This window comes from Lathamus discolor, chromosome 1, assembly GCF_037157495.1.
Source record: "Lathamus discolor isolate bLatDis1 chromosome 1, bLatDis1.hap1, whole genome shotgun sequence".
Classification (NCBI taxonomy): Eukaryota; Metazoa; Chordata; class Aves; order Psittaciformes; family Psittacidae; genus Lathamus; species Lathamus discolor.
The window spans coordinates 41,591,291-41,735,469 of record NC_088884.1 but is presented as its reverse complement, the minus strand read 5'-3'; the positions used below and the strand labels follow the sequence as shown (position 1 = coordinate 41,735,469).

The following is a 144,179-nucleotide window of genomic DNA, read 5'->3' as shown; positions in this document are numbered from 1 at the left end:
TCATGGGTTTCCCGGGAGGAAGGCTGGGGAAAGCATCCAGACCTTGTTCCTGCTTTTTGACCAGCCGCTAAAAGAGCTACTGTGCTTTTGGGAAGATAGGAAAACACATGTATTTGGTGTCTTTTTTACACCAGGGAATGGGTTCCTGATTGCTAGCTGAACACAGCTCTTCTGGAGCTCACTACTGCCTCTGGGCACACCTGGAACTGATTTCTGATGAGCAGTTCCATGCAAATACTGAAATACAGATAGAGGCTTTTGCTGCACTCCTGTGTGCTTGCTGGGGAGCTCTCAGACAAAGCAGGTTATCACTGGAATTTTTCCAGCAGCGCTTTCAGCACTTTCATGGCATGAAAGCGATGTGAAAGAAGGACACTTGAGCAAAGTGCATCAGTCTGTGCCATCTTTCCAGCTGAAATTCCCCAAACGGAATAATTTAAGACTTTTCCGCATAGCTTGATGACTGCAGAAGTGGCTGCACGTCGGCTTTCCAGAAGGTTGTGGCTATTCTCCCAAAACACATATATGTACAATGGGACGGACCATACTCGGGTCACACTTACCTCTAGAAGAATAAACACTTGTTTTGCAGGGTGTTTTGCCACAAGATAAGGAAGAAGCACAAAGGAAAATGTAATACAAGGATCAGCAACCTGACAGGAAAAAGGAGAAGCAGAAAAGATCACTAATGTGACATCCAGAAAACATGTTCTGACTAAAGATTACAGAACAGCTGCTGCAGCATCTGCATTTGCACACCACAGATTAAAATGTGCTATCATCTGCTCCCAGTTACTGGAGCATGGCGTCGCCCTTTCCTCTGTGCTTGGGTCAGGCTGCAGTGATTGCGTGACACGGCTTTTCACAGCAGGATGAAGGCTTAGCTAGCACAACCTACCCTGACCTCCTTGGCATCAGGCACTACCAATGAGGGGCTGATGGGCACAAGCTGCAAATCCCCATCAGGTGATGGCTCTGAACAGCACTGGTGATGCACAAGGGCAGAAACATGAACCTAAGGAGGGGCAAACTCCCAACAGGATCTTTCTATCTCCTCACGGTTCTCTAGGACCAGCATCAATCCATTTTCTCTGCAGCTACACAAAAGCGCAGTTTTATTAGTAATGTACTAGCTGGCTTACCTGTTCTGCTGTTACCTGCTTGCCTGTGGTGCCTCATGGCAGGAGATGCCAGAAGGGCTGCTGCATCCTGAGCCCTGCAGAGGCTTTTAATGTAGCGTCTCACCTTACTGAAGGCCAGGAGGAGTGAGCCATTTACTCACTGATTTGTCATACACAGTCATACATGGAGAGCAAGATCCCTGCCAGGTTCAGGACTGGGTGTACAAACACCCCTTCAGCAGCAGCTCATGGTCCGCAGGTACTAGTCTAAGCAGACCAGCCAGACAAAGCATTAGGGACAGTGAAGTTCTGGGAGGGTTTGTCTCCATTTTGCAGCTTAGAAGTTTAATTCCCTGCAGAGAACACAGGAAACATTTAACAAGGCTGGGATTTGAATTTATGTTGCTTGACCTCTGCTCTAAGACCAGCATGAAGGCCACCTACAAATCTGAAGGGATAATGAACACAGAATTAAAACCAGCTTGGCTTTGCCCAGTGCTGTTACGTGCCACAGCACACCTCTGGGTGCCAGCATCGGGTGCTGGGTGGCACCGCGGCCCGAGAGTGATGGCAAAGCAATATATCTCTTGAGACATAAATTACCATTCACAGTCATAAAATGAGAAGAGTCAGCCCTAAAATAAAGAGCTCTTCCTTATGATGGATGTGGCTCAAGCAGAGCTTTCTGCTGCCTGCAAATCAGAGCATATGGGTACTTTAAAAGAATCCTCCAGCTGGGTATGCAAAGATCCCATTGAGGGTAACTACAGGATTCTGTTTCTGAAGGAGAATTTGCCTAGTATGAAGCCCAGGCATGGACAACAGCTACTTGTCACCTGCATTGGTGACATCACCCACTGCTGTGTCACAGTCGCCTTTGCTGTGGATCATCCAGTCCAACCCCCCCCGTCAAGGCAGGACCCCTTGCCAAGGCAGGGACGCTGCCTTGAGATGCTTGTTGAGATGTTTGGCTGCAGTATCAACCACAGCCAGTGAGAGTGCCTAGGGCAGCTCTACTCATCTTGCTCCTATGTGCAGAGTAGCCCAGAGCCTCCATACATCAAAGTTTTTTACTTCTCCTCCAGTGTTTCCAAGGTTGGCTGCACACAGGCCTCTGTTGCTCCTGCAGGATGAGGGCTCTCCTAGAGATGCTTGCAGTCACCAGGGGACTTTGCTCTGCTGGACTGAGGACTACAGCTTTGCCAGTAGCCTTTCCTGCATGCCAAACTGTGAACAGCTCTTTGTAGTAAGATAGGATTTTACTTCAGGCTGTTGCTAACTGATGGAATAAGCAAAATTATTGGAAAATCTACGTTGAATGATTTTTCTACCCAAACTGAATAAGAATCTGCAGTTACAAGGCTTGAGCAACATCTTTCAATATATATCTTGAAAACAAATCACTTACATGGTTTGCACAGCAGCTGGTGCTGAGTGTGTTGCTAGACCAGCCTCTAGCCAAGCAAAGTGTCTCTCTCACTGCAGTTTTGGTTTGGCATCCGAGGAGAAATGGTGAGATGGTTTTGTGCTATAGATTTCAAGCCTGGTGGGACTTGATGTGTAGTTTTTTCCTCCCTGTCATCTGGTCTGTCAGCTGCTGGAACCCATGGAGGACTCCAGCCTGGGTTTTGCACAGTGCCAATTTCAGCCCTGCGATTCTACCCTTGTCTGTTTTCCTCCCCCTCACTGACAGAGGAGGCAAAGGTATTGTGTCTGTCCTTCCTCACTCCTGCAGCTCCTGCCCAACCAGGGGAGTTCAGCGACGGCTTCAAGGAAAGGCCTTGGGCAGCTTTTCTTCGTTAGTTCTGGTTCCAACTGTGGTGAGCCAGGCACAGAGCCCAGCTGCCATCTGCAGCTCCTGCTGCCGGGCCGGGAGCTGCCTCCCATCTGCAGGGCCCACGGGGATGGTGTTCACAGCCTCAGCAGCGAGGTGGGATGGAGCTGGACCAGAACTGCCTCCTTATTCATGTGATGGCTTGTTTAGCCAAAGCAAGGACGCAGAGGGTAGCCGCAGGGGGTGCCTGAAACCCCTCGTTTCTGCTTCCTTGCAGGGAGGACAAGGTCTGTCATTGCGTGGACTGAGGGCCAGGCTAAGCACAGCCCTGTGCTGCGTGAGCGAAATGCACCAAGACAGATCACAAGTTCCCTCTTTGCAGGGCACCAGGGCTTTAAAAATTCATCCTGTTTCTCTCATTGCGTATTCAGTACCTCTGTACGCAATAGCGGCATTCGACACAGCCTAAAACATCTTTTTACAAGGTGTGGGAGCTGTCAATTTAATCTAGTTAAAAATAAAAGGACTAAAAATGGCATTTTTGAAGCAGCTGCAGCAGAATGTACAACACATCATCAGCTTTGCATCAACACTGCCAGTGCTAGTACAGCTCCTGCCTTGGCAGTGCCTCTGTGCAGTGAGCAGCATGCCCACATTGACTGTTCAAAAGCCCTTTAGTTCTCAGAGGCAATGGATCATCAATGGCATCAGGGACTTCTAAAATTGGTTCAGACTATTAAAGGAAGGGCAGAGGCAGAGAGAGGAATGAAGAAGTGACAAGCTGGTGACACGTTCATTCAGCTCCTCTTTCTCTACAAATGAGGAAGTGTGTAATGAACTCAACAGGGACTGCAGAAAAAAGGTATGTAGAGACCACTAATAAAGAATCACCCAAGAAAGGAGCGTCCAGCAATGAACTTTCTGGAGAATGAGTATCTCCTGTTGATACTGGGTTATCCCTAATGCAGACCATACAGGGGTTGTGTTCCAGTGATGACCCCTACCCCAAAGACATTGCAAACTCTTGCAAGGAAAATCAGATGGGGCTGGGGAGATGTGCACATTGCTTGCAGAAAGGAGCAGCACACCCACAGTGTCGGATTCCTGTTGACTTTGGCTCACTGTGTTCAGGGAATGGCTGCTCCTCAAGGGCTGGGCACTGGGGAAGAAGAGAAGAGACATGTTATTCCTTCCCAGTGACTTACATGCACTTGAGCTCTCTCTGGCCACAAATGACACTCAGGCTGCAAACAGGCAAACCGTGACAGGCAGCAGTCTGCAAAAATGGTAAGCTTCCCTGTTGTATTAAACCCACTGCCATCTCCTCGCCTCTTGCTTGTCCCTGACGTGCAGCACATACGGCTTGGGCTGCTCCAGGTCTGGAGTTAGGACTTCCTGCCACAAGCTCTGTCCATCCCTTCCTTCCCAGCAGCCTCTCGCTCACCCTCCCCAAGCACTCCTGCCCACTGCCTCCTTCTCAGCAGTTACTTATCAAAGTGCAAGCTGAGTGGCTGAATGAGTGAATAAAAGTTAACACTAGAATATTTTCTAGCCCTTCGGGCTCTGATCCTGTGGTCTGTACTTACATGAAGGCAGCAGGAGCAGTCACGTATTTGGGGGCTGTGGGATGGGGCCCAGAGAGTGCGGTGCACCCCTTCCATTGCTGTGCAGAGGCGCAAAGTCCCTTCCAACCCAAACTGTTCTATGATTCTATGATAAAAAGGCACTTAGCAATCGGCCAGCCATAGTGTGCCAAGACTCAGCCTTGCAAAGAAAGAGCGTAACTAAATGATCTCAAACAGGGGTCAGGCTGCACAGTGTGTTTTGGTCAAGTACTAGGAAGATGGAAGTGATGATTGAGAGGCTTATATAACTAGACTATAGGGTATATTAAAGTATAGGGTACATATTCATATGAGTATAAAATTAAAGGGTAAAGGTGAGGAGATGGCAGGGCAGAGCTCTGCCTGTGCGTGTGATGGGGTGCACCTGCATACTCACTCTTGTTCCTTTTTGTCTCATCATTTATTCATCACAAAGTGCTCTTCAGCATCTCTCTCTTCAGTTTGGGGGAATTATTTTACGGCACCTTCAAACCACTTAAGTAATGCTCATTTCCAGCTGAAAGGTGGAGAGGAACTAGATGTTTGTGTAGCACTGTACACCAAGTGTATATAGGTACATAGGACGTACCTATAGAGGTACATCCCCCACTGACCCCTGCCTGCACCACTATGCCTGCAAAATGGCCTGCTGCCCATGTGGTTTTGGTTCTGCAGTAGGGCCATGCTCCAGCATTTGACACCTGGGTTTGCAGCCCTACACCATTGCCCTAGGATGGGGACCCTGTGAAGAGGACATCCAAAATATCTGGCAGAGCCTTTACGGCATCCTGTCATCCTGATCATCATTCCTCCCCTTGCACAAACTCACATGTATGGGAGCCTTGCAAGCAATGCATCCCCTTGCCTGGGGTCTGATTTATTAACTGGCAATTCCAACAAGAAAGTATTCCTTTTCCCTTCCCTGTCTCGGTCTCCTCTGCCACAGGGTGCTGGTCTATGCAGTGCTATGTGCCCTCTCCTTCTCCCTTTCTTCAACATGGCTCCAAGGAGACCCCCCCCGGAAAACCCTGGTCTTACTGGCGTAGAAGGGCGAACACCCCATGTGTGAATGTTTTCCTTCACTTTCCCTGTTTCCTAGGAGGCATCGTACTTCATCACCATCAGTGAAATCCTGCAGCAGTGGCCCCGAGAAGCAGCCTGGTGGCACAAACACACCCCTGCAAAAGTTTCCAGCATATACTGTGTTTAGCTCTGGGGCTCCCAACACGAGAAGGATGTGGAGCTGTTGGAGCCAGTCCAGCGCAGGGTCATGAAGATGATCAGGGGCTGGAGCACCTCTCCTGTGAAGAGAGAGGCTTGTTCAGCCTGGAGAAGAGAATGCTCAGGGGAGATCTTGGAGCAGCTTCCAGTGCCTAAGGCGGCCTAACAATAAAGCTGAAGAGTTACTTTTCAGAAGGGCATGTAAGGATAGGACATGAGGGAATGGCTTGAAACTGGAAGAGGACAGATTTAGATTAGACTTCAGTAAGAAATTCTTCACTATGAGGGTGCTGAGGCGCTGGCACAGGATGCCCAGAGAAGCTGTAGCTGCCCCATCCCTGGCAGTGTTCAAGGCCACACTGGATGGGGCTTTGAGCAACCTGGTCTAGTGGAAGGTGTCCCTGCCCATGGCAGGGGGTTGAACTGGAGGAGCTTTAAGGTCCCTTCCAACCCAAAACTTTCTATGATTCTATGCTATTGGCCTAATCCTCAGCAACATAGACCACATTTGAGAATAGGTCATTGACCCGGAGGCCAGGACAGAACAGTTTGGGTTGGAAGGAACCTTTTAAAGTCATCTGGTTGAACCCCTCTGCAATGAAGACTCCCCCAGTCACGTCAGATCCCCACACTGTAGTGCATAAACTGCAACACCAGGATTTGATGATGGTCTTCAGCAGCAACCTATTTCTGAAGCCACAGAAGACAAAAAAAAACCCAAACCATGGTGTAATGCACATGGATCATGGTACATATCTATGGCTTCCTGATCCCAGCCAGCAATTACATTATGGAGATGAAAACACATCAGGCTTCTATAATTATAAGACTATGAGGTAACTCAGGAAAATACAGAGGATACTTTACAGACTTAGAAAATGCATTCCTTAGTCGAAATGCTTATTAATAAAACTAATGGGCTGGCATTAATTACAAGAAATTGGCTAATCTCTGTGCAAGCTTTTATTCCATTTCTAAACATTATATTTCAAAATCTAAGTGCCCGAGTGGCTTTTCTGCCCTCAGTGGATCTGAACTACTGTCAACAGCAGGGAAGGAGAGCAAGAAGATGGAAGAGCATCCATCATGGAGCATCTCCTGCTCCAAAATGACAAAAAGAGGGCATAAAATGCACTGCAAAAATATACAAAATAGCTTTCATGGAATGAGCTGGTCTCCAACAGAGAAGAGCTTCCACCTCAGTAAGGTTTCACAAGTTAATGAACCCAAAATGTGGTCACAAGCTGTCCAATTAAGTGAGATATTTCCCTCCTGGACTATAGAGAAAAGCTTTACATTCAATCTCAAGTCCCATTATGAACTTGCACTCAGGTCCTCCCAGCATGTGTGTTCATCCCTGAAATGTGAACTGGGTGGAGGTGACAGGAGCGGATGAATCCTCCTGCTGAAGTCCCTGTTCTTTCCCGGAGGGGCTGGCTTTGGGACAAGAGCTCCCAGCATCTTCTGCGAGCCCATCTCGTCACTTCGTCATCTGGAGGCCAGCCACCAGCCATCAGCTAACCAGAGATGCCCCTGCCTGAGATCACACCTAACAGCTCTGCTCCCAGAGCCAGGAGATGAACTGAAAACGCAGGGCAGCAAATAACTTCTACAACCTACAGAGCTGGCGAATGTGTCAATGCATTTTGGTACTGAACCCTCGCTTGAAATCACTGATCAGAATGGGACTCAACTTGTTCCTTATCAAGGGCTAAGGGCAAGCTTTACATTTTGGTATTCATTCACACATGAGTTGGATGGACTTTATGAGTAATTGCTGTATGCAGCACTTCCCCAAATCATGCATTATTAAAATCCCACAACTGGAGGAACAAAAATAGATGGAGCTTGCGCACCCGTCCTCGTCCAGCTGCACAGCGGGAGGGGTGGCTTCTGCAGCTCCACGCCCTTCCCCACACTAAAGCCTCAGTCCCCTTTCCTGGCCTTTCCTGGGTGAAATCCCAGAGTTTGTCCCCTTGCCCTTTTGCACTTTATTGCTGCCTTGAAAGGAGAGAGGTGATCCTTGCCTTAGCCCAGATTTTGCCCTGGGAGAGGGGGCTGAGGGAAGTCAAGGAGGAAGCCAGGAGCATCCAAGCCACAGGTGGTGTTTTTCCCACTGCCTGCTTTGAAGAAAGTCCTTCAGAGCCAAAGATAACTGCGCAGACCTGCCTGCCAAATGGGGAGCCTGCCAGAAGGCATTTCTCCTTGAGGATGCTGCCCAGTCCTGGGGTGACCTGCAAAGCACGAGCCAAGCCCTGCCTGCAAGAGCAGCCCTGGCTCACGCTTTTCCTGACACTTGCTCAGTGTCACTGTCCTGCAAAGAGGCAGTGCAGCACACAGCCGTCATCTACAGGTTTTGCATGTGCAATCAGCAAGCTGCCAGGGCTAGAAAATCAGCCTCCAGAGCTGTGTATTTCATGTAATCGGGCTGCTGCATTATAGCACAGCAAAGCTATGCTGCTGTCCCTACCTGCTGGGTAAGTCACTGGCAGGGGACCACGTGTGGTGTATAAAATGTCTTGGAAGTCCTTTAGAGAAGGCTGTGGCAGTGTCACTTCAGACCCCACATCAATATGAGAACTAGCCAAGGAAAAGCCTTGAGGTTTAAAAGCACCACACACCCCAATCTGCGTGTAAAACAAATGCAAGCCCAAGAAGAGTATCCCACTGGTCAAAAATCATGCTCCACATTAAACAGTGACTGCAACACTGCAGGAATAAGCCCTGTTCCACTTCATTGAGCTATGCAAGTCCTTTGTTATTCTGTCACTAGTGGGTACAGCTCTATGGAAACCTGGTGTCATGCCAGCATGATCGCATGCTTCTTCCAGAGAAGATTCTGGAGTGTGGACCACAGCAGATGTGGCCACTAAAAGGTGCTGCCTATTGCAGCCCCAGTCAAACCATCACAGGTTAAACAGCCACAAGGGAGACCGTGCAGCTGGGGAGCCCTTCACACAGCATGTGTTTTCAAGGACATTTCAACTCGTGTTCCTGTATATTGACTTTGTGAGGTTGTGTGTTTCTGAGGAACGGACAGGCAAGCAATCTCCTAAACCCATTGCACAATCCCTCATGAGGCTGTGGATGGGCCATTTTGCGAGGCATCAGTGTAGTCCTCAGGGTGGTGGAGTGGGCAAGGACAGAGGAGGGGACAAGGGAACACCAGGGAGAGGTGTAGTGCCGAAGGTGCCTCTCCTGCTTTCCTGCCTCAGCACCCAAGCCACTGCTGAGCCAGACCGGCCACCCCAGGTACCCTGTGTGCTTCTGAAATGACCCTCAAAAAGAATCAAAATGACTTAAAACCACGGAGGCCAAGCAGCAGTCGTGAACGCCTCGCTGCTCTGAGGAGAGGTGAGAGGTCTGGCAGCTGGGCACCGCCGCCTCCTGCCCCCGAAGGAGGGCAGGCACTGCGCTTGCAGCTCTGGTGGTGCCCCTGCGCTTCCCATGGTGGATGATGGCCCTCCTGCGCTGTGCCTTCCCCTCAGCAGGGCAGACTGCGACCCACCAGGCACCCTGGATTTGTAGCGTACACTCCGTACACGGGAATGGTGTCCGTTTTGGAGCGTGCATTCATTTTCTTCTGCCTCTGTGCACCCACCGCAGGGGTGGAAGCTGGTGCACCACAATTTGCTGGAAGCATTTCTGCCCTTCCAGGCAGTCTCTGCCTGCAGGCGCCTGTCAAAGAGATGCCAAGAGTCCACGTGTTGCATCTTGTGCAGCAGATCACCAGCTATTGGCTGTCACTCCATTGGAAAAAGAGAAGAAATAACATCTGAAGAGCACTGGAGGCAGAAATTGTTCGTGCTGGCTAGAGGTACTTACTTGCCATCAGCCAGGTTCTCCTGTGTTAAAGTAATGCAGAGCTAAAAATAAGCACATGGCCCATTAACCTTCAAGTGCCTCAAGCAATTGCCTAGGGAAAAAAGACAGGAGAAATGGGTAGAGTCTGAACAAATAATTAACAGTGAATAGACGCTGAAAGAAGGTGGGAATTACAGAAGTCTTTTCCCAGGGGAGCTCTGCTCTTCGCACACAGAAGCTCACTCACGCTTCCCTGGCAGGGGCTTGCAGCAGGACTTTGCAGCCAAAGGTTTTATGGAGAAAGAGCTCTTTGCCCTTCGGATTTGAGAGTGGATACTTGCCTGCATTTTTGCTGCCAGCCCAGTATTTCATGCCCTTAGCCTGACCACACGCCTAGGACATCGGGGAACTGGAGACTCGCCGTGCATGGAGAAGGAGCGGTGGGAATTGGGGACCTGACTCACTCTCAAGGGCACAGAGGAAACCTGTTGGTGTCTGGGGACCCAGACCACTAGTCTGTGCTGAGCTCATTGATACAACCCGTGCAAGCCAAACATATTTTGAAAAACAGACCCTTTTTGCCTTATCAAACATGGGTGGAAAATTATTGTGCTGTCTGTGAAGACAAGAAGGGCTGAGGATCATGCAGCTGGGATGATTCTCTGCATCCAGGCTTTGACTTAGATGCTGGACAGGTTTGGTCCCTGTCCCATCGTCGTCCCAGTAAGGTGCTGAGTGTCCCTCCATCTTCTCCCATATACACACACACATGCCCATGGAACTACTGCCCCTTGCCAAGATGCTTAGCTGGAGGGAAGAGCATGTCTCTGCCCCCTCTCCCTTTGGAAGGAGCATGGCCCAGGCTGGGGAAGTTTGGGACAACAGCTGCAGCCAATGGGCTGTGCAGAGACACACAGAGATGTACTGCTTGGGCTCTGCATCACCCCAATGCACAACATGGAAGAGGTGCAAGATGCAGTCCTTAATCCCTTAGTCTCTCTGTGCCACCTAGAAACCAACAAGCACTAATAATATGTAATGGTCTCATCTCCAGATACTGAGTCATGCTTGCAAAGAGCTCAGGAGTGCCTGCCTGGAAGATCCCACAAAGACATGTTGTTCTCTCTTGTACCCGGTGCCTGTACAGCCCTGAAACAGTGTGGGGAGGGATGCAGTATTCAAGTCCATTAACACTGCATTCAACACAGGCAAAATCTTAAATGTGCTAAGCAGAAACTGGCTTCTCTAATTAAAAACTAGATCTTTGTAAAAGAATAATGATTAACTTTTCTCTTAACTGAAAATTAAATTTTAATTACATCTGCGTAACTTAAGGCAATTCTCAAGTAACTGGGGAGCTTTTGTTCACCATTTTTACCTAGTAAAAATGTTCAGGTTTCAGCATCTTGCTCTTTTAAATACATCTGGCTTCCAGTGAATATAATGAATGGCTACAACCACTTGAATAAATGGTGCTATGGAGGACTTACCTGCAGCTATTCCTGACAGAGGTGCCTCATAAGACCAAGTTTCCTACAAACCCTACAGTGATTGCCATTCTTCTAACAACTGAAGTGCCTGCAACACAATAAAGCAAACAGAAAAGCCTACACTTGTTGCAATTAGAATTTAAAAGTGTAGCTAATTTTTCTACTTGGCTTCTCTCTTCAGAGAACAGAAAGAAGAGTAACATCAAGACCCCTGCAGCAGTTCCAGAAGTACATGAGCTTTGCATTTGCACCCTAGCATATGGGGGATAGCACCATTCATAGCATCTGGGGGACATTTTTAGACCCTATCAAAAAGATTGTGCCCTTTCCTTACTTGCAGCTTGATGGCTATTTCCAGAAAAACAAGCTCAGCTTGATCTCCTGACATTTCTTCTGCTGTACACCCAGGCCACTCAAAGGCCGTATCTACAGGGCACGGAGAGAGGGAAGAAAACGAAACCATCCTCCCGGGGTTCCATGGCTTTGCATTAACCCAGCTTGGATGATGATCGCCTCTCTCCTGCACTCTGCAACACATAACAGCTCTTTCCCTCTTTGGTCTCTGAAATTAAACCATTGAAGATTTTTGGTTTTGGTTGCTTTTCATTGCCTTTGTTTCACTATGGGTTTATATTTTCGAAGACTTGAAACTGGAAGAAACCATATGCCCAGACTGGAATGCAGGAATCCTCGCATCTGTTTAAGAAAAGCTTTCTATTTCTGTTCATGTTGGTGGAAGTGATTATTTGCTAAGGACTAAAAACCATGAGGTTTGAGATGAGTACGAACACTCATTTCTCAGGGCATAACAACCCCTTCATTTAATACGGGTATGAAACACAGTTTAGTTGGAGGAAACTACCCAGTAATAGCAGCATCCAAGTTTCTTCTTTCTTGGAAGCTGGTATAGGCTGATTTTTAAGCACAGGATATTGCTTTTGAGGGAATGCCAGTCCCAACCAGTCTTCTGCTCCTTGCGAATATCTGGTAGTCTGCCTTCTGTATTTTAACTTTTCATTTCAAAGCAGGTGTGTGTGGGTAGATGTCACATCCCAACAGAACTCCCACTCTTTTCCATCCATCCTTCACCCAAAATCCCAACCCATCAAATAGGTTCATTTAGCAACATTTTCTCTGTGCCACAGCAAGCAACAACAGGGTAGAAATAATACCAAGGCAGATGCCAGTGGAACACAGCCTGAATCTGGGTCTCCTAAACACAGACGGCTGGGCTCTCAGGACAGGGAGGAAGCAGATGTACTGGAAACAGGGCTGCAGGTGAGCTCGTGAGCCTGAGCATGGCACTGAAAACACTGCCACCACCGCACTGTAAGAATAAATTCCCTTCCAGCACTGGGTGCAGCTGCATCAGAGCTGTACCATCAGCAGTACCATCAGTCAGACAGGCAGCGTGGCAAACTGCATGAGGGCTCTGTTGTTTTCCACATGAATTATTCACATTTTTCTGGGGTTTCTGCAGGTGATCTTAAAAATATTTCTGCGGTGAATATTTGTTAAATTATGCATGGTGTTTGTTTTCATTCTGCGGTTCTGCCACCTTTCATGAATATAAAAAGCAGAAATTGAGAGAGCTGGCTTGCTTCTGATGGCAAAAATTTCCAGAGTGATCCGTCTGGTTATACAGATCTGTACTTGGGCTGCTGCCGCCATTTACTTCAGCGAGACTTCAGTGAGGATTGCCTGGGTGAACATGGGACTGAAGCACTCCCTCCTCTGACCAGGAAGAACAGAAGGGCAGGTCTGCACTGCCTGGAGACTGCTGTGTACACCTGAACTGCCTCAAAACACCTCAAGCAACATGATGGAGTCCAACAGAATTAATGTTGAAACCTCAAAATAACGGCAAGATTCAGATGTAATAAATAATGGCTGTCTGCTTGAGACAGAGCTGGTGTTTCAGTGATGGTGAAGGAAGGGCCACGATCACAGTCAGAAGTAAGAAACCTGTCACACGCACTCCTAGTTTCCAAGAAAAACTGCCTGCGGCTTTCCCTTGGAACACCTTCAGGCTCTGGTCCTCAATGTACATGCTCCATGTTCCCAAACGTGCTTGTTCTGGGGAACTTGGGAACATGAATCCCAATGCACAAACAGGTAACATCACCGCAGGAACATACACAGGCATTACCTACTTTGCAAATTGGGTCTTTAATTGCTTATGAGACATGACTGAAGCAGCAACTGAATTTGCTGTAACTGGTGTAAAACTAAGACAACTGATGTAAAAATCTTGCTTGTTCTCAGTTGTTGCCACACTGGAATGAAGAATGTGTCAGTCAGAACGAGAGCCAAAATTCGCAACTGGGATTCTCGCAACCATTCACAGCCAGCTTCTTTAATTTGGACCAGGGCTAGAAATCCCTTCATCATTGTATTTCTTCTGAAAAATCCCAGTTCTTTAGAAGTATTCAAACTTCCACAATAACTAAAACCCTTGCTGTTTTTTTTAAGAGGAACTCAGTTCCCCAACAGCTTCCAGCAAAAATACTTACTTTTAGACAGTGAAGATTTCAACTGATAGTTGCCATTCAAAAATCCAAATATAAATTTGCCTCTCAGACCTATAAGGGATTCTGAATGAAAATATAAGTAAATACATAGCACCTCCCCCAAAAAGTACATGAAATTTTTAAAATGCTTGTGTATATTGAATGTCTGTAGTAATAGATGGAGAGGAATGTGCCTAGCAAAACTTCCCCTTAGTCAGCTTGGCTGCATTTACTCAGCTGAGCCTGCTGGCTGCAGGCAGGGTGGGAGCCTTCCGAGCAGGTGTAGACGTCTAGCAATGGAGTGAAATAGGCACTTCCAGGACACGATACATCTTATCCCAGAGAAGCTGTCTAAAATAGATCAGACATATTGCAGCTCCTAAAACACTCACTTCTTTCAGCTCTGGAGCAAGCCTGGATGGCGGGCTCTGATGGAGAGGTCTCGGTGATGTACATGTTGCCCTTAAAGGCAGGTGGGGCAGATCCCAGCCAGGATTAAGCTGGCTTTTCAGATCTAACCCACTGCAGTAGCGGGTAGCTGTGCCAGAAATGGGCTAAACTCCGCTCCAGACGCAGATGGAAGGTTTGCTTCACTACTCCATTTTATGTTCAGTCTCAATGTACTGATAATCTGCAATATTTATTATATTACAAATTTAGAGTATCAAACTATTGTGGTACCTTACGATAGCCACTTTCCCATAATCCCCTGCCCCTGGCACCATTTGGAGGCATCACAGTGCCAGCACGTAGTGACCCTGAGTTTGGCTGCTGCACCCAGGCGTTCCTCCTCCTCTGCAGTTCAAGGCTGATGAGCTCTGAGGTTTACCTTCTTATTAGTCCCCTGGTACCTGGTCCTTCACCTTGCGCTGCTGGTTGCAATTTGATTCCAGCTACTTCAGTCCTTCAGGTCATCTGATTACCAGCTCCCCATCTCCCCAGGCACAACAAAACCTCACAAGCTTGTGTCAACACCACGTTTAATTGGCGCCCTCACATACTGAAGTCATTACTGAGAGGCTGAGCCCAGAACAGATGTTTTCTTTAAACCTGACATAATAAAAAGGATACCCAAGTTGCTGGATTCTTTTTACCAAACTGTAGCTCACAAGTATTCAGGTCCTTAAATAGTCACTGGCAAACTATGCTTTGTCACATTGTCAGTACAATTTAATGAATTGTCCTTTTAGAAAACCAAGTCCATATAAAGGAACACAGGATTATGTAGAAGGATCATAGTGGTAAAATCCTGGATTTTGTTATGCATATCAATGCATCAAACAGGTATATTGCTAAAGAAATCTTCTGGTATCGCAGTATGACAGAAAGGTACTGTAGCCCAGACTACTAATACCTTGCCAACCATCTCAGTATATTGAGATCATCATTATTTACCACTCAGACTCCACAGCAATACTGAATGTAAATATATTTACCAATATTCTTATAAACGGAGATTACAGCTTTGCGCATTCCAGCTGTGAACATGCTAGGAGAAGAGACAGGCTCCATCTGCTATTGTGTTTGCTCAGGTGGCTGAAAAAAACAAACATCAATTTAAAGGAATATTTCATTAAAGAAAAGGGACTTTATGCTTTGAAAAACATCCGAGTTATCAGTCAGCTTCCTGTAGTCTCCTAGTCCGTTTGGAGCTGCTGCTGGGCAGGACAACAACATCGATCTCTCTGGTTTTGCTGCAATTGCTTCTTTGTCCAAGTGTATTAATTGCCAGTATCAGTTCCGTACTGTCAGGTTGCTGCCCGGGACGTCCCCTGCAATGCCACACCTACCCTGCGGTGCCGGGCGCTGTCAGCCGTTGCTGTCACAGCAAAGGCAGCCCTGCAGGAATGCTGAATTCGCACAGGAGGTGGGACATGCTGAGACCGCGGGCAGCAAATGCACATCCATCATCCTATAGGTCCAGCAAGGAGAGATGTGCCCGTGGTGTTTAACAAACAGCAGCATCACATTAAGGTATTTTATAAAGCTTCCCAGCCCACCAGCATTATGGGAGTTCAGGTTCCTCAGGGGAGGTGATGCGAGTCTGTGCTTCTAATGAGTTTTGCCGCGACCTCTGTCAGGAGCCAGTAGTTTCTTGCACAAGGGAAACATTAGAGGAGTCCAGAAGAGAAATTAGCTGCTAGCAAGAAAAAATTGGCATAAGAAAATGAGACTCAGCAAGGAAAGAGAACAAATGTATGCTACTGGGGCCCATTTCTCTTCTCCTTCCCAACAGCTCTGTGGCATGTTAACCCTTGCAATCTCAGGTAAGTCACTCCTGAAGAAGGGTACAAAGGAGCTCGCTTCTGTCTCTTCCAGTCTGAGTATTTGCATTACAAAGTGAACACTGGGTTCCGCAATTTGAGCTGTACCTGTGTACTTTCTAAAACCAATTTAAGAGCCAACTTTAAGAACCACCAAACAAGCTTTGCCAATCCCCAAGAGGCAATGATATTTAAGCATGTAAAGGCAAGACTGTTGCTTCCTCATCAAATTGCAGGGACAGAATTAAAAGTTCCAGATATTTGTCTTGACTAACAAAACCATGAATTCAGCTTAACATATCTGGTCCCAACACTGGGAAAACCGATTTGTCTTGCAGGCACTAGAACCGTAATGAAGACATTCTCTTGTCTCATTCTCTCCTGTAAATATACGAGTCCAATTAGGAGGAATTAAAATTGTTGCTCACAGATTTGCCCTGCTCTTTGGAAAGCTGCACCCAGCTGCTCCCTGCTTCTCCCCCCCCCCCAAGCTCTTTTAGCAGTGGTGTGTGTGATTCAGAAGCTGCAAGTAAAGAACAATCTGCAGCTGATGTATTTATACTGCTGCAAAGAGGGCACCTGGAAAGACTGACACAAATTCAGATATCAATGGCTCCCATAATTCTTTTTTGGCAGGAGGGATGGACAGATGACCCAATAGGTTTTTTTCATCTGGAATATCTATGAACCTGAAAATGGTGCTGAGCTGATTTCCTGAAATAGCACTCTGGAGCATTACTGGGCACATCCCCTGAGAGCAGTGGAGCAAGGCGCAGATGTGGGGGGGCTAGTGCCAGGGCACCATGTGCAGTCTCACCTCCCGGAGAGGCGACTGTGCCAGCAAGTTGCCTGCAGCCTGCTCAGCATCCTGCCGTGCATGGCTGAGAAGTTCCCAGTTCTGGAGCAGGGTCAGTGAGAGCTCAGCACCTTCTGGGCCACACTCTGCTTCATGCGGGGAGCATGACTCTTGTCTTGCCCTGCTCCACTGGCAACACAATGTTTCTGACCTTCCAGAGATGCTACCTTGATCGGTCTTTGTGAGAACGAGGTATTACAGCAGTGGGAGCTTGGAATAAAAAGCAAGACAGGATAATTTCCAGACTTGTTATGAGAAGGAAAAAGCCAGCAGGCAAAGGGTCAGGAACGTACTGCTGCTAGGAGTGATAGGACTGCATGACAACAGGACCTTTTCAATACAGCACCTTTCCAAAAACAGGACTAAGGCTGGGGTTGGGAAGACCAAGCTGTCCAGTCTTGGACATTCATAATTGTGTTTTGACTCACAGCCCTGTGCAAGCCTAAGTATGTGGTGTCCTCTGGTTCCGTGCCCCAACCCACAGCATCACGTGCCAGATCCAGCTGCCTGTGGGATCCATGAATGGCTGCAGATAGCAGTGTTCCATGCTCAAAGCAGCTCAGCAAGAAGGCTCCCTTTTTGTGCAGCGGCCTCTCTAATAAACCTAATGTGTTACACACTAGGTCTGATGTGTCGAAATGGGCCCATTGAGTTCATGGTGGTGTCTCCCCAAGAGGAAAAGAGACGCTGACATGTCAGGGAACCAGGAGATCAGGCTGGAGAATCGGCTAAGCAGTAAGCACAGCTGGGGTGACCACAGAAAGAGAAGCAGAGCAGCCATATCACCAGAGGGAGGTTTGGACCATTTTACTTGCTTAAGCACTTTTCAGCATTTATGAAGAAATCACATACAGTTTATCTATAGAGAAAAGGCATTTTATCAAACTATGTTTTTATGTAAACTAATTAATATATGGTGTTTGAATGATTATGTTTCTAAATGCCTAAACTGATAGTACCCCTGCAGCCTGATACCAGTGGAGCCATTTAAGTGATTTGTACTCAGCCTAAAACCCATCTCTCATGCTGCCTGTAATTTAGCCTTGCTTGGAAGATGAACTATCTTTTGACAATTCATCATACTTAGTCAAATGGAAGTAGCTACATTTCTATTCAGACTCTTTTAATACTTTTCTTTTGCTTCCCCTCCTCTCCCCGCCCCCCCTTCTAAGTGCATAATAACCACTGGGAAAACCTATTTCAACAAGCACCGCTTGATTCTCCAGCGCTCGGTTAGGACACACCTGTGCTGTTCCTTTCCATTCATACTCTTGTGACCAGATGAGGAATATGATTTTACTATGGTTTTCTAAAAATGTAGGTTTTCACTTCAGCACCTCCAGCCTTACCCTGCAGACACTTACATGGGATTGATTTGTACTGAACAGTTCCCTGGAGCTGAGGGGAAGAAAAAATAAATCACCCTGCTCATTCAGGAAAATGACCTTCTATCTGCAGTGGAGTGTGGGATCCTTCCTTTGATCTGGAATGTTGCAAAGTAATAATAGGATAATCCTATCTCTGTGCCCACCTATTTGTTACCAGCCTGGGTGGGGCTCTGCATACACAGCAGGGACTTGCAAACAGAAGTGGGCACTGATTTTGCTAGGTTGGGGGAGAAAAATATGCCTCCCAGCCTCCCAGCCTATCTGTCTTTACCTGCCATTTTCTAGCTAAGCTCTGCAACCAGTCCTATGCTTGGCTCTCTTTCCCTGCAAGCCCTCTCTCCACCATCCACCACCTGGTCTCACACCAATGCTATGCTGCTGTCTCCCTCCTCAAGCAGCTGCCTCCTGCAAGCTCCATCTCTGCTTTTCTTTATCTGTGGTGCAGCTTCGGAATGTCTCAATGCCAAGTTTTTGTCAAGGTTGTCCAACCAGTCTGGAGTACAGCAGGACACAGAACTGTATTCTGCTGTCCTCAAGGTCCTGCTTGTATTGACTTTGCTCACTGTTTGGTTACAGTGTTCAAACCCAAAATGTTAGCTCCACCTCAGCTTTGCTATTACAGAAAACAAGTGGAAATCTGCTGATCAAAATTCCCATGTACCTCAGCTGGGCTAGGATTTCAGCTGGCTGTCTCTTTGAAATACATCTTTCAGTACTGGATCCTTGCCTCACTCACTGCCAGGAAGGTCAGTCCTTGGCTAAGGTCACTGGCAGCTTCCAGCCCACTTATTTTAATGTTTCTTGTGTTTCTGAAATCATATTCTGACACTGTACCGGAGTATGAAGATGACCTTTAGTCTTCAACCAGTATCCTGCAGCGAAGCCTTGACCCAGGGCGCATCACTGGTTTTCAGTGAGGACACTCTACACAGCACAATCCCACATCAAAGTAATGTAAAAATGCAAGCTTACATATTAAAGACTGCAGCAGTTTTTGAAGATGTCATTCACAGTCTGCCACTAAACATACAGGAACACACTGCTGGCAGTGGAACAAGACAGGTGCCCACCCATGCGGGCCGGTACTTCAGTAGACTCCATACGGCACACAGCCACCTTCATTACCTCTGAGCACTCTCCTCGGTCCTTGTGCCAGGGCAATATGGCAGGATTTTGCTACATTCCATTTAGCTCTGTAGCTGAGATGGCTTGGAAAGATCTGGGTCAGGCTCAAAGGAAAAGCACTTCAGCAGGCAAAGCACTTGGGATTTTTTGCAGAATATACTTGTAAAAATGAAGCACAGTATGCAGCCAGGAGAAGCTCTCACCCTGCACCTCAACAGAGCACGCAGGCTCTGCAAGGAGCAGCACTCCCCTTGTTCTGCAGCACACAGACCGTGCAAGGGCCAAAGCTCTTTTTGTCCTGCGCTCTGTCCTGCTAGGACACAAGGGCTCTGACCCACAGAGTGCTACAAAAGAACTCAAGAGAGATGGAGGAGGAGATACAGGGACCAAGTGCTTTCTCCAACACTACTTATACCTTACTGGGTAGCCCTGGGCTTGTTGCTGTACCTTTCTGAGTCTTTTCCTGTTGGTAAAAATGAGGCTGGTACAATCTTTCCACCTGGGTACTCTGGTCAGTCATCCATCTGCATCAGCTGAGTATTGTTATCTTGACTGTTGTGTTTGCATTCCTGGCTCCTATAGCTCCTCTTCTGATCTGTCCTCCTTGGTCCTATTTCTTTTGTATCTGGGATAATCACAGGCACTGGCTACCCAGACTCAGTAGCTTTTTCAGATTATGCAGCTTCTGAGAGAATGTTAGCATATTTTTGCCAATACGAAGATAGGGGCTGTATTTACCACCCGTGCTGATGCAATGCCCTCTGGGACATTCATAGGAAGACCTGGGTATCTCATGTTTTTGTATTCTTCCAGGCACAGAGGTAAAGAGGGAAGAGCAAATTCTGGGAAGAATTTCTGGGAAGGAGATTTACACAGTTCAGGTCCATGGGTAATCGGTTCCACATACAAACATTTTCATGAAAAGGCTTTTAATTCCTAAGTTGGACTCATTTCTGAGCAGCCCAGATTATCACACTCTGCCTTTTATATTTGCTTGCTTGCCAGGTTATATTAGTTGTTAAAAAGACCTTGCCTCTAAGGCTTCCTGTGCCCACTATGCTGCTGCCCAAAATGGCAAGACTCATGCCTGTTCCTGAAATGTCAAAATGGATTTTTCTCCTATGAGATAGAAGTAATTTCTGAAAAACAGACATTGAAATACTCAGCTGAAATGAGCATTTTCATCTTATTGACCAAACCAGACTGCAGTCTTCATTTTGGCATATTGCGCTTTCGTATATAGCATCAATAGGCACAGCCCCAAAATATCAAAATGAGATAGTAATAGTTAAAGGCAGCACTGTGACCATTATGTGCTCTTAATGGGAGTTTACATTTAATTTTCATGGAATTTCAGTAGTAGTGGGGGAATCTTTTAACCAGTCTTCTGAAGGATTGTTCCTAGCAATTTATGTTCCAGTGTTCTGACCAGCCAACCTTAAACAGTTAGGGAGGACAAACATGAAGGTGATTCACATCACCTCACTTTAGCCATCTGAAAAGCCCTCCCACCAAGAAGGACACGCCTCCAAACCCTTCAGTGAAAACAGTTTGGGAGGTTGGACAAAATTTCTCTAAAAAAAAACCCTTCACAGAATATCAGAAAGTAATTTGATGAGCTGCTGAACCATGGTGTTTATCAGCTTGTCTGTCTTCCATTTGTTTGCACTCTCTGTTGTAGATTTACATCAGAAATCTGCTACTGGAACAAGCATCTAAGACAAATCACATACCAGCTGTTGTCGCTGGGTTTCACATCATAAACTGTAGATGTGTAAGAAAGAGCAAGACGCATTTTTAATGCGGCAAGGATTACAGTAAGCTGCAACACAGATTACATCTACAGTATATATTATGTTAAAAAGAAACAGTAAGATGAAAGATTAAGAAAACAATAGAAAGAAACATTAATTTCTAAAATCTGAGCTGTTTCTTTGCAGAAATGTTGAAGCAGCATCAAATATTCCAGCTACATATGTGCAGGCTAATATTCCTGTGCACCTCAATGTGCTCCTCTGCAAGTGGTAGATGGAGCATTTAATTTTTTCATTCTCACCTACAGATGCCTCAGACTCAGTTCTTATACATGTGCAGAATAAGGAACAACAGCATTAGTTCTGATGCTTTTGTTCTTATGAAAACCAAACTGCTGGGGAGAAAACAAAATTCCATCATTTTCATAGCTGCTTTGTAATGACATCAGGTGTCAGCCCCGCAGGCTCCAGTGCAGAGAGCAGAGGGGTTCAGTGAATCTCTGCTGACCAAGCACACAGGAAGCAGTCCAGCCACTGCAACATGGAACTTGGCATACAGATTAATTTGTCCTGCTGAGAGGCATACATTATATGTAATGCCAAGACATGGCGAAAATGAATGGCTCTGAATACCTTCTCGCTTTGGAACCTATTGTCACATCTTACAGTCTCCGGGTGGAGCTTCAGGATGGATTATTACTTTCTTGCCCTCCTGCCCAGTATGCCTCTTTGGGACTGCTGTTCAAAGATTTTGGAAGAGGAAGTTTAATTTGAGATGCATCACAGAAATGTGAGATTATACAGCACCTCCTCTGCTGCAAGATACTCTTCTTTCCCACTGCCTGTGGGAAGCTGCAAGCCCAGTAACTTGCTGTTGGCAGTGTTGATAGACCAAGAAAATAATGTTTGAAAGCATGAGGTACCCTCTACCCTGTGAACTTTCCTATCAAGTTGACACACAGCAGTGGTGCAAAATGCAGCCTGCAGATAAATGGAGACTCTGAGTTTCCAGTGCTATCAGTCTGGCACCTTTTCTGAATTCTAAATTCTCTTGAAGACGTAAATGGGGGTGGTGAGGAGGAGAGCTAAATGCAATACTGGTATCTTTGCTTCCCATCAAAATGCTAAAATTAAATCCTTTTCAGTAAGAATTTCCATTCAAGAGTAATGTCAACTATGAGAGACAAGTACATTGTTACTAACATAATAATTTATCTTTTTTATTTATTTATTTAATCAGGAGACAAAACAAACTAGCAAAGAACATCCAGGATAATATAAATCCATTTAATTAAAATATTGCATTTCACATACATTTGTTGTTTTGGGGTTTTTCATTTGGTTGGTTGGATTTTTTTTTTTCTTGTGCTTGGGATGCTTCCAGCCAAAGGTCTAGCAAGTTATAAATAAATAGATCAAGGTACTGCAAACATTTTTTTTCCTCTTCAAAAGTGGAAACAGAAAAACAATCTAAAAGGGAACAGGGTCAGAATGATCTTTACAGTTGCTGCAAGGACTGCCTGCTAAAAGTTGGAATTATGGGATTTTTATGCATCATCTGACCTTAGTTATTGAATGAGTGAAACGAAGCAAAAAAGGCAAGATAGATACAGTTTTCTTGGTCAGAATAATTAATAATTTATACCAACAGTACTCAGTGTGTGATAATAAACTAGCACGAGAAGGGGCCTATGAAGACACGTGCACATGGTGAAAGGAGATGGGCTTTTACCTAGTTGCCCTCATTCTGTTGGTGCTTCTGCTGAGTCTGAGCCTTGTCTGGATAAGGACTACAGAACTAGGCTTACATCTGCTTTGGAGTCCTTGACTGAGATGAAGCAATTCACCTTCCTGCTTCGCTCTTCCAGACAGGATTTTTCCCAATGTTCACACAGGATCAGATCTCTGCTGGGCTTATTCAGAACCCTCAGCCATAACAATCTACATGAAGAAAAGGTGGAAGAAAGGAAACTACATTATTCCCTTTATAAAGAAAAGGAATGAAAGCCCAGAAGATGCAGAGCATACAGAATTAAATCTCAGCCTGTTGAGTCCTGGCCCATTGCTGAAGTATCTGCCCAGTCTTAGACTCTGCAAAAGCTGAGGCTGTTACACTCGACTTTAGGACCCCATGACTAAACTGCCAAAACCTTTGTGGAACTTCTGTGTGTGTGAATATGTGCCTGCTGTTGAGCAGAGAGAAGAGGAAGGGAGAAAAAGAAAAAAAATGAGACAGAGCAGGAACTCAGAATAAAATACTGATACCTGTCACTGTCATCAATAGTATAGACTTACTGTATCACACTATGCTGATCAGCACCTTTTTTCTTGTGATAAGGCAACTGAAGGTCACCAAAACAAGTGCTGTTGAGCACCGTGCTCAAGGACCTTGGTTTCTTGTAGACTCATTGTAATCAGGAGTGCCCACTGAAGGCTATCTCAAACTGGGCCATTGACAAGCTCTGCCTTCTACCTGGAGTGCTTAGTTACCTGGTAAGAGAGAGGTGGTTCTTTCTGTTGTCTTGCTTATGTCCCAGTGTGTTTGGTTTACAGAGCTGGCAGGAACTGTGTTACTTCTCTGTTCTCCACTTCTCCCTCAACTTCGCTAAAATCCACCAGTAGTTTACGATGTAGAGTGGGAGGAATGACACAGGCAAGAGGCAGACTGGTAGGCAGGCTGACAAAAGGCATGAGCTCATAATTAAGATTTCCTTCAGAGAAGAAACTGAGATTGTCTGGATTTTCCCCCTAACATTTGATATCCTGCAAATGAAGATTTAAAATAATTCACATGAATATTACATCTCAAGAATGGCATAGCATATTTTCACATAGCCCATTTCTTCTCTCCTTAGCATCTCTCACCTGAAAATAGTGGTACTAAATGGCACTAGAGGGAAAATCGTATCAAGACAAGTTGCTTGAGTACTAAAAATCCGTTCTACCTGCATACCATGTCTGTGAAAAGTTCAACATGATCTGAAACTCATTTCAATGAGGGAAAAACACTTTCTCTCCCTCCCTCCTTCCCCCTCTCACTTCCTTCCATGTTACTTATTGAAGTAACATGAGTGAATAGCAAAAGCAGTGTTCTCTGAGAGATAACCCACTCGGTGTGATGATACTCTGACTTTAAGGACTAAGCATCCATTTTATTTCAGCTGCTCCAGATGTTTTATTATATAGTTTTGTTGAAAATTCTTACTGCTATTTTTTTAGCTCTCCGAAACTGCCATGAGCTCAACAGTATTCTTAGAGGGATTCTGACTCCCTTATCCTTCATCTGAGCAGAAGTAGATATTGTGTTTCTTTCCTACCACCCTTGCTCCTGTCATTGACTATTTAATTCAAATCTGAGTTATTTAAGGGATTTATAAGCTTAGTTTTCTAAGCCCTGCTTAAATAAAATTAAATAAACCCCACATTCTGAATATTATCTAAATTCAAAATGAGGGCAACTCATCTTCTCCTACTCAAAAAAAACCAAAAAACCCAACCCTAAAAGCAAGTTAAGTTTGTGCCTTGAGCTCAACCCTTTCACTGTCTCCCTGACAAACCTGGGAGGGGATCCACTCCAATCTAGAAAACTACATTTGAGTTTTCTCTTTTTATTTTCAGTCATTTTCTATTCTGATTTTCCTTTTATTTTTTTTTCCCCTCTTTCAGCACTTTCTTGCCTCATTCCATTTTAGCCTTGTAAAACACACTGACCATTTAGTTGCTGTTCCTGATCTTTGCTTCTCACACCAGAAAGAACAGCTCTTTGGCTCGTCTGGAACCTACCAAAGATCACTGCTTTTTTCACATTCAAGTAAAAGCGTTCATGATAACAACCCCTGTGTTAATATCTTCTTGATCTGTTGCCTTTGTGGGTACATTACCTTCCAGCAGACTTTCCCAATAGGTTAAATGTGTACATTTCAATATAACCATTAGTCACGCTGTTATAATTCTTTGTTGTACAGAATCATTTCCCTGTTGAATATGCAGAAAGAGCACTGACTTAGGCAGGACTATGGGAAAAGAAAAGGAAATGCAAAAATTCTTAAACTATGCTAAAATATTACAAATCATTTCAATGCACACAGGAGAACTACATGTTGTTCCTAGAGCTTAGTGGGACTTCGGGAAGATGGCAAGGATATATTTTAAAATATCTTGAAGAGTATGTTGCCTTCAGAACACAACAGACCGAATTCCATATTTGGTTGAGCTGATAGCGTCTGAAGGTTAATCTCTGAAGTTTCCTTCTCATCCTGCTGTGACTCTTACAAAATGAAATACTCATGAGAAAAATATGACAAAAGCTGATACTATTTCCCTATTGTTTAGTTAAGGTTTGGGGTTATTGTCTTAATCTGCTACTCATTTTTAGCTCCCACTGAAGAAAAACAAGAAGTGTCTTTCTTACCAAAGGAATTTTTAACTTCTCACGAAGATAGGATCTTCCAAAACAGAAGGCCCTGTTGTGTGAGGCTAGTGTAGGCAAAATTGATCTTGAAGCTGGGTCAGCCTGGAATGCAGTCTGTGCTAGGTATTCCTCAGTCTCTTTTCTTTCACTTTGCATGAATTACCAGGAAGAAGGAGGACCTATTTACCTAATATCCTGAGGGAAAACCCATGAGTATCAGCTTTAGGAAGTCCGCATCAGATCCCAAAAGGCCGTCCCAACAGAAATCAATTAAATATGTATATTTCCAAGAAAAACAAAGATATTTGAGGATTCACACTTTCCAGTGAATAGCTGTTTCATTGGAAAATTCCGAATCAGCTGTAGCATATGGAAAGACAAGGTCATCATGACTTGGTATTGTCATCTCCTGTTCCCCTGGAGGATTAATATGGATCAGTAATAACTGCAGCAGCCAGAGCAATTAATAATGGAAAAGGTGCTAATGCGCATTGATGAAGTCACCAGAGTCAGAAATTTCTTACCCGTAATATTTTTGCCTCCTTTTTGATCCCTTTTACACCATGTGCTGAGCAAAAATTGAGTTTTTCTGCTTATAAGGAAGGCCAGACAATCCTTAAATAAATGGATTTATGTTTGATGATACTAGGACTGCAAGTAGGTGCCTGGCCTTTAAAATCCTGTCTGAGTTTCCACATTTTTTCCTTTGAAGCTCCATGAAGTTCATTAACTTAGGGACTTGAGACATCTTTATTCTGTACATTATTTTATCCACACGTGAAATATGCAGGTTATCAAAGAGGGGTGGCTACACATCCCCTGTACATGGCTTTCTTCTCACTTAAGGCTGAGCAGTTCCTCCTTGGTTAAGCCGTTTATAATGCTTGCATGGCTTCTAGTAAGGTCCACCAGGAACACAGTAAAATCTTACTCTTGAGGTTCATCTGCTATCTTTATATTTGATATAAAGTCAACCTAAGCTGTAATCCAGGAAAAATCCATGCTAGGTGCTCAGGCTGATGCTCTTTATGGTTCTCCTCTGCTGAGGGCTCTGGGCTGGATGGTGTCTTAATGAAATGACTGTGCTGCATAGCGGAGCTTCTTCCTACATCTCAGATTGACTATACAGGGAACAAGAGAAAAACTGCACTGGGAGTGGCCTGTTATTGGTTAACTGCAGGGTAGGGAATGATATGGCAAATGAGGAGCAAGAACAATGAGGTAGTCTCGTCTTCCCAGCTGCCTTTCCCTTTGATATACCCTTCAATATTATATATTTGCTACCCAAAATGTCTTTGGGGCTTTACTAGAGATACTTTAAATTAAAGTTTGCCTTGTCTATTTTTTTTAGCACCATACATCTCATTTATGGCACCTGCAAAATGCCACCTGTGGCTGACAGGAAATGCAAGGCACAGATTAAATAGAAGGCCTAGAGCACTGAGAAGTGTTCTAAAAGCATGAGGTTAAGAAAAGGATACTTGGCATACAAACATAAAATTTTCCCCCTAAAATTACACAGTGGCCATTGGTAGTCACCTGTCTATCTGAGGAACTTCTGAAGCACATCAGGCTCCCATAGAAAGGAGGAGGGAACAGAAAGAGAAGCAGTTCAAGCTGCAGCCTGCAGAGCTAAAAGCAGAAATTTCTGTTTCCAACAGGAAGAAACCAATTTGTCAAGATAAGAAATAGTACAGGATAATACATGCCTCTTGGTAGACAAGAACATTGGAGCAGAGTACTAAGTGCTATCTCCTACCTGTGAGAGCAAATGCATCAAAACAGCCAGTGTGGGAGAGAACTGGGAAAACCTGTGTGTGGTTGATGGCATGCCATCATTTAGTAACATGCAGGGCATTCCTGCTCTAAATGACCCACTTAATGGTAGTATACTCCCAGCAAACACGACTAATGCAGATGGGTCGGATAAAAATACACATGCTCATACTAAAGAATAAAAGAACTTCAATTAAACTGTTCCAGGGAAATAATCCGACAAAGGCTGCATACAGATGGGCCACTGACAGAGAAGCTGTACACTAATAGGATGAAAAATCAAAGCAGAGAGCAATTCACAGAAAGATACCAAACTGTTTGGTTCAGGATCAATGCAGAAGTGCTTCTCAGGACCAGAGCACAGATGTGCACTGACGCATGCTCTATCTGCTGCCTGCCCTGCCCTCTGATACAGCAAATGTAAAGCTCTGTTAAAACGATTGTTCTTTTACATCTGTGCCACATGTGTGTACCTACGTCAGTGAGGGCACTTTGCCTAAGTTGGAGAGTGCAACCCTGAGCTCCCAAGCCCATGGAAGAACCTTACTTCTGGTGGATTTTTAATCTTTTCTAATGGCTATGCTTTTTCCTGCTTTTTCTAGGTTGCCTGGAGTGTACAGACACCTATCCCAATACCTCAGCTGTAGTGACAGCAACTCTCCAAGCCCAAATCAACAAGTAAACAATGTTTTACAGTATATAAGCCAGCTTCATTATTTTTCTTGCTGAGTAATTCATGAAGGTTCACAATCATTGATCACTGCCTCTGCTTCAGGTTTTTTTCCAGAACACTCTGAAAGCAAAAAAGAAAGGATACAGTGATAAGTAAGTTACTGAGAGTATAGAACGTATCTATAAACACAGACAATGCAAACAGTTAATTAGCTGCAGCCAGTGAATTAAAATTCAGCAGGCCACACACATTTTTAGTTCCTGCAAAGCTGACTTCCCATCTTAGTTATGTCTAATGTGCCTTTTATTAAGGTACCAATGTTTGAACAGAAAATAGTTATTGTTTTAACGATTTGTAAAACTTTACATCTTTCCTGACAGAACCCTCAGGTCCCTGCAGATGCACTTTGTTGCATCTACCTTCCCAGACACTACCTAGCAAATGTTTTGAGTTCATTGGTAGGAATGTGAAAACAAGTAAGGGTAATGCTCATTAGATAGCCTGACCTTAAATAATAATTATCAGTCACAGTAATTGATTACAGGGATTGAAGGCTAACACTGTTTGGAGCCAGGTGTGGAGAATGCAGAGTTGCAGTACAGTATCAAGTGAAGCCATGTGGGAGCAAGACTTGAGATGGCTTCAGGCCATGACTTGCCAGACTAAAAAGCAAGGCAAGCCCATGGCCAGAGGGGTGATACATCAGTATTGCCCATTTTGGCCCTGGAACAGGAGCTAGCAGGGCTGGGGTCAGACTGGTTATTTAGGAGCAGGAACATGGACAGAAGGAACAGAAGTGTGGCTGGTATACTCAGCACCTAAGGAGATCCTAACACCAAAAAGCATCCAGGTAGCTGGCTACCACCATCTACCTTGTGGGATCTGGGAGGAATAGTTGTAGATTTAGATATTTTTGGATTAAGCAATAGCAGACTCAAAAAGAGGATTCCTCCAGTTCATTCAAAGTAAAGAGCATGTATTTGTAAAGCAGTATCTCATCAACTCATGTTTCATTATTAAAAAAAACCCTAGAGCTCTGAGCATGCTAGACATTCATAAATATTTGGAGCATCTATGAATATATATATCCCATTTACAAATTACTTAATTAGTTTATCACTATCACTCTAATACAAATAATTCCAGTAATACCACTTTAATGTTATAAACTGTTCCGTAATGTGTACGGTATTATAAATACCATGATATTCTAATGCAGATATTCATGTCTGAACATCTAATAGGGAAGGATGTAAAAGCTTTACTGTTAGATTGCGTGATAAAATGTAGTAATTTATAGTAGTAAACATTTATACTAGTATTTTATAGTACCTAATATTTTGATATACAAAATGTCACCACTTAGATAGCTACAGATAATTTAAAAATAAGATGTTAATCTAAATGTAATGCCGGTTAGGTAGAGAAATCACAGGAGCTCCAAGGTACAGTTTACTTAAGAAACAGACAAAACTTCTCTAGAACTTTATGAATTCTGGAATTTACTGAAGACTTGTCATAAAATTTATTTATATAATCCTGAGTTTTTATAGGACATCTCACTTTTACAGACCTAATTTCATTACACCTGTCCCTTCCTAAAAGGTAGGAATAATTTTTAACTACATCTGTATTGCCAGTGATGGCTGGTGCTTATAAATTATTTATGTTAAACTCACATTATTTTTCATTGTGCATTAGCAGTGAATTCATGACTGGCTGTCAGCTATTAAGGAGTAATCAGAGAATTGGTACTTGGGCCTTTGACACAAGGGGAAGGTTTCTTCCAAAATCCCTTCAGTGATTTTGCAGAAAGCCACTTTTCACCACTTCTGAGTTCCTTGTTATTTTGTCTGCTATTAATTGTTCCTCTGGAGATGAAAAAAAGCTAATCCAAAGTGATGTTTTTTTCAGGAAGTTGCTTATGTAACACGTGCATATTTGGATTAACAAGTCTGCTTTCTGTCTTTTCTCTCTGCCTAGCTTCAGTGTTGGGTGAGACTACCTCTTCACCTGTATGGTATCTTGTTTGGATGAATCCCCCCTGCTGAAATGCTACTTCATAACCAGGTATTTCTAGCTCACTCCAGATTTGTTCCCCAAACGGACACATACAGACTACAGCAGCTCTAGACTACCATTTAGACCTTTTAGGAATCTTGACTATCTTTCTCCTCCTTCTGGCGTTTGCAATAATACTGAGAATTGTGGCTTCCTGGCACAGCAAATTAACGAGAAAAGGTATTCTGAGGTCAAGGATGATATCTGTCCCAAAATAGCAAAGCTGTGCTAATGGAAAGGAGCAACCGATCCGATAAGATTTGCCCATCTGCCCACTCCTGGAATTCTGCAGCCACTATCAAGTCCCAGCAAGTAAACCCAGAGCATATGAGGAAGAAGAGACCTAGGCAGCCACTGAGGGCAGTCAGGTGATCACTGGAGGAGATATCACCCTTACAGCCCCAAGCCTAGCAACCAGACCCTATGTATCTTCTCTGCATTTCAGACCCAGATACCACTATGGAGAGCAGAAAAGAAAACCAGCACTAAACATGCAAAATAAATATACTGAGAAATTCTTGTTCCAGGTGCTCTAGGGCACCACCAGCTTTGGCAGATACAAGGTGCATAAATCACTTCTGCTTCCTTTTCTTCACTTTAGGTGCTCAAAATAGTGCTAGAGAATTTAGGTTGATTCAGTAAATGCACCTGCTTACATTTGAGCTCATCCTCTAGGCTTTCTGTTGTCATTAGACAGAAAGAGGCATTTCTAGGGCACAATTCATCCCACCTTCAAGCAGGCAATTAAATCAGCCCAGGTGAATTACACTGTACAACAGCTTATCTTTCTCCACTATTAAGATACCCCAGGAAAGTGGAAATATTGAAGCTGAGAACATGTGGAATTAATTCCACCCCTTATTTTTATAGGCTTTGCTTACTTCATGTAGCAAATCACACTTCCTTTCCTTTGCTCTTCTCCCGTCCTTTGTAACTTCCCTTTATTTTTCTGCCTAGTTTCTGCCCTTCATCCTTTTCCAGCTAGTGTAGATGAAATGCCACAGAGTTCTTGAGAATGGCAGGTCTGTTTATTGCAGTAGGAGAGAGAAGAAGATGAAAAGTAAAAGCATCAAAATAAAGCAACAAAACAAAATGACAAGCAAAAACTCCAAAGCAGTTTTATCAGTACTTTCAGCTTTTTAAATACTGATATATTTCATAAGAAAACAGCCTAAATTAGGCTACAGATACGATTTGAAATGCATCGAGATTATAAGACTAAATGATGCAGAAGCAGTCTGCTCTTCCGCAGAACACTAAAATGCTATATTTATAACCACGACCCGGCATGGCTTTGTAGAAAGAGACCTAATAAACAGCAGAGAATATAGCCAACTTCCAGTTCTCCAAGTATGAAAGCTCTCTTTCCCTATGCAAATTGGTCATGTAAATCATGGAGAACAATTTTGATTTGCCTTCTACGTGAATATTTTGGAATTAATCAGACACACACGTCTGATGTCAGACAGAGCATTTAGTGTGTTAGATGTGCTGTGCTACTGTTCTGGTGGTTCTAAGTTAATAGTATTACATTGCGTTTTTCATTTATTTAGCTGAGGTGTGGTTTTTTTTCATAGCTTTTCAAACTCACATCCTTTAACATCAAATGTCAACACGGCTGTTGTGTAAATAGCACAGAATCACAGAATAGTTGAGGCTGGAAGGCATCTCTGGTGATCACCTAGTCCAAACCCCTGCTCAAAGCAAGAACAACTAAAGCAGATTGCTGGGGACTATATCCAGCTGGGGTTTGAATATCTCCAAGGATTCAACCTGGCAACCTGTGCCAGCATTTGATCACCCTCAAAGTGAAAAAGTTTTTTCATATGTTTAAATGGAATTTCCCATATTTCAGTTTGTGCCCATTGTCCACCAGCCACGTGAGCTAACCCTGTATGTCTCTGTGACGCCAATGAGATTGTAGCAGCACATGGAGCTCAAATTCCTCCTCTTTGCTCCCTGTGCTGCATGTGTTAATGTACAGGCATTTCAAAAAGGCACACAGTTGTGCTGATTTCCCAGGAAAAATGTGAGAGCTTCCCTCATAATGTTGTCCTCTTTGGCACTTCCTTATTTCAGTCTATATGCTTGAGGTCCCCTTCAGTCCTGTACTGCTGTTTTCAATGTCTCTCTTGTCCACCCTGTATCTTTTGCTTGCCAACCCAGTCCACCACTTCCTCACTTGACTGTAGGTTGTAATTTCGTCCCACATCATTCCCAGTTTCAAATTTTCTTTACTGGGTTGGCCAGCCTGTTGGCAAAGATGTTTTTGCCCTGCCTAGTCAGGTGGGATCCTGTCTTTTCCCCAACAGTCTTTGACCCTCACAAAAGACCTGTGGTCATAAAAACCAGATCACTGTAATTGACACCAGCTGCACAAACAGTTGCTGATTCATAGAATTTATTCACCTCTTAGCAGCAGAATCAAGGACAAAACCATTTGGGCCCCCCATGCCTTCACCCAGAGTCATGTAGCCATGTTCAATACATTCCAGGTCTCCCCTGAGTAGCACTGGCATCCACCTGGAAGAGCAGCAGGGGTTAATAGTCTGAGGACGGGACAAGGACATCAATGTCTCCGCGGTGTGCCCAGATCCAAGTCCACAGCAAGCAGCAAACCTCCCTAAACAGCAGTTCAGGTTGGTAGATAGGGGCCTTGCAGCAACATTAATATCCAGCATGATCTTCTGACCAAAAGTTTGCGTTGGTTATTGCAGTAAAGAGGATTGGAGCATCTTAAAATCCCATCAGGACAAACTCGTCCAGAAGCCTTCTGTGACAGAACAGGTGTCAGTCCTTGACAGACTGTCCTGAGAAAATGTGTCTGGGAATGTGCAGTGGTGATGTGAGATACCGCAGCCATTAAGCCTAACTCAACAGATCTTCAGCTGAATATCCTTCCCTTTCCTTTTTAAATCTCTCAATTATTAGCCCCAAGCCAAAGCTACAGAGGAAGCAGTACAGGAGTAAAGAGAGAAAACAATCATTACAAAAAAAGTTTCAAATATGCACCTTTTCTTACAAATTTACTTAATAGAGCTTGTTCAGATCCCTATGTTGACATTCTTCAGACAGCTTCTGCTATGCAGCTGATCAGCCTTTGAATGCCATCCGCTTGACGTGCTGGGTTTTCAACTATAATTTTGAGACACTAAGTTACATAAAACCTTACATTTTTTGCTGACTAAAGTTGGGTAGCTGGAGTTCTCTCCACCCATATTCTGCACTGCTACGTGATGCCAAGGCAGCTGTCTTCAGGCAAAAGTGTTGTCCATCCATGTTGCTGAAAACAAAGTTTTAGAAAAATGTATTGAGAAAAGCAATTGGTTTGTATCTGTGTCGGTGCTTATTGAAGGTTTACAGTTTTCTGAGAAATGAGGCTGCAAGGGAGGAAGGAACAACCTTTCCTGTGCCAGGTCATACTCTGACTAGAGCTGATGAGAATTATTTTTAAAGGGCAAGGTCAGAGATGAAATTGGTAATTGCCAATTCACTGAAAATTAAATTGCTCATCCGAAAGGGCTAGTCTTAGCAAATGTTTTGAGTCGAGAAGTATATGGGACAAGAAGTTCTAAAATCATCTGGGGTTCATTCTGAAATTTTTTAATAACAGAATGCAAGATTTGAGGCTTATTGTGATTTTTAATTGGAAATACACTAGCAAGGACACAGAAATTGTACATATAAAACAAAATGATTGAAGATGATCTAAATGGAATTTCTGGATTTGCTCCATCTGTGATTTTTGGGGTGAACAAGGAGAGAGGGATTACAGTCCATGAGAATGGGTTATTGTCTTTTCCTCCCTGTATTTGGGATGCTATTTTTTTCATATGGCTCAGAACCTTTTCCTGCCCAGTTCTGGGGCTGAACATATTTCCTGTCCCTAAGAGGGGTGCTTCCATGGGCATTTTTAGCAGTAGCAGGTATACTCTGTATATAGTTTTACTGTCGTGTTAAGCGTTAGATACATTAGGACCAACCACAGGCACTACAAGAGATGTAGCTCCTTCTATTTAATGTAATTTTTTTTTCTTATGACTTAACTCATTTATATGCATAATAAAAAGCCTTGTTTTCGTGTAATAAATTAATAATTTATCAGTTTCCACATCCAGCTTCTTTAAAAAGTCTGTTCTACAGGGATACTTGTTAGCACAGTTGCTTTTTAGATAGATTTATTTCACAATAAGTGCAATGTTTAAAAAAACAACCTGCAGTGAGTTCTAGCTCCCAGGAATGACCCTAAAAAACACCGACTGCAAGTACTTGAGATTTTAACTGCTGTACCACCTCTAAAGTACTTGCACATCAATTTCTTCAGCAATTTCAATGCACCTGTATCATTTACTTTCCCCCTCAGCTTATCACTCCACACTGTAACCCTGTTTTCTTCATCTCTCCCCTAAGTTAGGCTGTTTCGGGCTTTTTTTCCTGTTATTTTTGGTTTATACCTTCTGTATCTACGAGCGGTCCCTATAACGGAAGAGTCATGATTTAGTCCATGATTTAGTCCTCTGGAGAGTTAAAAATACTGAGAAATGAAAGAAGTTGAAGGTTTTATTATGTCAAAAAGTGTATAATCACATTTCAGCACTTCACTTTTTCTGAGCCATGTCATTTTTCTTTGTCTTTTGTTACAGTATCTCAAAGGTTACCCACACTGTATTCCCTTAGTTTGCTGCTACCCCTGACTGCAAATGTGTTCCCTGAGGGAAAATTTGCTCTCATTGCACAAAAGCAAAAGCAAGTGCAAACCAGAAATCTGTGAGAGGTGTTCATTCAGCTCCACGCAGGGATTTGCATGATTTGCCATGTGATAGTTCAGCAGAACTTTCTGTGCTGCCTGTGGCTCTGTTTATAAACCATGACTTGTTTTCTGGGATGAGGTACTTTCCTTTAGAAAACAAGTAGTTCCTCAAAAAGTAAACAATACGTGGAAGAACTAACAACAGCTCTGCACTGTACCATTCATTGGCTAGCCATGTAAATTGGAATAATCATTCAGTAAAGAGCTGAAAGAATTGCTTTTTGCCACAGGAAAGCAATTCAGTCTTTTAAAAGAAATACTCTGGATTCACTGTTTTCATTGTGTAATGGTAAACCTAGTACTTCCGCACAGGAATTCATTGCAGTTTTAAACCCTATCAAGGAAAAGGCATCTCTTTGTGGCACTTGGGGAACCTTGGGGTATTTTACTCTGTAAATAGCTCAGTGAGGGTGTTCTCATTTTCGGTGACTGATGATAACTTCCATGGTGATTGTAACTCAGCCAGCTACCGCAGACAGAAGCAGACAAGGAGTGCTCATATCATCCCTCGTTGTAACTCAGTGCTCACACGAGGAGCACTGCCAAGAGATTTCAGGAAAGGGTAACCTTGGGCAATCAGTACTTTGGAAAACAGTCAGGGGTGAGCTGATCTGAAACAGCTATGTGTAGAAAAGAACGTGTGGTCATAGCTGTTTGTACATTGCAGGTCTGCAGTGTTGAGCAGGTCCCAGAGATGAGTCCTGTAAAACTGAGCCTCTGGTAAGTGCCAAGTGTGCCTAGTACTCTGAAGGGGCGTCTAGGTGTTCATGTAATCATATCCAGATCCATATAAGGACCTTTTGCTTTTTTCTGTTAGTACAAAAGGGAAAAAGCAGCTTAAATCTTCAGTGAATCACCTGCCACAGAGGAGTTCTTGATCCGAAATAAGCATGCCAAGCTCCATGACCAACACATTTCCCCAAGGTAAAGCACTATCGCTTTAGCTTAGCTGTAGCCTGAATGCAGCCCAAGCACAGAGGGTGCATGCTGTGCTCAGGAAGATTCAGCCTGGATGTGAGTGCCAAACCCGTTTGTTGCAACAGGCTGTTACAGAAATACTGGCTTAACATTCTGCAACAGCTTCAGCGCTTGCCCTCCATCAGGCCCTTGCACGTACGAAGCAAGGCCTGTGCTCTATCCCCAGGTGCCCTCATGGTCTCTGCCTGGAGACAGCCCCTGCCTCAGCCTCCCTCTACAGCCAACGTGCCAGTCAGTTCTGCAGGCTGTGGGACTCAAAGGACTCAAAGGTGAGCATGGCTGATAAGGCCTGCACTCGGGGGGAAGGTCAGATCCCCTGATAGTCCGTAGCTCCCACTCAACTATCATGGGAGAGACCTGGTACAAACTCTTCTGCTGATCTTGAGCAGCAATTTGACCTCAAGTCACTGTCCCCAGGAGATCTGCCCCTTCTATGCCATAGAGCAGTTCTTGTGTCTCTTATCAAAGCTCTTCCAGCTTGGAGAAGACTCTGTGTCTCTGCCCATTCAGTGATCACACCTCCACATTTCTTACATGCATGTTCTAAGGCTTTAAAAAAGCTTCAAGATGTGATATTTTGAAAAATAATGGGGAAAATATGTGAGGAAAACATACAAGATATGAGGAAAATAATCCGGAATATAAACTGACGCCAGTGCCTAATGTGCTCTCAGGTGATCCGATTCCCATTATTCAAGAAATGTAACACGATTTTGACTATCTGCAATACCAAGGCAGTACTCCAACTATCCAGCTAGGTTGAAACTAAAAGTTGCAGAGGATGCTCCAGAGCATGGGAGATGCCAGGCAGATGAAAATTCAAAGCAAATCAAAATATATAGGCCATTAAAACTCAAGTATAGGTTTAACTTCAACTCAGGTCTAACTTTAAAGTTTCTTTAGTCTCATTGTCACAACTGCACAGACGTCAAAATCAACCCAAACTAGAAAGCTTGCATGTGCGTATAATTCGGGTATTGCAAGAAGCAGGCTTGTCTTTTCCTCTTTCGATACAGGTGTGATGGCAGGTACCATGTGGAAGCAGGAGAGATGTCCGTATGTCCTCTCCCTTGCCCCTTCCTACTTAGTTTTCCCCCAGTCTAGGGACACGCTTCCCACTTAGGCCTGCTTAGACCTGTCCCCACACCATGTCCTCTGCTGCTGGTGACCTTATTCTTTACTCCACTCTGCTGGCGTCTGCACATCTCATTGCTGCACCCCGCTTCTCTACAGCGGTCACCAGGCCTCACCTTGGGGTTCTGCATGTCACGAGGCAGCAGGTCTCTCCAAGACAAGCAAGGCTAGCTGCTGCCTTGTGAATCACTTGTTTACAGAGGGTTGCCACTTCAGCTGACTGAGTGAAGGGAACGCCTGCAATAGCACGTAATCGGTGTTGCAATAAATGCCGGCCCATCGCATGTTTTTATCAAATGCCTTCTGTACACCTCTGCTTTCTTCATATTCCCAAGCACCGGACACCTCGGATAAATAAATAATCAGCACTTTGTACACTTTTAAGATCTGAAGGTCGCAAGGGGGCTACAGGTACTTTCATTTTAGAATCATGTAACACCTCCATCCTGTTTCTAATTCTTATGACTTGGACTATGATGTGCAACCTTTTGCCAGGATCCTTCTTTTGCCTGCTTACCTTTCACCATTTCTAGCTATTTGAAATGGCATGTTATAAAAAAGCCCACTTCCCAGAATTCATTGTGCTGGGAAACAGCTCATCCTGAAGTCCTCTCCATAAACTCCTGTCTTGGAGATGGGATTTTTTTACCAGAAAAGACATCTGCCATATACTGGAATAAAACATGTGTGGCACTGTAGTCAAGAATAAGGTCCTTTATGTTGTTCTTAATGTAGGTTTATGTCGCAGATACTAGACAGATCCACCACTTTTCCTTCCTCTTTTGCTTTCTGTGGTCATTTGCATTATATAAATAGCCACATTGGGACTGCAGATTGTTTTAGACAAGTAGATGTAAGAATTTAGCAAAATGTAAGGAATACACGTTAAACACGGGGTGATACATCCTCAGCAAACAGCTCTCTGCCATCCCGCCATATGTCTTGTCCATCCCAGCTGTCTCTAATTACATTTGAAATCACCGGCTCATTCCAGCCACGAGGAGCTAAAAGTCTCAAAGACATTTACATTTATCTAAGTTTACTGTGGATCACAGGTGTCCTCTCCAAGTGTGCCCCACGCTGTTACTGCAGACCATGTGCACGGGGGGGAAACCCTAGAAAGGAATCACTCTTAGGACAGACTTCGCGTGGAGCTTGCAGTCAGGCACGGGAGGTGTCCGCAGGAAACCAGGCTGCTTAGGTGGCGGGCAGCCAAGCGCGGCGGGTCAGCATGGGAGGGCTGAAGCTGTGGCTGCCTCGGGCTGCCCACCCTGGCTGAGGCAGGAACCACCGAAACTCCTGAGACAGCGTTTGAACCACCGTGGTTTTCCGCCTGGGCGTTTAAGGTCCGCGGTTTCGCGGCAGCCTGTGTGAACGGGGCGCGCCCGTCTGAGTAACCTCTGTTTTTCGCCCGGGCCCCGTCGGACGCCCCCCCGGGTTGAGGCTTCCGGGCAGCACCAAGCGGCGCGGGCAGCAGCGCGCTATGCCGCGGCCCACCCCGCGGGGCAGCACCGCTGGGTGCCCCCGGGCAGCGCGGGGCGGGCGCCCGGCGGGTACGTGCGAGGACACACGTGCCGCCCGGCGCGGGCCGGGGCCCAGGCCGGCCGCGGCCGAGGGAGCCGCGCGCACCCGAGGCGTGGCGGGAGGGAGGGAGGGAGGGCGGGCGCAGCGCGCGCGCTCGCGCGTTGCCGGGAGACCCGTGGCGCGCGGGGAGGGGGAGGGGGTGTGCGTGGTGACGTTAATTCTATATGAGCGCGAGCGGCGGGAGCTCGGGTCTTTTCACCGCCGGCCGCGCGGGCGCCTCCTCCTCGCTCCTGAGTCACCGCCAGACCCGGCCCGCGCAGGTACCGGGCGGGGCCCCGCCGCCGCGCCGCGGCCGCACCGGGCCCGGGGGGGGGGGGGGGGGTGCGCGGGTGGCGAGGGGCGGGCGGCTGGACCCCGCTCCCGCCCGGGGAGGCAGCGGGCGCCGGCCTGGCCTAGCGCGGCCCCTCCGGCGGCGGTGCCCGAGCCGCCCCGAGGCTCTCGCCGGTGGCCGCGCGGGGGCTCGCCCGGCCCCTCGGCGGCGCGCGCTGCCCGCCGCACCCCCGCCCCCGTCGCTGGTCTCCCCGCCGCGGCCCGCGGAGGTGCCGGAACGGGCCGCGCGGCTCGGGCCGGCGCCGGGAAGCGTGTGGGGGAAGGGTCAGCGCGGCAACACGTGGGGCCGGAGCGGGGCCGGCGCTGCCGCGGACGGGGTGGGCAGCGAGGCCGGAAAGCGGCACGGGCAGGAGCGGGTGCGTGTCCGTGTCCGTGTGTGCCGGTCCGGCGGCGGGCAGGGCCGTGGGAGGGGTTGGGGGTGGCGGTGGATGCGCACATGGCGGAGGGGTGGGGGGGCGATGGCAGCGCGCTGTGGCCTTGTGCTGGCTCCCGCGCCTAATTCGCGCTCCCGTGCGGGCTGCCGCGGCCGGGGCGTGCTGTGCTGTGCTGCTGCTGGCAGGGGGACCCAGAGATTCAGGCAGGGGACAGGCAACTCGTGCTTCCTGCTTCAGGAACGAGCGGTTTTCTGGGGTCCGACGCGCCTCTTCTTCGGGTGCTTGCTCGCTGCTGTCACCCGAAATAAGGCACTTGCTTTCCGCCTTCGTAGGTGGTTGTTGATGCAACCCGTTGTCCACGGTTGCAAATGCAGGAGGTGCATGATGACCGTCACCAAGGAAGGCTAAGAAACTACCTGGCAGATCTAGTCACTACGGCTGGAAGTATTGGCTTGCATTTAGCATTCATATAGATCTGTCTACATATAAAACATATTCAGTCTACTCTGGGCTGGATGTGTAGGGGACCTACACTGCCAGTATTACGAGGCTTTCAATATTTAATACAAAACCTTCCACATTTGCTTGCAGAAGGGGGTACAAACCTTTCTACAAGTGGCTGTGCTATGGTACTAATATGTTACCATCTTCTGGAGTTTTTAACTCCAAGCACACTTCAGTTTTGTGCATATCCTTGTTTGGAGCCCCATAGAGATACACTTAGGTTTTATTCTTTAACTCCTTTGAGGAAGGTAAGAGAAGCAGGCACTGGGTGTGCAAGGTATGACAGATACTTTCCTCTCCTCCCCCCTTCTATTGGTATTTTGATGTCTGGTGGTGGACATTACACTGACAAGGCAGGAGAATAGTGCCTGGTTATTTTCAATCATGAAATAAAATTTGAGTGGAGAGCTAAGGCCTAAGGCTGTGTACAGCTGTAGGTAGCTCCTGACAAAAATGTTGCTAGTGGTCATCCTGCTGTGCCCATTTTCCAGTGGTACATTTTCCAGTGGTAAGCTCTTCAAAGAATGATAAAAGCACTGTGCTTGGACTGGAGTAAGGTGAGTGGCTTCCAGTCTCTTGTAAATCCAGAAATGATCTGAATTCTTATGGCAAAACAGAGTTTGAAATCTGCATGCACTGAAATACGAGTGGTTTAGGTGCTTCTGTATCAGGCAGAAGTTTAGGCTGCTCAGGCTTCAGGTACCTGAAACATTAACACAAGTGCTTAGGTCATCAATACCCAAACTTAAACTTGTGTGACCCACTTACTCCTGCAAGAGATATGTATTAGCAAACTCCCCTCCATTTTTCTGTGTTTTCTGGCAGACCTTGCATTGTCATGTGTTCTGGTTTCTGAGGACAGAGGGTTGTAGAATGAGAGTCTTGGGCACAGGTGGTAGGTTTGGTGTTTTTCAGAGCCCCTGGTCCTTCCCTGACGTTCACAGGACTAGGAAGTGAGTGTTGGGATTGCTGGGAGTGCACAGAAGTACTGCCCTGCATCACAGGAAGTTCCCAGAGTGCTGGATCTGCTGCAGCACTGTGTGTACAGCCAGTCTTGTGTTTCACCTAGCCCTGACCTCACTCAGAAACTGTTCTTGGGAGCAGGCAGAGGACTTGTTATGGTGGTCTGCTTTCTGAGCATCCTGGAAATGGTTGGTCTGTTTGTTTTGTTTTTTTAATTTTGCTGCTTTCATAATTGATAATCGGCATGTGTGCACAAGTGAAACCGAAAGCAAGTTATTGTGGGCATATATGTTATGAAGTTGTTAACAGTCTTGAAGTTTAACAGAATTTTCACAACCGTGAGTGAGACCTGGGTCTTCCAGGCTGAGACCATGTACTTTAATACAGAACTCCAGATCATCAAGGCTTACTATATTGTTGCGTTGGTATAAATCTGTTTATTCACTTAGCTTCTAGAAGTTGAAGTAATTGTAACATGGAGAACTCAGCTTACTGGGGCAGAAGTTGTATTTCTCCGGGGAATAAAATAACTTCAGGATTTAAATTTCAGTAGTGAGAAATCTCAGGGGGAGTAAGACAAATATCATCTGTTACGAATTTTTGATTGAATCCTTTGGTGAAAGCCAGTGTGTTCTAGTAGACCAGGGGGCGTGATGATCATACCTCTGGTATCTGCACTTTTTTGTTAATACGGTTGTAACCCAATTCGTCTTCAGGTTCTTGTGATGCAGCTGTAAACATGCTGTATCTCAAACTGAATGTCTGTTTCTTATTTCTTTGGGCTGCTTTAGGAATTGGACAGATAGAGAATGGAGATGCAGGTATTCTTTCAATACCTGCTTGATTTTCTGCATTTGTATACACATTCAGTGGGACTTCAGCTCTGGGTTTTTCTGTGAGTTGATAGTGCTTTGGTATTTGTGTGGTACAGAAGATAGTACTTTGCAGACAGAAATAAGACTTGAATACCAGTTTTGCATTTTACTAGATTTGGAGGGGGTTTCTAAGTTAGCTTCTGTTCTGGGCAACTGCATTCATCTAACTTATTAGGAAAGCTGCTAGTAAATAATAGAGCACAACTGAGTTGCCCAAGTAGTGTTTAATCCAAGAAACGGTTGTGATGATGGGTTTAGTGCTTATAGGTCAGTTTTAATTTGTAAATTACTTTGAGCTCAAAAGTGATTATAATTAAAGTTAATTCAATCTAGCTGATTCTCAATCAGCTCTGAGGTTAGTGAAGTTCCTCATCACCTAACATAGTTGATCTGGAGAGTAGGTCTGGTGTTATAATGTCATAATTTGTCTAGAAAACCAGATGTGCCTGGAAGGCATCACAGAAGTTGCTTGGGGATTCATTTGATGACCTTCTGAAAAGTTAAGCTACTTAGAAGCAATGCATGAGGCTTCTGAGGACTTCTACACTCAGCAATGTTAATGCAAAGAAAAAATCTTCATGATGGATCTCACTTATCTAATGGTAATTTTGATCTTTTCAGGAAAACTGCAGACTAAAACTTCTCTAGCATTAAAAAAAAAAAGAAGACTTTGCTAATTTACTTTTGTTACTTCATACTTAGTTTTAAAATATACATAAAGTAAGGTTTGAAATAATTTATGTTCTCCCTAAAGATTAATATTTTAAATGAATTTATTTATGACCAAAACACAATCTGCATCTCAACTACTGTCAAACATTAGACTGGAGATCCTTCTTAGATGCAGAGCTGTTAAGATTTTTAGTATTGGAAAATACAGATGCTTTTGGGGGCTGGATGTATGCTTAAATGTACATTTGCACAGACAAACTTCAGCAGTGTCTGAGTTTAAAGCTTAACTTGTGCTAATGAGTAGGCAGTTGAACATCAGCAGTTTCAGCTGGTCTTTGTAGACTTCAGAATAAAATACTACCAGTTGATCCTTAGTAGCTTTTTATGATGAAAAGGTGAAAGCAGCTTTTTAGAAGACTTCAGTTTCTGGGTGTACCTGCAGCTGTGAAGTGTTCAGTTGCTGATTTGACATTTATTCTTTAAAAACATACCAGCACCCCCACCTAAATTGCAACCAATTAGTCTTAGAGATAGTAGAATTATTCTAATTTCTAAATGTTAGAAATTCTGGTTAAGAGATTTGACTAAGCAGGTATCTAAAATCTAGAATGGACTGAACACCCAGGCTTTGAAGACCCAGGTTAGAATCATAAATATCGTTGGCTTTTCTGACCGTCTGTGGTAAGAGTAGTTCAGTCCAGTACTTTATCATAGAATCATAGAATAATTAGGGTTCAAAAGGACCTTAAGATCATCTCGTGCCATGAGCAGGGGCACTTCCCACTAAATCGTGTCATCCAAGGCTCTGTCCAACCTGGCCTTGAACACCGCTGTATCTAGATATGTTGTTTCATATGAGATGCTTCAAAGGAAGGAGGGGCAGTTTTCACTTTTTTGTGGGATGGCTTGCCCATGATGAAAAGTTTCCTGGCCTTTTAACTAGAGCCTATTTCTGGCTCTAGTTAAAAACCTGTCTTAAGCATTGGAAGGTTAGGCTGGAGGGAGAGGGAGCATGGGAGGGGACATGAAATAAAACAGTTGTTTACATTCAAGCCAATTTTTAATTGGTTCATCTTGAACTTCCTTTTAACTTAGGTATTTTTTTGTTACTTCTCATTGTTCACCTCTCAAATACTATTAATCTCAGATTTAAACTGCTCTCATTCCTAAAGTATTCATGTTGCTAGGCCCTGAGTTGATCTGTTTCCTCTCTTCTGCAGTGTTCAGCAGTGAATACAGTGTTTCTATTAAGGATATGTTACTGAAGTACAGAATGATCATGTTTTGCATTGTGAGTTTTAGTCATCACATTCATTTCAGGTCTTGATTGCTTACGCATTTTGAGTAGCAGTCTTCAGTGGGCTTCATGCAATTGTACCTGTGTCTTTAGATAGCGATTTTTTTGATCTTCTAGCTTTAGTTGCTTCTTTTAATATATGTTACTTTAGATTTTAGTGCCATTTTGCCTCATTTGGGTCACCTTTTTAAGCAGTTCTTAACTCTGTGATACTCCAGTTTTGGGTGTTACTCGTCTTGACTTTGGATGGTTAAGTATGAGCTGGTATTAAGTGCTTTATTCTGTTCCTTGTGTGTGCAAGTGACATCATTAGAAAGGAGATTGCTATTTTTTAACTGATGAGATCTTAATGATGTGGCCTCTTAATTCTCTCATCACCTTCACTGTCACAGCGGTATTGGATACTTCTGCTGGTGCCAAAAACATTGACTGAAACTTGCAAAAAAAAATTATGAAGATCAGTTTGAAATAAAGCTTGATTTCCTTGACTTAAGTTCTTCTCTACAGGTATAGTATATGTTTACAGATGCTTTTTGAACTCTGCACCTGTCGTCATCTGAAAGTGAGTTGCTGAAAACCATAACAATGCATATATGCATATACTTCTGTTTGGTCTTACAAAGTTTTAAATATCTTTTTTGTATGAAGATTCTTATTTTGGCCTTTCAGGATGGCTGCTGTGCTCCCATTATCAGTGATAGAAACAGCAACAAGCTATACTGATTAGCTTGGGTTTTTTTTTTTTGTTTTTTTTGTTTTTTTTTTTAATAATCCTTGTTTAGATTTTTCAGATTTGAATTGAAGCTTCTGTATTACTTATCTAATAATGAAAGGTTGTTCTAAATAGAAATTTGGTAGGTTTTCTGCTACAGAATCTTCGCATGCAGAACAAAGGCCACATTGTGTGTTAATTACCCTATTTTTAGAACATGATCAGGGAGCTCAGATCAGAAGCAGAGACAAACATGCAGATACAATTCAGTCTAGATTTTAAATTATAGTTCTGTAGTCATTTTACTTACGGAGACTTCTTTGCTGCACGAGTGAACCGGCACTACTTACAATTCAATAAAAATGTTATGAAAATAGAGGAGTTTAGCATTCATTGACTGAATCTTCATTGCCTGACTTAAAAACAAGGGGAAAGCTCTAAGAAGTGTTTCCACATGAATGAAACCAAGCCCTGCAGTTACTAGTAACTGAGTTATATATGTGTGTGTGTATTTATGTATATGTATCATAACAACTGTTTTGCCTTGAAGAATTTGCATTTTTCCCATCATGTAACTGGTGTTCCCATGCAAGTTGTAGAGCACTTCAAAGTTGAAATGTGAAAAATCTGTTTTCATGCCATAACATGTATTTTGCAGAGGCCTGCAAGCACTGTTGTATTGGCAAATGGTTGATGTTGGTGCCTTTACCTCAGGAGTAATCAGGAAAAGCAAAAAGTACCACTTGAAGAGGAGAGACCGAGATGGTTTGTTTTGTTGCTTGCTTCAGCATTATCATGATTTAGTATTTTTATTCTCTACAGCCAGATTCTCAGTTTTGTCATCACAGGATGTTATAGCATAAAGTAACTTCAAACTTGCCTAGCTCTGTTCGGGAGCTGTCTGGAAAGCTACTTGCCTGTGGTGGCCTCTGCTTCTTTACCTTGCCCTGTACAGGTCCAGCCCTGTACAAAGAAACAGCTAGCACTTTTTTAACTTACCAGCTGTTCAGACATTGTTGATGAAAGGAAGGGACTATGCATAGTTAAGGAAGAACCATGATAAGCTTTTTCAGCAGCTTTTGCCAGATATATTGACTTTCTCTGCCAGATGATGTTCCAGTCAGCTAAACTCCGTGTTCCCTTATTGAAGGAGGCATTTCTCCCCTGTGGTGATGCTCGTGCTTCCCATCTTGGACAGTTCAGTAGCTAAAAGTTCTCAGTGTTTTCTGAAGCACCACTACTCATCTGAATTTCTTACCCTTCTGTGCTTGGTTTAGATGACCCTACTTGAGCTTCTGCTAAATATTCCCATATATCCTTGTGCCAGTTAGCATATCTGCCGTTGATTGTCTTCTGGATGAGCTGGTGCTTGTGCAATAAACTGCAACGAAACAGAGGGGTTTGAATTACTGCAAGGGTCCAATGGCACCTTCTTGTTACTGTGTTGAGGAACTGGATTCCTTACTTCCATTGACCATTAGTTCCTTAGTTTGTTTATCAGACCTTGATAGCCTTTATTATGTCAGACTCCTGTTTTCTATGCTTGTGTTTGGACAATCTTAATTATCTACTCTGGAATTGAAAACTGGAATTAATTTTGTCAATTTTTGCTCTCCTACAATAATGGAAATCTTTTGTTAATAGAAGAACTTTGAGGTGCTTATAAAAGGAAATTCTCTTCAGAGAGTTCAGTGGCTGATGTCTTTCATCGAATAGATGGGTATCTTGATGTGATAGCATAGGAGCACCCTGCTCACTTAGAGACTGTTGTTTGGATATTTTTTGTTGTCTTCTTAGAAGAGCTGAAGGTCATTTTTTTCCGTACTATAAATGATAAAATCTGTTTGTAATGCATTGCTTGTCCGCCTGTGTTGGTGATAGGTGCAATATCCCTTTGTTTCAGGACTAATTTCCATACTAATGATAATAGATGTTTCATGATTTTGTTCACACAAGTAAAAGGAAACACTTGGTCTTCCGCTTGATTCCCTTTTGAAATGGCGTTTTAAAATCTGATACATTATTCAGTTGCTTTTTGAAGAGGAGCTAAATGCTTTCCTAGTTACTACTAAACTGTATGATCCTTTCTCATGTAACGGTTTTCCTATGCGCTGGTTGGTACCATAGGTGCTTCTACCAGTTGTGAAATGATTGAGATGGGTTTTTTAGGTCTTGCTGCCAAAAAATTTGAAGCGCGTAAGTCTATGCCATGCACTATGCACTTTTTAAACAATTCAGCCAGTTCTGTCATGAAACTGCTCTATGGAGAGCATCTGAGATCTTCAAAGCTACAAACCTCTCTTTGCGGTTTTGAGCAAACTAGCCCAGTTATTTTGAACATCTACAGGCAGAGATTGTCTTTTGATGGATCTCTATGTGACTTTTTTTTTTTTTTTGAGGTTTGTTATATAAAGAAAAATGTTACAAGTTGCCCTTGTGGAATGCTAGGCAAGAACATCAATTTGAAGTTGCTTCCAGTGAATATATATAGGACAAGGGGCAATGGGTGTAAACTGGAGCATAGGAAGTTCCACGTTAACATCAGGAAGAACTTCTTTACTGTAAGAGTGACAGAGCACTGGAACAGGTTGCCCAGGGGGGTTTGGAGTCTCCTACATTGGAGATATTCAAGGCCCGCCTGGACAAGTTCCTGTGTGATGTACTGTAGGTTATCCTGCTCTTGCGGGGGGGTTGGACTAGATGATCTTTTGAGGTCCCTTCCAACCCTTGGGATTCTGTGATTCTGTGAGTTGCCCAGTCTGTAGCGAGAGTTGAACTTGGGTGATATGATGTCATTTGTCTGGCACTTTTGGTTTCTGCATGTGTTGCAAATAGTTTATAGGACTTAATCCTGATAATTTTTTTTTTAATACAACTAGCTGTCCTCTAGCTGGACCTCTCTCACTGACATCTTATTTAGTCCACTTAGTTTACTATCCTATGTTGCAGCTTATTAAAACCATATAGGGCCCACTTGTTTTGGGCATTTTCCGTTAATATATTGCTTTCAGTTGCACAAGGCTTGCCAGAGACAGAGGCTGATATGTGTATGTGAACAGCCTGACTTACTTGCAGTGCCTCTGTATTACTGACTATTGAGGAAATTAGTTTGGGCAAGAGGGCAGATTTTTTTATTTTATTTTAAAAGATGCATGTAAGTGTTAGAAAGGTTTGCCTGTAGTTTGGGTCAGATGCCCTTAAAAAGCCCATTTCTGTCCCTTGAACTACTTGAGAAATTTCTTCTACTTGCTATTGCAAGCTAATTGTGTGAGCAGTTCCTCTAGAGAAGGGGAAAGGGTGTTTCCTGAAAGGGAGGGAACTGACACCCTTTGTGGTATCTACAGTGATGCTAAATAGCTGAGATCTGTTGGCGGCCTTCCAGGGTTAGGGCTTGTGCAGAAACTGTTGTTTTGCTGCAGAAAGGCTGTCTCAGGAATGGCTTGCCTCCTCAGCTGATTCTTGATTCACCTCTCTGACCTGTCTTCCAGAGGCTGTGTGGATGTCAGGGTAATCTAATACTGCCCTGCTTACTTGGGACACTTAGGGCTGATCTGCAAGAAGAACAGGCCTCTCAGCAGAGCGATTGCTTTCTAGCTGTAACACAGATGGTGCTGCTGTGCAAACTCTGACTGGTTTCTCGGGGGTAAAGAAAAGACTGGGGGGGGCTGAAGTTTTACAGTTTGTGTTTGTCTTCACTTAAGCAAAATTACTTAGTGAAGAAACAATAACCCCTGAAAACTGGAAGCTTACTAATGGGTAGCTCGAGGCAGTAACATTATTAGTTTCTGCATGTTATCGAACTACATTTCTTAAAAACCATGACAGATTAGAGAGGTGAACTGTCCTTTGAACAGCATGATGATAGCAAATTTTCATACTGTTCTGGTAAAATTTAGTTTTTAGGGAGTTATGCTAATGTCCTTGATTGTGGCTAAGCTTGTGCTAGATTAACAGTCTGGGAGACTTTTTGTTTTGAAAAAGACCACATTTCTTGTGATGGCAGGCAGGCTTGTGATCAAGCTTAAGCTACCTGTATGAAAGAGGTTTTAAACTTTAGCCTCTGGAAAAGTTGCTGCGTAGCCTGCTTTTCCATGGCTTTGATTCCTTTCTGTAGCACGAACTTCCTATGTACTCTCTTTAAAGCCCTGCAAAGGCAACCATTTTTTTTCTCTGCCTGTTCTTACAGAGTACAGCAAAGCATTATAAGTGAGGCCTCCGGGTACCTCTGTATTTGACCATAATGCAGTGCCTGCTGGTTGTAGCTGTTTTAAGTAACAGGAAAAGAAAATACTTTACAAATAAGGAGGTTATTTGTTTGTTGGCTTTTGAGCAGGGAGGGAGGCTACCCTTTATCAGCACTTACAAGCCTGTTCTTGCAGTCAGAAGGCATAGATTCTAAGTAGTATCTCAGCCTAGAGCAATCACTTAGACACTGAGGCTTGCATGAAAACACCATCTGTAGCCAGGTCTGTTATGATCCTGCATGGACAACTAGTGAGCTGGTATATCCCAGGAACTGCTTCAAGGAGTGAAGCCAGTGAATGCTTCTTGCTGTTCCCATGCCAAGGTGCAGCTGCTGTTCCCAATGCTAAATTTACCTTTGAAGCAAACCGGCTGCATCTTTCTTGTGTAAAGCAGAGGACTACAAGTACTTGGTTTTGGGGAGATACTGCAAAACAAATCCTGCTGTGATATATTTTAGTATTACTGGTTATGGTACCTACTGTATCCAAAACTCTGGATATTAGACTGGCACCTTGTGTCAGGCATTGTGCAAAAATAGTGGAGGCTGTTTGTTCTTAAGGAATGTATTTTCTCAGTGCTCTTCTGTCTACAGGGTTGTTTCTTTTTTACCAGTTGAACTGTGTTTGCAGCAAAGCTTATGGTTGTTTAAGTACATGACAATAAATTAAACGTGATGCAACTACATATCTATGATAGTGAGTTGCACAGATTAGTTTAAGTGTCTGCCAGCATAGTTTGGTTGGCATAATGCCTTGTATCCTCCTCATGCGAGAACTGTTGTCTAGAGCTGGCAGATGACTGTGTCATGGCAGACAGTAGTATCTCCTCAGTTTGCAGAAGAACTTTTCCAACTGCAAACGTTCTGATACTGAGTTGTGTAAAATGTGGAGGCAAGATTAAAGGATCAAACGTGAAAAAGTGATGCAAGGAGAGCAAGAGAAATGGGATGAAGCAGATAGGAGCACACCAGAGGGAGGTTCTGAAGTTGACAGCTGCTTGATAAGTCTGTTTTAATTGAAAAAAATAAGTCTTTGAAGAATGTTATTCAAAGTCATTGAGTAAACTGGGCCACAGTTGGGAAACATAGTGTTTGCATGGTTCATTTAAAAGGCAGGAAGCAGAGGGTGAGCAACTGCCCTTTGCAGTGAGGAGAAAGCGGGGCAGGCGCTGGACTCCCACAGGGTGCTGCAATGAGATGAATGCCTTCAGTATGGTCATAAGTCATCTTGAAAAGAGAGGGGAAAACAGTGAAAGGATGAACATTGCTGATGACAGGTAGTCGTTCAGAATGGTGAAAACGAGGGCCCACTGAGGAATTCAAGAGCACAAAGACTGCTGGTGAGAATTTCTCTGCCACACTGCTGCCCAGTGTAGAAAAATCTGACTTGGTTATGATCTCTGAGCTGAATGTTGCAACTCAGAAATGGGATTTTAGTGCTTCGGTGCTTGGGTGATAACATCAGCTTACCTGCATGCTTTCAGGGAAGCTGAGGACAATACTTTATGGAATAAAAAATTATTATGATGCTGTCAAATACCTGCACTTCCTGCACCAGCATGTTTTTACTGAATGTGAGTGACAGCCAAAAGTGTTCCTGGGGGAATTCTTGCCATGTCTTCACTTTTTTAAATGTGCATCTGTTAATGGCCAGTGTTGGAGATGGGATGAGTACTGCTTTTAAGTTTTTAGGCATGACTTGGTCATATCCCATTTCATAATCTTATTTAGAAAAAAAAAGTTTAAATGAACTGTAGAAGTTGGTCTTTTTCAGGAAGTAACGTATCTAAGGTGCTTCAGCTGCTGCTTCAACTAGCCACTGGCCTGGTATGACTATGGGGTTTGTGTTGTCACTGGTCACACTTTTGAAAGAACTGCCTCTAGCTTTATGGAAAGTGAAAGCTGTATTTGCTGGGGAGAATGGAGAGAGGAAATGCTGGTCTCTGCAGGGAGCAATAATAGTTATTGAATATGATCACTGTCACATTTGCATAAAAATGTGTGAACAAGGTTGAGGGTCAGGTGTCCTTGCCCATGGCAGGGGAGCTAGATGATCTTAAGGTCTTTTCCAACTCTTACTATTCTATGATGATTCTGTGACGATGAAAGACGGGCGAGCTGTGCTTCTTGTGCTTGTTTGTACAGTGATACTGTCAGTTGAAAAGGGCCTGTGTGAAGAACAAGATAAAAGGAAATGTGTAAGGAAAAGATTGTGTATTTTGCATGGATAAGAACTTTCGCATATCAGAAATAATGCTAACTATGTTACTTAAGAAACAGAGGTATCTAAGTTAAGAGTTTTAGTTGTACTGTGTTTTCAGTTTCTGTAGATCTTTGGTCTATGCTGTCTTTTGAGAATGGCATCCAAAGGACAGTCTTTGGAATTGCCGTATAGGAAGCTTGCATCTGTATGTAAACCTGAAGGCCCTGTACAGGCAAACATGATCTGAATTTTGAGAAACTTAAAATGAGTAAAATATATTACTGGAACTCCTCAGTTTTTTACTGAATTATTAGCTATCCTTCTGTTTACAGCAGTGCTGCCATTCTATTTGATAGCAAATACTGTATTTTTCTGAAATAAATTGACCATTAGTTGGTTCTCTAATTTTCCTGAATACTGGGGAATTGAAGTTTTCTGATTATGTGCAGTCTCCTAAATACTTCCTTGGCACTGTAAAGCTATGGGTCTAAATGAAGACATCATACTTCCTTCCCATGTAATTGTTGGGAAGTAGTTATAACACCAGGAGAATGTGGTGTTATTATATTCTATTTTATACATAGAATGTTGGTGTTAAATTCTGAAGTTTATATTAGAATATGACTCTTCCTGACTGTTAATGTGCTGATCTTACTGGGGCAACACTGACTAAAATTTTCATTGGCATGCATTATAAGGAGTTAAACTTCCTGAACTAAACTCAAATTTGTTTAGCCTACTGGGCAGCAGCTAAAATGGGGGCTTAAAGCAGTAGTTTCTGTGCTTCCTGGGCCATTGGATTATTCTTGGTACTTGTTTTTCCTTGAACTAGTAGACCTAAGACAGCATTAATAGGACAGTGTTTTCTTGTACATAGTATTGTCTCTGATTTGAAGCTACCCAAAACATCTCTTTGGAGAATAGACTGAAGTGTGGTTTTTCTGGTGGAAGATGTTTTTCATCTTGTAATACATTTGTGAACATAGCTGCTTAGTAGTATGCAAGATTTGCAGTAGTCTCAACATATTTCTTGTTATTTTGTCTGGAATGTGTTTATGATGATACTGAGATACCTGTGGAAATTCTGATCATTCAGGACATGGAAATTAGTCTTGTTAAATAGCTTGGCACCTGATATCAGTTCTTTTCTTACACTTTATTATTCTCTGGGTATTCTGAGGAATTACTTGGATTATGTTTGCAAAGTTGAGATTGAAAGTAAAGCCACAAAAGTCTTCTTTAGTGTTAAAATAAACTGGTTTAGCTGTATGTATCCTCTGTCTGTAATTACATGCTGGAGTAAACGGTTACCAACGTGGTTCTGGCACCCCTTTTGCTTCAGTTTTTCTTGGGTTATATTTTGATTTTTATACTGGAACAAGGCTAGTTTTCAATCTGTGGTACTAGTACAGTCCTATGATAAGAAATGCAACATGGAATTTTGCTGGTACTTAGATTTATATGAGCAGATCTACTGGTTCTAAACCAGGACAGTTTTTCAGTATTTTTGTATGCTTTAAAGTGAGGGCTCAAAGTGTATAGGAGATAAGCCACTCTTCAGATTATAGTATGTATTTATACTGTTTCTTAAGCTGACATAGTTTATGTTTCTTTTTTTTTTCTTTTTTAGGATTATGGCAGTTGCCTGTAGACCTTGTAAGTGAAGTCTAATGCTGCTGTTCTTTTTTTTTATCTAGGTTTGAAATCTAGGAGAATGGCAGACATAGACAAGTAAGTAAAATCTGTAGGTTACTCTGGCTCTTACTATGTCCTTTGCTGTGCTTCAGATGGCTGTGATCTCCAGATAGTTGATAGACAGGGTCTAGGTAATGATCTTCACACTGTGGCAAGATGTGAGGTTTATAATGTGTGGAATTTTTAAGTTGGGTTTGGGATATTAATTGTAAGTAAATCCAAAACTAAGACAAGACACCAGTCAATATACTATGTTAGTTAGTGTTCTGGAGGGGAAAACAATGTTAGCACTGCTCATTATTATTGTTTCACTGTATGTAGATTTGTTTTCTATACTTGGCTCATTTTATGGCATTCAGAGTATAGTTTAGGTAAACCTACCCTCAGTTCTCAAGGCCTGCACATCTTAACAAAGAGGATGTATAGAGCATAAAAAGGCTTTGACTTGTTGATATGATCAGGAGCTGAATGAATTCTTTTGTAAAAAGGCTTCTTCAAAATTCTGAAAAGCTGCTAGCTCTTTAAACAGTTCTGAGATTGCTGATGTAGAACTTCAATCTATGAAGACAGATTTGGCTTTGGTTATTTAGACTTCTAGATTGTCATAGACCAAAACTGATGCAACAGTTTGCTTCTACCCACATGATCTCTAATTTGAGCTCTTTAAGCTCATTATAGTATTTTATAAAATTAACTTGATCTGTTACTGAATATTCCTAATAGCAAAGAACAGTCTGAACTTGATCAACAGGATATGGAAGATGTTGAAGAAGTAGAAGAAGAAGAAACTGGTGAAGACGCCAATAGCAAAGGTAACTTTGAAAATTGTAAGCAGTTGCATACATGCTTTCTAATGAATGCATTGAAAGGATTTTACTACTTAAAATAATAGGAAATGGTAAAACATAACTAGTGATGCACAACTGTATTTAAATTTTGAAGTGAGATTTTTCTTTTGTTTTCCAGTTGTGTGATTTTTATTAGTTGTCTGCATTCGCTCATTTTAGTCATGGTTAGTGCCAGTTCAGGCAGCACTGGCTACCTGTAAGGGTGTATAATTGGAAAAGAAAGGATTATGGTGGGTATGTGAGTAAATTCTTTCAAAGCTAACATCAGTTAAAAGCTGAAAATGTGAAGCTTTGGGTAGAAAAAAAATGAGTTCCGTATGTGTATTGCTCTTATTTTTTGATCAGTTGCTCAGTAATTTGCTGCTGAGTTGACTGTGAACAGAAGAAAAATCATGCTTAGTGTTACTCTTAAACTGAATGAAATCAATACATTTTTATTCTCTCCCCCCCACTACCCTCCTAGCAAAAAAACCTGAACATGTATTGGAATGTTTTTTCCGTCTGAATGGTCTTATTCATGCTTTGTAGTTAATGATTGGGAGCACACGCAGAATTTTGAAGGGCAAACAGCCAAAAGAGAAATAACTAATAATCTCTGCAATAAAATGATTTGGACTGCTGGTAGTGCCCCATAATGTGATTGCTTGAACAGAATAACACTAAGGAAAAGTATGATAATTTTGCTCAAGGTGATATTAGAGACTTTGCTGTATCTGTTGAAAGAAGTCTTTCCAAATTGGGTTGCAAAATTCTGGGGAACGCATTGGTCAGCTGAAGAACATCTTACAGTAATTAAATGGTAGGTATTCAGCTGTTGCAAAGGAACCTAGAGGTGAATAATGTGGGGTTGTCTAGTGATTATTTCCAGTTATTGTAATGGGATCTGAGGGGAAATTATACTATAGGAATCATGGAGGGGAATTGGATTTTACAAATCGGAAACATGCTTCAGTAGCAGGGAAAATTGGCACAGTGCTAAGCAGTTTTTGCATCTGTAATTCTTGCTTGTCTAGTTTACTGCTGTATCCTTCCTGCACAATTTTTCCTTAGGTTATACTGATTTACTTTTTTTTTTTTTTAAATCTAGATAATTCTGGTCAAGTATGTCCAAAGTCCTTCTGTGGGCACTAAGCAGTCATACTTTAAGGAGAAGGCTCTTTGGAGAAGTAGTGTTCATAAATCCAAGAACTTGCAAAATGGAATATGTGTTTGGATTTCAGTTTGAGGGAATATGGCTGTTTGCATAGGCATATCGTGTGATGTGTGTACTGATTTGGTAATAAAGAATACCTGGCAACAGACCCAAATAGCACAACTGGGTAGGTTTTCAAGTGTATAGGGAAGACTTGTGAATAATAAGACCAGAGAAAATTAGATACCTTGACAAGAGGAGTAGTGTTGTCTAATGTGAGGTAGTACCTTTTTAAGAAGTAATTACAGCTATATGCAGTAATATAAACAGTCGCTATGGAGAAACATGACTGCTCTTTTGGATGTCACTTGAAACATGACTTTTCAGCATGGAATTTCAGTGCTAGGACATAAAAGTGGAAGAGAATATTCACATGTGGGTACTGTAGTGAAGGGCATAGAAATAGAAAATGGTATGCTATTTCTAAAAGCTTTATGCATCAGGAAGGATTCAGAACCTTCACTCTAATTTGAATGTGTCAGAAGAATGCTGTATAAACCTAGTATCTTACAAGGAATGCAAAGTACTTGTCTGCCTATTTGTAGATGTTGGGGATAGGGGGAAGAAGGCAAAACAGCATGATAAGAACTGACCATAAATTCTTATGATCAGTTATTAATTAGTATTAAATCAGTTATTAATAAGTATTAAAAATCTGAAGTTGTGAAATTCATTTCTGCAGGTTGAGGCACAAATTTTGAGCAGAAGGGTTGATGTTAATATGTATAATGGAATCTTGGGCTAGGAATCCATGTGTTTTTCATTGTTTGAAACAGGTTTCCCATTTTGGACAAAGTGCTTTCTAAAGATGGTGAAGATGGTAGACTTCAAGGACCTAGTAGTCAGTAATGTGTCAGACTAATGAATAATTTATTCTTTTGCAGGAAAAATAAGGCAAACATGGATTTACAAATCTTAAGTCTGAAATTGTTTTATTTCCTTCCATTTACCTAAAATGGAATGAAAATCTCCATTCCAGTTTTTATTCCCTTCTTAAAGTAAAAGCAGTCAAGGCAAAACTGATGCCTTCAGAGGCATCAAGAAACCTTCCGTTATAACAAAAAAAAACCAAAACAACCAAAACACTCAGCTTGCTGAGTAGTGGCCATTTTAATCCAGGTGCTGTTTCAGTGTGCAGAATATGATGGATTTGATCCATGCTTCCCAAATAGAAAGGTATTTGAAATACTGCTTTGCCTATTTTCTTTTTACAAGTGTATATATACTAAATGTGCTGCTCTTTTGTAGTATTTAAATATCTTTTCATTCAAGATCAGTCCAAAAGATGCACTTAATGTAATTTCTTTTTTATTTAGCTCGGCAGTTGACTGTACAGATGATGCAAAACCCTCAGATTCTTGCAGCCCTTCAGGAAAGACTTGATGGTCTGGTAGGCACATCTACAGGCTACATAGAAAGGTACAGTGTTTGCTCAGTATGAGTAGTAATACAAACAGTTCTGCTTTCTGAACAGTATTATCTGTTCAGTCATAAACTATGCTGCTCAGATAGCAGGAAAACTGATATAGTCCATCTGTAGAATTGTAGAGTTTTTATTTGGGGTTTTATAAACAAAAGAATGTTAATATTTACAATGGCTGACCTTGTCTCATGCAGTTATGATATGGCACACTATTAAAAGATATATTGCTGCTACTTGGAATGTCTTTTGTAGCTTTCACTTAATCATGAAAAAATCAGTTAAGTACAGAAAAATACCTGGAGACCTGCTGTCTGTAATACAGTAATTATTTTTGTTAGACTGTAAGCATTAGCTAATAAAATTAGGAATGTTGTTAGCAGTACATCATGTGGTCTCCTTACTTGGTCTGCATTAACAGAATTTTTTGGTTCTCATGTGATTTCTGATTGTGTGTGAACATTTCACCACATCCACGGGAATTACAAACCATACAACTGTCTTGCTGTGATACAGTCCTACATTGCTATTAACTTGAACTGAACTTGAACTACTCCTACTAATACCATTTTTCTGTGATAGATGATAGCACGGAAGAAAAGCCCATTTAACTAACAGTCTTTCTTAATAAGTACTGGCCCAAGTAAAGAGCATGGAGCCAAAGGGTACCCACGTTCTTTTGCCCAGATACTATACACTACAGGCTTTCTATACACAGTATTTTTCTTGTTTTGGGTTTTTTTTTCTGATCTTAATTAACGTCTACTAACTTTTCAGATCCTTGACCTAAGAAGTGAACAAAAGTGGTAACATTTGATTTACATGGCATTCTTCTAGTCAGCTGCTCTCTGACATGCTGTACCATTTCTTCATCAATTCTAAGTGCAGTAGTGCATTTTTGAACACAAAAGCATTGCAACTTTGCCACTGTACCGAACACTTACCTAGCTTGCAATATGAAAAGAACTGGAAAATGCGTGTAACTTGAGTCTGCACTTTCTCAACATATGCGTGCTTACTTAACCAGGCTTTACAGGTGGCTCTTAAATGTCTTCCCAAGTATTATTTTTAGTTTAGTCATCTACAGAGTCTAGACACTGAGATGGCACAGTAGGCAGCAGCAATCTAGGATCCTAAATGCCAGTTATGTGAGCTGTTAAGGAACTAGATGCATAAGCTGGTAGGAAACTAAACAGGTTCCAAGAAAGCATCTGTCTGCTCAGGCTTAGAACTTGCTAATTGCTTGGCAGCTATCCAGTAACTTCTTCACCTGTGCCTGGCCACAATAATTCTAATGAAACATACTTTAATAGAGCAGAATTTACATCAGCTGCTCACAGGAGGTTCTAGTCTTGTGTGATGATAACCTTTTCTAGTGCCTTGTAGTTAAAGCAACAGCTTTTACTTGCCATTGTTGTACTCGTGAAGTTCAGTTCAGATTTCACGGTCTGCTTCTCCATTTTGGGTTTACTTTAAGACCTCTTTCTTCCATGAAACTGCCTTTCTTTTTTATAAAAAAAAAGTACAGAGTTTGTAAAGGTAGTTGATGTACAAATAGTGATGCACTAGTTGGCATGAAATGTAGCTTTGACACATGCAAAAGACTGTAGATTCTTTAGTAAAGGGGTTAAAATCTTTCCTCTGACGTACTGGAACTGAGCATTCTGAATGTATGGGGCACTACCTCTTAGGAATTTCGTAGTTCTTTATATGCAATTGTTAAGGCCAGTACTCATAGTGTAAATATATGCATGTGGCATTAAGTGGGTGATCATTGTATGACTCAACTGTGTGGTCATACTAATTTTCTTCCTTAGCACCTTTTTCTTGAACTGACAGAACTTTCTACTACAGTTGCTGTTAGATCTGATATTGTACTTGAAGATAAAATTACAGCAAGTGATTAACTTGAGTAACTTCTTCAAAAATGTCAGAGTAATGAGAATGGTATCAACCCTTTGTGAACATACATGTCTAAATTTAAGCATTTTGGTAGTTAGTGTAACAAATGTACTTTTGCCCAAATTGGAAGGTTAAGGGAAATCTTGATTTAATGGTTATATGCATATTATCTTAGCAACCAGAAATATATTCTTGTTGATTATAAAGGTATTGAGGAGAAGGGTTCTGCATTTTGAAGTGAACAAGGGTATTGGAAGATGTGCCTGTTCTGTCTGGTAAATGTAAAAGAGCTTTAGTAATTAATATGAACCCTCATTGTGTAACTTAAGCTAATATGTTCTTGGTTACTTCCTCTAACTTGAAGCTGGTCCTAACAGTTAAAAGCAGTTGTTCACTACTGTGTTCTAAATAACACTGCACAACTGCTTAAATAAAACAAATATAAGAAGTTAACATAATAATCTTCTGTAACTAATTTGTCTCGCCTCCCAGGCAAGGGAGGCTGTCAGCAGTCTACCTCATGAATCTTGCTTGTCACCTTCATGTATGTAACTTTGTCCTAACAGTAAATCTATGTTACCATAGTTTGCTAAAGTGAAACTAGTACTTAGAGTTGTAGCTGACAAGTATTTATGATGAAGATTGCCTTAATTGCTTTCCTTTTACATATGTATAATGCAGTGGCTCATTTAGCAAACCAGTTCTGGCTTGCTTTGGGAGTGACAGTTAATGTTAGAAGGCAGTAGTACCAGCTGCTTGCCTTGGTGAAATAAAAAATGTGAATTTTGAAGGTAACCTTCTTCAGCAAAGAACAGCTCGATTGTCTTGAACAATCTTTCGTAATACAAGCCAGTTAGTGATAAGACCTTTTTTAATTATGCTCTATCACATGAATTTACTCTGCTGTTTGTCGATAAAGTAAAACTTGGGTTTTAGTATGAAGTTCTGTTGTACAAGTTTGTCTCATGATTGACAATGATTAAACCCAGGTGTCTGGGATACTCTGGTTCTAACTGAGGTTAAGTCTCAGTTTAAAAGCCTGTGCTAACAGTTTCAATATGCATAGTGCAATGGGTGATAGCTTCAATTTGTAAGTCATAGTTTTGATTTGTACAGCTTTCTAAAGCTTAAAATAGAGTGTCAAATCTGTTTTGATGCAAGTTGGTTAATTTGCAGGGGGACTGGGTAAGGAGGGGTCAGCATGTGCTTAGAATGCAGTGTTAGAAACTGTTCTGTCACTGAATTTTTCAGCTTGCCTAAAGTTGTTAAAAGACGTGTGAATGCTCTCAAGAACCTTCAAGTTCAGTGTGCACAGATAGAAGCAAAGTTCTATGAGGAAGTTCATGAGCTGGAAAGAAAGTATGCTGCTCTCTATCAGCCCTTATTTGACAAGGTATTTTAATGCTAATCTGTTTTGTACTTAAAAGCTCTAGCTAAGCCACAGGGGAATATCAACTGAAAGCTTATTCATGTTCTGAACTACTTTGGTCTTGTAGGTGCCTATGCAGTTCAGTTGATACAGCTTTGCCATCCATGTGAATATGAGCTAAGATTAAAGGGGAGAAAGGTTCAGTTTGTTCTGTGGTTACCAAAATCACTTCAATATGCCAGGTTTCATCTTGTTAATTGAGCAGATATCAGATGATGTGGTAACCTTTCTGTAACTTTGGTGTTTGTTTTAGTGCATTAAAAAGCTCTTAATTGCTGAGTTGTCTTCTAGGACCGGAAGAAAAAGTTTTGATACGTAGTTAATATATTTCTAATTATGTAAATTTAGGATTAGGAATTTATTGGTTAGGACATTATTGGTTACAGTAACTAGGAAATTTGAACATATTCTTGGTTTAATCTTCCAGCGAAGTGAAATCATCAATGCAATTTATGAACCTACAGAGGAAGAATGTGAATGGAAAGCAGATGTTGAAGAGGAAATTTCAGTGAGTATCTTAAGCTGTTCTCATCAGTATTTCAACCTTTAGCATGAAATAAGATTTAATACAGTAACTAAAGTTAAAAATAAAATTAGGTACATAATGATTACTTACAATAATTATCATAATTCTTTGATTGCTTAAAGCATGCACGTGACACTTAATCTGTTCTGTATCAACATAAAACTGTTAATGAACCTTCTGGTCACTCTCCTAAAATTAAGAAAAACTAAAATTTTTATCAAGGAGGAAATGAAAGAGAAAGCCAAGCTTGAAGAGGAAAAAAAAGATGAAGAAAAGGAAGACCCTAAAGGAATTCCTGAGTTTTGGCTGACAGTATTCAAGAACGTGGACTTGCTAAGTGATATGGTTCAGGTAAGTGGTGGTCCAGGTTTGTTTAAAGTTGTGTTAATATTTAATCCAAGTGTCTTTAAGAAAGGATTAGCAACAGTACATTACTTGATGTGTCTCTAGGAGAGCAAAAAGGGATCAAGTACTTGGATGTCAACTGAGAGCACAGAGCACTCTGAAATACCTTCTTATTGTGTTATTTGTTGAACTTTTTACCTTACTGATACGCCTTCTGTACTTATAAGATTGTGGGCATCAAAAGTGTATTAGATACTGGTAAAAACTGTATTTGGTGTTTGTGCGGATGCGTGGGTTTAGGTTGTGTACTACAGTGAAAATTTTTCTGTGCAGTCGTTGTTGCCATCTGCTGGTCAAGTTTATGAAAGTGTTTCAGTGCTTTAACAAGGTTCTTGTGCTATGTAAAACTCATTCTAAAACTGGCTTTTCATCTCTGCAGGGTCTTAAATCTGTGTACAATTTAATCTTATGAAAATGGAATGACCTGTGTTTTTCTTTGTAGGAACATGACGAACCTATCCTGAAACACTTAAAAGATATAAAAGTGAAGTTTTCAGAAGTTGGACAGCCTATGGTCAGTTTAACCAATTAAACAAGATTACTTTTGTGTTATCTAAAGATTTATTTGTATATTAGTAGCATGGTCTGTGATAGCCAGTTGTCTTCTGGCAATCATGAGAAATACGCAGCTGCTTGTCTTCTGAAGAACAGTACAAAGACTAATACTAGTCTTGCAGTACCATATGAATGAATTTATACTTAATTTAACCTTCAAATTCTGATGAGTTAATAACTAGGCCTTAATATCTTATGACTAAGTTTTGCCTTTAAATTTTGATACCTTCAGGTACTTTCTGTATAGCTGCTGCATATAATTGGATATAATTCCCCTTGCCAGAAATCAGGTAGCTTGAGAAGTTTTAATATTTTAAATTTAGATGTTCTCTATAGGTTAGCACCGAGACAGCTGTACATTAGGTCTTATGTCATTACTGCAAGCAATATGTGAACTAATAAGTAGAAGTAAGCACAAGATCAATATGGTAAATGAAAACATTTGAAGATTTATTGTACAACTTGGTCAGCAAATTCTAGAACAAGTTACGTATATGCACTATTTCAGTATTGGAGGAGGTAGATATATTCCCTCCATGTGTATTTTTGGTTTTAGATTTTAGGTATTTAGAAATTAAAAGTATATGTTGCTAAAGTTAATGCTCTGCAATTCTTTTTAAGAGTTTCACATTAGAATTTCATTTTGAACCAAATGACTACTTCACAAATGAAGTATTGACAAAGACATACAGAATGAGGTCAGAGCCAGACGATTCTGATCCCTTCTCCTTTGATGGACCAGAAATCATGGGTTGTACAGGGTAAGTGCTAATAAATAACTTTAAGGCTATATAGCATTTTTTTCCGTAGCATTATCCAACTGTAGGCCTGCAGTTTGGGAAGGTGCTGGAAAGAGACTGTTACCTAATAACTTGTAAACAGCTGGCTTCGACTTAAGTTTTTCAGTGTTTTTCAGTAGCTTCAATGCAGTATATAAAATTAGATATTTTATATAATGCACATGTACTATATATGCATATAAATAAAAAGATCTAATCAGTATTTATTTAGAAATAGGCAGTTGCTAGAGCTGGATTGGATGGTGTTACCTTTTTGTAGGCCTTTAGCTTTTTTCAAAATTCATTTGATCACTTTTAATCTCTTTTGTATTTGACACTCAGTGTTTTGGGAAGTCTGTTCCAGTTCTTCTTTCCATACTGCAGTTGTCCAGTTTGTTTTACAAGTGTTGAAGGTTTGCCTCTGAGTCTTTTTTTCAGTTGATCCATTTGAGAAATTGAGAAATTAAGAAATTGAGAAATTAAATATATTAGCTCCAGCTTCCTTGTAATTTTAAAGAGCTGTCATACTCCTTTCTCAGTGATGCCTGTTGTTCCAAATTAGCTGTTATTCCTTACACTAAATAGTCTTTTTCTGTACATGTCCCTTGTGAACAGAAAGGTGACAGAAATCTGGGTTGTATATAATTAGCCTTATGGCTACATCAGGTCTCTGTGTAGAGCCTGTTAATGTGTATTGAATGTTCTGACTCCTCTTCTGAGTGTAACTACTTTAGAGTCTTATCGCTTCATAGTCATGGTTGTTTTTTTCTGTATATTATTCTGCAGTTACTGATACTGACTTCCCTTTACCACTGCATTTCCCAGTCACTTAATGTAACATATTTCTGCAAATATCCTGTGAGATTTAAACTTAAGTGTTTGAGTACCTTTGGTCAAACTGTTTTTGTCTTCCTCAGTTTGGACAATTTTTGAAAAGCGTAAATCCTGGCAGAGGTCACTGTAAGATGACACTCTGCTGATGTGAAAATGACTTATTCTTAGTCCATGTTTTGTCTTTTAACTAAGACAGCTTTTTCTTATCCCAGAACAGCTCACTCACTTCCTTTGAGTCTTTAAAGGAATCTAATCAGGAACTTGCACAAATAAGGACAGTCATGGATGTGACTTCATTTACATGTCTGCAGAATTTTTTATTATGAGACGAGTCTATGGGCATGATTTTGCATAAAGTAAACAGGATAGAGTTAACAAAAAATGACTAAACAAAAAACCAAACTAAAACAAGGTGGCAAAACCCCAACAAACAGGCAACTAAAACCAACCCAAAACTACACCTGTTTCATGCATTATTTTAAGGACTTGCGGGTTACAGTGGTAGGTGTGGTAAACCTTGGCCAAATATAACATTACTTTATAATTGATATGTAGCTCGAAAAATGGAGTGATCTTCTTTGATAGGAAACTAGGCAGAACTTGGTAGCTAATGAAAATAGCATTTACTAGATTGAGTGGGGAAGGAGAAACTTTTGTATGAAAACACATCAATCATAACATGAAACTGTTAGTCTTGGGTCTGATGAATGAAGTAATGAAAAGATAGCACTGAATAAATAAGTGGAATGATAATGAGCTGCAGCTGCTTTTTTTTCTTCCCTCTTCAGTTGCCAAATAGACTGGAAAAAAGGAAAAAATGTTACTTTAAAAACCATTAAGAAGAAGCAGAAACACAAGGGTCGTGGAACAGTTAGAACAGTGACAAAAACTGTTTCCAATGATTCTTTCTTCAACTTCTTTAGTCCTCCTGAAGGTAAACTGAACATTAGTTTATCTGCATTAACTTCAGATGTAGTTTGTACTTCACTCACTTGTTTCTTCTCTTTTTTTTTTTTCCTACAGTTCCAGAAAGTGGAGACCTGGTAAGTTTGCTTATTTAAAATATGAGAGTGGGGGGCAAGCTCCAGTGAAAGTACTTGTACCTTTATGTGCAAAATGTTGGTTGAAATTGTTTGGATATTTATTAAACAGTTTCAGCTTTAACTTTCTGTATTTAACTGAGAATACTTGTGATGAATAGTGTGCATTTGTGTTTTCTTTATTAAAACAAGTATTTGTTGAGTTGGATCACAGAGTTTAGTTTAGTAAACTTCAACAACTTACCCTTCCTGAAAGCTACCTTGGGAGGTGTTAACAGTTGTATAAATTTAGTGATGTTTGTTATTAGCCTTTGGTCTAATGGCTGGTGTAGGTCTGTTTGTTTGGGCGTTATTTGGATGAACTTCTCTAATGGCTGCATGTATCCGGTTTGTATTTTATGCTGTTAAAAATTTCCCAAGCTATTAACTCTTGGAGAAGGTAATAAAGCAAGAATAGAAACCTAAGAGCCCGCTCTTCTGTGTGCTCACCAGGAGAAGACCGTAGCAATAAGCTTATGTTATTGTAAACCACTTTAAAGTGCTGAGTACATTATGTAGCTTGAGTGAGAAATCTGGTTAAAGCATTCAGAAGCATGCTGTTAAAACTCTGTGACATGGACACCAAAAGCTGTATGTTTGTAATGTTATAACAAATTTAAAAGAAGCCTTTTGAGTTGAAGGTAACTTCTCAGATACAGCACAACACTTGCGTATAAACGAAAGGAGTGAAAACCTGGAATTGCATCAGAGAACATTTTTAGGTGTTTATGTGTTTCACAGTGTAGTGGGAGTCATGGAGGAGATGCACTGTAATAATCAGAAGTCACTTGTAAAATTTTTAATTAGATAGGCTTACCTGGCTAGTAGTTAGTTCTTATAAGTATCGTGCATAAAAAAAATTAAAGTCTGGGAGGTATCAAACAGTTTTTTCTACTTAAAGGCATGTTGGGGGTGGGGAAGAATAAAACTTAAACTCCACAATTTTGTGTAATTAAGCCTACTGAAGAAGCAGTCCCCCCTTCATAATGCATATAGGCTGTATATAGTATAAAACTTGGCTCCACAATTTAAATCTTATAAAGCAAGTCCTGAATCAAAAAAGAAAAAAAGCCAGCACATGGGGTTTGTGTAAATTTGGCCACATCAAAGTCTGTGCAACTTGTGGTTTTGTGTCAAAAGTAGTTAACAGCTTATGATTTAGGAAATAATGTTGTTTTATGCAGGATGATGATGCTGAGGCAATCCTTGCTGCAGACTTTGAAATAGGTCATTTCTTGCGTGAACGTATAGTCCCCCGATCAGTATTGTACTTCACAGGAGAAGCTATTGAAGATGACGATGATGATGTAAGTATAGCGTTCTTTTAAAATGCTAAAAACTTTGAAATAAAGCTACTTAAAGATTTTGGGTAATTTCTGACTTAAAATGTCGGTATCTTTAGAATGGGATGTATCAACATTAGTTTCAGCTGAACTTCCTAGAGTAAAGAGCATCACAAAAGTAATTAATCCTTGAAGTAGCGACTCCAGAGTTTCATTGTAAAAGGAATGGTAGAAGCTGAACATTTAGAGGATGTCTGAGGAGGCTTTTGTGTGTAAGGCATTCCTAGGGTGGCATACCCCATACTTTGGTAGAGCTATAATGAGCTGCCAGAGAACAAAATTAGTCTTACTTAGCTACCTGCTCAGTCTGTTCTTTGTGCCTATAGTGATACTGTGCTACTAAGTTCCTTGAGATTCAAGCCTGATCCTTTTGGAGGGTATTTTTATTAGAAAATTGTAGATAAGCACATTCAGATCATGTGAAAATATTCAAAGTGAGCTCTGCAAAGGCTTGAATTAAGTGGTGTAAAAGAGCCAAGCTTGCAAACAAACCACAAACCCCCAGAACTTCATGTGGGCAAAATATTTTCTTGCCACTGCACAAAGAAGGACAGTTTGACAGTTAAGATAGGTTAGGTAAGTCCTGCCTTAAAATTTGTTTTTAGAATGTAAAATGGTAGCTCTTAGTCCAAAGCTCTGGCCTGGGAGATGGAGAAGAGGGAAGTAACTGACTGTACAAATTGCCTTAGGCTTTGAGACACTCCACAGGCCAGGCGGTTTATCGCAGTCTACTAAGCTCTTCCAGTGTTGTATGTAAGGAACTTAAACTAGATGGTTTTCTCTGCCAGAGCATAGCTTAAAAGATTGTGTGTTGCTCACACTGATAAAGAAAACGCTTTTAAATCTGTCAATAAGAAGTTCTCTTGGAGAGCACAGTACCATATGGTCTCTGGCATTTACTTGAGTTAGCTGGCTATACTTGAGCCATAAACAGCTGCATTTATGACCCTATCAAAACCTTTTTATTTTCTCTTCTAGTATGATGAAGAAGGTGAAGAGGCAGATGATGAGGTAAGTTGACAGGTGGCCTTGATTTAAATAATTTTCCTTCTGTAGTTTATCTGAAATAAGAGTTCCTTTAGTTTTTTAATACTCTGGGCACTAAGTATTACTTAGGAATGTAAGAGACAACGCATAATTCTGTGGATCTAGGGTGAACACTTCAACCTAGCAAAAAGCCCAAACCAAATGAAGACCACCCTAAGTTATCTTACAAATGAAGTTGCAACTGATGTCAAAAGATGATGTGCTTTGTGGAGGGCTAACTAATGCAATATGTGTAACTTAAAGTGGTAGTGTATTTAAGAGCATAATTTAATCTTAATTTTAATGAAAATGGCTCAGGAAGTTGAATGTGTGTAAGCTAGAGTAACATAAACAAGTGTTTTCTTTCAGGAGGGGGAAGAAGAAGCAGATGAAGAAAATGATCCTGACTATGACCCCAAAGTAAGGAATTACAAAGACTATTTGAACTTTGTGTATGCATACTCAACATGTACAAAATTTATGTAGGTTAAATCTTGATTATTTTTTTTTTTTTTGTTTAAATACTTAATCAGTAGTTCCTAAGGTGAGTATGTTTTGGCTAAGGCAATTTCTGTCCCAGTTCTGGCAGGCTAATAGTGGTAGAGCAACTTTGAAGTTCTTTCTCCAAAAATCAATTTATAGAAGTGACTTTTGGCTTTGAGCACTGAAATTAGTCAGGCTTGGTTTTCTATAAGCTTGTCTTGCAGCAAGTTGCTGCTAATGGTGAAAATGTTCTATAATTGTAACTCCACACAGAGAACTGCATGATGCAGGTTCAGTTTTGGGAACCTGTCCCAGGCTGACTCTGGCACAGATTTTTCCAGCAGAGCATAAAACTGAGGCTTCTTCAGGATAAATAATAGCAAGTCTTTTATTGCTTGAGGTAGAAGTGAAGGTTCAGGAATGTGTTTACAGCCAACTGCTGAAATGTGAATAGCTGAGAATGACTATCTGCTTTCTTATTCCATGGGAAGGGCAAGTCACTAGTCCGGCTCAGTTTGCTGGAAAAGTGATTGTGAGCTACTGGGTTCATAGATTTTTTTCCTAGCTGAAGAAAAGGTACGTTTGGCCACCCAAAAGCATCTAATGGTGGTAGGTGAAAGTTGCAGTCATGAAAATAAAGTCTGGGAATGAAGAATGTCTGCTATGAAGTGTGCTTGCGATTTCTAATGGGGAGGCAGCATGTTTTTCAGTAGAAGTGGTTGGAGCCACTATGGAAGTACTCTTGAAAGAATTACATAATCTCAGTATTGTACCTAGAAAGATGTAGGGTATAGAAGTGTTTATCAGAGTGTGCAGCCTGTTGGTTATGTTCCATCTGCTGTAGTGTATTCAAATTGCTTCCAATTGAAAAAGGTTTTGGAATCAAAATGAAACAGCTGGAAGATGGGCTGCTTCTGTTATGTTGCCACATCTAAAGACAGTGGTATTGCTAATAATAGGCAATTAGTTTAAGGGAAAAGATAAAGGAAGAACTTGAATACTGGAACTTAAGAAAGTAGGCTTAGTGGTATTAATAGTTCTTTAAAAACACTGATATCTGTAAACTGATATTTCCTTTTTCCTCAACAGAAGGATCAAAACCCAGCAGAATGCAAGCAGCAGTGAAGCAGTGTGTATGTGGCCTTGAGGATTACCTGCACTGTAATAGCCTAAACACAACTATTAGTTACTTACAGCCTTATGTTTTGTATCTTGGTAGAATTAAGTAACCAATTTGTTAAAAAAAAAAATCAAACACATAAGAACCAGTTTAAAATGTAGGTTCAATCTACCTAGCATTTTAACAGTATAATTTTCTGCCAATACGTAGAATGCAGTAAATCCCCTAAAGCATGAATGTTAATTCATTGCTACATAGTTTGGTTCTTGTGAAGTCTTTGTCACGTAGCTATTAGACTGCAGCTGTGAAGATTATCAGAACTGTTAACTGAGACCAATATTTGTTTAGAGAAAACTTCTCTCCTGAAGAACCAACCAAAGTATTTTTCAGCCCAGTAGTTGGAACGGGTTTAAGTCTGCTTGCACTAGCTGTGCCTTCATTACTTTGTTATAGAACTGGCAGTGACCTGTACTAACTAGGAGATGATGATGCATTTTGAATTTGACTACTTCAGAAGATTAGTATAACTTGTTTAATTTCCAATGAGACCACATTAAACATTCATAACTGTCAGCTTGTTTATGCTATGGGTTTTGTATTTTATGTGACATAGTGATCTACAAAAGAAACCTAGTCATCATATTAAGGTTATTGTTTACCACTGGGGTGTGAATAAAACCTAGTATTTTCAGAAGCTAGTCTTGTTTTATTATGATGTGTGTATCTGCATGTGTAAACTGGTAAGGCATATCTTTCATGCTGCAGTTCACTCTTCACTAGAAACAAAAGTTGAGAGTTACTGAGAAGTAAATTATATAGCATTTTAAAACCAAACACAATAGTTTGGAAAGTTTGAGCCATGCTTTCCACTTGCAGTGTGATACTTGTGAATCTGAGCTAGATGTTTCAGTGATTGGTCAACGCTGCCATTTTGGAGAATACAGGTTTTTGAAGTGGGGCTAGATCTGATAAAGGACTTCAGTATTGCTGTGCCTGACTCTAAGGCACTGGTCATTAGTATGAATTCTGGAGCCAAGAGAGGTGCCTTGGATTTCTGTGTAGGCGGAGCTAGGTTGTCCTGAACAAAACCTGCCCTGCAACCTAAGGGAGTGCTAGAACACTTAGCTGTATTCTACTTTGTACTCACTGTATCAAGCATCTACAGAGGAGAAAACAAATCCCAAGGGAATCCCCTCTTCTCAGCCAAAGTTTTGTTCACTATGTTTGTATCTACATGTTCTGGTTCATACTTTGTATTGATGTTCATTGTCAGTTGAAACATGGGCTAGATCTTTCTCATGCTAACCTTATCTCTAGCCTAATAGTGGAGGTGCTGGTGTGATGTGGGTTTGAATGCATTCAGCTTGAAGAAACTATGACCAGATGCCTTCCATTTGAGTTTTCCCAGTCAAAAAGATGCTACTGTAGTCTGTGTCATCTTGTCATTCACGTAACTGTAGAAGTTCTCATCTTCTAAGCAAGTACCCAGATAACTTTCTGAGGGATGGGAAGGTCCTTGTAGGGCTGGAAAGAAAGATCCAGCTAGCATGGATCCATTTTTGCAGTGGCTGCTCTTTCTTTTCCTTGCCTTTCTTTTTGCTTGTTTGTTTCCTTGCCACTGATACATGGACTTAGCTGTAAAGGATTAAAGGGCTGAAAAGAGTAGGGCAAGCAGGAGGCAACAGCCACATGAGGATAAGGCTGGTGTAAGAGTTTCTTTAGCATGTCTCTTGCTTGGAGGGTAAGTAATACAGAATAAAGCTTATCCCAAGTGCCCTTCTGAATCCTCAGCTCCCCTGAAAGGAGCAAGGTTGAATGTGATCTGACTAAACTGATTTTTATCTTCTGTTTAATTCCTTGAAGGCTCAAATACCATACTGCTTCATTTCAGAATCCCTGTCAGGCTTAATCTTTCTCCTCTTCATGGACTTGGGAGCAGGAGCTCTTGCCACCTATAGCTGTGTATAGAACAGTACTGTTGAAGCTCTGCTCTTAGGTGTTTTTTTTAGGTAATGCATAGATCATAGTGTAGAAAGATAGAGTAATGAAAAGTTAACATCACACTCTACGGCAGTTGTGTTCCTATATAGATCCTGACCCTGCCAGTTTGTGTTTCACTTGGTCTCTTCTCTAAATGTCTCCCAGGGTTAAGCTTAATCTTAAAATTCAGGGCATGCGAAGACCACACTGATGGTATGTTATGAGCTTGAGCAGTCATTAATATGGGGCTTTGGGGTTCATACTTTTTGATATGAGAAGTCTCTGAAGTCCTTACTTAGATCTAGCCCATTTTTATTAACAGCATCTGGCAAATGTATCTTAAAAAGAGAAAGCACTGTTGAAAGTTGTCTATTGAATTTCAGAAGTTACTGTTACGTAATTTTCGATGGCTTTCTCATTTAATATCTTCATATCATACAATGGGATGCACAATTTGAAAAGGGGAGTTTGTAGTTGTCAAAGCTCACCTGCAGCCTGCAAGATCCAGAGCCATGAATCCATCTCTGTCAACAGATTTTCGGTAAGCTGCTCTCTAGATTGACTTGCTAGTTCTGAATTAGCAGTTCTTGTGCTCTGCAGACTGCATCAAAAGGAAGGTTATAATCGTACAAAATGAGGTGCCAGTTCTTACGGTGTCAGTTAAATAAAAACTGTTTTGGTGCTTAACGTAGTTTTGTGCTCAAAGACACTTGTTTAGCAATTCTGAAAGGCAGTATGTAGCAGGAACATTAAACTTTCAACATTGATTGGAGTATTGTGACTCATTCTTTTCACTTCTCATGGGGTTATACCAGTAGTAGAGAAACTCTTCATTTAGTATTTGAGGGGGATCAGTTACCTTGTTAACAAGTTCAGGCTAGGAAAATGTGTCACTGAAACAAGATTTCTTGGTCAGTTGTTGCAGAACTGCACCCAAGTTTAAGATCTGGGTAAATGATGTCTTCTGTCCAGTTTTGGTTACCGTTTGAAGGGAGAATTATTTTAAGGAAAAATGGGGTGGTGGTGAGGACAACGGAAGGAGAGTTAATGGAGACTTTGGATGACAGTGAAGTCTGCTCGGAGCTTATGCTTGATGGAGACGGATGCTTCTTGGGTAGTTCTACACTTTCAGCAAATGTAGGTTAGCTTTCATTGGCACTGAAGAGTGTTTCTGGCTGGTATAACTTTGCTAATGTTAAAAACAATAAATAATCTCAAAATTATCCTGAAATAAACTAGAACAGACTTAAGCTTAGCATTCTCATGTTTTACTGTCTGGAGAAGGATGATGTCAAGTGTAGTTAGAAATGTTGCCTTTTGAGGTTTTTTTAACAGTAGGCATAGCAATTGTTATTACCATTGTCTCCTATAGCTAACTAGCTTCATAAACTCAGATTCTTAGTTTTACTCTTGGAACTGATGTGTCCCAAGCTATTAGCAGAGATTGTAATTTTCACATGATTTTATTTGTTAAATGAAGACAAACAACAAAACACAAAACCAAAAAACCCACATCAAAAACACCCACAAACAACAGAAGATTGAAAACTGGGAATCAAATGTGTTCATCCTTGCCTTCAAACTGGTACTTAAACTTTGTGTTTTAAGACCCATTGTTGTAGACCTGATTCAGAAATTGACGGGGAACTTGGATGCAAATGGATGATTATTAGCTTCTCTGCCAGAGATTTCCTTTTGCCTTGTGTTGGGCAGGCGGATTGTTCCGTGGAATTCACAGTGGCACAGGGAAACAAAATGCTAAGCTCCTCTGTAGAAAGGGGACAGTCTGATGAAGGCATTTCTCTGTGTAACAGCCTTGGTGGCCTGCTGGCCTGGAGCTAGAGACACATATGTTGGCTGTATAGTACTTCATGCCGTGCAGATCAATCCAATCCTATACTTTCTTGTACAGGTCACAGAAGTTGTCATTACCTTATACTTGCCTAAACTGAACATAAATCTACTGGAAATAGTAAGTCTCCTGTTACACTATCAGGAGGAGCTGGAAATTTGTGTGGCATGTTGGACAAGACTTGGTTCATTACTCCTTAAATCCCCCTGTTAGACCTCTGCTCAGACCTAGTAGCTTCCGCATGTGAACTGTCTCAGCTTTTATAGGAAAATCAGAGCAAGTAAAGCAGACAAGACACAGTACACCAAACAAAAGATAAGCTACTCCACATTTCGGTCTGCTTGGTGTATACCAGAAGTGGGTGCCCAGGGAGCGCGGGGTTGCGTCAGAAGGACCTCTTCTCGCAAAAATCCAACTAAAGTGTGTGGAGTTGTCAAGAAGAGTTGTCTTTGCAGCTGCAGAGAGGGCGTAGCTCCTGAACTTGGCTGTCATGAGCTTTGCTTTTATAGGCTCAAATGTTGATTATCTGCCCAAACTTCTGTTTACCCTGCAGTTGATGAGAAATGGGATGATCTGTACTTGCACCATGTTTTATTCTGCTGGTCAAATCTGAGAAATTTCTAAGCCCTCTTAGAAACTGGCTTTTGCTCTACAATGTGTGTTTAAGTACTTCTTAATGTTCTTGGAATACCTCTAACTCTGAAGAGCAAGGGACTTTGGAAAAGCCAGGCTGGAGCAGCTGCAATGTGAATAGTCTGTGCACTGCGCAGTTTCTTTGGTACTACCATGGGTTCCAGGGAATGCTAAGGTCTGGGGCAGTATGGTTGATAGTTATGATAAATCTTGTGTGCATCTATGCCTGGTTTACTATGGGGTATATACAGGTGTCTGTGAGATTGAGTTCATGAAAGGAAAGATCTTCCCCCAGGATGACATGTTCATCTTTCAGTGATCAACATGGTCAGCATCTTTCAGTGTTTGGTCAGCAGCATGTTCCATTAGATGATAAAGGTCAAGAAAAATAAGTAATCACTAATTGCTTTAATCATACATTGCAACACATTCATTTTGTCATGTATTTCTCAGCCCTTGACCCTTCCTTATGTCTAGCAATGACCAGCTTGTACATCCTTTAGGTTTCCCTTTTAACTGTTTTTCTGTTATAGCCACTTCTCAGTAATGGGCGAAATGATGATGCTTAAGGGTTGTTGCCCAGAAGGTTAGCATCTCTTTGAAACTGATTGCTAATAGTTGGTGTCAAGCAAATTCGTTATCCAGGAAAACACTAGTAAAATTATGGGCTTTTTAGTCTTTTACGGTGGCTTCCCAAAACAGTGTTGAACTTGTCTCAGGATTTAAAAGGAACACTCATTACTTGTTCCGTAGCTGCTCTTTAATTAAGATTATGTCTGGAAAATTTCAACTACTTGAGCCTAAGTAAGGGAGCTTTTGATACAGGAGACAAGTGTATCTAGCAACCAAACATTTCTGTTACCAGTATGAACTTTGAACAGGGAGATGGAAAAACTCAAGGTATAAATGCATCTTAGATGCAGAGACTTTCAAGGATCAGGTTGTAGTATTTCAAGTTTGACAGTAGGAGGCACCTGCGCATCAGATATTTCAGGAGGAACGGATGCAGAACCTGCAATAGTCTTCAGAGGAATTTCAATAAAGGTAGCAGACATGGAAAATTTAATGTAATTGCATTGGTTTAAATACATACTTAAAGTCTCAGTGGGATGATGTAGTGTGCTTAACTGCGGTGAATGTGGTTTTTCAAATTACTAGTGTAAGAAGCATTTCCAGAAGTTTAGTTGTGACTTCCATGTGGGCAAATGAAGTTTGTTATCCTTTACTGGCAAATTCTGCACGATTGCTTTGGGTTATTTTGTTCTTTTAGCATAAAATCTTGCCCTAGTCTTCTAGCTTTTGATTGATCTGATGATGTTGGTCAAATATGTAGTGTATTTTTAATGGCTGTTACTATTTGTTGGCTTACAGGGTGCAAGTTGAAATAGATGTTTTGCATGTTAACTTCTGATCACATGCTTAGGTGAATTTCACCAGGAATAAAGAGTTCTTGTTGTGGGTCTATACTTTAGCAGAGTATGTCCATCAGTGTTTAGAGTTGGGTTAAATATCTGGCATTCAATACTTCTGGGAACTTTATGCCATGGAAGGCCAAAGTAGAATGAATTTAGTCCATTTCTCCTGTATATTTGGAAGTCTTCTGGCTTTCCACACTTATCTTACTTTTTTCCTTTGATTAATTACAAATTGCTATTAGCACTGAGAACAAGCAAAAAAATCACTCTGTGTTAAAATATACAGATTATGTGCTAATGTCCTTAAGTGTTACAGGGCAGCATTGCAGGTGGGAAAAGGTTCCTGAATGCTTGTTACAGACTGATGTGTGGGACTCCTAAGCCTAGTGTGAGTTTCCAGATTGCTGGTTAATGCATGTTGGAAACAAGCTGCTACTCACCTGCAGCAACCAAAACCGGAGAATAACGGGAAATTAAGTCTTCTGTAGGTTTAGTTCAATGCCATGTGCTTTACATCAACTTGTTTTTTTCAATGAAGTTGCTTGGTCTAGAGGAATGCTTTTTAACCAGTTTATGTTTTAGTTTGACAACTGCAAAGTTAAGTCCCTGTTAATGCGACACAGTCAGGAGCAAAGAGGTAGATGTAAAGCACATCAGGTGAAAAGACAAGGAGTTCTCCTGTGTCGTTCAAGCTGTGTGTGAGGCTCCTTGTTTGTGCAGCAGCAGCTGAAGGCACAGATATTTCCACTGGGGGATTTAGGCTCAAATGGTGAGGAGCTGCAGATCAAGACAGTCATGAATGGTGTTCATATCTTTCGAAAATGAGCAAGGGCCTCTTAAAATAGGTGTAAGATGGTTGTGAAAACGAACCGGATCTCATAGTGTGCATAGTAAGCTTTGAGAATGACTGTTCTTCAGATAAATGGATGTTTCAGATATTAATCTCATTTTTTGTTCATCTTATGGTTAGCAAGTTGTCTTTGTTATGATTTGAGTGTCTTCCAGTTACCTCAGGAAAGGTAAACCAGCTAAGTAATCTTAATTGCTGTTGTTAGCTTAATTGTTTGCCTCTCAACAACTCTCCACAATTAACTTTGAACTTCAGGAGGAAAAGATTATAGGAGGAAACTCATTTTAGAATGTTACTGTAGATAAACTCCATTAAAGCTATCATTAATACTGGTTGCTTTTTTTCCCTAATGTGCTCCTACTGACCTGTGCTACATGACCTGCTTCCTTGCTGCCAGGATTACTGTGAGGAGCGTTTTTATTTTCGTGGCCATGTTAAATAGATGTTTAAAAGAAACCAATGCTCTTGGAGTATGAAACTTCAGCCTTCAGTTTTACATTGGCATTGCCAGCCAAATTCAATTATGTAGGCTTTTTGATTTACATCTAATACATCAAAGGACTTAAATAGCTTAATGTTAACCTGAGGTCACTTTTCTACTCAAATAAATGAATTAAAAAGCTAATCTCAGGGGAAAATCCAAACAATAATCAAATGTGTGGCAACAAAGCAGAGAGTAACAAGGCGAATGGTCCTAGTTCTTTGCCAGCTTGCTTTTGGTTGGTTGGGGTTTTTTTCCTACTCTTAAAATTTCCAAGTACTGAGGTTCTGGTGTTTCCTCTGGGAAGTGGTCTGGATACTTGCTTTCCTTGGGTATTACTCAGACTGCTGCAGCGAGTAAAGATTTACATATAATTTTATATGTACAATAAATGCTGCTGCTCCCCAGCACAGGCGGGAGCACTGAAAGCATAGGGCTAAAGCTGTTGTGCCAGGTTCTGTGTCAGGCTGTTTCCTTTGTTTAATGGAGCGATGATGGCTTAAATATCAGGGTGTCGCTGGTGACTGGCAACACGGTTTTATTGGACTTGAATCAAAGACACACAGAAGGGGGGGTCCGTGCTGTTGTTCCCCGCGGCGGGCAGGGGGCAGGCCGAGGACATCAGCTCCGAGCACATGCTGCTGGCACGCCCTGGGGGAAGCACATGAGCGCTGCAGCGCGTCTGAATGGTTACATTAATCCCACTTTGAAGCCACCGGTGGCTAAGTAGAGCGGAGCAGCGGTCCCCGCAGCACCTCCGCGCTCTGTCCTAGCCTCCGCCCGGGGGACAAAGGAGCGGCTGCGCCGGGCCCGCAGCCCCGGCACCGCAGCAGGGCAGAGGGCAGCCCCTTGGCTCCGCGGCCGGGCCGGGCTTCCCCGGTGCCGACGGGAGGAGCCGCCTTTTCCGCTGGGTGTCACTGGGGAGGGGAAGGCGCGTTCAAAAGCGGCGGGGAGGGAAAAGCCGCTGCCAGAGCCGCCCGCCCGGCAGCGCGTCCGCCACGCCGCGGCACGGGCGGCAGCCGCTCCGCTCCCTGCGGGCCGGGGCGCTCCCGGCCCTCCGGCGCGGCGCCGGCGCGGGGCGGCGGGTCATCGGCTGGTGTCGGCTGCCCCCGGAGCACAGCCCCTGCGGGCGGAGGCCCCCGGCCCCGCCGGCTTATGTGAGGAGGATGCTGGAGAGCGGCTGCAAGGCGGTGAAGGAGGGCGTGCTGGAGAAGAGGAGCGACGGGCTCCTGCAGCTCTGGAAGAAGAAGCGCTGCATCCTCACCGAGGAGGGGCTACTCCTCACCCCCCCCAAGCAGCAGCCGCCGCCGCAGCAGCAGCAACAGCCGCCGCTGCCGGCCGAGCCGACGGCCAAGATCAAGGAGCTGCACTTCTCCAACATGAAGACGGTGGACTGCGTGGAGCGGAAAGGCAAGTACGTGTACTTCACGGTGGTGATGGCCGAGGGGAAGGAGATCGACTTTCGGTGCGCTCAGGAGCAGGGCTGGAACGCGGCGATCACGCTGCAGATGGTGCAGTACAAGAACCGCCAGGCCATCCTCGCCGTCCGCTCCACCCGGCAGAAGCAGCAGCACCTGGCGCAGCCCCACGGACCGCGCCTCCGCAGCGCCTCCAACTCCGCCTAGAGCAGGTACGGACCCGCAGCCGGGCACCCCTCCGAGCCCCGGTCCCCCGCGCGGTCCCGGTCCCGGTCCCGGTCCCGGTCCCGGCCCCAGGCCCGGCCCCGCAGCGCGGCCGCCGGCGGGGAGAGCCAGCTCCCGGCGCGGGTTTCCCTCGGCTGACGGGCTGCCCTTTGCGCTGCTCTGTCTTATTGCAGGTGAAGGTAACGGAGCGCTTCGGGGAAGCGGGGCTGAGCGCGTCCACCGCGGCCGTACTTCAGGTGGTCCGAGACTGGGCACACGCCGGAGGTGCAGGTAGACTGGAGAGATGCGGCTCAACAACCTGGACCCCAGCTGCTGCTGTGCTGCTGCTTTGCCGCCCTCGGTGCCCAGGAGCATTTCAAATCTATTATTTATGAACCTCGGAAGGGATCCTTCGGTGCGACGGGATTTCTAGGAGACAGGATGTACTGTAACTTTAATGTATTTTTATTTTATTTATTAGGTTGTTTGGTTTTATTTCTTCTTTTATTTTGTTGTTGTTGTTGTTTCTAAAGGCTTATATTTGCAAGACATTTCTGAATGTAGGCTGTATCCGAAAAGCAAAGGAAAAAAACAATGTGTACGTTAGCACCATAAAAAGTTATGGCTAGTTTGGCCGTGTGTAATTTGGCAAAAGTTTTTCGTTTTTACCTAAAATACACTGTATTACGCTAAGGTGGAAAATGTGATGTGCGGTTTGGGATTTGGCTGAAACCCACACTGCGTACAGATACTGTTTTCTGTAATGAGAATAGCAATTGGAGTCTGGGTTTAAAATGATTTTCTTTTACAACACTATGTGCGGCAGAAGATAACGTTTATTCACGCTTGGTTATTCAAGAAAAACCATTGCTTGTCATCCCGAGATTAAAACCAATCTGTTTCTAATGTATGAGCGGAGAGGAACCTGACCGTCGTCTTTTGTGATACAGGAATCCCAGTCGGATTCCAGTTACCTGCTCCCTCCTAGGCGGGAGGGCAGGACCCGAGAGACATTTATGAACATTTCATATAGTGTCCATGGCTCGCTTTGCACGGTCGGTGTGTAAGCAACCCAAACTCTTGACCCGTGTTGAATTTTCATGGCGGTTTTTAAGTGTCTTGCATTAAAGTAGCCCCTAGTTTATACCCTATTTTATGTATGCCTTAGTGTGAGAATGGATTCTTTTGGTCATGGTTTTCACAAGCTGGAAATTGCTCTGTAGCTGAGATGAACCAGATGAATTGTGGTGTTTAGTGCTGTCAGATGTCGAGGGAGGCGTGCAGTCTTGCCTCGGAAAGCAGTGACGAAGTCGCGAAGTTGGAAAACAAAGGGCTAATTGCACAGCTGGTGTGGCTTCCTCCTAACAGTCACTGGGAGCTTGGCTGTGGTGCTGGTGAGTCTGGGCTGGTGCTGTTTGGCCAGTGCAGAGGAAGGAGCAGTTGCAGGTCTGTGTGCGTTCCAGGGCCTTCCAGGTGATGATGGGTGGCTTCATGCTGCTGCATGCTGCTACAGCCCCGGTCCTCAGGAGGCTGGAAGCAGGACAGATCAACGTGGCCGTTATATCTGGTTCAAGTTGCAGCCGTGGGGCTATTTATTTTAACTAGTGTGGTGAGGAAAATGGCTTTTGGCTGCTTTACAAGTTACATGAATGTAAACAAAGTCTTCTGAAGCCACACATCCAGGAGTTTTCTGTTTGTGTAACTGAGGTGTAGCTTGACTGTAAAAGCCCCGTGTTCTTGGTTCAAGCTGTTTCTGTAAGTGTTTAAAGCAAAAGACTGGAGTGATGCTCAAAGGATGATATTGGAATTGACTACAGCATGTAACAGTCCCTTCTTCTGCACTCTAAGCTTAAGCTCATATCTGTAAGGAGTAAGTCAGCATCTCTTTTAGCCCTCTTCTTGTGTTCCTTGTCCCTACCTGACCTAGACATGCAGAACGCATCATAGTGCAGAATTAAAGCCCGACCTTGGTGGTTCTCAGTGGTTGCTTCTAAGCTCTGGTTTTGATACGGCCCACAACAAGGTTGCCTGATGAGCTTGGGGTGGTAGATTACAGCTGTGCTAATAAAGTTGTTATTTTGAGACTAATTGAAATCGAAGGTGCCCCAGCATCTTCTAGGATTAGATTTGCTGTCTTGGCAATCATAATAGCCAATTTCCACATCTCTGTACATCTGCCATTATCATTCTGCTAATGCTTGGATGTTAGAGCTGCAAGGGGATTCTCTAATGAGCTAGTCAAAGACTCACAAAATAGCCTGTAATTTGTAATTTGGCTCCTCTCTTTAGAGTCATTAATTACAGTTTGCTGAGTAACTAATCCACCTTTACAGATACACAGACGTATCGCTGATATCTCACCTACTAAAATGCATTTTAGGCTACTGAAGGATAAATGTAGTTGATGAAAATTAGTTCCTATGTGATCAGACAGACGTATTTCTCTAAAAGAGAAGGGTATTCCTGTCCTCAGTGGATGCAGGGCCCCGAATGCCACAAAAGTCTGTGGATCTAGTCTAAAGCTGAAATTTTACTGCTCTTCTGGAAGTATTTGTACTTTGAAAGATGATAATTTTAGTGTTATAACTGCCATTAAGGTTTGAGGAAACAGCTTTCACTTTGAGTTTACTGCTCTCTTTCACTGGTTCAAGGTCAATGTCCCACTTGCACCTTATGTTTCGTAAGCTGGTCTGAAGGGTGCTCTCAAGACCACTTGGGCTGATGTAGTTCAACAGTGTTTTGCTGGATGTCCTTACCTGCTGTGTTACCCATTTAAAAACATTGGTGTCAGCCAAACTCTTAATGTGAGAGATGGTCCTGTCACAAAATCCACCTTGAGCTGTTCCTGTGCCTGCAGCCCGAGTGCAGGGATGGGTGTAAGAGTCAACCCACCCTACCTTGTGCCTCCAGACTGTCTCCTGGAAACTGAATGGGAATAAATTGGTTGGGGGCCCCTGGGGACAGCTGGAATGTGTGGCTCATGCTGTGTCAGTATAAAGAATGCTGAAATGTCTGACATGGACAATCGGAAAACTCTAAATCCCATGTGGGTTTTTTTTCGTTTGACTGCTGGTAATTTTAGACCACGAAATTGATGTTATAAATGAGACAAGTTTGGGCTTTTTTTTGGCTAGCCTCTCTACTACAGCATAGGAACTACTGGGTTAAATACTGTATGTCACTGCCTTGTAAGCAACGGCTGTGAAGGTAGGTCCAGCATATCACACTCCATCTTACTGGAGCTTTGCAAGTACAGAAATCAGGTTGTCCTTCCCCTTGCGAAAAAAACAAAAGGAAGAAAAAGCCAACAGCATCTGATAAATTCATTAGAGAATAAACAAAAATGCCAGCAAAACACACGCAGGCAAATGCTTGGTATAAGGTAGCAAAAGTGTGGACATTCAGCTCATAAAGAGGTCAAAATTACATGTCTTAATTAAAAACAAAGTGTTTAAGGGACAGACTCACTAAGGAAATTCACGATGTGGTGACCAAGAACATTTAGAAACTAGGGGGAAAGGAAGATCAAGTGGATGTTGTCTCTGTGACATCCTGAAGTAATTCCTCTCTTTATTTAAGTTTCATGATATGCAAATGCCAGCTTCTGAATTATAGCTGCAGTGATGTACCAAATGTTTTCTAGCACATCCTATTGTGAGCAGAAATACCAGTGTCGTCAAAAAAAATTGTGTGTAAATATGACTCATAAATGATTTCTGAGAGATGTGATTTATTTTTCATATTTTTCAAGATGCATTCCATTTCAAATAAAGAGGTATCTATTGAAAGAGCTCTCGTTATGTTGAAGGAATGGTGTTTGGTGGGCTACCTGTTAAATTAAAGCCTGATCTAAGCTTTTCCAATGTCTGAAACTCAATCCAAGAGCCTGAGAGGAACACTTTGAACCTGTGTAGATTCCTTCTCGAGGAATGATCCGCTTAGATGCCCCATTAGTCTTTATACATAGCACAACCACGAGGCTCCGAGTCCTCAGTTTGGCTTCTGTGTGTGATGCATGAGTACCCACAGAGAGTCCTGCTAATGTCGGTAATGCTGTGCTTGGCTTTGCAGTCCACATACAACAGATCACTGGGGCAAAGACTTCAGGCTCACAATCTTTACCCATGAAGCTTTGCTCTGTGTCACATTAGGAACCTAAAATGAAGTATTAAGTGTGCTCTGTTGCTCCTTTTTATGTACCTGAAGCACTGTGATTGAATTTCAAGTAACCTGAAAGTAATCCAGCATGAACACTTCCACCATTCAGTGTATCCTCCGACCTGTTCTCTTCTAGCATTGTGGGAAAAGAAATGAGGTATGACAGGAAAAATGTGTGATGACTTCTGCAGAACTTTAGCAATTCAGTTGCCTTGAGCTCCCCTGGGACGCATTTTTATTGCAGCAGGTCCTCATTTTTAAGCATTAACTTCAGCGGCACAGTGTGCATTGACCTAGACTTACTGGTGCTGCCTGCTTGTGCTGGAGAGATGTCAGTAACCTCTTCCATCAGAAAGCTATTGCTGTAACAAGTAAGAGTTTTCTTTTCAATAGTAAACATGCAAAATGTAGACATTTGAGCTTAATATTTGATATGCAAATGATGACTTAAAGAGCTGACCTCTCAGAAGTGCTAGTTCTCAGCAGCTTTGAAAAGCCAATTGAGCATCTGTGGATTTGTCTCTTCAAGGGCCCAGTGGTGCTTACAGCTTTTGGATATGTCCCTTATGAGCTTTTAGTGACAGTGATAAATAACTACCTCTTTAAGGGCATAAATATAGTAAAGCACAAATCAAATAACTTGCAATTTCTGCTCCTGCGTCAATGGTGATATCTTCATAAAGGTGCATTAAAAACGTGTTTCTCTGCTTTAATGGCCTTTGAATGTCTCCAGGGATGGCACATCTATCGCCTCTCTGGGCAACCCATTCCAGTACTTTACCACCCTTGTTGTATGAAAGAAGACCAGTCTCAGTGTCATCTTTCCCCTCTGAAATGAAGTCTAGACCAGAACAGCTTCTTGCAGTTTCATGGAATCCACAGCATAGCTGAAATGGAACAATTTTCTTTGCAATTGCACCCAAATTGTGACTAAACCAAAGCCTTTACTTCTTTGACTGCCAGTTTCTAGGCCAGGAACATCTCAGTCCTTCCTAGAAAACACCTAAATGACTTTCCTCACCTTCCTTTATTTATTTTAAATCAACTGTTAAGTTACTTTTAAAAAGCTTATTTCCAGTTTATGAAGTTATAAACAGTACTATGAGTGTTTGTGATGATGTTTGTTCCATCTTTCCACTGGGGGATTGTTGATGTGTGAGGTGCAGGGACCCTGGAAACACCACACTGCTGTTACACACTGCTCACGGTGTCGCTTTGCACCTTGCCCGCTGGAGATGCGCAAAGACGGTGGCTTTGGTCCTGCTAAGACCTGACCACCCTCAAGGCGTCCTGACACCCAAAGGACCTGGGAGCTGATTGGGACCTCACAATGGGGCTCAGCAACTTGTGGGGTCCTGGCCTACTGCTACACACTGAATGCACAAGCAAAGGGGCAGCAGCTCTTGGGAAATGAGGTTATGTTGCTAGCTGGCATCCAAATGAAGCTTCTGCTCTGTGTCAACAGCTGGGTTTGACTGCAACACCTACAGGTTTTCCTTAGGATACTTGAAGGGAAAGCCAGAGGTGAGGCTTCTGTGCCTAAGTGTTTGGGATTATTTTGTTTCATGTCAGGTTTTTAGGAAAAGCAGAGGCATTTACCCCACTATAGGCTCATCAAAGTCACTTAAATAACCCCGTTTTACAGCCCTTCCGAGTAATTCTGCTGGACGTCTCTAGCAATGCCAGCCACCACTGACAGGAAGGTGGTTATTTGGATGGCGGCTTGATTTACCTTTAGTGTGAAATTGTGCTATGACAACAGTGCATTTTGCATAAACAAAGTTTTTATTGACCCTACTTCATAATCTTTCTCTTGCAATAGTTTGTAGCCAGTCATAGTAGATTAACCAAGCCAGTAAATGCATATAGAATGACTAACTGTTACAGTGAAACATACAGTGCTCTGCGGTCAGCACAATATTTTACACGAGACAATTTTCCCCATGTTTTGTAAGGCTTCCAGCAAGATGAGGAAATCACTGCTTTTGTTTTTAAGATCTTGTCAGTGTTTTGTAAATACTTCTGATATTTATGACTATACATATGGCTTTGATTATACCTTGCAGAGGCTCAAGGACTGGGTCATAACTCTTAAGGAGGGGATTATTTCATTAATGGTAATTTGTGTTGGGTTTTGTTGCCCAGCCTTCAAGATCTTTTGCACCTACTGCCATTTACAAAGGTAGAAGTACAGCATGCAGTAACAGCAGTGAGCCTGCAACTCAGAGGACAAATCCAGCCTGTTGGCTTGGGTGCCAGTGCCAGGGTCCTTTGAGGGAACGGCTTCTCTGTGTTGCTGTGTGCTTTGGACCCAGGCCTGGGGATGATAACTGCCTGTACCGGCGATAGCACCTCTCTGCAAGGCTCTCAGCCCACTTGAATATCATATCACTGTTTTGGAGAAGAGGAAACTTGGGACCAGAGAGCCCATGCTGCCTGCCCAAGGTCGTGCCCTGGGAGAGGGACAGCAGCATTCCATCCGCAGGCAGGGTCCCTGTTCCTGCGTGAGCACCACTGCCTCTCGCAGGAAAGGCTACTGCGTTCGCTGGGTTTGGTAGGGACCTCCCTTGGAGCCAACTGCAAATGCAGTGTCCAAGCCCCCTGCCTGTGCACAGGTCCTTGGATGGAAACCCAAATGAGTGATTGTCCTGCCAGCTAAGTTCCAGCCTTAGATCGTCATCATATCATCGTCATGGTGCAGCTACTTGCCTGGTGGAGATAAGACCAAGACAAACCGTTCAGGTTTAATGTGCGATTTAGCAGAGTTTTGGGATGATTTAGGATTATTGAAACAGCTTCTGGTTATTCCCAGCACTAGGGTGTTGTGCAAACAGCATACTACAAGTGGAGGGATGTGAGTTGTTACCCATTTCTGGAGCGATTAGTCTTCTCTATTTACTGTGGATTACAAGGACAAAGAGAGGTTATCAGCTCTATAGTAACTTGAAAGGACTGTATAGATATGAATGCAATGTTAATGCAGCTTTTCCAGCCTGCTAACTGCCTTAACTAAAACACATGAAACTAAAGGGGAAGAAAAAGGGGGAGGGGAAATAATTTTCTTCAACCGTTCTGCTACCACTTGAGCATTTCAGTCAGCAAGAAGGAGTTTCGAGAGAAATCCTTTTAGCCAGAAACGCTTATCCCAGTCATGTGTTTTTCTACCAGCAGAAAGACATGACTGCTGCACAAAGCTGTAGTAGCTCATAGACAACGGTTTATCCTAACCCGCTGCCGGAGGGAGGTGGAGCTGTGTGAGTCTATCATCACTGTGGGCTTTTGCAACAGCCCCTCTGTGGAGCTGGAAACCCCTGCGTGCTCTTCCCTGTGCCAGCAGTTACTGCAATATGCAGATGACCTTGCTTAGGGGCTTTTCTTGTGCACAGATGAACAGGAGGAAAATGACTCTGTTCTTTTAGAAGTCAGCCTTGAAGTGGAAAAGCTATTTCTTTATTGTCTTTTTGGGGGCTGCCATTACTCTGAGCCTACTGTGGAGTGGTGCCTCCAGCTGAGTTGGATGTGTACTGGCCGCTTTTTCACTTTTATCATGATTGTTAATATTTCCTGTTCCACTAAGGCACGTTTCCCTGGTACTCGTCCCGAGTGCTTGGCTCCTAAACAAAGTCACAGCTCTTGTCACAAGGCAGCAGGCTGCATGCTTATCCTTCACGCAAGTGATGACTGAGGGCTCAGCAGTAGGGAAGTAACGCTGACAGCTCCGCTCTTGGAAGGCAGATTGTCAGCATTCCTTCACCACGGCACCCGGCTGGCCTGGGAAAAGGCTATTGTTTGTGGGGGGAGTCTCTAAATTAGACCAACTGTCCTTCCGGAGCGGAGGAAGATGAAGGTTGGCTGATCTCCTGAGCACAGGTAGAGTCTGCTCAGAAGCTCAAAGCCTGAAGCAAGGCTTATGGTTCTGTATGTGCAAGCTGAGTGGCCGGGTGCTAAGAGAGAGGGGAATCTAATGGCTGAGAGGGCAGCAAGACGTTATAAAATGATGGTGATTATCAACAACGAGCCATTTCCTCCCCCCATTATTGCTGTTAGAGAAAAGACAGTAGCTTACATCGCAGGGAGGATGACGGCTCACTGGGTGGATATGTCTGGGATGAAACTGAGATCATTTCTGCAGCTAGCCTGTGGGCCCACTCCTGTGTTTAAGAGTCAGCCCAGGGAGCAGCAGCTGCAGAGCAGCATTGAGCTGCCGCCCCAGGGAAGCTGCTGCAATCACTCCCGAACAATCTGGAAACTGTTCCCCTGTGTTTCCCTGAGGGCTTCAGCAGCTCACAGTCACGGCCCACAGACGTCTCGTGTTGTGAAACTGCAGCCGTGGGGCGATCATCTCCCTGCCGTCCTCCCCATCATCCTTACTCACGGGGAGGGAGGCCAAGGAGGTGCCTCTGGAGTGACTCAGGGCAGGCACCAGGGAGGGCTCTGGGCTCGCCTCCCTGCTGCTGCTGCTGGCTATATCTGTTGGAGAAGCCTTCATGCTCTGAAGGTCTCTGGGCATGCCAAGGAGGAATGGGCTGTCTCATAAATGATCTTGAAGGTGCTTGATAGGCCTCCTGAGATGGCACATAGAATCATAGAATCATAGAATAGTTAGGGTTGGAAAGGACCTCAAGATCATCTAGTTCCAACCCCCAACATCCTGGGATATGCCATGCCACTGCCTTGCTGGTGGCTTCACCAGTGCTGCTGTTCCTCTCCACAGCTGTGGAGTGGTAACACGGAGCCGCTGAAGGAAACAGCGGTCTCCAGAACACCTGCAACCCTACCGTTTTGCTGCTAATAACCTCAGGAATAGCTCTGCTGGCCTGCTTTGAAATGGCGAAGGTGCAATGAGCTGAACGTGTGAAATAAACTTATCTTGAGAGCGGAGGTTCCCTTGCCCCGTGAGCAGGGTGCTAGCAGTGCCAGGTGTGGGAGAGCAGCACCCGTGCTTGGTGTCTTCATTTGCAGGCTAGGGGTCTTCTTTCTTCCTGGGTTTTCCCTAATTCAGCTTGTCTCAGCTGCAGAGCCACGTCCCAAAGGGCATTTTCTTTCTCAAAGGAAGTTATAAACGGTGTGGTCGTTTTTCCTGTTAGCTGAAAGTCTGCAGCAACCTCTTTGCCGCCACAGCTCTGTGAGGAAGGGCAAGTGCTTACGCAGGTAGCCTCGATGTAGCACTTAATTTTCATTTTGGACAATGGCAGGGCTCTAACACAACGCAAAGCTTGCATGAAAGCAAAGATTATATGTATCTGCAAAGCTACAGGTCATCATTGCTACATAGATCATTTTGCTGGCTTTGATTTGCTAATGTTTTAATTTAACAGAATCTGGGCAGATTTAATGGTTAATTTTCAGAGCATTCACGTAAGGATTTTTTGTTTTCCAATGCATTCACTCAAAATGAAGTTGAAACCTTAAATCAAGCTGAATTTGGGAGAAGTAATTCAGTTTTGCTGAGCTCTGGATATGCTTAGTCTTTCTCCAGCCCTCTTTTCTTTCCCTCATCTCTGAGTTTAGCACACAGCATTTAGTGGGAGAGGTTTGCAAACCATAGCAGCTGTTCCACTGTCCATTCTCTGCGCCTTACTGATGAGGCTAGTGCCTTGTAAAGATACGGTAGCCCTGGAGTAGCCACAGCTATGTCCTCTATTCAGTCTGTTCCCAGCCATCATCTATTAGGTTTGCCCTTGTAAAATGAAACTCTGGCATAGCTGGGGCTTGCTCTTAATTCAGCTGTCACAGCCCTCCCTGAGCTGGCCCAGGGGTACTTGGTAGGCAAAGCCCTACCATGGCAATCTTGCATAGATGTCCTTCAGCAGGGGCTTTTTCATTGCCACACCTTTGTTGCAATCACTGGAAAGTATTCCCAGACATGAAGGAGGTGGGATTGTGCTTCCCCTCACAGCTGCTAACGCGGCTGCTCTGTGTGATTGATTAAAGTAAAATCTGGTTTGCCTTTGCCGCTGTCATTGCTGTCCTGCTGCTGCAGGCAAGAGTTCAGGTGGACTGAAAGCAAGGACAGATCTAAAAGCAGGGTTTATTTATGTGGTACTTCTAGCAGGTCTTCCACTCCTGCGCCTGGTGGCCTTTCTTCAACCTTGACTTTACGCAGCTGCTGCAAAATCCAGTGGATTTTGCCCTGACTTGCAGCCTGGGAGGCAGGATCAGGGTGCCATGGTTTGTACGTACCATTCAGAAAAGGAAAATACTTTTAGAACCTTTAGAATTCCCGGTTCTTGGAGAAATGCATGCCAGAGGGCCAGGACTTCATTCAGCATGGTCCTTATGCAGGTCCCTAAATCCTAATAGCGTGGCTTTCTCTGGAGCTGGCAGGGTTAGCCCAGATTTAGGGGTCCTCATGAGACACCCCTGTTGCTGTGCTCGAAGGCACAAGGATACAGCTGTTTTCAGCTCCCAGCTGTTGACTACATGACACTAGAAAGCTGTATCTGCAATTTACTGCAGTTGGTCTATTTAACAGTGTTGCTATAGCTGCTACAATGTCACTAGGATAAGTAGCTCAGAACTGCTATTTTAATTGCTGTGCTCACTCCCAGCCCATAAAAATCCTCTGTTTTTAACGAACCCTGTTGCTGTTCTCCCTTCACATCCTTTTTAATGGCTGTCTGATGAGGAAAGCTCAATTTCTGTATACTTCCTCTCCCTCCTCCAAGAAACCTTGATCTTAAGTTTGTCAGCAGCTTCAAAGAGCTCTCCAGCCCCGGGTTCACACACCACTTACTCAGGGTGTTCAGATCCTTCATCTTCACAGATATGTGCGCAAGTAAAGTGCCAGGAATGAGGAGAAATAAGTCTATTGAGCAGCCAGAGATGTTCAATAACTACCGACCCTCCAGAAGCTGTCATATTCCTACATCTTGCAGCTCAGCACACGAGGAGTGTTTGTCAGTAGAATTGCTCATGTTTGAGGATTGCAAAGCCCTGGGGTCTGTTCTGCTTGTGAAATTATGTCTGTGTGCAGTGGAAATGTGTGCAGCCCCAGCACACCTGACAGGTAGCAGAGCCCAGGAAGGAGCCAAGTCCCTGATGGAGACATCAAGCAATAGCTCAGATTCCTCCTCTGCGGTGCCTTGGCACCCTGCAGAGGTTTTGTACAGAGGACGGATTTGCTGTGGGTGGTCATTAGGCATGTCAATGGGAAGAAAGCAAACAGTGGAGGGGGCTGCATAATTCACGCTTCTCCCTCTGGTTAACTACGTGACCCCCTTGGCAATATGATCTCCTAGCCATGCATGCTACCCCAGAGGGCAGGGCACGCCATACCTTAACACTTGCCCTTCAGCCTGAGCATTACCCAGCAGCATATGGAAAGCCTTCAGTGGGAGCGACACATTGATGAGATGGCTTGTGGAGCACAGTGACCTCGAAAGCAGCAGCTCCATGGAAAGGTCTTGCGAATATGGGACACGAGGGCCAGTCCCTGCCCCTCCCTGGTCTTGCAATCAGATACTGCACCCGTATCTGTGGGAATCTTTCTAATAGGCTTCCAACAGGAATGAGTATTGGCCTCTTCTCAGAAACAGTCCATAAATGACCAAGTTTTATGAGTATCAAATGATGCTGATAACAAAACTGCGAGGAAAACAAGTGTGGCAGCACTAGATAGCATCCTAGAAGAGGGCATGTGCTGAAGTGAATGGACAGTCCACAACAACAGATCTAGGCTGCTCCTGCTCAAGTGAAACCTGTGCAAATCCTGATGTGCCACCACCTTGCTCAGAATCTGTCCTGAGGGTGGGAATCTCTCCCCAGCCTCCTGATTGTAGCACAGCTTCACTCCTGCTCAAGCCCACTGGCTTCTGTGTTGCAAAGCTGCCATGCACCTGCACAGCGGCATGCATGTATAGGTGAAGCCCAGAGCTGCCCTCATCATCCCTTCAGGGAAAGGCACTCATGGCTGCCTAAAGCACCGCTCCCAAAAAGACTTGCTTGTGTGCACCTGGGCTTCCCTGGCTGCTGGTACCCCAGCTCCATTCGCGATGGCCTCCCTCACCCAGCAGGCATCGATGGTGCTGCTCCACCATCAGGATGCTGCAGTTGAGAACATGGTTCTTGAGGGCAGTGGAGGGGAAGGTGAACCTCTGCCATGCTGGTAGAGCTGGGTGCTGTATGGCACCCACTGACTGAAATGCTGCTCTTGGTGGCTGGTTTCCCTGAGCTGCTCTTAAACTGCAAGGTCTGGCTCATCTTCGTAGTTCCGCCTGCCTGCCAGCAGCTGCCTAATAAGTCTTTTATGTGCTCAGTGTAAATAATTACTGGGCTGCCTTCTTCTCTGTAGCTCACTCTGCCTCTAGCCAGCCCCCACTACTAATGTCATGTTTATGCCATCTATCCCTAAGGCTGCCTGCAAGCCTGGACACACCGCTTCCCAGGGAGTGGGGACATGGAGGAGGCAGCACCGCACCCCACATGGCTCCCCCAGGGATGCTCTGCCAGGCAGACTGATGCTTTCCCTGTGAGTGCACGTTGGCTGCTATACCCTCCATCCACAATCACTGTATTCAGTGGTGGAGAGTCTATTATATTTGGTATGGGAAGAGCAACTTGTACCTAGACAGTCATTTGAAGCAACTGTCGCTGAAAGAGAGTGAATGGCTTGCCATTACTGTCTTCCTCTGTGGTAGCTTCTCATAGAAGTACAGACTTAGAACTAAGGAACAAGTCTTGTTTGCCAGGTCCTGGTGACATTCCTGCCAGTTTAATTAGCCATTTCTGGTTATAGCTGTATGAGGTGTGCTGCAGGCCCTCCTGTTGGGCAGCGGTCAAGCCCAGCAGGGTCTCATGAAGAAATAGAGAGCTTGGTTCATTTTGGTTGTCTTTGTATTCAGACTGAAATGAATTCAGACTGAAATAAAAGGTTTTGATGAGAGGTCGCCTTGAAGTGATAAGGACCTCCTAAGTCATAGGGGTGGTTCACAAGGGAGACAAAGAGGAATTTGTCTTTCCTTCTTGTGTTTGCTTCCATCTGCTGCATCCACGCCTGATGACACGAGTGCAGACCTAGCCCTTCCGGGTAACTCTCAGTTACATCCTGGGCATGACGTGCTGTGGTATGGAATACCCCTTTGGCTAGCTTGGGTCAGGTGTCCTGTCTCTGCTTCCTCCCAGCCTCCCCTCCTCCCTGGCAGAGCAGGAGGCTCACAAAGTCCTTGGCCAGACCAAACATTCGAGCAGCAACTGAACACATTGGCGTTATCAGCACTGTTCCCAGGCCAAAAGATCAAAACACAGCACCGTACTAGCTCCTAAGAAGGAGAAAACTGACTGCTGCTGCTCAACCCAGGACAATCCGGCTCACAGCAAATATCACCACCACTAAGACAGACAGGGAAGCAATTGCGTGATGTTGTTGTCCATGGATGGTTTATCTAGTTGCAATTCCCATGGCTCCATCTCTGTGAGTGCTTATACACAGACCTCATTTTGCAGGGGTGGCAAGGGGAAAGGTCAGTCTTTATGAATCATTTCCTCCTGGCTGTGGCAATGAGGTTGGTTTGTGAAGTGAGTCATGGAAGAGCAGCCTGGGAGGCGACAATCTCCAAGCCAAAGATCTTCAGGTCCTAAATGACCTTTGGACAGTGCAGCCAAGTTATCATCACCATCTCACATCCCTGGTCGCAAACATCTTTGTTTACTTAAAATTGTAGGTTCTGTAGGTATCATATGCCATGTATGTGAGAAACTCTGCTTCTCCTGGAAGTATTGCAAGCTTTCACGTGTATGGCTGCCTGGATAGCAAATCAAGTATTGCATAGCAAGGAGACGAAGGGAAACCTAGCACACCATCCTCTGTTAGGAAGATGGGCCTGTGTTTGAAATGCCTGTTTGTTAGGGAAGGGGAAGGTTTTCCAAGTGGAGTAACCTGATATCCGAAGGGGGCCTACACAGATCCTTCATCAGGGACTGTAGCTATAGGACAAGGGGTAGTAGGTTCAAACTAAAACAGGTGAAGTTTAGGCTAGATGTAAGGAAGAAGTTCTTTACTGTGAGGCTGGTGAGGCACTAGAATGGGTTGCCCAAGGAAGTTGTGAATACTCCATCCCTGACAGTGTTCAAGGCCAGGTTGAACAGAGCCTTGGGTGAGATGGTTTAATGTGAGGTGTTCCTGCCCATGGCAGGGGGTTGCAACTGGATGATCTTAAGGTCCCTTCCAACCCAAACCATTCTATGATAAACCAGAGTAGTTGAGGCCAGACTTAGCATGTTAGTGCAGAGGTGATACTGCCGTGCGATTTTGTCTAAGTATTAACATCAAGGAGCCAATATGGTGCCACTGTTTTATGAGCAGCAAGATCATGGAGTAAGCCCATCCCCACAGTACAGAGCATAAAAACTGAGAGGACTAAAATGCTGAGAGAGATTGTACGTGATCCACCTCAACACTTTCGAAATAGCATCAGCAAATTACCACCCAAAGGGTGCATTCTCTCAAGAGATCCCATTTTAGTGCAAGCTTTCAGGGAAAACATTTAATTCCCTGTATTAAGATATTTCCCAGAAGAGAAAGCTCGCCCAGCTGCAAGCTCTAAAATGTTCAAGACTTCCTCAGAGTAGAGCTATTTATTTTCGCTGCCCTGTTTCCCCCATGCTCTCTGTTACTGCCATTAGGACTATTAGGAGCTGTGGTGGTGAATCAGGCTTCTTCTTCACCGGACCCCTCTGAGGTTTCCAGCATGCCCCTTCACCCCAGCACACGTGTGGCTGGCAGCACTGGGATAGGTGGGGAGAGTGGGGCTGGGCTTTCCTGGGCACTCGGCAGGGTCTGGCCGCATTGGCTGAGCAGAGCCTGGCCAGCGCTGGCACTGCCATGTTGTGATGCCTGGTCCCTCTCAGCTGCCTGACATCTGCCCGGGAAGCATGCCGATTCCATCCCATTGGATCCACTGGACCTTGGTGTGGGAGCACTCCCTCAGAAGCTGGAGGCACACCTCTCTGCTTGTCGGGAAGGAGGATAGAGGCTTGAGGGGCTAAAAGTAGAAGAGGAGTGTGTCAGCTGATGATGGTTCCTGGGTAAGTTGCTTCCAAATAGTATTCCCAGCTGTTTCCCTGACAGGGCATCATCTGAGCATCGTCCCAGAGCTGTATGGAGTTTTCTGCTCAGCCATTTGTGCTACCGCCATGAGGCCACAGCCTGCAGCAGTAATTGTCAGTGTAAGACAGGAAATCTAATTAAAAGGGAGATGAGCTACAAGGGGATAACATATGGTGCGTTCACGTCGAAGAGGCAGAAAAGGCAAGCAAGGGGAGGGCTCGCTCTGAGGTGTGGTAGTGCTGGGAGGCTCAGACCTCCTGCCAAGGCTCCTTTCAGGTGTGCTGTGCCTGCTGCAGGGAGCACGAGCGACACTGGCAACCCTCTCTTCTCAGCAGAGGTAGTGACAGCTGAACTGTGCTCTGCCATTGACAAAATGCAGCCCCGGATGCCCTAGCACTGTGTAGGAGCATTCTCTGTAGGAATAACTAATCTTTGGCCAAAAGCAGCTCCATTTACGGTGACCTTGAGGGCTGCTGGCCAGGGAGAGGACCCAGGCAGCAGCAGCCTAGGGATCCCACCTGCCTTAGCAGCTGGTGCTGCTGGGAGCAGTATAGGAAAGCATTGTGCTTTCCCACTGCAGCAGGGCTCAGCTGGGCATCTTCTGTGGCATCTCCACACATGGCGACAGCGCTCACCGATGCAGTGTGGCTGCAGAGGCAGCTTGGCTGCTGCCTGGTGTGCAGTCGGTGGCGCAGTCCTGGCTGTGGTTGAGATCAGAGAGGCTGATGATGTAATAGGAAGATGAGGCTTTAATGACAGAAAGCATGAAATGAACTCTTCACCTGTGGCCTCCTGCTAGTGCAGTGGGTGATGTAAGAGTGTCTCAGAGCATCCCACTGCTGCCCTGTCAATGGTGATTGACACTGCCTTGATTTTAACATAACCTGCGGCATCAAACCTCAGCATTTCACATGTCTGAAGGCCAGAGCATTTCCACTGAGAGTAATGCATAGCCAGCTCCAACCACTGCAGAAAGACAGAGGCTGTCTTAATGTAACGTCCTGTGCTGGATGCTTTTAGTGCTGATAGTTGCATCGTGATTAGCAAAGAGGCACCCCAAATTGCAATGGCAGTTGTCACATATGCGGGAAGTTATTGTTCATCCCAAGGGATTTAGAGCTCTGTGGAGTGGCATTAACAAATATTCCATTCAGTTTAAGACTTTCAGACTTTCTCATATATCTTCAGTCTCCTCAGAACAGCTAACTCATTCACAGGAAAAGCTTGAATGTGAAACACATGTTTCAGCAGTTTTAAATCCTCACAGTCGACATTTGGCTGCAGACACTTCTTTTTATTTCCCTCAGGAGCTTATCGATACTGTTGTTCATGTACACCTCTTGGACGTTTTGCTTCCCTTGTGCCTACTGAAAGGCAATGGCTTTATCTTATTGATCAGCAAAATACGAGGAAGGGGTATAAGACAATTCCAAAGTTGCACAATGCTCTTCCAGGTTGGACTGTGCCCAGTTTCTTAATGCTCCAATTTTCCGCTGGGTACCCACAGATCAGTAACACGAAGTGACAACATCTCAAAAATCCTTCCACATTGTAATGTTTTCCCTAGTCGCAGCTACTTGGCATGTTTGAATTTACATGGCTCCACGGTGGATCCTCTGATTTGGACACAACATTCAAGACTTGTACTCTAAATATGTTACTAGCATTGTGAGCACATATGTATGGTCAAGGTCAGCACTGGCGCATCTTTCCTGCATGATCACTTTTGGGGTCAGCTGCCTTGTGTGTAAGCCAACAGTGATTTTTTTCTGCATTCCTTTCAGCTTGTCTTCTTCCTTTGCTTGAAATCTCTTGTCATAAATCTCTTTGGAGAAGGCAGGGTGAAATGATCCACCTGTCTTCAAAACCACACAGCTCCTGGGGGACCGTGGTCCCACTCCAGAGAGTGAATTAAAGCAATTCAAGCACTTGGCATTAGCTGTGGGGAGAGGCAGAAGCTAGGGAGATATGCCCAGGGTGAAAATCCTCTTTGCAAAGGGTTTTGAACCTTCAAATCTGGCTTTTGTTTAAGTGTGAAAAGCAGGACTCCCCCCTCTCCCCTCACAATTTATGTGCCATTTTCTGGACTCTGCATTTCCCCTATGAAATATCTGGTTTTGTTGCTGTCCCCACTTTCTGCCTCCCAACACATTGTCAGAGGAAAGCATGCAGATAAGTGCTCAAGCATTTCCTGAGCTCATAACCCTGCCTCCTGAGGGACAGTTAATCTGATCCAGTCGAAAGCTTGAGTACCAAGTGTCAATGTGTCTCTTCTATACATGCTGTGTGGCATTTTGAATGCACTAAATAAAACACTTACAGTGTTCTTCTCTCTGCAGCTGCCTGGCAGCAGGGGCATTTTTGCTATAATATTATGTATCACGTGTCTAAATATAATAGCATTCTACATTATATATAGACTCTGTATATATGCTTATACTGTATATACACAGCATGTCTTTTAAAACTATTGGTTGCTGTTTTCAGCTTTTGGGGGATGTGAGGAGCTCTTATCACCAATGAGGCTTGTTTGGCTGGAGCAATGGTTTTAAACTTGTGGCCTGAAGGCTCTTCAGAAAGGGTCTACAAGACAAAACAAAAGCCAGTAAGCTTAAAGACCTCTACCCAGGGCTCTGCACATCATGGGCTGGAAAAATCTCACAGGACTGCAAGTTGCAAGAGGAGGAGCTGCATTAGTCTGTAGTCTCGTTTCTGTTGCTCTGTAGGTGTCCCTGGACTATTCAATGAAGTGGCATCAGGACAACTGATACGTGTATATTTTAAAAGACAGTTCTTCCCAATCATTCTCCTTTTCCTAAGCCTTGTCCTGGGGTTGTCACTCCTGTATGTATATTCTGCCTGACCGATTTCACCCATCCACTTCTATGGGAGCTAATTAGGTTTCCTGTAAAAGAAAAACCAAGACCCAGCTCTTAAGCTGAAGTTGCGCCAAGACTAATCTCCAGCCAGCAAATGTTTTCTTCTTCTTTTAATTTGATTTATTTTTTATCCCAGCCCCGCGTACTGTTTCATTGCATGGAGAAAACGTTAACACGGAGGGCTGGTAGGACACCTGTTGTGTAAATCTCAGTGATTTTTATAATGTGAACTCCTGCTGGCACAGACAGCTGTGTCTTGCATTTAAACACGGAGTATAAGGTATCCGAGGAGGAAGGAGAGAAAAAAAAGCCTTAGCATAAGAAAACAATACATCAGTGGCCAGAATCCGTTGTCAAGTGTCAAGATTTATAAGCTAAATGAGTTACAGTTGAAGGGGTTATTAAAAGAAAACCATCCTGTTCCTAGAAGACAAAGCTTGGTTTCTCCTAGGGATTCCCAGAGGACTTTGCATTTCTGACAGAGGACAGAGTAGACAGCTGGGCCACATAAAAATGTACGTGCTAATTAACGTATCCCTTGCGTTACCCCCAGAGGGTATTTAACAAGCGGGGATGCTGCTCAGGAATACTGGCAAAATTTGGGGGCTTCCTCGCATAGTGCCAAATTCTTTTAACTTGCTGTGCAAGGTCCTCAGTCTTGGTTCATCGAGATCCTTGGCACAAGGAAGGAAAGCAAGGACTGTTGCCTTTATCAGTAGAACTTGGCAAAACTTGGGGTATTTTCCACTGCTGTTCAGCCTCTTCCTCCTTCTCTCCATTACAAATGCCACTGTGGTGACAAGAGCACAGCCACCAAGCCAGATGTCTGCTGGCCCTTCAGAGAGCCTCTTTCTGTATGAGTTATCCACCCAACGAGGTTGCTTGTGCTGGCAGGACCTCACCTCACAGCCAGCAATGGTGGAGATGCTGGTGTTCGTCATGTGTTAGTCCTCTCTGGTGGAAGTGGTACATAAAAGCTCTCTTCACCCACATGCTGGTTCCTACCTTGCAAGCCCATGGGGCTACCAGCTTGCCTGGACTCTGGGTTGGAGGTAAGGGCAAGACTGAGGAGCAGATATTTTCATCCCCATGCACAGCAGTATGGTGTGAACCCCACGGGGCATTGAAAGCTGAGGAACCAAATTTAAGTTGAAAGAGTTAACCCAGCACAGCGAGCTGCTGTCAGAAACAAACATGTTATAGTAAAAACCAACTCTCTGAGCCACAGTGGAAATTCTGTCTACGCACAAAGGGGAATTGGGCCTTCAGGGAGCTGCCTTACAAACAAATTAGAATAACACTGTAGGAAGGGTGATGTATGAGAGAGGTCAGCCTTTGCAACCAGATCAGAGTGGACTTTTTCCTCCAGTGTTTGATTATTTGTACTATTGCTTAGATCATGTCAAGTTTACTCAAACATAGCCATATAGTGTTCTCCAAAAGCTTATCCCAAATATTTTAATTAATTTCTTTCTCTCATCCGCTTCCCTTTCCTCTTCCATTTCACTAGTACAGATGTCAGTTCAACAAATAAAGTATGTGGGCAGAACAATGAAACTATTCTCTTGTAAAAAAGAAGAGATTATTTCATTCTCCTGCTATTAAGTTTAAAAGAAAAGGCCTTTTGTACCTTTAATACAAGCGTGTGCAGTGATATGGTTGTGTACCTCATCTCCTTAACTTCAGAGGAAATGATTCATCAAAGAGAGTATATGGTTGGAAAGACTGTCGGCATACCCTGGAATTCCTTTTACCTAGAAACTTCTTTCAAGTAAGAAAAAGTGATTCCTGAGCATAATGCGACACAGGTAACCTGGACTGAGCTACTTCCCTTCCCTCTACTCCAAAATCCTAGGTGGCTGCGAAAGGGTCCAAGGACTTTTCAATATATTTAGATACATAATCTGATTTTCCTCATTTTCCACGTTAAATTATTTATTATGAGGGTAGGAGAATGTGAGGAAAATGGGGGGAAAAAAAGCTAAGATCAAGTGAAGAAAAAAGTTATTTGTTTTTGGAAAAAAATGTATATAATTTCAAGGCTTTGTTGACATGTACCATGTATCCAGAGAAATGAATAAGAATGAATATCCAGAGAAATTAGTAGGAAAAGAAATAACTTTTTGCTGTAAACTATTATTTTTGTTTGACAAAAACATTTCTATTGCTGCTGTCAATGTTGGCTATAAGAACATGTGTACTGAAAACATGGCTTGTGTCCTTTTAGTCAGAAGATGTTGTGATTTTCTTCATGCCTTGAATTGCAAGGGAATTCCATAGCTGCTACGAGTATTTCAGCATCACCCTGCCTTCTGTGAAGACATATTTCACGTGAGGCCATCTGGGTTTAGTGCCAGACCTTTCAGGTATCTTATCTGGACAAGGACAGCAAAACCCTGTTGGATATGGCTTTCACCCTTCCAGCTGTGCTCCCTCTCTCCATATGCCTCTTTCCTCTGCCTTCTTTCCGTGCAGCAGCTCATACCGTGTGCTTGGCCATCCTGGCACTGTGGAAGAGCTGACATGTCTCCAAGAGGAAGGGAATCTTGATTTAGCACAGAAGTGCCCTCCTGGATCCTGTGCTGGTGCCAGCAATAGCTGTGGTGGTGGGACATAGGTTGGGTGCCAGGGGAGGTGGAGGGCCACTGGCCCCATGTCTGGGCGGGCATCACCCCCAGAAGATGTTTGCGCCCCAAAACCCTCTTTCCCAGGGTGCTTCGCTCGGGGAGAGCTGTGAAAACAAGGCCAACATTTAGTTTCCATTCTCAAGGGAGCCAGTTTGGGTTTGCATCTGTTAGGGACGGCTGCTCCGCGTAACAGGGCAGGCGCAGCGGCATTGACTGGCATTTGGACACTGCTAATGGCTGCATGGCTCCTGGGCATGAATCACACGGTGCATTGATAAGGATGGACATTACTCATCAGAATGCCATGGACCCGATGCAGCGCCCGAAAGTGTCATGGTCTATTTTAAAAACGTTATCTCACACTCGTTTCCTCGTACATCAGGCACTGGGCTCAACAATAGCCCACTAAAATAGTGCATTCGTTTTTTTCCAGGAAATATCTGCTGCTTGCTGCCTTTCAGCTGGTTGTTTGGGCTTTCTTTTTTGTGCATGGACACCTGTAATAGGGATTGAATTGAATTCAGGGATTCAATAGGGATTGATTGATTGGCTGGTAGGTAGCCAGCCTCTAAAAGTAGAGCTGCTCACTGTGTCCAGTGGCAAGAGGTTGGTCTGCCCTGCACCCAGCTTTCAAGGGGGTTTAACATTTCTGCCCAGCTTTTATTCAGAGGATGATCTAACTTGTCACAGTTCTTTTCTTCTCTTATTTCAAATCTTGGTGCCGTTCAGGTAATGACTGGTATTCGTATCAGCACAATACTTGGGTTCTAATTAAAAACTAGCCTGTGCAACGGATCGTAGCTTTGCAAATAATATCCTAAGATGAGTAAGGGGAAGGAACAGAAACTGCTTTATTTGACATCCTTCTGGTGAACAATAGTGAAGCCTTTGAATAATCTTGTTACTTTCATTTTATTTATTTCTGTGGATCTAGTTCCAGGTCAAGACTCAGTGCTGCACAATCTGGGCCTTTATGATTTAATATCTTTTGCTGACAAGGAAGCTTTACTGCTCCAGCCCTCCAAGTATTTTGAATATTTCATGGCTTGTCTCTGTCCTGATCTCTCTATCTTCCCTTACAATGTGGCTAGAATTTGGCTGCTAGACCAAACACTGTTGAATCTATAATTTTTAAGCTTTCTTATGAGTTCTTGAAGAGGTCACCGATCAAGTATGATGCATCCTCCAGAGACATCCACTTTTCTGCCATATTATGTGCCGATCTTTAAGCGTATAACTACATATGCATTGCAGTCTGATGATGAGTGTTTAGCTTAGAGTTATGATCATATTTGAATTTATTCTGGCCTTATTTTTTTAAATCTCAGGAAGACATTATCAATGCACTAAACACCTCTGTCCATTGGGAAATACTGTACGGTTTCTGTTGTGTTGAGTAACTGTGAGCCTCATTTAAAAGTGAATCTGGTATGGCCAAGAATGTCATCATAGCATTTGGCATGGTCTGTGAGAGAACCGTTTTATGCTCTCTTCTCCTCTGTGTATGTGTGCAGCCCATGGGGTGCCTTCTGCAAAGAGGGAGAGGGGTGTCAGCACTTCCAAATACCCCAACTTTTAATTTTGCTTGTTAGATTATTGAGCATAGATTTAGCTGGACATGCACATATGTGAGTTCTAGAGCCACTTGCTCACTCCTTAAATAATACTGTAAGATCTGAGACAGCTGGAGGAATAAGGTGCTAAAGGAAGGGTAAAAGAAACAAGCCCATCTATACTATGCAGTCAGGCTAGAAAGACTTGTGGCATAATAGAATTTTGCAGTATCAGCTACTTTAATATATTTAGTGCCTCGCCACTCTTATGTTCCGCGTTTTGTTTCCAAAGAATGTTGATGAAACCCCATAATCAAGGGTGAAAACCCTACAACCTTCAGGGTTTGCCTGTAGATAAAACACAAGCAATCTCATGGCAGAGGTGCAAACGTGGCCCCTCCAGCCCTGTGTATCCTACACCTCTGTGATGGCACCGTGTGACAAAACCTTTCCTGAAAGGCTCCAGCGTGCACCATGTTACAGGAGGATTTACGAGTGCCTGAGATCAGACCAGCAGCCAAAGAGGGGAAAGCAGAGCACACCTGAGTGGGCTGGTGTGGTGTGGGCAGAACAAACAGCAAGTACCCAGAAGGAGGAATACGAATGCAAGGAGCTGGAACAGAAGACATAGAGCTTAGACCCTTGCATACAAACGCAGACATATACAGGGGCCTTTTAATGCTTACATGAACATTGCGGACAGTTTTACCCATATTTTATCTCACAGCTTATGAAGAAGAATTTCCTCAGCTTTTCAAATCAAAATTCTCTGCGAATGATACAAAATGCTGAAGTCTTGCAATAAAATACATTAGCATTGAAATATGTTCCTGGTCAAACCACATGGGAAACATAATTCCATCTTAGCATCCGAAACAGCTGAAAAGCTGTAGTCTTAAGAGCTGACCTCAAAAATTATGTGTGGATGTTTGAAGACAAGCGTCAATTTAGTCCTTGCAAGCAGAGAGTTTGCAGGAGAAACTCTTGGCCATACTTCAGACTGCTCTGTGTATTTGGGAACCTGACTCTTCTGATGTCTTTAAGTAAAAGTAAATTCCCCTTTCCCTTGCTTCCTTATGGGAAGGGGACAAAGCCAAGGAATGATCTGTTGGAAGCCTTGGCTAAGGCAGGGGAGGGGTAAGGGGGGCTTCTGTTTCCATTATTCTGTGGAATACTGTGAATTCAGATTGAAATATAATCAATTAAATCAGCAGTTTTTATCTTTACTCTTCAGATTTCATTTGGTTTTTCTTTTGATCTTCCTTCTCTATTAAATTCCATGATGGGGTGGTGGTGGGAAGGAGTCATCTGTACTAAAAAAAATATGAGGGAAGTGTTTTTTCACCCATATTTGTAAACAAGAAATTTGCTGGTTTAAATCTACTTCACCTTAAGCGATGCATTTCTGACCATATTCTTCTGAGGCAGAGCGATCAGGGCAGGATTTGATTCAAAATAGGCATATGAAGGAAAATTGTTCTTTTGTTTTTCCCAGCTGAAGAGCTGGTCGTTCTTATTGCTCCTTGGCATCTTTTCACCTCTGTTCTTGCAGATACACCCTGCTTCTTTTCCTCTCTTGTTCTCATTTCACATTCCATGCCCATAGCAGAAGCATTCAGCAGGCTGCAGAGTGTTCAGACAATGTGGGCAGATTTGATGCTTTCTTAGCCCAAAGAGACATATTCACCCTTGACTGAATCCCATTAGCTTAATGCGTTATGCACATTAACTTTTGCTATGCTGTCCTGGGTACTTGACACAGTCCATAACACCAGATCCTGTTTCTAGAGCTGTAAATGTAAATCAGTGCTCCTGATGGTCATGTTCCAGCGATATTTGTATAGTTGGACACTACGGTCCAATTTGTGTATCTGCTACTGTAAGCTCTTGAATTTTCCAACACAGGAGCTTGCCAGGCCTGAAAATTAGGCTTACTGAGAATTTAAGAAGACAAAAAAATTGTAGAATGGGCTTATGAAGGAATTAATACAGTTAATTTTATTCTGTAAGGCAACATATATGTATAGCTTGTCTATATATTTTTCTGCTATTGTACACAATACAAAAGCTATGCACACATTTCATAACCGCATTTGCCGTGACTTTGCAGCAGCCACCTTGATCATCACAGGAAGATGGTATCTAGCTCCCAGTCCACAGCCTGCTTTCACTTACAGGCAGAAACCAGTATTTCAGAACTTTTACTACTGTAAAAGCTGTCAGGCATATGTGAATTGATACACCATCACTTGGTTTTGGTGACAGGGCAAAGCTGCGCTGCAAAGCAGCGGCTGCTGTGTGCTTTCAGGTGGCAATCCGGCCTTGTTGTTTTGCTCGTTTTACTGAGTCTGGTAGCCCTTTCCTGCTGTGTCCCAGTGCTATTTCTTCTCCCTTCAGCCTCTCTTCCACTGGGTTCTCCTGTCCTTGCCGCTCTTCTTTGTTTTCAAAATGAGATGATATTTTCAGCAATCTGAAGCTTCAGCATTGCTGGAAGTAATTCCCAAGCAGGTCTTTAATCTAAAGAGAGGGCACAGTGAGATGCAGTGGATGAAGGCTGGAGGTGGACCCTTTCAGAGTAGAAATATGGCACACATGTAACATTTATGGCCCAGGGACAGGAGCCAGGCACGGGGGAGCAAAGCACCCCAGGGTGCTGCAAGACTGCATCATAGGTCCCTGTTGGTGGCCCTGAGATGGGTGCCATGCCCATGTAAAGCTGAAGTGTTCACTGCCCTATACCGAGGACCAGTTGTGAGTTGCTGAGCACTGCCCTGATTCTGCAGCAGGAAACATGTGGGATTTCCAATGTTTTGGAGCTCTCCTTGGTGATAATGATAGAACCTGTAACAGAGTTCTCACGTTCCCCAAAACCATGCTCTTGTGCTATGTGCCAGGAGGCTCAGGGCCTCAGCTCCATTCAGGGTATTAATCCCAAAAGCACAGCATTTCCTATTGTAAACGCCTTGGAATTTAAACTTGGTACTATTCTTCTCCAACTCAGCTCAGAAGGAATTTTTATGGGGAAATGTTGGAATCAAATCCTTTCTATTTTTTACTAAATAAGCAATATCAAAGAAGAGAAAGCATGTACCAGGTTGCATAAGCAGGCTGTGTAGCAGCCGGATACACTTGTATGACAGTGCTGTATCTCTCTCGCACACACACGCTCATCAGCAGTGTCATTCCTAATGCATTACAGAATATGTTTATATGTCAGCTCTTGTATTTTTAGCATTTATGTTTGCGGTACTGATTTTTTGCCCTGCTGTGCAGAGGAGACATTATAAGAGCAGCAGCCTTTTGGGGGTGCAGAACTATTTCCCTGTCTTCCTTCTCACATGATACTCCCTTTTGAAAATAATAGCAAGCAGATATTTCGTACCTCTCAAGCCTACAGCTCGGGTTTTACTGCACACAGGTAACTTACAGGGAACAGAGCTAGGACTCCAGATACTCCTCCAGGCTGCAATTATTTCTTTATAATTAAAAAATCACCCCCTTGCTGTTTCTCTCCTTCAGGATAATTATTTAATGTAAATGAGTCCTTCTTGCACAGACGCTGCCTCTCTTTCTCAGGCTTTTCATCTTTGCCAGGGCTGATTAAAAAGCCTGTCTATGACTGAGAGCTCAGCTCATGTTTGGAAATAAAACTGAAATCTAATGTTGCAATTGCAGCGGCATAAAGGGCTCCTTTGTGCTCCTCCGCACATGTTTGAATGCCAAAACCTGGCTGCCCTGGAGGCTCACCCCCTCGCGGGTCAGGAGGCCAGGACGTGCCCCTCTCCTGTGGCGGACACACTGTCTCTGCTGGGCACCAGCCCTACCCCATGGCACCGAGAGGAAAACCCGGTCCAGCCTGGAGCATCTGCCTGGGCAGACCAGCATGTCTCTTATCTACTTTTCCCACTTAAACCAGAGGCTGGAGGAGCTGTTACCTGCTTAATTGTAAGGATTGCTTTATTTGTTTTCCTTTTCTTGACAGCAAATTGGTGTTACAAGGGAAATCAGAGAGCTACCCTCAGGCAACGTTTGGTAGACATAGTGTTCAGTTTAAGGACATGTAAAACACAGATTGTGTAGGAGAGGAGGTTAAATAGCAGAGCATCCCCACACTCTCATGTGTGCTGGATAATAGTAGGTATGAGCCCATTCCCACAAAACCTGTCGTTACCCTCTTACTACATTTCCTCCTGTGCATTATCCCCACTCCTGTGGCACTTCTGGGTTGCCTGTCTTGTAGGCAAGGATCTTTCCCATTCCCATCCTCCTTCCATAGTTTCCATTGAGTTTCCTGTAGATTGCACCAGTATTGCCAGGAGCTTGTGAGAGCCGGATCCCTGGCTTGATTCCATCTTTTTTTTGGAAGCTCTCCATGTGGGATTGTGCCCCTGGGGACTCAGACCCCTATGACTGTAGGTGAGGAAGAGATGTAAGGAAGGGGGAAGGAATGTGGTTTCCTCTGAACCAAGATCTCCCAGATTTGGAGACTAGCTCTCCATGTCACTGTACTTCAGGTAGTTCATCACAGGGTAGTCAGACACCAGACTAGTGTGCCAGTAAGGACCTTTGTGCTGCTTTCACAGGGACACTGTCCTGGTGATGCCAACAGGAGAAGGCTGGGCCATAGAGATGCAACACCCTGAATGACAGCAATGCAGAGGCAGAAAGACTTAAAGGGACGTTATCTTGCCTCAACTGGAGTCAAGCCTAGGTTCATAACTTGGGTTGTTTTGTTTAAGTGGGATTGTAGTATTAACAGGTGACTTGTCTCATTCACCCTGATGTCCTCATCATGTACCAGGTTTCCTGTGGACACTGTGTGTGGTTGTCTGTGTAAACACATGTAACAGCATACATCAATCTCATGTGGGAAAGTAGCCCTGTAAAAAAGGAGGAACAAAAGAACACTATTTCCATTTCTCAATGCTCAGACAACAGTTGCTGTGTAGGGACTTCCACTATTGGATTTTGCAGGCAAAAAACCCAAGAGAAAATAAGAGTGTTTCCTTTTTTTTTTCCAGCATTCCATGTCACAAAACTTTCTTACCAGGAAATGAAGAGACTTTAACTGTCCTGTGCCAGAGGAGGGTCTCAGGGGGAGGCTGTAACCGGAGATCTCTTCTGTGAACAAATGGATGCATTTGGGAAACCTGAGCTGTCCTTAAGTCGGGACACTTTTACCACGGAGATGAAATTTCTGAACTTATTGAATTTATGATGGGGCATGCACGTGTAATTCAGTGAGCATTTGAACAAAAATTCATTATGCAGGGATCATTTGTAATCCAGTTAACTTTTGGAAGTCTTTTACATTTTACACATCCTGTACTCTGGATGAACTCTAATTCAAGTTAATGAAGGTGAAACTACCATAATTACTTCAAATTGGGCCACAGGTATTAACTAATTAGTTGGTATGATTGCTCAAATTCAAAGGCTTTTAAGGACTATGGAATTTGGAAAGGGCTTTAGCAAAATTCAGCCATGTGTCAAGTGCACAAACAATAAGGGACACTTCTTGCAATTTCACTAGGAACATTTTCTCAGATTGGGGTTCAGGCAGACAAGCGAACAGGAACCTCTTCAGTACCACTGTAGCATCATCAGCCGAGAAGTGCAGTCTTCAAAGGCAGTGCTAAAATGCTAATTGATCATAGAGGTGCCTATAATTACAAGGTACTCAGTGGAGTGCCTGCGTGGATGTGTGCCAGCAGTGGCATGTCCCCAGCCAGCTGGACCCAAGCCAGCTCTGACCCATGACCTGCCCAGCCGTACTAGTACAATCCTGTGCTGGAGCTACTGATGCTTCTCGTGTCCAACAGCTGATGCTGGTCCCTGGAAGGGATGGGGTAAAGAGCTGCCCACTGTTGGGCCATGGTCTTGCTGGGGAGTCTAGCTTGTACTGTCCTACCGTACATCCTAGGTGCTTCTCCACCTATATATTCATTAAAGATCCTGCTTGCTGTTTAGGCTTATGACATTTCCTGGTGAAATGAACATCTTCATTTTATGGAAATATATTAGTCTTTCTGTAAAAATTACTGTGCCCATTAAATTATGCTTGGACTTCTCAGCTGTGTTTTACTTCATCAGTGAGTATGTATGGCATTCAGTTGACTCGTGACTGTCAAAGTGTAGGTCGCATAATGCAAAACTTGGTGGTGACCTGTTTGAGATCTGCTTTTTATTAATGTTCTTTAAGAATTTCCTGAAACGTGAATGCCTAGGGAATGTCCCTGGCAGAAAGCAAATTCACGGAGTATTTGGCGAAGAGAAGACGAAGAAGACATAACAGCAAAAATGATTCCAGCTGCTAGCCTGAGTGAAACATTTAATGCTTTAAAACACTTTGTGTTTTAATTATCTGCCTGGCTTTTAATCTCTTTTCAGGAGATGACTGGAATTGTAGCACACCAGCAGATGGGGATTAACTAATTCTGTATGCAGAAGAGAGCGTCACCTTCTTGCAACTTAGGCTGTCATGCTGTGAACAGCCAGGGTCCAATTTCTCAAGCTGGTATACAAGTCAATATGCACATACACTATTGAGTGAGTTTCCAAAGCACCTTGGTAGGCTCACTGTTAAAATCCTTTTGGATTCAGTAGGGAAAAAATCATATGTTCACCAAAGGACTTGTGTATCTGTGACTATCTTCACAAGGGGACTGTCTTCTTTATGGTCTATACACAATGATTTTCATTTTACACAATCAAGTTATTTTCTTACTTGTTTTCTTCCTTGCTTCATCACCTTCACCTTCAGCATTCTTGCTTCACAGGAAGCGATGGGAAGGAGTGTTTTCCCCAGGGTCTATGAATATTCTAGCTCCAAGGCCAAAAGTTAGAGGTTACCACATCCTTTGACGTTGCTTTCTGGGGCAGCATTTTTATTTGCCATTTGGTCATACACTTGATTTCCATAGATGTTCTTTTATAAACAAATAGACAAAATATGTTGTAGAAACATTGCTGAAAAATCGCTATTTTTATTAATTTATTTTCCCCTTTGTCTTTCTAACATCCTTTAAATCACTCTGAGTTCAACAAGACTGCTAATGTGCTCTCTGTTTACAGATGAAATGGAGACTTGGCCTTCTATGCCCCACGGGACAGCACACTCATCCCTAGAAAGGGCTTGTCATTGTGGTTCAGTGGCTCATGGGGTGCTACATCAGCGAAACCAGCAGGAGCCATCCCTTGCCTTTTAGCATCTTCCCAGGTAGTTATATGTTGTCTGCTTAGGATCCCATTTTGAGGTGCTAAACTCTTTTCTTGGGTTATGTGTGAGCATTTGCTCTTAACCTTAGTCTGTGGACTCCTCCTGTAAAGCTGAGCATTTCCTTGCTTGGCACAGGGATACAACATTTAAGTTTGTGAGAGTCTGGCAGGAGTCTTAGTAACAATGAAACTGCATGGAAAATCCCACAAGGCTTTTCCATGGCTTTAGGTCCTTAATTCCCTAGCTATAGCTTTTCCTCAGGTACAATGACAGCTTTGTGTATCTTCTCCAAGCTCAGTGACACAAGTGCTTAATACAATGCAGCTTCCCAAGTCTAGAAGACTTAAAGTATTTCATGCTGATATTTTACCTATGGAGGCTAGCACTTGGCAAACAAGATAGCTGGTGTGTGTATACATATATAGGATGTGCTTTGGCAATCCTCCTCATCCGTCATCTTTCCTCGATACTCGGAAATGCTTATGACTCATATTAGTTAGATCCATGGAAAACAACATATGCAGTCCTTACTGTGATTTTTTCAAGCACAGCTTTTGTCTGTCCGTTACAGCTAACTTCTCCTGTTTGGTTGAATGTTTCTATAAAAGCAGATCTGAGGCACAGCTGATCAGATGAAAGCTGTTGGAAGTGATCCCGTTTGATTAATTAGTTAGCCGTTTCCTAGCAGTGTTTTTAATCTTACATAGTCAGTGGCAGAACAAATTGTGGTGTAACTTAATACATGTAATTATATTCTGCATAGATTGTGCTTCTTCAGACAGGCTCCTGTTGAAAAACAAAGGCATGTCATAATTGATCAGGTTTTAATCCTTCTACACCGTGGCCTTGTAAATAGACTGTTAGTATACATTTATTACAACATCTGAGAATACTTCACAAAATCAATTTTAATATTAATTGTTTAGGTGCCTCACTAGAAGGAAATCTTCAGGGGGTGATGAATAATATTAATGCAGTCATCAGTTGTGATCGATTCCTTCTCAGCTGACAAAAATGAACTTTAATTGCTAGTAGCCTCAAGCAAAGTGTTCCCAAAACAGTTAATTTGAGCTGAGTACTCAGTGATGGATGTTTAGCAGGGGTACAGATGTGGCCTCATTTTGTGCTGGTGTAGCCAGAGAGAGCAAAACGGAAGATTTTATGGATGTTATTGCACCTCCTGAAGAGGTGTCAGCTCTACCGGCTTCAAATGATCTTTCAACTTAACACACTCTCCTCCTTTCCCTTTGCCAAACCTGAGCTGCGTAAATGCTTCCATAACACTATGTGCCTCTGTCCCTTTCTAGTTCTCCATTACTACCCAGTGCAACCCCTGTGCACAGAATGAGACCTTGCAGTTCTGCATCCTTCCTGAACCCTGTGCTGGCAGCTCAAATAACAAGGAAGTTATAGAAATGTCTCTGTTCAGTCTTCCCATCCTAAAGGCTTCCTTCAGACAAGTTGCAGAGAATTACACAAGCGAGCAAGTTTTCTTCATGAAGCCTGGGTGATGAGAAAGGAGGAGCATGCTACTCTTTTCCTCTGGGGCAAGGTTAGCATTTACAGTGGAGGATGCCATTTACTCATGAAGAGAGTGCAGAACAGATCAACCTTTAATAAAGACTGATGTGTAGGAGGGAGCTCTCGGCAGGGCAGATCTAGCTGAAAATAGGTTTGTGTCCCTCCCCAGCGAGCTTCAGTTGCAAAAAGCCAGTCTGCTGTTTTTCTGCAGGTACCGTGTGTTGAAGAGGGACCCCTTCCAACTGGACAACAGCCTATGCAAGGGATGCGCCTCTCTGGGATTTGGATTGGGTTCCACAGTGCCAAATTCAGACTTTGCTCTGCTTTCCCATATTTGATTTCATAGCTCTGCAGACAGGATTCCCCAAAGTGCACCTGCTGTCAAGAAAGGAAGCATCCCCTCATTCAGATGTCTTTACTGCAAAGCTCATGATGCCTCTCCCAGTCTGGATGAGCATTTACCAGGGGAAGCAGGTGAGGGAGCTGAAAAATTACAGCTGTTCCTCCTCAGTCCTGGAAGCAACCCCAGTGCTAATTGGCATCCCTGTCTTTGCTGGTGAGTGATGCAATGTCACCCTAAGAACAGAAGCATCTGCTTCAGTTCCAGGCAGCAAGGTCTGCTGCACAGGAGAACATGATAATAATTTATGTGCATATAAATGACATAATGCACTTCAAAATCTACCAAAATAAGTGGAGTTTTCTTTTTTTCTTCTTAAAAAAAACCAAAACATTGTAGATCAAAGCTTAATTAATTTGTGAAATCCTGTGGCTTGCATGGGTAGACTCATTTCGATGATCATATTATTGCCTTCTGGCCATATAATCTATGAGTGAGGTTTTCTGCAACATGCTCCCCTTTCTTGATTATGCAGCTCTTTCAGAAAAGCCCTTGTATTTTCCCCATGTAAATAGGACCGGCAGAAGATGGCGTTTGATTTATACACAAATCAATACTCCTTTCTGATTGAACTCAGCGCTACGCTGCTGTAATTATATTCATGGGTTTTGTGTAGGTGTAAGACAGGAAGCAATTATCAGCAGCAGCCATGAACAATTATAAAAGACATTTCACTTTTCTTTGGAACCATAACATTAACAACATTCTCTGTGTAACGTCAGCCCTTTTTCACATGACTTCTGCTAACTGCACTGTTGTTCAGCTGAGGAAAAAGTAATGGTAGATAGCTGTGATTAAATAACACCTGCGTGAATTTAGGGTGCTGCAGGGTTTGGAGCTTTGCCCTACTGAAAACCCCAATGGTTTTAATTTGTGACAAAACAGGCGATGAGTTTTGGTTCAAGCAACTTTTTCTGTTTAGCTGAAGGTTAATCATAGTTGTAATTCATTCCTTAGTGATTCTCTGCAGTGGCAGGTGTCACAGGAGCATGTCATCAAGGCAGTTTAACTGGGAAAAGGCATGGTAAAATAAATCTGTAAATAAGGATGGTCTGAATCGTTTTAATTACCAGCGCTCTGTCACCAGTGGGCTCTGGAGGGTATCATAGTGACAGAGGCATTGCTACTGTCACCTAAATGCTAATATGTGATGTCTGACATTGAAACTTATAAAGGTCACCAGGAGGCAATTGTGTGTGCCCAGCTGAAGTCTTAACTTTGTCCCCAAGGTTTATCCACTAACAGGCATTTTCCCTTTGGATACTCAGTCACAGCTATCCACCTAACAAGGACTATAAGGAAGTAGTTCTTTACAGTGTGGGTGATGAGGCACTGGCACAGGTTGCTCAGAGAAACTGTGGCTGCCCCATCCCTGGCAGTGTTCAAGGCCAAGTTTGACAGGGCTTGGAGCAACCTGGTCTAGTGGAAGGTGTCCCAGACCATGGCAGGGGGGGTTGAATTGGATGAGCTTTAAGGTCCCTTCCAACCCAAACCTTTCTGTGATTCTATGATAATATGATGACTAGCAAAGGCCAGCTTGAGGACTAGGAAAGATGGTGTTGGATGATGAAAGGACAAAAAGTCACTGGGGGGACTTTGGGGGAGCATCGTTCCCTTTCAGCTCATGCCTGGAAAACAGAAGGAGAGAAAACTGTGTCAGCCCTCAAGCTGCAGAGGGTTTGTACATGCTTCAGGGAGTTTTCTGTAGTGGTAAAGTCAGACTCACCTATTACTGCTGACTGGAGTCTTGGTGTAAATCAGGCCAGCTTACTGGTCACAGCTTCAGACTTGCACCAGGCCAGGGAGAAAATACCTTAGGTATCAGTGAGAGATCCTGTTGGGTATAGGGGCCCTAGGAGTTCATTGAACTGATTTGCCCCTTCTCTTGTTTTGTAAGGCGCTTTTACAGTGAAATTTTATCACAGACTTTGTATCACATCACACTTATTATATCATAGACTGAAGAGCTTCTATTTATGGCTGTCTGCTGCTTCCACCTCTTAGAGGGCCACTTCCAACCAGCTTTAAAGCTGATGTGCCTGAAGTGGGATTTTTTTCTTAATGATAGTAATTAACCTCTGAATTGCCAGCTTCATCCTTGCTTATTCCTTTCTGCAAATGCATTTTTGTGTGTGCATAGAAATGCTGTAGAAAATGGGTACCTGTTAATCCCTGCATTTGCACTTACTGCGTAGCTCATTTAGGGTGTAAAGCTAGGTATACGCTTGCCCTGAGGTCACACAAACATTTTTTTTCCACTCAAACTGAGACTTTTGCATTATAATCCCAATTCCATATTTAGGTGTCAAAATCTTTATTATAATGATAACTATAATGTTCACAGATTGAAAAGCCAATAGTTGATTTAGGGCTTAAATAAGGGCTCAGAAGGTTAACTTCCCCCCTTTTTATAAATAGCTGGGAAGAGTGATCTCTGTAGCACATACTTTAATGTCTTCTGCAGAGGTCCTATATACGTCTCTGCACCTAAGGGGCAGATCTAACTTAACCTAAACTCAGAGGTCACCTGTACTGCATCTGCTCACTGGAGTGCCCTATCGTACGAGCATGTTCAGCTCAGAGATGTGCATGTGCGTGCGCTGACACTGGCTGTTAAATTTTACAAAACACACGATACAGAGCATGTGCAGAGGACGTGGCTTGGTGCTGGCGGAGGGGGCTACATCTGACACCTAGGATAACATAAAGCTCATTCAAACAAAGTCAACAAGCTGAACTGTTTTATGGACAGACAAACAAAAATGGTGAGTTCATGTTGACTCGGTGCTTGGCATCTCGCAAGCAGACCAGGAATGCTGTCAGTGTGCCATGAAGCCAAGACCAGAGTGACTGTGATCTGCAGCATTCCTAAACCCCAGAGGAGCTGAGCTGGTCTTGGGGACATTGAGCCATGTCCAGAGATGAGGAGGAACCCCCTGGTCTTCCAGCAGATTTGCAGTGGCTGGGCTGATCAGCACTGCCAAGATAAATATAATGCTGCTGAATCCAGCTCAGCCAGGCTGTCACTGTAATAAAACACCTTGGCTCTGTGCTGCTTCCACTTGGTCTGAGCGCAGCAGAGGCCGCGCCTGGGAACTGCTGTGAGCAGATGCTGAGGGATGCTTTGCATCGCTGTGTATTCCAAAATAACCAGCATCTTTTCTTTGTGCCGCAGAGCAGGCAGCAAGGTTAAGAAAATAAACAAATACAGCAGAAGATAGGGTGCTGTTCTGTGAGAGCTAATTCCCCCTCACCCCTTCTTGGCTAGCTGGGCTCTTTGCCTCCTTACATTTTGGATTTACGCTGCTGGCGGGAATGCGCATTCTTCATGACTTCAAGCAGCTGGATTCTGTGTTTGAGAGCCCAGGCTCCCAAAGTTCAACCCAGATTCAGGGAAATTTACATAAACATCAACACGAATAAATAAATAAGCACACCCCATTGCTTCCCATCCCTTCTCATTGGAGGGACTCGTATTGCTCTCGGTATCCGGGTATCCCCAGATTAACTACTGAAAGGCCAGAAAGGCTTGAATGCTTCCCTGTTTGATTTCTGGGAAGGATCCCAACAGCTGGACTCTCCTCTGCGGGATACCGTGCCTGGCTTTGGAAAGAGCCCCCGGCATTAGGATCCAAAGGGGGCCGGGCAGGGCTGTGTGGGTGTGAGATGCACATGCACAAACACAGAGGGATATATCAGCTTGTGAGTGCGCAGCCTAATAACCAGGGGCTCGCTGGTGGGTTTTTCCTTCTATCTTTTGGGAAAGGGGAGGGGGAAGGACATATTTCTCCCCCTCACCCTTAGTTCCTGCCTTTCGTCATTCATTGCAATCTCGAGCTTCCTGTATTTGGGTAAATAATGTTATCATCTGTTTCCAGAAATGGTCTGGGACAAATTCTTCTTGGAAGCCCTTCCCACGCAGTCAAATTTCGGTGTCCTTTATTTCCCAGGCAGTCAGCGAGACCTCGTGGTTAGGCTATATCAGTTTCCCCTCCCCACCCATCAGCTGTCTACCGCATTGAGATAGGACCACCTAATGTGATGTGTTGTAACTGCGGGATAATCGTCAGCAGTGTTTTCCATGCCATGGTTAGGAGGACACGGGTTTTCACTGACAAAGCAGGCTCTGAAAATGGAGAAAACCAGCTAAAATAAAGGTTTGTGAACTAACAGCATCAAAAGCAGAGCAAAGTTAGCATAAAAGCCCTCAGAACCTGCTTTAAGTTGTCCCTCTGTGATACATGGGCAGTCAGCCACACGCCAAGAGCCTGACAAGTCTGTGTGCCACTGCATGAGAAACCACAACGCACTGGAGATGTTTTGCTGCAAGGAGAGGCCGCTGTCTCCGGAGGGCAAGCCTCCTCCCATCCATCCAAACACAGGTGTCTGGCAGGGGCCTGGCTGACCAGAGGGAGAGCCTAAACCCCAGCCTGAAGGGTGTAAGCATCATAAGAAGGATTGCTGTGAGTCGAACAGATGATTCACTCGCCTCGACCTGCGGTCACTGCCCTGGGGAGCAAGGCTGACTGCCTCCTTTGGGCAGACCATGACATGAGGGTTGGAGACACCTCACCCGCTCTTGCAATATGGCAGATAGGCATCGGCTCTGGCCAGGGAGAGTGCGGAACTGGTTCATGGCAGAGGCCAAAGAGCAGCTTCTCCTCATGGTGGTGTCAAAATGGGCCACCGGTCCATGGGCCGTTCATGCCCCTCCCACCTCCCGCTGCTGGGCTCTGGCCCATCCTGCCAGGCATCGTGTTCGCCTGTTCATACTCACCAGTTCCTCCCCACACAGCTGATGGCAACACTGCCTGGGAGGCTGTTTGTGCTGTTCCAGTAGTGGTAATTTTCCTTTGAGGTGCTGTTAAATGAGTCACTGGAGGGAAAGCAAGCATGCTGCTGTGTTTCTGAGCCAGATGTGTCATAGCATCATAGAATTGCTTAGGTTGGAAAAGACCCTTAAGATCATGGAGTTCAATCATTAACCCAGCACTGCCAAGTCCACCACTAAACCATGTCCCTCAGTGCCACATCTACATGTCTTTGGAACACCTCCAGGGATGCTGACTCGACCACTTCCCTGGGCAGCCTGTTCCAGCGCTTGACAGCATTTTGGAGAAGAAATTTTTCTCAATATCCAATCTAACCCCCCCATCCTGGCACAACTCTGAGGCAATTTCCTCTCATCCTATCACTCTGAGCCTTCTCTTCTCCACACTAAACACCCCCAGTCCCCTCAGCTGCTCCCCATCACACTTGTGCTCCAGACCCTTCACCAGCTCCATTGCCCTTCTCTGGACCTGCTCCAGCACCTCAGTGTCTTTCTTGTAGCGAGGGGCCCAGAACTGAACACAGGATTCAAGGTGTGGTATTCAGGTTACTTGAAACCAGGGACTCCGAGCAGTTACCTTGCATAGCAGACTGCAAGTCTTACCATCCTAATGTTCTTCCATTTGATCCAAGCAGAAAAGCTCTGGAGTGAAAGTGTGAGGTGCTTAAATGTTTTAGCTTAATTAGTTTATCCAGGCTATGGGGGAGGCCCAAGAGCAAGTAAAGGATTAAAAATATTTTTCGCTAATTTTCTGTGCTGGGTGTTGCCTTCTTGTCATAGCCACGAGAAGGACACCTGCTAAAGGCCTTGGCTTTGTAATGATGACGGATGGACATTGGTTGTGAATGAACAAAGCTCCCTGGTTGAGAGTGCAAGGCAGGGCCACGAGATCGCACACTTCACACTCATCCTCCTTTAGAGTCATGAAGAGTTGTGTATGGAGAGCTGGTCTTAGTTGTTTTGGCCACAATCATCTATGGACGCTTCTATTTACAGTGAACTCTATAATAGGTCCTTTATGACTGTGATTATCATCATTAACAAGATTGCAGGTGATCTTAAGCTCTGTGTCTGCACAAATTGCAGGTACATTGGGAATAGAGGAAATACTTAGATTGATGAACATAGCACACTGGAAGCGTCAGAATGTGGGGTGGCACAGCACAGAGAAGGAGAAAAACCTTCAAGATAGGAGCAATATTACTGAAAAAAAAAATGGTTTTGGTTAGTTTTTGCTAAAAAAACTCAAAACAACCCAACCTTAAAAGAGCAGTGGAGAAATCAGTGAGCTGATGCCGCGAGTATGGGTTAGGAAGGATCCTCGAGCTTGTTTTGCAGCAGGATTTTACCATGCAAAGAAACGGCTTCTCTGTTGTACAGGGGCGTTTCTTTCAGGCAGGGATGTTTCTGCTGCTTCTTAGTCAGAAAGGCAGAAGAGAAGGAGGAAGGCTTGGATAAGAGACGTCTCTGCCAACTTGAATCTGTTTTTGATGAGGATCGTACCTCAGCTGGTGTGTTTCAGATCTCCAATAGAAGTGTCCCACTGGTCTCATCATTTGAAGCAGCTATGCCCTCCCAAGGTGTAGCCGCAAGCTGTGCAAGACGTGTGGCAATAAGCATGAACAAAAGTGACTTGTCCTTATTTCCTCTCTTTCCTGCTTGTCTGTAATTTTGATTGGATGGGAGTGCTTAGAGAAAGCAACAGCCTCTGCGAGGGATGGGAAGCTTCCGAATAGGGCATAAAACCAGCTGATATTTTAAGACAGATGATTAAAATAGACATCTGCAGGGCTCGAAGAGTACAGCTGCTTAATGCAGCTTTGGGAGTTGAATCAGCAGATTCAGGTACAGACGCTGTCCTAATACATTTCAACTCTCCATGTTAGTTTGGTGCACACGTGGCAATGTACACTGAGATGGGGTACTGGTGATCACATAAATAACACTGTTGACCAAAGGATACCTGGTGCTTCTTTCAGATATAGATTGCGGAGTCAGGAGTCTGGTGTCATGTGCCAGGGGTCTGTCATGCTTTATTTTGAGTCAGAGGAGCTAAAGATGTGTATTGGATCCCAGAGTGCCCTCCAGCTCCCTGCGAAGGAGACACCTAGCCTGCCAGGGTGGAAGAGTTTGAATCCTGCCAAGCTGTATTTTTCAAGAGAGGAGTAATGCAAAGTTTTGAAACCAAATGGGAAATGTTAAGGTGCGGAAGCATATGAGGGGGTGATGTTAGCCAGGAGGGGTCTTTCGTTTGGAGATTTTTGTACCATAAAAGATGAGCAGACTCCTCAGTAGTTTCCAGGACTAAATTCAGCATCCCAGGAGAGCCATATCCCATGGATTTTCTCGTGTCTATTGACAGAAGAGAGGATAATTATTTCTCATATCTTCAGAGAGCTGCAGTGGATTTGTACTGAGGGTTGCCTGAGAGCACCTGTGTTGGGGATATGGTGTTACACTGTGCAGAAGTGCTGTGCCTTCAGGCCTTGTAAAACCAGCTCTTTGTTCTGCTCCGGCTGGTTGTGGTGGCAGGTGAAAGGGGGACTTAATACACTGTAATGTGAATTCCTAACTCTCTGCTTTGAATCCTTATCAAAGTCAGCATGAAGACTGCCTCCTATGTCCATTATCTGTGAGGAAGTCCCTCCATTGAGAGCTTCACGCTTTGACCCATATTGTGAAAAGGTAAATTAGGTTCCTTTAAAGTACCATCTTGATAAGCTGGCTGAAAGAAGCCATGTGTGTGCTTTGTAAGCCATGCTTATTGGCTTTCCTTTTAAAGTGGAGCTGAGTCCCTGGGGTTGGTCCTATCTAAAATAGGTGGTTATTCAATACACTGGAAAGTGATTGTCCTGTAATTAAAGTAATTTCAGGGTGTACAGTTACTGACCTCTGCCTGGACATTTGAGCATGGAACCGCCTGCCCGTAGGCTGGCTGAATAATTGGAGCTGCCTCTCCATGCTGGAGCATGCAAACCTGCCTGCTGTCTAAGGCAGCATGAATTCATGCTGTCCAACTGCATTATGTCTCGGCAAACCCTTCCTAACGGGATCCTGTCAAGCAGGGCCCTTTCTGCATTGCCCCTACCCCTTTTGCTTCAGCTTGCTCCAAAGACTGGCTAAATAGCAATTTATTTCTTTAATAAAGAAAGAAAGGTGGTGCAAACCGCTGTTGGTGGAAATGCAGTGGCTCCAGGATCCTTCACCAAGCAGCTAGAGATGGCTGCAGCTCCTATGGACACAGCGGAACTGATTTTTAACTGTGCACCTTGGGTGCTGCTCACAGCATGGCCACAGCACCAGGGACTGGGAAGCCTTCCTGGGAGAGGGGAGAAAAAAACCATGCAACCATGGCCACCACCAAGTCTCTGGTGGTCTGAAGCTAAGTCCAGCGTGACTGTTGCCAAAAGATGTCTTTTGTCTCCTCAAGGGCACCACGATTCCTTGCCAACACTATGAGTCGTACCCTGGCCTCTCTTTAATCTTCAGGCATGGTAAAAATCTTTGGGAATTGACAATTTCCTCCTAAAAATCCGGACTTCACAACCCTGCTGTCTGGTGTCAACAGCTGTATTTGCTCTGGTTTGGAGACCTCTGCCCCACTGGTGACTGCTCTCATGGTTTGCTGACTCCCTTGGATATAACATGTTGGGCATGGGCATTGGCCCCTCGTGGGTAGGGGTGCAGCAGCAGGAGCAGGGTGGGTGAGGGCCTGGGGCATTGGGATCAGAAGAAGCACATCCACACACAAGGCAGACCTGGGACATGTGCCACTACAGACGTTTTCCATGTGTGACCTGGTTTTCTGTGCCACGTGCTAAAGGCAGCCTCTTCTCATCTGTCACCTTCTGAAGGCAATATTCTGTCTTGGGCATTCATTTTCACTGCCTTATTTTTGAACTCTACTCTTTTCCCTTTAGAAACAGGCCTTCCATTAGAGCTTCAGCCATGAGGGCTTGAAGGCACTGTTGAACTTTGCCATAACAAATTCCTCCCTTCCCTCCCACCCCTTTCTCACTTAGGATCGCCTGCCTTTACCCCAGTGAGTATTAACTACAGATCGTACTATAATTGTGCCTATGTCTGTAAACAGTTTTGAACAAAGGGGAATGGTATCCAGTGCTGCAGTTTTATAGGAACATGGATTTCTAAATATTTACTAAATTAGCAAACTAGCCAAAAAAGCAAAAGTCCCCAAGAGAGACAGATTGGCAATAATATCAGCTAACACTAGATGTTTTGCTGGAGCAAATGCACACAGGTGTCCTGGGGGTAAATTTGTGTTTGAAACAGTGTCTGACAAACGCAGTGCTAACATCAGAGGTGCCCCAGTTTAAACCAGCTACTGCCCAAAACACCAGCTCGGAACAGAGCTGGGGTCACTGTCATGCAGAAATGCCTGGTAAGGCCTTCTTGCAAGGCAGTTGCAGAGCACTCTACAAATGATAATTGAAGTTAGTTCAGGCCTCCAAAAGGCATTGATTTATTCACCCTGATTTGCAGAGGGTAGGCTGGTAGCTGCTTGGCACTGTTGAGCCAGAAAGACAAAGGAAGCTGCAGGGAGGTCTCCCAGCCCTGGCTGATAGTGCCCTACAGTAACCATCAGATCAGAGTTTCCTTTCTCCAAAATCCTTACATTTTCCTAACTTACTACCTTATATACATGAGTTTTTGTGTAAAATTGAAAAGAGACTGAGCTTGCAATAACTGAAATCAAGGTAGCGAAAGAAAAGCCCAGGAGAAGTGAAAAATGAAATAACGATAAATCAAATCTGTAACAAAAGTCAGTTTTATAGCGCTCCAAAGGGAGACAGAGCTGCACAGTTTGACCAAGGTGGTGCAATTCATCATCAGCATGGAGGGAAACTCCAGTGAAAAGCTAATGCTCTCCACGCATGTCCTATCCCTTTCCTCCTTTGCTGTGATTCCCCAGAGGGAAAGTCCATCCTGCCCTCATGCCAGGGTTACACAGTGGAATCCATGGCTCAGGGCTCATGGTGGGAATTGGCTGCTCCTGCGTATTTCTTCGTTTCCGTTTTACTGTTGTGTTGTGTCAGGGGAGGAAGGAGCTCACTCTTTCCTTCTGTCTGGTTCAGAAGAGTCCTGATCTTGGGGCTTATTGCTTGAGAAAGAAAAAATCCAGTGGGAACTGTTGGACCCTGAGGTGAACTCATGCCTGCCCACTCCCGGCAGCGGGTGACGATATCCAGTTTGTAAAAACAGCACTACATAGCATTGCAATGTACTGGGAAAAATCTGACTGTGACCTGCCACTTACAGATTGTCCAACATCAACAGTTACTCTGACCCATTGCCTCTATTTAGTTGCAGTTGTCACTATATATATATATATATAAAATCCAGGAGCACAATCCGACTTTGCTGAAGTCCCAAGAGCTGTAGAAATAACAGCCATGTTTCCTGAAACTGTGGACATCTGGGGGGAAACTGGCTCATGTCAGGATCTGGTGAAGTATTGAACTGTGAAATTTTGCAGACTGACTCTACCTTCCACCTTTGGGTCCATCTTGGACCCTGGCTCCTGCCCCTCTCTGGTGCTAGGCTGCCTGGGGGTTACAAGACTTGGTTCCTTAACTTCACGGGTAAGGGCTGGTGGCTTTGTAGATTGCTTGGACAGTGACCTTGGTAAAGCACTGGTTTAGTAGCAAAGCTGGAGGGATGTGTTCACAGCACAGTCATTAGCAACACAACTCAATCGAGGTCTGCAATGACCATCTGTACAGGGGAGGGATATTAAATTTCCTTGCTCACCATCTTTTTCCATCTCGTCAGGTGTCTGTGGTTTTGACCACAGTTATGCTTGGAAAATATAGGAAAATATGGCTATATGTTTCATGGGGGTTAGGATAGTCCCTTGAGAAACCACCACTGAAAAGGCAGACACAGCGATGGTGGCTGCCTTCTCAGTCCAGGCTAGGTTAGTCAGTCCTCACCCTCCCCCAGCACATCCCAAACCCACAGAGACAACCCCTGCATCTCTGAGACTCATACTGCTTCTGAACAGTCATTCCTATGTCAGTGAAGTTAATCCTGAAATTATGCTCCTAACCACTTCTGGTATTCCCCTCTTGGCTTTATTACTTCTTTCTTTTCCAGGAGCTGAGTTTAATCAGTGACCTAAAATGAACTGTACCTATGGTATTATCTCACTTCCTAATCAACAGTAGCCAGCACCACAACATCCTGACTGAGTCTCCTGGTGGGACAGCCTCTGCTCTCATACAGGCTGCCAGCAGAACCCAGTTTTAAAGCAGAGGTGCCAAAAGGTTGGGTGCTATGGGGAGGAAAATGAAATACTGCTTGCCTCTGCCTTTGCACAGCTGCTGTTTTCTAGGATGTGTTGACTTAGGAAAGTCTTTCTTTGTGTAGTCCTCTTTCAGATGTTGCTTAAGTGCAAATATGGGCTGCTAGTTCAAATTTAGTAACAATCAGGATTGATGGAAAATCTCATACTAGGATGCAACAAAGAAATTCAATTACATACATACACTTGATTTCTATGCTAATAAGACTTACAGTAGTGCTAAAGAAACTGCATTCTTGACTACAGTGGCAGCTGGGTTTTGTCACTGAATACTGTGTTGGCAGCATACTAATGACTCATTTCTGACTGCCGACAGCTTCTCGAGTGACTGTGTACGGTGATTAAAACCCTGGTGCCAAGCCCACAGGAGTCATTGAGCCAGACCAGGGGGACCTGTTTGGAGTCAGTAGGAATTATGCCTGGAAGTGCAACACAGCCAGGCTTTGGGTTAACAAGCACTGTGACCAACATCAGCAAGGCTGGGATCAGGCAGATAGGCTGAATTTGCTTTCTCACCTGAGAAACAGGTGATACAAATAGGCTGCATTCCTGTTTGCAGTTGGGTTGAAAATGATGTCCTTTTTTGTGTGAAGGCAGGAAAGGGGAAATGGAGGCAAGCTATTGTATTTGAGTTACAAACAGTGAATACAGCTGCAACTGTCAGAAAACTCTTTCTCCCAAGAAGATGTGAAGGTGATGACATGGGTGGCCATAGAGTCCTCCTCATCCTGGACTTGCGATTTTAGCCAGTGTAGGAGGGATGTGCAAGTGTGGTAAGGTGCAGATGAGATGGTAATTTCTTAAATTTTACCTTACTTGTGGTCATAAGGAGTCACCATAAGTACAGACGTTGAGAGGAAGACATATCAACAACTGCTACTTGTTAGGACTTTCCATCCTGGCCCCTTCCTGGGGCCAATGTCTCTGTCCTCTCAATACTCACAGCTCCTAACTGCACCTTCTCATCCTCAAAAGGACAAAATGAATCCCTGATATGAGTAGATACAACTTACTGGAAGCCAGCTTGCACCTCAAAGTGACCCAAACATGAGATTGGAGCAAAATGTTCAAGCAACTGTGAGTGTGCTTGTTATTTAAAGGGTAATTAATACACCAATCCCTCTCTGCATCCAGCTGCCTTGGTGGTACAAAGCACCACTAACAACAAAATGAGGGCAGCAGCACCTGCAGTTCTGAGTAGCGTGTAGTTTGAAGAAGAGACGTCTTTCTTTATTGCTTTTCTTAGCATATTCCTTATGCATCTCTTTTAAGGGGAAGAAGAATTCAGGTGTAAATGCCTGTGAGGCAGCGGGTAGCTTGACTTCTCTTGCATTTTCAAAAGGGATTGGATTTGGGTCCTGAAAGTTTAGAGTTTGCTAATAATGAGATTTTCAGGGGTGGTGGTGTTTTCTTGTACCTTAACATGGATATTCATTCTCTTGAGGACTCTAGAAAAGACTCCAGAGCATATTTATTTCCCATGGGTGTACATACTGAGAAGCCATTTATTCAAGATCTGGATTCAGATTCGTGTTTTTTTTCATGGTGGTTGTGGTTTAAGCTCAGCTGGTAACTCAGCACCATGTAGCCGTTGGCTGACCCCCTTTTCCCCCCCACTCTGTGTGGGATGGGGAGGAGAATTGAAAGAATGTAAGCCCCACAGGTTGAGATAAGAACAGTCCAATAACTGAAGTGCAATACAAAACTACTACTACTATTAATAAGGGAATTAACAAGGGGAGAGAATATAAAACTAAAAAGGGAAAGGAAAAAAACCCAATTAAAAGAAGTGATGCACAATACGATTGCTCACCACCCACTGACTGATACCCAGCCCTACCCAAGCAGCGACCTTCCCTTCTGGGTGACTCCCCCCTGCCCAGTCTATATACTGGGCATGATGTGCTGTGGTGTGGAATACCCCTTTGGCTAGTTTGGGTCAGGTGTCCTGCCTCTGCTTCCTCCTGGCTTCTTGGGCCCCTCCTCACTGGCAAAGCAAGAGAGACTGCAAAGTCCTTGTCGGAGTAAGCATTACTTACGAACAACTAAAAACATTAGTGTTATCAGCATTGTTCTCAGACCAAAGCCAAAACACAGCATTGCACCAGGTGCTAAGAAGGAGAAAATAAACTGCTTCAGCTGAACCCAGGACAATGGTACTTTTGAGACTTACTGCTAGTTATTGCATCTGATTCTCACCTTGTGTAAATACAACAGCCTAGACCTAAACTGGTGCAAACTAGTGAGCACCCTGGCCCATTGGAATCTGTTCCTGAGGTGTGCACCACCTCTTTAGCATGGTCTGTGTTGTGCAGGGGAATACACTGGTACGCAACCATGCTGGTGAGGACAGTTGCCTGGCTCTCAGGGGGTGCGGGCAGGTTGTGAATGCACCCTGGTCTCCAGTGGGATCTGGGAATACCCTCACTGCATACAGAAGTGAAGGCCTGCAGTGTACAGTGATTTCAGAGGGACCAGTCCGCCCACATCAAAGCTGTGCTGGGGAACGCTGACTGCCATCTGCTTCCTCCGGGGCTGTGGCATCAGCTGCCCTGGAAACAGCATCAGCACTCATGCTTAAGGCAAAACCAGGCTTTTGTTTCCAAAAGCAAATAGCCTTATCTAGGGAAGCTCTGTTTCACACAGTTGTTTGAACCGAACGGGAAGTCTGTGGGATTTGCGCTTTGGTTTTGAAATGAGCATGTTGTCTGGTTTTCCATATGCTCAATGCATTAACGAAACGTAGAAGCTTAATATTTTTTAAAAAAGAAATTTTCCAGTAGGTTCACACTGTTTCATTATATTTGCATACTTGTAATTATGTGTACTTACATTGCTCTCCCTCTCTCTCTATACATATAATTATATTGGTGTGTAGATATATATACATGCACACACTTCTGCTTACTCATGCTAATAGACAGACCTGCACTGTTTACCCCCTTGCTTTAAAGCTACTCCCATAGCAAATCTGTAAGCACAGAACATCTCTGCAGGCACATAACTCACACTGATAAAGGAGACAAAAGGGAAGGGAGAAGGAAAAAGGAAGGGAAAAAACCTCCAGAAATTTCTGCATGAAATCTGTTGCCTTCAACAAAAGGCGCCAGTGCTGCAAGGGTGACTCAGAGGAGAGCTGCAGAAGACAAGGCTTTGGCTCATAGTGGGTAACCAAGTTGAGACAGGAGGGAGCAGACTGGAAATGTCCAGAGGCAAGATGAATGAAGCACTACAGCAAGAGCTGGCTCCCCTGGGGTGGGGGGGGGGGGGGCATTGGGATGTACCCTTAGTGGGGTCTGGGGCAGCAGGAAATAAATCTCACATGTTGGAGAGGGGGAATTTCCAAAGAATGGTTGTAGGGTAACTACAGGTTTAGGAAGCCAGTTCTGATGGGCAGTGCTTGCTGTATTCTTGTGTCTGAGTAGATTAGAGAAATGTCTTTTCTGGTGTTTCTCTGCTGAAAGCTTTGGGAGTGATTACAATCCAACAGCAATTGCTTCCTTCTCCAACACATCTGGACATCAGTCATGGCCTCTGAGCACCTGTATTCCATGAAAAAACCTGTAAAATCACGGCTTCTCAATCTGAACTTTAGTATTTTAGGGCAGGGCTAGTAATGTATTTGCTCAATGCTCCTGTTACGAATCTCTGTTGTAAACTGCTGATGGCTGTGCCAGATATGTGCATCAGACATGAAATTTGTCATGTTGAGTGTCTGTCTGAAGTTGAATTTTCAATTTTAAATTGCTGCCAAAGTAGCTCCACTGTTTTCAAGAATGGAGCCAGGGAGGAACGTATTATCGCACCTGTGCTAAAACATCCTGGCAGAATTGTATACTTGTGCAGGTAAGGCACGAGGGGACCCACCACTGACCTCACTGGTGTACTCAGGCAGCCACACCAGTGTCTGGCACTTCAGGGTCCTTTTACTGCTGGCAAACGGCAGAGAAACCCAGATATGTGCCAGCACAAAGTGCCTCTCCCCAGCACTGCGTACGAGCGGGAGGATGTCAAACGTGCTGCTGCCAGCTCTCCTGTTGGCTCAAATGGCAGAGGTCTTTTCATATGGCCACTCAGCTCCCCTCTGGAAGGGGTCGCTGGAACCACACACAGCACAGTTTGTGGCCTGGGGGTGTGGGGATTCCTGTTTTTTCACCCCCCCCAAAATGACAAGCAGTTGCATTTTAAGAGTGCCAGGTTTGCAAAGCCAGGGTAGCCTTGCTGCAGCCCCTGCAACAGTCTGATAGAGCCCTTAATTACATGGTCATGCAGTCCCCACAGGACTCCCACATCTTTCAGGGCTCAGGATGGCTGGTGCTTTTCTGAGCAGCTGCTCAATGTTTGGTTTTCTCCTCCTTTCGCAGCTTGGGGTTCTAGGGACATTTTTCAAGCCCTGCTATGAATACAGAATTATTCATTTGTTTATAAGCTTTTCTTTTCACACTGTTCCTTGCTCAATACTTCTGTGCTTCACAAATGTAATTTTGCAAGAGTCAGGTGAAGGGGGGAGAGGAGAAACAAAGAGTAAGGCAAAAAAAGCCATTCCACTAATATACAGCAAATTGATTTCTGATGTGTGCCTTGCAAAGCGACTATACAAATAAATCGAAACATTTAGCTGCTTATCTAACTGTAGGTCTGTGGGGGAAGCAGGAGGGTTGCATGGGACCATGGCATGGATGAGTGAGTAGGTGATGGATGTGCAGCCCCTGCCCTTCCCCTTGGACAAGGAGCCAGCTGCTCAGTGAGGTGATGATGGGTGGTTTCCAATCCCCCTACTTGCTCTCTTCCCACACGTAAACCTGACATGTTTTAGCCAATTCCAGATGGTCACAAAGGTGAGAAGGAAGGAGGTGACAAGAGCAGCCATGAATTACTGTAATACACTCAGTAATTCATCGCTGCTCTTGCAGTGCATGCTAATAAAGTCAGTGGTATTTGAAGTTGTGTGAAGGGAACGCTTGGATTAGGCTGTTCAAAACAGGCTCTTCAACCTAATCTCCTCATTGTCATTGATTTTTAGAATTAACAGGTTCTTGCAGTTTGCAGAACTGAATTGGAAGTGTTTTAATTTTGTTTTGGCTGAGGCCCAAGGGCTGTTTGAAGGGTGGAGCTGCAGAGGGCAATGCTGACTGACTCCAGGTGACTGCTGTGCAAATTAAGCTCCTGAAGGTAGATCAGGTCACCAGCAGTAGCTGGCAATCGCTCAATATGATTATGACTTAGGTCTGGTTTTCAGAGTTTCAGCAAACAGGGCGAACACATGTCAGTTCAAGCAAGTTTGCAGTGTGAGGCTGCAGACGCACACAGGTCTCCATACATCCACTCAGTTGGTCTTCACAGAATTTTTTTGCCTTCAAGAGTCCCATGTGCCTAAAACCCAGTGGAAAGTCTAGAGCAAGAAAAACCTTTGGTGGAGGAGATCAGATTAGGAAACATTTAAACCAGCTGGACACGCAGAAGTCCATAGGACCTGACAGGATGCAGCCATGAGAGCTGTGAGAGCAGCTAATGTCACTGCAATCGTCTTTGAAGGGTCACAGCAGCCGGGTGAGGTTTCTGAAGACTGGAAGAAAGCAAATGTCCTGCCTTCTTCAAGAAGGGCAAGGAAGAAGATGCAGGGAATAACAGGCCAGTCAGCCTTACCTTAATCCCTGGGAAAGAGATAGAACAAATCCTCCTGGGAATCATTTCCAAATGTACAGAGGACAAGAAAGTAACCAGGAGTTGTGAGCATGGATTTATAAAGGGAAGATTATGTCTAACTGTCCGAGCAGCCTTCTACAGTGAATTGGCTGGCTCAGTGGATGAGCAGAGAGCAGTATGTTGTTTATCTTGACTTTAACAAAGCTTTCAACACTGTCTCCTGTAATATCCTCACAGACAAATTGAAGTAAAAGCTGCATAAAAGGACAGTTATGAGGAGATGGGACTAAACAGTCCCCAGAGCCTGGTTCCAGCCTCAAATATTCCATGGTTCTGAAACAGGTGCAGGCTTTGGTCACACAACTTAGTACAAAGGATTATATTTGCTTTTCAACAGGCATGTTTCTAAATTTAAAATACCCTTCTGAGTTCATGCAGGGCAGTTACATGTGTTACCTTGGGTGCCACTAAATTTTGCTTTGAGAAGAGGCTTGCCCTTAACGGAAATGATAATACCTGAAGTGAGAGATGAGAGTGGATAACACCATCAGTCATTGGCAGACCAGCCTTCTGTACCCAAGCCTAGCAGCTGCCTTTCAGGTTGCAGCACCCTGGGCCGTTATCCCCTCTGAAAAGCCAGGGTGATGTGCGCATGGGAGCACCCTCCAGCCAGCTCCCATGGGGACGGGTACAGCACAAAGCTGCTTGTAACCCTGTGCTCCTCGATGAATGACAGGCTGCACACAGGCTGGGAATGGGGTCAACCCTCATCTGTCTTCACGTGCCATGCAGTACTCTAGGTGAGTTCAAGAGAGATGGAGGTGTTTGCCCGGCTTGGGGGAGGCTGAGGGGCTTTCTGCTCCTTGTGAGGGGAACACACATCTACCCACCACAGGGGCTGCAGCAGCTGGGAAGTTGCTTGCTTGAGGGATCTTCCCCTGGGATGGAATTTTACTCACGATCCATAAACACAGACAAGCAAGGTGTGATCAGAAAATTGTGGGAGAGGAATGGAAACCCCAGCTGGAGCTGGGAAGAGAAGGTCTGACCGGATGTCTGCACCCCAGCAGTGAGCTGTTGGCTTTTCTCCCCAGTTGTGATAGATAGAGAGATGTGAGCAGGAGCTTCACAGGATGATGGTTACTATGGCTACCCCCACACTGTCCATCCAGGCATCCATCTGCTTGGCTCACAGGGCTGGAAAAGATACACTGCTGCTTTTGAAAGCTGCTGGTAATCTATCCTCGCCGGCTGGACAGGGATGATATCCTCCTCTGAGATCAATTTTACCCAGGGTTTTTAAAGCTATGAAAACCATTCTTAACAGCAAAGACATGTTGACAAAGAAGGTGTTGTTTCCTTTCAATAGTTGTCTTATTGTTACTGAAGAAGGGGTACAATGATAACGGAGAGGTACCAGTAGGTCCACAACACACTGAAACACCCACCAGCTTCACTGGGAATTTAACCCTTCAGATTTACTTGGGAGATTGAGTAATCCTGCCAGCAATGCTGTGGTACTGGTTTGACATATTCACAGAGAACGGGGAATGGAAGTTGGAAATGCAGAAGCTAATGTCTGTAATTGCTTGTTAATGAGCTTTTTGAATGATCACAGGATGAAACTGAGATAAGCGTATAGGTATTGTGTAATAGACCGGGTTTCTTCCTGCTGTAAAGTACATGCTGCTCTGCATAGGGATTTTTTTTGCTGGCAAGTGGGATACATGGGAAAACGTACCACATAGTTTGAATAACAGAATCAAGCACTGATCTTGCAGTAGATGTTTTAAAAGCTGAGCTAGGAAAATGTATTTGAAAAGTGCTTGTTTAAATGTAAAAAAGAAAGAAAAATCTCTTTGCTGGAGAGATGATCAGATAGTTTACATATTCTTCCGCTCCAGCGGTCCTCTCTGTGAAGACAGTCTTTCATTTAGAGACTGGTCTGGAGTGAGTAAGATTCTACCAAATGTTAATTCTCTTGCTCCTGGGCAGTTTCTTTGTCTTCATCATTTGATACTACTGCTTTATATGGCTATTTGTCTTTCGAAAAGTCCTGCAAAACCACAATCCCCGATGGATACAGCTGACATCGGTGGACTATGTGGGAAATACATTGTGCTATTCAGGTAAACATGAAAAGCACAAACACATACACAGTGCAGGCCTATCATGTGCATATTCTATACATCCTTCTGAGTTGTGTTCCTTGAATGCAGAGTGCACTTCTTTTTACCTCTCAGAACATCACTTGTGGTAAACACAACGGTGACTTCCTCCTCCCTTTGTTGCTGTGCACTGGGGATGGCTGGGAGCTCCAGGAAGCTGAAATCAGGTTCTCTGCTTCCTCTGTTAGCTGTGTCATGTGGAAGAAGCAATCATTTCACAAGTCAGTAATTTGTCATATCGTTCTCCTTCCTGCCAGCTTTATCTAAGCTTTCTGTCCTCCAGGAAGCTGGAGTCTGTTACAGCAGTAAGACAAGCTCTCCCACCCTGACTGATAAAAGTGCCTTACACCTTATAGGTCTTACAAATGATTTTAACTAGAAAGGCTTTGTTACCAAGGCAAGTAGGATGTAATGTGATGACAGCAAACAACAATCCATATCCTGAACATAGAAATGTGTGTATGCACGTGTATATTTCTACATGTGTATTCATTTCTGCTTGTCAGCATAAACCCATGAAAAAAAACACAGATCTTTCACCTGATCTTTGGTATAGCAGATGCTGGACTGCAGGCAGTATTGCCTTTCTAGGGGAGGATAGATTTGAGTTTCTAATTTTGCAGCCTTAGTCTGATTATTTGGGGATGCTGAAGGGCAAGGTGAACAGTGTGCCTTTCCTACAGCCTGTTCTCCATATTGCAGCTTGCCCACTGACTTGTTCAGTAGATACAAAGAGGTTAGAATACATTAACATTATTTTCAGATGTCTGATTTTTGACTTGGAAAATTGTTGGTTTCAGCTTCTCTGCCAGATGGCTGAGGAAAGAGCAGTCTGTGCTTTGTGCTAAATGTTTGTGTGAGAATCTGAGGAAGCGGAGTCCAATTAGCATAAAAAGCCATTGTGGTCTTCCAAAATCTGGGAATGGCAAGGCAGTGAAACAGAATGAGCAATCACCTGCCTGAAATAAAATTAACTGCAGCTGTAAATCAGAACAGCTTAGTTAATTGTACCTAGCTGAAGCAATGAGCCTCAGAAGCAATATTCATCATGGATGATGGAAATGAAGCACCATTCTGTCTCCGACGTCAGGCATCTCAAATCCACTGCCTATATGGGAAAGATTATAGTGTGCCTTCAGGAAACCCACCATCTACTCCATGTATCCAGCTTTTGACCTGGAAACTGTTGGGGAAAGTCAGCAGGAAAAGACATCCTAGACTGCAGATTCACATCCAATGTAATCTAATCTACTCAGGATATAACTGCATGCTTTTGATCTGAAAGTATGATGCCCTTGGCCAAGTTTGTTCCACTCTGTATGATGTCCCAGAAGATTAATGTGTGATATCCAGGAGTAGATTCACTGGAGGGAAGATGGCAAATTGCACCCTATATATTGCATCCCTGAATACAGTGTGCAGCCTGGGCTTGTATATGGAGGGACGGGATCTGTAAGATGCTGTTGGGGGAGGACTTCGCACTTAGCTCTTACTGCTCCCCACAACTCCCAGAGAAGGAGTTTCATCACTACTGTGCCTCCTGAGGGCAGGCAGAGGCTGCAGGGGCTGAGCTTTTGGAGAGATCCAACATGGCGACACTGAGCAGAGGGTACCTCCAAGGAGAGTGTGATGCTGCTGAGGGGTAGGTGTAGCTCCTCTGTGCTAAGGAGAAGGCAGGTAAGAGGCTGTTGTCTCTCTACAGCTATCAGAACAGCATACCAAGCTTAGAGATACAGCCAGCTTTGCAATAATGTTTGGATTTTTATAGGTGAGCAAAATTTGTGTGCAGTGTCTCCCAAGCCTCCTTGTACTGTTTTAGCTCAGAGGATACAAAATCTATTCCTCTACACCTATTCCAGATTTGCTTTCAACAGCACCAGTGCCACCTTGTCCCTTTGCTCCTCCCAAAATAGGATGGCTTTTGCCAGCCTTCTTCTGAACGCTCACGTACACACCAGAATCCAAAGCTTCACCACAAACATTTCAATGGAGACACTGTTCTAGGGGTATCCCATGGGGAATACATTTCTGTTGACCTTTAGCGAATCTCACAAGATTTCCCAGGTTTTGCAAAACTATTAAGGGAATGTGCTATGCACAGGGCAATTTGAAACAGTGCAGTCATCTCCTTTTTAAAGGCAGGAAGTGAAAATGCAATATTAGCTCCCCTGCAATTGCCAGTGAAGGTAGGGATCGTGTAATGATGTTAGCTAGAATTTAACCACCATTAATGAAAACATGTCAGCGCACTAGAAGGAATACACTCCTTTACCTCAGGAATTACTCTTGAGATTAACAGTATCCAGCAAATGTGAATTGTGGAGGAAATGGGCAGTAAACTTCTTAGCTTTAATGCTCAATACTGAAAGAGTAAGCAACTTTCCCATGGCATTGCAGTGTGTCGTGGTATGGCCATCTACTACTGTCATCAACCAGGCAAAATGCTCTGTTTGGCGAGGCTGTGAGATGGGTAAGTTGGTGTAATGTCCAAAGCCTGAAGAGGGTTCTTCACAGCCATAGCTAGCAGGAAAAGTGGAAAAGAGAAAGGGCTGCAGTTCCTATAGAATTGGAACAAGTCAGCTGCATCTTTAGACACATATTATGCTGGAGCGATGTTCTCTCAACAGGAGCCACACTCCACCACCCTTTAGCTCTAGCCGCATCAGCTGAAGGTTTGGGTCACTCCCCAGCGCTGGTTACCTTTATGAATGAGTGCTGGAAACTTCTGAAATTCAGTTCTGGTGTGTTGGTGCTTATACCAAAATCAGACCTAACTTTACATCTCAAAAATTAATTCACAAATGTCTGTAACCTTTATTTCGCCAACATTGGTCATTCTGGGGGAAGGCAAGAAGGAAAGTTAACACCCTTTTCAAGTATTCCTTTGCTCATTTAAATTTACTCTCTAAAATACAAAATTAATAAGGAAAGCACAAGGCAAAGCCTTTGGGGATTAGAATTAAATAGTTTACATCATTCCTCAGGATGCTGGAAAGCCCTGGATGCCCAAACGCTGCTGTCTGCAGGAGGAGTCCAAGAGAGTGCATTTTATCAAGCACATAGTTTTCTGGGATTGAATTCACCACTTAACTCCCTGGAACTCGCCTTCTGACCTGTGATTTATGCCCTCATACGTCACTCTGAAACATGGCATAGTGCTTCTTTTTCTCCTGGGCAAGTTTTAGTCTCTTCTTTTATAAAAGTCATCTTCTGTTTTATAAAAATCAGCTTTCAAATAGACTTTGGGCCCTGGTTTTAGGCATTTCAAGGTCAGATGTTCAATCCCCTTGGAAGCAGAGGGGATTACACATGAACAGAGACATCTGCTCGTGTGTGAGCAGCCACACCTGGCGTCTTCATGCTGCCTCATGCCCAGGCCCCCATGGAGTTCTCGGATCATCTCCTCCATGGCCTCTCTCATGTTCCAGGACTGCCAGGTCAGGTCCCAGACAGCAGACAGCTGGAATGAGACTGGCTGCGTCTCCCCACTTTGCCCATTATATCAGTTAAAGCAGTGTACTGGGACATGTGAAGCTGGCGTAGTCTGTCCTGTTTGAAACACGGGTCATCATGCAGTTGGCAGTCAGCCCTACACAAGGCTTCGGTGTAATTTTGAAGTATATTGTCTTGAACACAGCTGATAAGATCTCTTTTATTTTGGATGATTCACTGTATCATGGGCTTGGGGCTGTGTTTCTCCTTCAGGTACCAGCTGAGCCTCCCTGCATCACTGTGGTGAGGGATGCTGCTCAGGGCTTTCACTGCACAGCACTGGTGAAGCTTAATCATGTATTTCCAGAAATGCCAGCTCTCCCTGTACCCTCTGGCAGCTTGCCTGGCTTGAGTGTGTTCTGCAGATCTCACTTATAGGTACTTCAGTCTTGCTGCATGTTGTTGAGGAATACTGCACATCTTAGGGCTTTGATGATGCCTGCCGTGCAGCTGGGTGTCTTGGAATTAGGAAGTGCAGTACTGTAAATGGCAACACATAAATCTCCCCACGAGACCTGTTCCTGGACTTTTATTGCCTCTGAAAAACATTCCTGTTGATGGGTCCTTCTTTTTCAGCATCCTACTGACATCTTGTCTCTGAAGTCCCATACCATAACTGTCTGTCTGTACAATCTGTAATGTGAGGAAACTCTGAATCAGCCTCCTCAACTGATGAGCTTATGTTCTGGAATATGATGAACACAGAGTGCTGTTTGCTTGAATAGCTGCTAAAGTTATTAATAGTCTTAAAAAACATCCTGGAAATTCTTTTCAGTCCATTCTTAGTACTCCTTGACCTCCGACTGGCAGCCACATGAAAAAATGTTGGGAGGGGAAGCACGGATTAATACAAGAAAATAGAAACCACATGGTGGAGGGAGGGAAGATCAACAAGGCAATATTGCTGAAACAGAGGGCTCCTTCTCATGTCTCATCCCACCTCTTCTCCTCCTCAGCATTTCTGATCAGGAATTACTCTTTTCTAACTGTTGTTTGTTCATATTCCTGTAAAAGGGTGAGTCTGTCCTGTTGGCTTGTCTTTCTTTAAGCAACAACCCAGCAGAGATAATATTTTTAACTCTTATTAATGATTGCCATTGTTTATCAGAAGGAAGGTGTGTCTGATGCTTTGTGCTGTTCACAGACATCTCATCCCCCCAGTTTTGCCTCATCAGTAGGTTTCAGGGGGACTAGGGGGCATGTTGGTATCTTGAAGAACTGGGCCTGACTAGAGAGAGGCATATTGCATCTAATCCTGCCAAAAGACTTTGAAAGGGTATTCTACATTACGAAAGCTGCACATTTGTACTATAATTGAATAGTAATAATGATAGCTTAACTAATAAAGATGAAATTTCAAAACACATTTTTCTTTCACTGCTCAGCCTATAATTCTTAAATGGCTCCTTGCCAAAGCTTTGAAAGCCAAAGATTATTTGTCAGCTACTAGAAATTGTGTGTTAAAAGTCTAATCTCCTGTGTTTTGTGCTGTCTGTAGTACAGAGCTACAGAAATATTGCTACAGAAATACTGCTTTGGAGGCTTTGTACATGTCTTATAATTGCTGGGGATTTGTTGGCCCTGGCCACAAAAAGGCTGAAAATTATTATTTTAGCGTGTATTTAGAATACGGTTTTCTGGCTGGGCAGTAGGGAAGAAGGTATAGCCCTTGGCTAGTGCAAGGATGGGCAGCTGAGCTGCTACCACCACTGTATGATGTTATGGTATAGCCCCTAGTGGGAAATAATAGTACTTCCTTATCCCCTCTGCATTACTCACTTCCTTTCAGTACTGCTGTTCTCGTATTAGTGAACGGATCAAGCTAGTGTTAGTAATTTCCTCATATTACTTTGTAGGTGCATCTTTAAACAAATGATGGAGCTGATATTGCCCTCAGCTTCTCACAACAGCTTCCTTGCTTGTTTTTATATTTATGAGTCTGCTGATGCAGTAGGCTGCCAACCGATGTTTCGATACTGCACTTGGTTCCTCACCTATTTCAACAATTACATGTTTGATAGCTTTGCTTAACAGAAGTAACAGATTCTTACAGACCGAGAATCCTCTTTTGTCCTGTGTTGTCTTCATTTTGCCTCTCCAGAGAAGCACAACAAGCACACCCTGACACCTTTTCCACTTTGTCTTCAGTGTTTGATAGTAATACACGTGCCACCTCTGTGCCTACTTTCATTAGACTCGATAGCAGGATGCAGTCAGGGTACTTTTGTACATTCCTGACTTACAGGGAAGTTTTGTCATAATGATATCATTTGTTTTGTCATGCGACCAAAAGAGGAACCTTTTGAGGTGTTGACTGATGAGAATTGGTAGACTGGTATTTCTGGAAAAGTATAGCTCTGAGTTGACTCACTTGAAAACAAGGCAATTCAAGTAAGCATGTGAGGGAGAATTTACCCTTTCAGATTCATTTCGCGTTTTTCTTCCACAATCCAACTTGCTGTTTGCACTGCCTTAAAAATGTGGAAATGAGACACCTTTTATCTTTCAGTGACTTCCCATTTTAACAGGAAGTACGGTCTTTATAAGGGATGCTAGATCTTTCCTATGTTTTCTAACAAATCAAACAGGGAAAAGAAAGGAATAAAATAATCAGTTCAGACCTCAAGTGGTCCCAGCTGCACAAAGTTTCAGCCACAGGTTAATATGAAGAGGATAGCGAGGTCTTGCTCATCAACTCCTTTCTCTGAATTTAGAGTAAAGAAATTTGTACCCTGTTAGCTTTGTGGTCTGTTTAGTACTCCGCCTTAAAACTGAACATAAGGGAGGCAAGGAATCCTCCATCTCTATACAGATTCTGGGACATATTCAGTCAGGACTTGCTTCACTTCTGAGCCATGGACATTTCTGGAGCAGATGCAAGCAGCAAGGCCTCAGGACATGAACCTGAGCAAAGCAGAGGCAGGAGAACATAGAGATCGTTTACTGAGAGTTGGCTTTGTTTTCACAGAAGCTCACATTACTGACCTTGATCACCTGAGCTTGTGCTAGCGACTCCAGACAGACGGTTAGAGAATGCATTTTACTCTTTTTGCCAAGCAAACAGCTCTACTCAGGATCAATTTTCTTTGCTAAAGAGAAGTGTTTGCTATTTAATGCTGGATGTTCAGTGCCATCAGCATAGTCAAACTTTCGCCAACATTGCGGGCAGAGTTCTTAAGAAATCACCCCCCCCAAAAGTTATCATCAGAGAAAAGTGGAGATGGAAAGGGAATGTCTGAGCTTACATGGGCTTTGCGTTGCTGTAGATGGTCCGACTTCATTTGATCTGATCTTCCCCTGAATGATGGTGGTTGATAGATGTTACATTTAGGATCATGAGGAACAGTAGACGGCAGTGGGTCTCCAAACCTTAGCTTTGGTTTGCTTTGGATCTAGACACTCCTTCTATTTCTAAGTAGGTACTAGTTTACAATGCTGAGGTTTATTATTTCACTTAGAAAAATAAATTATTTTACTTAGAAAAATAAAAATATTTGACAATAACTTTAATCCTTACGGGTTTCCTCTAGGGTATGCTCTCCACCGAAGCACAGTAAATGATTACAGCTCTACACAGCAGAAGTTTCACAACATATAAACTGTCTATGCATAGCTGTGAGATGGTTTGGATTCCCTGGTTAGGAGTTTCAGAACTGATGGACACAGAGATCATGGACTTGTTGGCTAATTGAGAACTAGACGTCTCAGTGCCATAACTAGCCTGGAAACAAAATAATGAAGATATGTGCTAAAAGGCCTATCCATGTAAATTTCATTGTAAAAAGTTGGAAGAAAACCTCTGAATGTATAAACAGTTATCAGTTGCTTCATTTATTTAGACTGTTTGCTTTTCCTTCTACAAATAAACTGTTACCCTCATTCCATTACTCTTCTTGCTACACATGTAAAACTTTCATGTCTTCGGCTCATTCATTTTTGTTGAATCTTGGCTCCTGAGACACAGATCTGGAACACATTTGCAGTGGGGAAATCCAGCAGGGAGAAATCTGCTGGTTGCACTGGAGCTACAGAGATCAGAAACTTCTTCAAGGAGACCCTTTGCACATAAATGCAGTTTGAATAAAGCCACATATGGGTAAATGAGCTGAAGAAAAGTTCTCCTAGCAGTGATGCAGCTTTCACCTTCTAGCACTTTTGAAGTAGAAAATACTTTCAACAAATGGACCCCTTCAATCAGCTTTCATTACAAAAACAAGTCACCTGTATATTTTAAGTTCTTTAAAATATGGTAATTTAAAATTTAATGGGGCTGGAACTAGATGATCTTAAGGTCCTTTCCAACCCTAACTATTCTATGATTCTATGATTCTAAGTAAGCATGAAGATCTTGACCCAATAGGACTCCTAAGGACGGCACTGATCACAGGTGTTACCAGTGCCTCTGTATTTGAGGGGTTTATTTCATGCCTCTAAACCCACTATTGCTTGGGCAAGGAGCTTCTACCTAGTACAAGAGTGTGAGTTTTGGGTCTGTATTATATACTCTGCACAGGCAAACAACATGCACTTACCCTGTTGCACATCTTCAGAGAATGATCACAAGGGACAGCATGGGGCAGCGTGTGTGGATTTTGTTATCCGTAATGTTCTGCTAACTCATAGTGGAGTTGGAAGAAGCAAAGGTTTTTTTAATGAGATCTGATCTGAAAATTCAGCCTCTGGTTTTTCTTCCTCATTTTTTACTTGTTCTTACCAATGAGGATTTTGGAGGCCAAATTATGCTCACATGTACATCTGGCATTGAGGATACTGAATCTTTAGTGAGATGGGCTGTTGAATCAGGGAGTTCTCTAAATGTACATTCCCATCTGAGCAATGTGAGGGGTGTCTAAAGTTAGCATGAATATTTCAGACATCAGACCCAATTCCATTCTGTTAACAATCTGTCAGATGACCTTGACCTTCCGGTGGAGGCCAGATTTATCTGTGTGTCTCTCTGCGGCCTTGTATGAAGCCTGGAGTGCCAAAAATCATGGGCAGGTTCATGGCTGTAAAGTGTATTTGAAATTACATTTTCTTTCTTCTCTTGCTGATTTCAAATATCCTTCAAGTGCAGTGCTTAAACTGCTGTTTTCTGTGAATCCGTCTCATTCTGATTAAATAGGGTTAGGAGCCCTTGCACTGGTCACAGAAGGAACAATGACCTTGGGCAAGAGGGCAATAGTGACCATCTGGACCAGGCTGGGAAAGACACAGCTGGACACGGGAAAGGACATCTGCGCAGTAACCCAACTAGCACTTCTGCTGCACACTAATGAGCTAGAGGTAATTAGGGTGCTGTCACTAAAGACCTCTTAATCTGAGAGGGGAGCCAGCTTGTTTGTGAACAGATGGGATCAGTGTGGCTTTGACCTGAAATACCATGTGATGCACCAAGACCTGCAGGTCATGTCCAGTGTGCACTGAAATCATCCCTAGCTGCTTTTACCCTACCTCAGTTACTCTGATTGCATATTTGAAGAGCATTTAAGGATGGTTTCATGCAATGACATCTCCCAGTTTATGCATAATACTAACTTGGTTTTTCTTCTGGAATTTTTAAATTGTGCAATCAAAATACTCTTCTCCCTGTAAAATCCATATGAAAGCTTGTGGGGAGAATTGGTATTCACTTTGCAAATGCTAGTGTTCAATTTAAATAGGTGTCGTCAGGCAAATTCATCTAAAGTAATTATCAAATGTAATGGTGTCTTCACTCATCATTTGTCATTTATGTCATCCTATGCAACGAAAAGGCATAGCTGACTCTTAACTGTCCTCAGGAATGTTCTCCATTTGCAATTGCTTCAGAGATGACTGAATTTTACTTAACCAGAAATTTAAAAGCAATAAATAGTGCATTTTAGAGACTCCTGGTAAGATTCGTGGGGAAAGATCTTGTTCTCTTTCAGACTGCAAACAAGAACCTATAAATTGGCTGGACTGATCTCAGCAATAAGAGATTACACAATGACACTCTATCAATCAGAATAAGTCTTGCCCTTATATGTGACTCTTCTGTGAAAGAAAGGGCATGTTTAAAAACAAACAAAAAAGAGTCTGATGCCCATGGAAAAGTCTATGTATTTCCACTTAAAATATGCACAAAAAAAATGGTAAAGGCAGGAAATATGTAAGGCAAAAGATTTGAGGAGAGGTAAATGGTGTCAGAGAGGCTCTTAGATTAATTAACACCTTTAAAAACTGCTCACACCAGTAATGATATACCAAATAAGAAGCTTGAATTAAAAAATATACAAAGCGAGACAAGTTGTTACCAGTAAAAGTAATGGCCCAAGGAAAGGAGTTAAACCAGCCTAGCCAAGCAGGCAGCATAATGAACCTTTATTATCGCTAATGAAGAACACAGAAAAATTACGAAGTAATTGATAGATAGTAAACAAGGTTCTCCAAGCACAGAACTGCCAAGAAAATAACACGCTTCTATTTTTGCTCATCTGAAGCATTGAAAAATGATGAATTGGGAGATTCAAGCCCATGAGATCTTACGAAGATAGTAAGAACTTTAATTGCTTTCTGGTATTTGAGGTCTTTTGTATAGTCCATGTTTTTGGTGGCAGAAGTCTTGAAGTTTCCTTTAGAAAGGCATAGGAAAATGGAAAGGGAGGGGGAAAGGAAAGAGGAAAGGAAATTTTCTCCTGTAAAGCCTGGTGTCTAAAGCTGAGTCTTCAGGATAGTCATTAAAACATGTGAAGCTTCTGATAAAAACTACAAGAGCTAGCTGAAGGGAGCTGTTATGGTGGCAGCCTAGCTTATGTGAAGGCTGTATTAGATGTCCAAACAAAGCAGCAGCACAGGAATCACCATAAACATTGATAGTTGAGTAGAAGGCAAGTCTGTGCGCTTGCCTCCTCTATCTATAGATAAGTATGCATATAGCCGTGTGCTATATATAGACGCATAAACAGTATATATAGACATGCACACATATAGCCGTGCATGCATGGGATAAAATAACCTGAAGAACAGCACAGTCACACTATGAGGCAGCAAGGGCAAGAGCTTCAGTGGAAGGGGAAGAAGAAAATGAGAAGACGTCTCATAGGAGAGAAAGAGAACCACAATTTATTTTTTAAGCATGGACTTGAAATATCTACATTACATTTATAGTGACAACCATGTTACCAACTCCCATCTTCACAAGTTTGAATTTTCCAATGTTTTGAGTGAAATTTTTGCTGGATGTAAAATTACGGTTAAAAAGAAAGTCAGAAAACCAGTTTAAGTGAAATCCGCCGGTTCACTTTAATACTAAGCACAGTTGTGAGTCTGCTACTTTGTCTGCCCTCCGGAACAGCCCAGGGCTTCCTCATGTTACCTATATCACCATCAGGTATCACATTTGCCCATGGTCTGGCAGCACCCTTGGAGAAGCCTGCCTCCCTAGACATCCACACCAATACATCCTACTCTTGTGCATGAAGCCACCTAGAGCAATCCCAGGCATGTTGGCACTTCATGGATTGGAGGAGAGCAAAAGGGAGAAATGAGGAAATCTGTTTCATCCTGAGAAACACACAGCCCTTTCCAGTCTCCTCTTTTTAGTTCCAGGAAAAGACAGCTCTTGCACTAGTCACAGCAGGTACGTCACCATACACTTGAGGACTGCCATTCCTGGACTGTGAATGCTGTGTCTGGTCTCTGTTAAAACACATAAACATGAAACCCAAGTCTTTGATTGTGCAAAGCAGCCATGCAGATCCGTGACTCACCACAGTCACAAAACACAGCACCCCATCTCCGGGTGGCAGCAGCACGTGGCTTCCTTCAGCCTAAAGGCAGCACTGAGTGATGGGGGAAAAGAGGCAAAGATGAAATCAGTGCTGTTGACTTACAACAACAGTGTGAGGCAACACCTGCTTGGTGCAGGAGGTGACTCTAGCTGTCCATAAAGCTCCCAGCACCCAGAGAATGGACACAGGGAAGGTTGTATTTAACTCTTCTTGCATGACTCACTGTGCCCCACCTTCACAGGGGCTCTGGAGCAGGTTTCCATGGCTGGATGCACCTCCTTGGCTGGGTGCACATCTTCACAGGACACATACTGTTTCATTGTGCTGCCAGTCGTGGCAGGTAATTGTGGATATTTCACTGCTGCCAACACTGCATCACCTGGCAAAGTGCCTCCTTCCCTCAGCTTTCTCCTCTCTGGCCAAGCGGATGCTAGCCAATAGGAAAAATATGATTTCTTCTCTCTCTTTCTCCAGACGCTTTGCACTCAGATGGCTGTTTCCCTCAACAGCCCCTCCTCTCCCACATCTGAGTGCTCGCCTACGTGCAGCTATGCTAGCCTGATGCAGCAAGGTCAACAGTGGCACGCAGATGTAATAACAGCAAATTGACCCGTTTAGTTCAGAGTGGGTGGAGAGAGGATTGAGTGATTGAGCTGGCATAGGTGTAATGGTGCTGAACTGCATATTTTTTCCCTATTCCCCCAATCACACACACTTGAATCACCTGTAAGGTTCACAGTGTGGCCAAACTTGAATGTGTTTTCACACAGCTTTAGCCCCCAAACCCCAAGGTTATTGCCTCCCCTCTCTATTGCCAGTCACAGTTTGAGTCCATGCAGCACAGCAGGGAGATGCTGCAGCTGTTCAAACAGACCATTTCTGGAAACACTAACACAAGCAGGCAAGCGCAGAGCAGGCTTTGGGAATGGCCAAACCATTTGGCTGCATTTTTCCACTGAATTTCAGCCGGACGTTGTACCACCCCCTTCTCTTTCAGAATAGAAGATTTCTACCCTTGCTGTTACAGACTGGTAAGGACCTGGAGGCATTTGTTTGAAGTCTGTATAATAGGATAAGGAAGCCTGCCATCGGTCCTACCTAAAGTGATGAACTCCAAGATCCCGCCTAACTCTCTGACTGTACAGCACACACAGTTTCTGCCCTGTGAGTTTACAAACTCAGTTGTTTCGTATTTGTCCCAGTGAAGTGCTCAGGACTTCTTACCGTGTAAGTGATAGCCAAAAATGGAGTTCATCAGCAATCCCAGAATGTAAGAAATAATAAGTGAATCAGGAATGGCACTGTTAAAAAACCTCTGTAATGAACTTGTAAATTTTAAGACTGGGCCCTGGAAATCCTGTTGTGTTGACTGTAATGGTTTAAAAAGTTTATTGTTACCAAAACTACAGGCTTATTTGTGCAAATTTTACAGCATTGGTGATGCTGGGCTGCCCTGTGTTTGTTGTGCTTGAGCTACTTGTACCAAGTGGCTGTAAAATTGTATTTTCCCAATGTGGTAAAAATTAGCATCTTTTTAAGCCAAGGTGTAATGTTTGCCTTGAGACACATTGCTAGAAATTTTGGCCTGTAACTTACATGGCCAGTTGCAGTATTAAGAAGTATTAAGAGATATCAGTAGCTCTGTATGCCTTCAGGCTTGTTCAGAGACTCTGGGAGGTGAAAAATCTTTCTCCCTCACTCGCAAAGTGGATTATTTTTGGACCTTTGTCAGAAAAATACCAAGATCTACAGCTCACTGGTTCTGGGATAAGACTCTCATCTCTTCAGAGGGTTTTGAATTTTCCAGTGTCTGAAGGGGGCCTATAAGGATGCTGGGGAGGGACTCTTCATTAGGGACTGTAGTGACAGGACACGGGGTAACGGGTTAAAACTTAAACAGGGGAAGTTTAGATTGGATATAAGGAAGAAATTCTTTACTGTAAGGGTGGTGAGGCAGTGGAATGGGTTGCCCAGGGAGGTTGTGAGTGCTCCATCCCTGGTGGTGTTCAAGGCCAGGTTGGACGAAGCCTTGGGTGGGATGGTTTAGTGTGAGGTGTCCCTGCCCATGGCAGAGGGGTTGGAACTAGATGATCTTGAGGTCCTTTCCAACCCTAACTATTCTATGATTCTAATCATCCAGTAAGTTTTAAATGCTGTAGAGGAAAGGAAACAGGCAGGCTTTATATTGTTATCAGGCTGCTTCCCACTTCTTAAGGTTATTTATTGCTTCTGCATCCAGCTTTCCTCTGCGGGATGAGAGCAACTGTGACTGATGACAGGTTGTGACACGCAGGAAGACCAGCAGAGCCCTCCGGGTTAGCAGGCAAGTTTAATCACTAAAGCAGATGAAAATCAGAATGAAAACATGTTGCTGGGAGTAAAAAAAGATTCGTTTTACAAAGAATACTAGAGGAAGGAAAGGATGTCTTAATATATTTGGCTGTGTTGGTTGCAGCGTTCGGTAGCTCGTTCTCTTTTTCCAGATGACTTGAGCTACAAAGGTCAGCTGCCTGTGCTGTCTGCATAGAAGAGGTACTTACAGCAAGGCAATTCTAAGTTTTCTAAGTCATTCAATATCTCTTGACACTTTACTTAATAATTGCTTCAGATGACCCAAGGGTGAAGTCACTTCCAGCATTGCTACAACAGCTATAATGGCACACTATTGTCACCTTAATGGCTTTATGTACTGCTAAGTTTAATGAAAAATGTGCCACTTCAGTGAGGCCAAAGATACCAGAAAATAGGGTTTGGGAAATAACGGCATTGCTGTGGAAATGTCATCTCCGTGGTGGTTGAAGAAATTCATTTAATAAAGTTATAAAAATCCTCATAAATGTTCTACAGCTTTATGTAAATGCAATAAACCAAAGGCGTAGGGAGAAGAAATGAAACTCATTTTGCATTTATGATGCGCAACAGAATTACAATGCAGATGAGGACAAAATGACCTATAAATGTTAAACACATGATTTAATATATAATATGACATCAGCGGCCCTGCTCAGCTGGCATGTGCAGAGCTGTGATGTTACGGGCAGCATGGCATCATCAGTGCTGGGATGGGCAGTGAAAGAGCAATGCACAGCTCTCCTTCCAGCAAAGCACGTGTTGGACTTTGTGGGCTCAGTCAGAAAAAAACATGAGAAAATGAGGAATATTTTGTAAGTGCATTTACCTTTATTGAAAGTTTTTCTTTCCTGTTCACCTGCGCTGAGAGCCAGTGCAAGGTCTCTTTGGACCGTAGATGCCTTCAGGGTGAAAGCTGCAGATATCTTGTATTTGGCCTAATTTGAGTTTAGAATCTCACCTTCAGGGCTCTTCTCATCCCACTAAGAGCGGAAGGACAGAAAGCTGCACGATGTCCCACTGAGGACCCTTCATCACAGCCAGACAGATAGGTGGCTGCTGCCCCCCGTCATTCGTTGTCTGTCCCTCCCTGTCCCCTCACCTCTTTTGCTCATGATCCTGGGCACACACAGGACTTGGTGCATCTAGACCATGTTCAGTTAAATCAGCAGATTTCTGCAAGCTCCAATACACATGTACATTGCAGACTGCTGGGGAAAAAGTCTTCTCTTTAAAATGCGATGATAGTAAAGGAGATTGCTGGTGCTGTTCTGGAACATATGTTAACGCAAGCCATGTCGCAAAAAATATAGTAATTGCATTATATTGCATAAAATATAATGTATAACAATTATAGTATTTAAAATATATACAAGAGCATCCTCTTTCGATGAGTTTTCTCACCTTGTTGACCCTTGAGCACGTATTTATTTTGGCATATACCTGACGTATGTGCCTGGGTCTCCTTCAACAGTCCATGGCCAGTGTTCCTCAAGACAGTGCTGCTGGAGGTCAATTTACAGCAGGTTTTATTTCTGCCTGTAGTAGACACCTGTGCGCAGAGAAGTTCCTGGTGCAAACCCTGCTCTCCCTGGACTCCTGATTCCCACGGCAAGCTGGGACCTTTGGCTTGCTTCCTTGGCCTGCTGGCAAGCGGAGCTGAGCCAGAGGCTGCTCTGGGTAACCCACCACAGGGGGTCTGGTCAAGATGCGGGAGCTTGTGGGGCTGACAGTGCTGCCACCCCAGCTGTCCACCCTTGGACATGAGCTGCCTGAGACCTGCTGAGGGATTAGTGACTGCGCTCTCTAAGCCACAGCAGTCAGGAAGCTGCTGGATGAGCAGCTCTGGGTGGCCATGCTGGGGCTGGCACAGAAGTCAGCACCAGCAGCCCTGCAGCTGTAGCTGCCCATGGGTCACAGCCCTTGCAAACCTCCTCTGTGTATGAAAGCTGACCCATCAGCACAGGGCATATTTGGGCTTTTCCATTCGATTTGCTTCCTTGCCTTCTTACTACAACCCTTCTCTGTCATTTCCACTATTGCAAATCATTTATGAGCAGTAATTTCTGAGTGTAAATCAGAGCAAAATCAGGCCTTGGCAACAACAAGCGAAAGGAAGCCAAAGAAAGATAGCAGAAACTGATTTGATGCTGTAACATCAGCAAGCCTGCCAGATTTCCAGGCAAGAGCTGGAGACTGCGTTAGACTGACTCATCACTATGTTTGCTACTCTGGGGAGGTTTGCAGCTGGTTGGGTAAGTAAGCTGAGCAGAGAAAAAATGTTGAGCAAAGAAGAAAAGAAATCCATGCCAAAGGCATACTGGCTTTGATACCTCATTCCCATGCTGAAATTCAGACAAAGAGCTGCTATGGAGTTGTGCTTTCTTAATGTCTAGAGCCTGTTTCAGAGCATGTTCAATTAGATTTGCAGATTGCTGCAAACTTCAATGTGCTTAATAATGAGTTTCCTCATCCTGCTGACCCTCGAGCCCAGGTTTATTTTGACATACGTGTGAGATTCCTCTAAAATCCATGCATGGCCTGGTGATTAGAGTACCCTTTGGGGAAGAAAGAGGTGCAAAGATTGCATAACCATCTGCTAGGGTTATCATAGCTCCCAAGCATCTCTGGCTGTGACACTGCTGCAAACACAGCTGTCATCCCATTTAGAAATGCACATCCCATCAGGAGTCTGAGCCGTGGGTTGTACCTAAGGTGCCTTAAGGTGTCCAGATAGAGCTCGGCATTCAGTCAAAGTACCATCTCCACTGAGCCTGGCCTCAGGGAGATCTTTGCAGGGGTTGTTTTAGGCACAGAAGCATCTGTAGGGTGACAGGGGAGCCCAGGGCTGGGTCAGCATTTCATCAAACTTTAGTTTTCTACTATTTAATATTCTTTTTATTTTAGTGTTGTATTAGTTAGTGTGGGACAAACAATTTCCACTGCACTACATAGGTGGTAGGGTTACAGATTTGGGCACATGTCTGATCTAAGGAAGTCCTCTGCCATCTGTCTCAAAGCGCCCATATGCAGGTGTAACGCCACACAGCCCACATCAGGAAGCAGGCTGCAGCCCAAGCAGAGGAGCAGAGCTGTGTTGTGTTCAGCAAGATGCTGAAATAGATAGAACGGCTCATGCTGGATGTGCACAACTCACTACACATGTCCCTAACCCAGCCTGTTGGGTGGGTGCTTGGAGCTCTGGTCACAGACTCCAGTCTCACCTACCATGTAGACAGACCTACCTCTGTTTCCTGGGATCACTTTCCTCTCACTAGGCTCTCAGACTTTTGTGTTGCAAAGCCAGTGCTGCAGGACACTGCATGTATTCTTGGTATCTCATTTCTTCCGCTTTCTTTGTACGTATCATATTTAAAGCTAAAGATATGAAACAAGCTGCAACCAGCAGTTTCCTCAGTCTGTGGGAGACTGTGTTACAAGGATATATGAATTGCTTTCCTTTCAAGGACACTTTTTCTTCTTTGATTATTGAATTTTACCCAGCTGTCAATTGACCAGGAAACTGAATGTAAACACACCAGAATTTCGGAGCATGAAATGATTGTGTTTATTTATTGCATTTCCTTACAGTTTGATTCAGCTTCGTCTCTGACCTAGAGCAGAAAGCACAGGAGGAATTGCTTGAAGTGATTATGGGTTTCTAGGCCAAACAGACCTTAGGGGCTGAAGTTACATGTATGCATCTTATTTGTCCCAGCTGTTGAGGTTTATGTTTATTTTGTAAGGACTGTTTGTGTTCTGGTGGTTCCCATTAGGCAAGAAGACACTGAAGGATAAGAAGTGCTGAAGAATTTATAGTCTACTTGTGGCTGAGGTGCAATAAGCCAATGACACAAGCAATAGGAAGGAAGGTGGGAGGAAACAAAAAGTAGGGATAACAAAAACAGGATTGTGCGGTTATATAGATGATGTCTGTGGGTTGACTGCGGTTCTGAATCACATGCAGAATGGACACAGCTAAAATCCAAAGAGCTGACACAGCGTTGCTCACCCTTGTACACAAAAGCTCATGTGGACAGCAGGGTTGGACACTGAGGGCATGGACCTGATAGCACAACTCAGGAGAGCTGTAGGAAGCTGACAATGGTTCCCTTCATTGTAATGATGCTTTGATAGACCTGGGAGCAAGGGAACACTTCCAAATCAGACGGTAGTTTTCCATTAAATCTTTTGGGAGGGCCATTGCTGGCATAAGAGGGAAGAGGAAGG

General features: G+C 43.6%; 2 protein-coding genes across 4 annotated transcripts; both read left to right on the top strand.

The window, feature by feature from the left end:
* The first annotated feature begins 38,475 nt into the window (after nt 1-38,475).
* NAP1L1 (nucleosome assembly protein 1 like 1) lies at nt 38,476-67,841 on the top strand. Of its 3 annotated transcripts, none has more exons than XM_065669223.1 (15): nt 38,476-38,598; nt 52,209-52,242; nt 52,930-53,018; nt 55,563-55,665; nt 58,820-58,961; nt 59,425-59,505; nt 59,749-59,874; nt 60,371-60,442; nt 61,105-61,244; nt 62,885-63,030; nt 63,120-63,139; nt 64,360-64,482; nt 65,497-65,529; nt 65,914-65,964; nt 67,117-67,841. In XM_065669223.1, exons 2-15 carry the CDS (start codon nt 52,226-52,228, stop codon nt 67,150-67,152), a joined length of 1,179 nt encoding a protein of 392 aa, XP_065525295.1. In that variant the 5' UTR covers nt 38,476-38,598; nt 52,209-52,225; the 3' UTR covers nt 67,153-67,841. The 3 variants fall into 3 exon arrangements, with proteins under 3 accessions (XP_065525295.1, XP_065525287.1, XP_065525289.1); XM_065669215.1 differs by having other exon boundaries at nt 38,479-38,598; nt 59,746-59,874; XM_065669217.1 differs by lacking the exon at nt 38,476-38,598 and adding an exon at nt 39,006-39,024 and having other exon boundaries at nt 59,746-59,874.
* Nucleotides 67,842-75,344: 7,503 nt separating this feature from the next.
* On the top strand, nt 75,345-77,960 carry PHLDA1 (pleckstrin homology like domain family A member 1). The gene is made up of 2 exons (XM_065669208.1): nt 75,345-75,988; nt 76,175-77,960. Exon 1 carries the CDS (start codon nt 75,525-75,527, stop codon nt 75,981-75,983), a length of 459 nt encoding a protein of 152 aa, XP_065525280.1. The 5' UTR covers nt 75,345-75,524; the 3' UTR covers nt 75,984-75,988; nt 76,175-77,960.
* The last annotated feature ends 66,219 nt before the right edge of the window (nt 77,961-144,179 follow it).

What these genes read in the sequence shown, in the direction of transcription:
- NAP1L1 (XM_065669215.1), top strand. An exon ending in CAGAAGTTGGACAGCCTATG is followed by an intron (nt 60,443 to 61,104) that starts GTCAGTTTAACC and finishes ATTCTTTTTAAG; the next exon opens with AGTTTCACATTAGAATTTCA. An exon ending in CTTCTTTAGTCCTCCTGAAG is followed by an intron (nt 63,031 to 63,119) that starts GTAAACTGAACA and finishes TTTTTCCTACAG; the next exon opens with TTCCAGAAAGTGGAGACCTG.
- PHLDA1 (XM_065669208.1), top strand. Translation starts at nt 75,525, where the DNA reads ATGCTGGAGAGCGGCTGCAAGGCGGTGAAGGAGGGCGTGCTGGAGAAG.